The sequence below is a fragment of the Oncorhynchus gorbuscha genome, linkage group LG16, assembly GCF_021184085.1.
Source record: "Oncorhynchus gorbuscha isolate QuinsamMale2020 ecotype Even-year linkage group LG16, OgorEven_v1.0, whole genome shotgun sequence".
NCBI classification, from domain to species: domain Eukaryota; kingdom Metazoa; phylum Chordata; class Actinopteri; order Salmoniformes; family Salmonidae; genus Oncorhynchus; species Oncorhynchus gorbuscha.
This window is the reverse complement of record NC_060188.1, coordinates 75,652,762-75,771,274: the sequence shown is the minus strand read 5'-3', so window position 1 is coordinate 75,771,274 and position 118,513 is coordinate 75,652,762. Positions and strand designations below refer to the sequence as shown.

Genomic DNA, 118,513 nt, shown 5'->3' with positions numbered 1-118,513 from the left:
AAACAAAATCTCTTTCTCTGAGCAATTGTCAACTCAGCAAAAAAAGAAACGTCCCTTTTTCAGGACCCTGTCTTTCAAAGATAATTCGTAAAAATCCAAATAACTTCACAGATTTTCATTGTAAAAGGGTTTAAACACTGTTTCCCATGCTTGTTCAATGAACCATAAACAATTAATGAACATGCACCTGTGGAAAGGTCGTTAAGACACTAACAGTTTACAGATAGTAGGCAATTAAGGTCCCAGTTGTTAAACTTAGGAAACTAGAGGCATTTCTACTGACTCTGAAAAACACCAAAAGAAAGATGCCCAGGGTCCCTGCTCATCTGCGTGAACATGCCTTAGGAATGCTGCAAGGAGCCATGAGGACTGCAGATGTGGCCAGGGAAATAACTTGCAATGTCCATACTGTGAGACGCCTAAGACAGCGCTACAGGGAGACAGGGCGGACAGCTGATTGCCCTTGCAGTGGCAAACCACGTGTAACAACCGATCAACAACTCTTCAACCGATCACTGCCTGCACCTGCCCGCCTGTCCAACATCACCACTCTGGACGGCTCGGACTTAGAATACGTGGACAACTACAAATACCTAGGTGTTTGGTTAGACTGTAAACTCTCCTTCCAGACCCACATCAAACATCTCCAATCCAAAGTTAAATCTAGAATTGGCTTCCTATTTCGCAACAAAGCATCCTTCACTCATGCTGCCAAACATACCCTTGTAAAACTGACCATCCTACCAATCCTCGACTTCGGCGATGTCATTTACAAAATAGCCTCCAATACCCTACTCAACAAATTGGATGCAGTCTATCACAGTGCCATCCGTTTTGTCACCAAAGCCCCATATACTACCCACCATTGCGACCTGTACGCTCTCGTTGGCTGGCCCTCGCTTCATACTCGTTGCCAAACCCACTGGCTCCATGTCATCTACAAGACCCTGCTAGGTTTAGGCCCCCCTTATCTCAGCTCGCTGGTCACTATAGCATCACCCACCTGTAGCACGCGCTCCAGTAGGTATATCTCTCTGGTCACCCCCAAAACCAATTCTTTCTTTGGCCGCCTCTCCTTCCAGTTCTCTGCTGCCAATGACTGGAACGAACTACAAAAATCTCTGAAACTGGAAACACTTATCTCCCTCACTAGCTTTAAGCACCAGCTGTCAGAGCAGCTCACAGATTACTGCACCTGTACATAGCCCACCTATAATTTAGCCCAAACAACTACCTCTTTCCCTACTGTATTTATTTTGCTCCTTTGCACCCCATTATTATTATTTCTACAAGAGTGTGCCCTTTATGCTGTGTTTGTAAGTGGGAATTTACCACATCGACTTGAAACAATCCAGTTGAACAGCCAAGGTAATTACTCGTGGGAGAAACTTGTCTATTGCTACGTTCACGTGCTAGTAGGAACTTATTTCTAACAGCATGTCACCTGTGAAACTGCTTGGCATCCGACCGTTAGACGCTACAGAGGGTAGGGCATCATACCAGGTCGTGTCAGATGAAGGCCCTACTGCACAGCAAGCAGTACCGATGCACAAAGTCTGGAACCAACAGGACCCTGAACAGCTTCTGTTCACAAAACCATAACACTGCTAAATAGTTAACCAATAGCTACCCGGACTATCTGCATTAAACCTTTCTGCACTTTGATTCATTACATATGCTGTTGCTTACAAACTTTGTCCCTACCTATATACAGCGCTTTCGGAAAGTATTCACACCCCTTGAATTTTTCCACATTTTGTTACTTTACAAACTTATTCTAAAATGGATTAAATTCCTGGTTGTGCAGAACAACACCGTTTCACACTTTTTTTAGTACTGAGCCGTTCATTAATACGCTCAGTGTACTAATAATTTCGTGAAAGCGACCGAAGCCTTCAGAAAGCCTCGGTTTCCCAAGCACTACTAACTAGGTTCTCTCAACCATACATACTAGTGTGCTGCAAATTCGAGATTACATTCCTCTACCGTGTGGCTCTACACCCCGAGCGATCTTTTCGCTTGTTGCTAAGGAGGCATACCAAGGGGTGTGTTTGTAAATTCACGCTGGAGTGCGCTCATAGCGTTTCGCTCTCGGAACGTTCTGACCTCACAAAAGCAACCAAGCTACACCCCGACAAAAATTTGAGAACTCCTCACTCTGACCATTTTACTCGACCTAGCAGAGCTGGTTAGGCTGTTTTCATGTTATCTAGATCGTTGGTGACTGTAACATGTCATATTCAACTGATATTGCGCGATCGTAAATTCCTTATTCTGCGCTCTGGCACACTGGTCTGAAATCGTAGTAGATAGCAAGAGTGAATTTACGAACGCAACCGAAGTAGATTTCCAGAACGAATTTACGAACTCTGACACTAGATTTTTTTTTAATGAAGCTCAGTGGTCATATACCCGCTTTCACTTGCTAGTTGAAACTCAGGCATTTCCAACTTTCTGAATAATTGAACGCCGCACGGGTATAATGACAACCAGTTCGCAAGTAAGACATTTTCAGGTTTTCTAAATCCGACTCGAACATGACCGCGGCATTATATGGTTGTGTCACGTCCGAAGCGTTATACGTCATTACGTGATATTGTTACGTCGACACGTTGTGTCGAATCGAAGTGTTACACCAGACAGTGAATATTAATTTCAGGGTTAGCCAACACACCATTTTGAATCTGTGCTCAAAAGCCAGCTGGCTAGCTTACATTAGCATTTACAGTGTGCTAGTAGTGCTGCTGGAGAGAAGAAATCAAGCTCCAGCAATGTCAATGTGGAAGGGACTGCACTTGACAGCGCGTGCCGCTCATGGAATTCATGTTTCCTCGCGATTTATCCATAAACACACGCGACTCTGCACCCGAAACATCAGTACTAGTAGACCCGTGCAAAATGATTTCTTCAAAGGTGAGATAATCAACTTTGTTTTCACTGTTGCGTTTGTGTCCTACCCAGTAGCGATTTTAGCATGGCATTTTTGGTGGGGCTACAAAAAAAATGGTTGGATGCATTCCGGAAAAGCCACAACACAACATTAAACAATACATTAATTGCACTATAACGGCGACAGACGGTGCCCACAAACTGTTGGGCCTATATAAAGCTGTCCCAACAGCAGTTCCAACATCTTACCACCGCTACACCTGGCTCTCAGCGAAACAGTTCATTCAGACTAAAAAAAATCAGAGCTGACTTGCGTAAACAAATGTGGTTTCTACAGACAATCGAGATGTACAAACGATGGCGTAACGGGCGACTACTGAAGTCATACCTTTGTTCAGCGATAGAATTCAGAACATGGGCCGTTCTTAGTCAGAACCACAATATAAATAAAGGGGGCATATAAACAGACAATGAAAGTTCACAGACAGTTAATTTCTTTAAAACAGGTTATAGGCTACATGTGCACAACCAAGTTAGAACACATGCATTACTTGCTGTTTGGGGTTTTAGGCTGGGTTTCTGTACTGCATTTTGTGACATCAGCTGATGTAAGAAGGGCTTTATAAATACATTTGATTGAACAGTAGGTGAAAATAGACCCAAAGGCACATTTGAACACAGTTTGGGTCTTTGTGTGTCAAAAAAAGATATGTCATGTAACACTTTGATGCATTAAATAAACTTGTGTAATTTGACACGTGAATGTCATGTATTATGTCAAGTACCTCTGTGGTCAGATATGAGAATTAAGTCACTTTCGTAGTTACAACCAGATAACTAGAATGACAAATGTAGAGTGCCTTACGTCCTAATAGAAATAACAATATATTTCTCAACACAGATCTCGAGAACCAGTTCAAAGCGTTCAGGGAGAAAGCGGCAGACGCCATGCCTGGCAGTGACTGGACTCCTTTTGAGAAGAACTCCTCACTCCCCCCTGAGAGGGCGGACATCGTGATCGTAGGAGGTGGCGTGGTGGGCTGGTCCATTGCCTATTGGCTGAAGCAGAAAGAGATGATTCGGGACGGGGTGCGGGTGCTGGTGGTTGAGAGGGACCCCACTGTGAGTGGCCTAGGCTGTGTCACGTGACCTCACTCACGTCCACTGAATACATTTGAAGCTCAAGCAATGTTCCATTAATCTCTCCTGTCTCTGTGTGCACTTGTTCACTTCCTTTCACTGGTTTTAAAGGAAATGACTGGCATAAGAATATGGTGGAAACTCCCTGTACCCATGCCTCTATCAACCCAATGCTGTTAGATTTGTGGGAAGTAGTAAACAAGTGCACATTTCAGTAGAAAATGACATTATTGGGATGCACCCTCAGGCTTGGGGCTGTCCTAATGGTCTCTGAAACTTTCCTTTCCATATCACCTTTCCTTGATGACCAAGTATAAATGAAGAGACTGGACTCTTAAGTCATCTTAGAACAGATGCTCGTCAAATCATTAAAGGACTGCTACACTAACACAGTAGTGCACGGACTGAATCTAGGTGTTAATCTGTATCTTCTATCTCCCTGTCTCCAGTACTCCCAGGCCTCCACGGTGCTGTCTGCTGGGGGGATTCGACAGCAGTTCTCCTTGCCAGAGAACATCCACCTGTCCATGGCCTCGGCTGACTTCATGAGGAACATCAATGTAGGTCACTGACACTGACGACCAGCTAGTATCAGCCATTGGGTCACTGTGACCACCAGCTAGTATCAGCCATTGGGTCACTGTGACCACCAGCTAGTATCAGCCATTGGGTCACTGTGACCACCAGCTAGTATCAGCCATTGGGTCACTGTGACCACCAGCTAGTATCAGCCATTGGGTCACTGTGACCACCAGCTAGTATCAGCCATTGGGTCACTGTGACCACCAGCTAGTATCAGCCATTGGGTCACTGTGACCACCAGCTAGTATCAGCCATTGGGTCACTGTGACCACCAGCTCGTATCAGCCATTGGGTCACTGTGACCACCAGCTCGTATCAGCCATTGGGTCACTGTGACCACCAGCTCGTATCAGCCATTGGGTCACTGTGACCACCAGCTCGTATCAGCCATTGGGTCACTGTGACCACCAGCTAGTATCAGCCATTGGGTCACTGTGACCACCAGCTAGTATCAGCCATTGGGTCACTGTGACCACCAGCTAGTATCAGCCATTGGGTCACTGTGACCACCAGCTAGTATCAGCCATTGGGTCACTGTGACCACCAGCTAGTATCAGCCATTGGGTCACTGTGACCACCAGCTAGTATCAGCCATTGGGTCACTGTGACCACCAGCTAGTATCAGCCATTGGGTCACTGTGACCACCAGCTAGTATCAGCCATTGGGTCTAGTATCAGCCATTGGGTCACTGTGACCACCAGCTAGTATCAGCCATTGGGTCACTGTGACCACCAGCTAGTATCAGCCATTGGGTCACTGTGACCACCAGCTCGTATCAGCCATTGGGTCACTGTGACCACCAGCTCGTATCAGCCATTGGGTCACTGTGACCACCAGCTCGTATCAGCCATTGGGTCACTGTGACCACCAGCTCGTATCAGCCATTGGGTCACTGTGACCACCAGCTAGTATCAGCCATTGGGTCACTGTGACCACCAGCTAGTATCAGCCATTGGGTCACTGTGACCACCAGCTAGTATCAGCCATTGGGTCACTGTGACCACCAGCTAGTATCAGCCATTGGGTCACTGTGACCACCAGCTAGTATCAGCCATTGGGTCACTGTGACCACCAGCTAGTATCAGCCATTGGGTCACTGTGACCACCAGCTAGTATCAGCCATTGGGTCACTGTGACCACCAGCTAGTATCAGCCATTGGGTCACTGTTACCACCAGCTAGTATCAGCCATTGGGTCACTGTGACCACCAGCTAGTATCAGCCATTGGGTCACTGTGACCACCAGCTAGTATCAGCCATTGGGTCACTGTGACCACCAGCTCGTATCAGCCATTGGGTCACTGTGACCACCAGCTCGTATCAGCCATTGGGTCAATGTGACCACCAGCTCGTATCAGCCATTGGGTCACTGTGACCACCAGCTCGTATCAGCCATTGGGTCACTGTGACCACCAGCTAGTATCAGCCATTGGGTCACTGTGACCACCAGCTAGTATCAGCCATTGGGTCACTGTGACCACCAGCTAGTGTCAGGTTATTTACTCATAATACAGTTGACCATTTCCCTGTCAATATATGGCCAAGCTGCAGTCAACATGTACAATTTGTATCTATTATTGGATCCCTATTAGTTGCTTCCTGAATACACAAAAATGTGTTTTTTGTTCTTCATTTAATGTTTGGGTTTTTAAGCACAAGGTTAGGGATAGTTAAACATTTTTTTAGGGCGATATTGTGGTACTTCTGTCTTTACAGCTTGGCATGATGGTGACAACTATACAGTTGTTTATGGCATTCCTTAGACCTGTTGAAGTGTTTTATTTATTGTTTCAGTGTAAAGTGATTGACAGTTTGTTGTGCCTTCTCAGGAACACTTGAGTGTGCTGAATGACGACCCCGTGGACTTGCAGTTTAACCACTCCGGATATCTTTTTCTGGCCAGTGAAAAAGTGGCTCATATCATGGAAGAAAACTACAGCACCCAAAGGTAAACACTTGTACCCTACACTTATGCACCATACACACAAATATCCCATCATGCAAATATTTAAATGGAACCTGATGCCGTTTGACAAATGCTATTAATTTTAATTCCAAATCAGGTATGCTGGAGCAAAAGTCTCTCTTCTTTCACCTACACAACTAAAGGAGAAATGTCCATGGATCAACACTGATGGAGTAGTGCTGGCTTCATATGGTGAGTACAGATCTTCGTTATTCTGAGTGACGGACGAGATAGTATTACCTGAAATGATTAAGGTGGCATAATCTGGGTCCATGTAACATTAAGACAATGAAAATTGTCTTCTTTAAAGCAAATGGTGCATATGCAGTCTTGGTACAATGACAGATCCAATAAGCAATATATTCAACATTTCTGAACAGTTGTAATATACACGCAGTGACCAGCTTAATAGTTACACCCAACTAGTATTATGTCGGATCCCCCTTTGCCCCCAGAACAGCTAGAATTCTCTGGGGCATGGATTCTAGAAGGTGTCGGAAACGTTCAAACTTTGCTCAGTTATCAAGTAACCTAACGTGTGCCAGGAAAACATTCCCCACACCATTATACCACCTCAACCAGCCTGTATCGTTGACAGCAGACAGGTAGGGACTCTGCCATCAGCATGACGCAACAGGAACCGGGATTCGTCAGACCAGGCAATGTTTTTCCACTCCTCAATTGACAATGGTGGTGGAGCCGCTTCTTCTTGTTTTTAGCTGATAGGAGTTTATCCCGGGTGTTGGTTGTCTGCTGCTGTGGCCCATTTGTGACAAGGACTGACAAGTTGTGCGTTCGCGAGATGCATTTCTGCACACCACTTTTATACATAGCTGTTATTTCCCTGTTAGCTTGAACGATTCTTGCCATTCTCTTTCGACCTCTCATCAACAAGCTGTTTTCGCCCCCACAGGACTGCTGCTGACTGGATGTTAATTGTTTGTCGTGCCATTCTTGGTAAACCCTGGACACTGTCGTGCATGAGAAGCCCAGGAGGCCCGGCTGTTTGAGATACTGGAACCGGTGCGCATGGCACAACGATCACACCACGCTCAAAGTTGCTTAGGTCACTCGTGTTGCCCATTCTAATGTTCAATCAAACAGTAACTGAATGCCTCTGTCTGCTTTATATAGCAAACCACGGCCATGTGACTCGGGGCCCCTGAGTGTATAGCCAGGGTTGTATGCCCTGTCTTCGTCACTGTCTTCATCAATGGGGCGGCAGCGTAGCCTAGTGGTTAGAGCGTTGGACTAGTAACCGGAAGGTTGCGAGTTCAAACCCCCGAGCTGACAAGGTACAAATCTGTCGTTCTGCCCCTGAACAGGCAGTTAACCCACTGTTCCCAGGCCGTCATTGAAAATAAGAATATGTTCTTAACTGACTTGCCTGGTTAAATAAAGGTAAAATAAAAATAAAATAAAAATAAATAATCTATCTCTAAATTCAGTACTGTTACCCAGTGAAGCATGCTTTCAGTGCATCAGTCCAGACACATATCTGTCAAATAATTCACTGATGAACCTTTTACACTCACTGTGTTGTAAATGTCAGATTTGGACACTGATAAGTGCGTAACTTGGAATGCAGTGGGCAGAGCTCAGGGTCTCTGCTTCACAGCTCTGTATGGGTTTTGACTGAGTCATTCTGAACTTAAGCACTGCTAGCAAAAAGAAGTTGCCCCCATGCAATTTTTTTGTCTGAGTGAGGAAATGTTGTAAATTACGAGGACTCTATGTATTTTGTAAGATGAGACGTTGAGGATTATTAAATACAGCTTTGATGTCATAAAAGCAAGACAACTACCCGAGTCCAAATTACACCTTTCCATATCATAAAACTCATGTAATATAGTGTCAATGTTTACAATCACTATGTTTGATGTTCAGTTACAAGATCACATGACGTTATACCCTGGGTTGTCCTGAACATAGTTAGCCAGTTGTATTGTGAAGGACATTTGCTGTGGATCACAGGCGGGGATGCATACTAGTGTTCCAAACAAAACAACCACTATGGCACAGCTAGGAGACTAACAAAAAGCACCTTATAGTTTGCTGCGAAAAGTACAGTAAATGTAAAATGCACATCAAATCAAGTGTCATGTTTGGATTCCGTCTTGTCAAATGTTGTCCTGACTTTTAGTCTAATTTTAGTCTAACTGTTCCCTTTAAATTGCTAATATGGTTATGCATATGCCTTCCATATTTCTAATGCAAGAAACATTTCAATTTATCCCTATCCATATAGGCCAGTTCCCACGAGTGTAATGGGGTAAGCTACTGGAACACTAGGGAGTATGTATTGCATAAATTTTCCAGTAATGTTGATCTTATCAGTGGAACAATATAATTTTTATTTAACTTGGTAGGCCAGTTGAGAACAAGTTCTCATTTACAACTGCGACCTGGCCAAGATAAAGCAAAGCAGTGCAACAAAAACAACAGTTACACATGGGATAAACAAACATACAGTCAATAACACAATAGAAATCTGTATACAGTGTGCAAATGAAGGAGATAAGACAATAAATAGGCCATAGTAGCGAAGTAATTACAATTTATCAATTAACACTGGAGTGATAGATGTGCAAGTAGAAATACTGGTGTACAAAAGAGCAGGAAAAACAAATATGGGATGAGGCAGGTAGTTGGTTGGATGGGCTATTTACAGATGGGCTGTGTACAGCTGCAGCGATCAGCAAGCTGCTCTGACAGCTTATGCTTAAAGTTAGTGAGGGAGATATGTCTCCAACTTCAGCAATTTTTGCGACTCGTTCCAGTCATTGGCAGCAGAGAACTGGAAGGAAAGGTGGCCAAAGGGAGTGTTGGCTTTGGGGAAGAACAGTGAAATATACCTGCTGGAGCGCTTGTGGATGTTGCTACGGTGACCAGTGAGCTGAGGTAAGGCGGAGCTTTACCTAGCAAAGACTTATAGGTGACCTGGAGCCAGTGGGTTTGGTGACGAATATGTAGTGAGGACCAGCCAACCAGAGCATACAGGTCGCAGGGGTGGGTAGTATATTGTGCTTTGGTGACAAAACGGATGGCACTGTTAGACGGCATCCAATTTGCTGAGTAGAGTGTTGGAGGCTATTTTGTAAATGACATTGCAGAAATCAAGGATCGGTAGGATAGTCAGTTTTACGAGGGTATGTTTGGCAGCATGAGTGAAGGATGCTTTGTTGCAAAATAGAAAGCAGATTCTAGATTACATTTTGGATTGGAGATGCTTAATGTGAGTCTGGAAGGAGAGTTTACAGTCTAGCCAGACACCTAGCTATTTACAGTTGTCCACATATTCTAAGTCAGAACCGTCCAGAGTAGTGATGCTGGGCGGGCGGGTGCGGGCAGCGATCGGTTAAAGAGCATGCATTTTGTTTTACTAGCATTTAAGAGCAGTTGGAAGCCACAGAAGGAGTGTTGTATGGCATTGAAGCTCGTCTGGAGGTTAGTTAACAGTGTCCAAAGAGGGGCCAGAAGTATACAGAATGGTGTTGTCTGCGTAGAGGTGGATCAAAGAAGCACCCGCAGCAAGAGCAACATCGTTGATATATACAGATAAAAGAGTCGGCCCGAGAATTGAACCCTGTGGCACCCCCATAGACTGCCAGAGGTCCGAACAACAGGCCCTCCGATTTGACACACTGAACTCTATCTGAGCAGTAGTTGGTGAACCAGGCGAAGCAGTCATTTGAGAAACCAAGGCTGTTGAATCTGCTGATAAGAATGCGGTGATTGACAGAGTCGAAAGCCTTGGCCAGGTCGATGATGACTGCTGCACAGTACTGTCTTTTATCGGTGGCGGTTATATCGTTTAGGACCTTGAGTGTGGCTGATGTGCACCCGTGACCAGCTCCGAAACCGGATTGTATAGCAGAGAAGGTACGGTGGGATTCGAAATGGTCGGTGATCTGTTTGTTCACTTGGCTTTCGAAGACTTTAGAAAGGCAGGGCAGGATGGATATAGGTCTGTAACAGTTTTGGTCTAGAGTGCCCCCCCCCCCCTTTTGAAGAGCGCTTTCCAATCTTTAGGAATCTCAGACAATACGAAAGAGAGGTTGAATAGACTAGTAATAGGGGTTGTAACAATGGCGGCGTATAATTTTCGGAAGAGTGGGTCCAGATTGTCTAGTCCAGTTGATTTGTAGGGATCCAGATTTTGCAGCTCTATCAGAATATCAGCTGTCTGGATTTGGGGGATGGAGAAGCGGGGGGACATGGGCCAGTTGCTGCGGGGGGTGCAGAGCTGTTGGTTGGGGTAGTCAAGTGGAAAGCATGGCCAGCCGTAGAGAAATGCTTCCTTAACTGACTGTGTATATTGGTTCCTGACTTCCCGGAAAAGTTGCATATCGCGGGGACTATTCGATGCTAGTGCAGTACGCCACAGGATGTTTTTGTGCTGGTCAAGGGCAGTCAAGCCTGGAGTGAACAGGGGCTATATCTGTTCTTAGTTCTACATTTTTTTGAAAGGGGCATGCTTATTTAAGATGGAGAGGAAAACACTTAAAGGACAACCAGGCATCCTCTACTGATGGGATGAGGTCAATATCCTTTCAGGATACCCGGGCCAAGTCGATTAGAAAGGCCTGCTTGCAGAAGTGTTTTTGGGAGCGTTTGACAGTGATGAGGGGTGGTCGTTTGACCGCGGACCCATAACGGACGCAGGCAATGAGGTGGTGATCACTGAGATCCTGGTTGAAAACAGCAGAGGTGTATTTAGAGGGCAAGTTGGTCAGAATGATATCTATGAGAGTGCCCATGGTTAAGGATTTTGGGTTGTACCTGGTGGGTTCCTTGATCATTTGTGTGAGATGGGGGGCATGTAGCTTAGATTGTAGGACGGCTGGGGTGTTAAGCATATCCCAGTTTAGGTCACCGAACAGTACGAACTCTGAAGATAGATGGGGGGGGGTAATCAATTCACATATGGTGTCCAGGGCTGAGGGGGATCTATAACAAACGGCAACAGTGATACCTTTTAAAAGTAGAAGCTCAAACTTTGGACATAGACCTGGATATTATGACAGGGGGGCTAGGGGCTCTGCAGTAAAATAAAACAATGATAGCTACCCTAAACAACAGTATAAAAGGCATATTGACATTAGAGAGAGGCATAAAGCAATCACAGGTGTTGCTTGAGAGCGCTAAGACAACAATGGGTAAATGGCGATGAATGGGCAGAGAGGGTCGGTTAGCTACACACAGGGCCTGAGTTTGAGGCTGTGGCCGGCCGATAAACAAGATAATCCTGTTAGTGTCCTCACACACTGCTTGTGGAAAAAAGCAATCCATCAATAAATTGCAACCTTGCACAGACACACCCCATAATTTTACTGGCTAGAACCAATTAAATGACTTCCTTTCTGGGTTAAGTATAAACTGTCTCTTCTCCCAAATGACCTCTACTTTGACAACGTCACCTCATCCCTTTGCCCTTTTTACACCCAGGGCTGGAGAACGAGGGCTGGTTCGACCCCTGGATGCTGTTGAACGCTTTCAGACGGAAGGCCATCTCCATGGGGGTCTACCAGTGCTTTGGAGAAGTCACAGGTTTGTGCTTGTGCCAATATCACAGCATTGTGGAACAGACAAGCCATGTACACACTGGTTTAGCTTGGCTCTGTAATCTATCCAAGCTGTATATTGATGATTTTGGCGATGCTGCGTTTCAGGTTTTAGTTACACCACAAACACAATGACGACTGCAGAAGGAGACCAGGTGGATTTTAGGAGAATCAAATATGCTAATGTAAGTATGACTCCTGATTTGTGCAAGGACATGTTTCACTAAACATTAACTCTAATTCAGTTGCTGTGTTTCTCTTGATCTCCTGTGTTTTGAGGGAAAACGAATTGTGTGCAGATCAGAAACTCATTTCTGAATCAACATCTTAAGATTAACACCCAGATCCTCACTTCAGTTAATCAACACAGGGTTGAAAGGGAAAACATTCTGGCAAAACATTCTGCAACAGTAAACATCATCCCCCACGAATGATGCCGGGTCTCTCTGGCAAGACACATCATTCACCCAAGTTTGTGACTAATGGACAAACAGAGACTGATCCACAGTCCCCTCCCCAATTTCATCATAGGGGACAACAATCTGTATTTTACAGTAATTTGGACGTGTTCAAGTAATTCCGCCCCATTTCAAAATGTCCCTACTGAACGCAACCCAGCTCACAGTAGCTAGGACCTCTCTACCGTTATGGTCCCTTCCTAATTGTCTGTCACTGGTGTCTTGAGTAGGTCCAGATGCCCAACAGTCTGGAGTACCAGCCTGTGGAGTGTGCCATCGTGGTGAACGCTGCAGGGGCCCTCTCCGGTAAGGTGGCAGAGATGATGGGCATCGGGCTCGGCCCGAAAGACACCATCGCTGGAATCCCACTACCCGTGGAGCCCAGGAAAAGGTGCGTTGGATGGAGGACCACCCCCCGATGTACTGCATTTGTCAGAACAAATCATTTACACCATGTTGCTGACAGCTAGCTTTCTTTCAGCCCTTATTGGTATCGGTCATAACACTGATATAATATTCACAGGCTACACCGGGGAGAAATGCTAACTGTATTAGGTCTCTGTGTATTATGTGTTTGCGGTACTGTCTAATATATCAGTGTAATTGTTGTGGGTCTTCGTCTAGGTTCATCTATGTGGTCCACTGTCCAAACGGGCCAGGGCTGGACACACCCTTCCTCGTAGACTACTCTGGAGTGTACTTCAGACGAGAGGGGCTGGGAGGAAACTACATTGCTGGGATGTCACCAGAAGAGGTGAGGAAGAGGATTGCCCTATTCCTCTAACTTAATTTTGGAACCCTGAGTCACTTGACCAGGTCGCTTTTCCAAAAATTATCTAGATTTTAAATTAGGGTAACCTCGAATAATGGTTAAATAAACAGCATTCAGTAAGCTCAAATGGGAGAAAATGTTTTGAGTCAGAACTCAACCAATTTAGTTTTTGGTTGAGGGATTTCTCCTTTCTCCCGTCTTTGCTCTGAACTCGCCCCAAGAGTTTGGGAAGTGGTCTTCATTATTTGCAACCCCATCAGGAAGAGGAGCCAGAGACCAATAACCTGGAGGTGGACCACCAGTTCTTCCAGAACATCTGGCCTCATTTGGCCCACCGGGTACCTGCCTTTGAGTGCCTCAAGGTAAATTGATGTGACATTGCAACCATAGAATTACATAGTAATATGGGTCATAATGGTTGCAACCTTCCTCGCCTCTGAAAACTAGGTTGTGTTCAGTAGGCACCAAATGTTATAAACAGGGTGGGACAATATGCTCTAATGAACTTTCCCTTTTCATTGGGAAAGTTAGTTGATAAATCTATTGCTACTGTTTCTACTTTTGTCCTTTGTGCTGCTTTCGAATTAGCTCCATATCATTGCCAATAACGTCTGTCCCTCAAATTTAACATTCGTCTCGCATCACTCCTTTCAGGTGAAGAGCGCATGGGCCGGCTTCTACGACTACAACACCTTTGACCAGAACGGTATCGTGGGCATGCACCCGCTGGTCAACAACATGTTCTTTGCCACAGGCTTCAGTGGGCACGGGCTGCAGCACTCGCCGGCAGTAGGTCGCGCCATGGCCGAACTCATCCTGGATGGGGGCTTCAAGACCCTTGACCTGAGCGCCTTCAGCTTCAAACGCATCATGACCAAGGAACCCATATTAGAGAGGAACATTGTCTGAGAGGGAGAGTCTGACATTTTTACGAAGGGAGGAAAGAGGAATGCCTTGTCGCATTCTACAGTCTTGTGGGAAATATGGTCTCGAAATAAGAGTTTGCCAAAGTTTCTGGTAAGGTGAATGGTGTCCTATTAATTTCTTCACTAAAGTGCATGAGGGAGTAACTGAACATTTCACAAGCTCAATTCTGTGGTCTACCGGTGAAACCACATGGCAGCGGCCTCAGCCAAAGTGCTTTGCACTTAAACACAGTCACCCATTGCTTGGGAGTGCTCAGAACACCGACCGCAAGACTGAATGGGAAAAAATGGGATGCGTCAGAAATGCATCTCAGGAACGAGTGAGGGACTTTGTGGAGTGAGGAAGAGAAGAGGGTAGAAGAAAGAGCCTTGACAGCAAACATGGACTTCTGATGTAAGCATGGAATTTAGGATGCCCAATATCTAACCTACTGTACAAAGAGTAAGGTACTGACATACAATGCGTTAGCACAATTAGAAAGGCTTTTAGTTGGATATTGGAGTAATTTCCATTCCTCCGATGGTAAACCTGTATTGAATGGCTTGATTATGCATATTTTTTATTTTATTTAACCATTTAACCTAGACATGCCACTTTACTCTTGATCACGTAAGCATTCAACTGTATTTGTATAAGAAAAAGTGAAGTTGGAAGTTTACATACACCTTAGCCAAATACATTTAAACTCAGTTTCACAATTCCTGACATTTAAATCCTCACTTTATTCACCACTTTATTTTAAGAATGTGAACTGTCAGAATAATAGGAGAGTGACTTACTTCAGCTTTTATTTCTTTCATCACATTCCCAGTGGGTCAGAAGTTTACTGAATTAGTATTTGGTAGCGTTGCCTTTTTAAATTTGGGTCAAATATTTTGGATAGCCTTCCACAATAAGTTGGCTAAATTTTGCCCCATTCCTCCTGACAGAGGACATGCTTTTTCAGTTCTGCCCACAAATTTTCTATAGGATTGAGGTCAGGGCTTTGTGATGGCCACTCCAATACCTTGACTTTGTTGTCCTTAAGCCATTTTGCCACAACTTTGGAAGTAGGCTTGGGGTCATTGTCCATTTGAAGACCCATTTGCATCCAAGCTTTAACCTCCTGACTGATGTCTTGAGATGTTGCTTCAATATATCCACAATCTTCCTTCCTAATGATGCCATCTATTTTCTGCAGTGCACCAGTCTCTCATGCAGCAAAGCACCCCCACAACATGATGCTGCCACTCCCGTTCTTCATGGTTGGGGTGGTGTTCTTCAGCTTGCAAGCCTCCCCTCCCCTTTTTCCTCCAAACATAACGATGGTTATTATGGCTAAACAGTTATATTTTTCTTTCATTTCTTTTTTTTCTTTCATCAGACCAGGACATTTCTCCCAAAAATATGTTCTTTATCCCCATGTGTAGTTGCAAACCGTAATCTGGCTTTTTTATGCCGGTTTTGGAGCAGTGACTTACATTTACATTTAAGTCATTTAGCAGACGCTCTTATCCAGAGCGACTTACAAATTGGACTTCTTCCTTGCTGAGCGGCCATACAGGTTATGTCTATATAGGACTGGTTTTACTGTGGATATAGATAATTCTGTACCTGTTTCCTCTAGCATCTTCACAAGGTCCTTTGCTGTTGTTTTGGGATTGATTTGTGCTTTTTCGCACCAAACTACATTCATCTCTAGGAGACCGAACGCATCTCCTTCCTGAGCGGTATGACGGCTGCGTGGTCCCATGGTGTTTATACTTGCGTACTATTGTTTGTACAGATGAACGTGATACCTTCAGGCATTTGGAAATTGCTCCCAAGGATGAACCAGATTTGTGGAGGTCTCCCCAAAAACTTCTGAGGTCTTTGCTGATTTTCCCATGATATCAAGCAAAGAGGCACTGAGATTGACGGTAGGCCTTGAAATACATCCACAGGTACACCTTCAATTGACGCAAATTATGTAAATTAGCCTATCAGAAGCTTCTAAAGCCATGACATAATTTTCTGGAATTTTCCAAGCTGTTTAAAGGCACAGGCACCTTAGTGTATGTAAACTTCTGACCCACTGGAATTGTAATACAATGAAATAATCTAAACAATTAGTATAAACAAGGAAAATAGGAAAATGACTTGTCATGCAAAGTAGATGTCCTAACCGACTTGCCAAATCTATAGTTTGTTCACAAGAAATTTGTGGAGCGGTTGAAAAATCAGTTTTAGAGACTCCAACATAAGTATGTAAACTTCCTACTTCAACTGTACATGTGATGCAGTAAAGACGTCAATCTATTGACGTCTTCACAGCATCGCATGTGTTTGTATAAAAAAAGTTAACACTTGTGATCAATAGTAAAAATGAACTAGTTTAGAAACCCATGGCTTCAATTTCAAAATCGATGTGCAATGGCACATCAATTTACCTCATTGCCGCCCACCAAAATTAGCCTACATTTAGGCTATTGTTTGTATTTCACACTGTTGGGGTAAAAATGTGTAATGCTTGTATAGATGTCAACCCCAGTTCATGTTATCGTTACCAATCAACTGCATTACAGTTAAACAACTACCACCCCCGATTTCTATATGCTAGTTATTCTACCAGCTTATACGAACGGAAAATGGCATTTAGCAGACAGTTTTGTAAACCCGTAACGGACAACTTCTAAATATATTTGGCTGTTTTCACTGCACAATATCCAAATCAGATTTTAATAACCACCTTGTGGGCCTGTTTATAACATAATCATGATGGATTTGACAAATATCCACTTTGTTAGATCAGCTTTTTGAATGTGCGACAGTGTGCGTCCCATCATCCCCCGCGGTCTGCGTCCTATGTATAGTTGTTTTCTTCAGTGTGCGTCCCATCATCCCCCGCGGTCTGCGTCCTATGTATAGTTGTTTTCTTCAGTGTGCGTCCCATCATCCCCCGCGGTCTGCGTCCTATGTATAGTTGTTTTCTTCAGTGTGCGTCCCATCATCCCCCGCGGTCTGCGTCCTATGTATGGTTGTTTTCTCGTCAGTGTGCGTCCCATCATCCCCCGCGGTCAGTGTGCGTCCCATCATCCCCCGCGGTCTGCGTCCTATGTATAGTTGTTTTCTTCAGTGTGCGTCCCATCATCCCCCGCGGTCTGCGTCCTATGTATAGTTGTTTTCTTCAGTGTGCGTCCCATCATCCCCCGCGGTCTGCGTCCTATGTATAGTTGTTTTCTTCAGTGTCTGCGTCCCATCATCCCCCATCCCCGCGGTCTGCGTCCTATGTATAGTTGTTTTCTTCAGTGTGCGTCCCATCATCCCCCGCGGTCTGCGTCCTATGTATAGTTGTTTTCTTCAGTGTGCGTCCCATCATCCCCCGCGGTCTGCGTCCTATGTATAGTTGTTTTCTTCAGTGTGCGTCCCATCATCCCCCGCGGTCTGCGTCCTATGTATAGTTGTTTTCTTCAGTGTGCGTCCCATCATCCCCCGCGGTCTGCGTCCTATGTATAGTTGTTTTCTTCAGTGTGTTTTCGTCCCCATCATCCCCCGCGGTCTGCGTCCTATGTATAGTTGTTTTCTTCAGTGTTCTTCAGTGCGTCCCATCATCCCCGCGGTCTGCGTCCTATGTATAGTTGTTTTCTTCAGTGTGCGTCCCATCATCCCCGCGGTCTGCGTCCTATGTATAGTTGTTTTCTTCAGTGTGCGTCCCATCATCCCCCGCGGTCTGCGTCCTATGTATAGTTGTTTTCTTCAGTGTGCGTCCCATCATCCCCCGCGGTCTGCGTCCTATGTATAGTTGTTTTCTTCAGTGTGCGTCCCATCATCCCCCGCGGTCTGCGTCCTATGTATAGTTGTTTTCTTCAGTGTGCGTCCCATCATCCCCCGCGGTCTGCGTCCTATGTATAGTTGTTTTCTTCAGTGTGCGTCCCATCATCCCCCTGCGGTCTTCAGTGTGCGTCCTATGTATAGTTGTTTTCTTCAGTGTGCGTCCCATCATCCCCCGCGGTCTGCGTCCTATGTATAGTTGTTTTCTTCAGCGTGCGTCCCATCATCCCCCACGGTCTGCGTCCTATGTATGGTTTTCAGTGTGCGTCCCATCATCCCCCACGGTCTGCGTCCTATGTATGGTTTTCAGTGTGCGTCCCATCATCCCCCACGGTCTGCGTCCTATGTATGGTTTTCTTCAGTGTGCGTCCCATCATCCCCCTCGGTCTGCGTCCTATGTATGGTTTTCTTCAGTGTGCGTCCCATCATCCCCCTCGGTCTGCGTCCTATGTATGGTTTTCTTCAGTGTGCGTCCCATCATCCCCCTCGGTCTGCGTCCTATGTATGGTTTTCTTCAGTGTGCGTCCCATCATCCCCCTCGGTCTGCGTCCTATGTATGGTTTTCTTCAGTGTGCGTCCCATCATCCCCCGCGGTCTGCGTCCTATGTATGGTTGTTTTCTTCAGTGTGCGTCCCATCATCCCCCGCGGTCTGCGTCCTATGTATGGTTTTCTTCAGTGTGCGTCCCATTATCCCCCGCGGTCTGCGTCCTATGTATGGTTGTTTTCTTCGTGTGTGAATCTCCTATGTGATTTTACAGGCCAAATTTCACATTTACTTCCTTAATATGTAAAATGACTGCCTTGTTTGAATGTTTAGCCAAAGAGTTTTTATTTTCAGCACATACTGGGGAAAAAGCCCACCAATTCCCATACATTGAAAGTCATAATGTAAATGTGACATGTAAACCGATAGACAAAATGTAACATGACAGCTTCCACTCAAGCTCTAATTGGAGTAGATGAACACGTCTCCAAAACAATATCATTTCTTCTTCTTTATCAGCATATCCAATACAGATGGCGCTTTGTGTTTTTTACCTTCAAAAGCAAGAGAAAGAGTTAGTCCACTTCTATAAATTCAAACCATAGCAAATAGGGGTGTGATGTTTTAAATGAATTTGGGATTGTCAACCTTTAGATTTTTTTGTGTGCAAATAATGCTACAACAATACTGTAAATAGAAGATGACATGCATCTTTCTAATTGTTTGCCACTGATAAAGCACTCCACACCTCATTGTCATTATTAGTTGGGAAAATGGCAGAGACATGAAAGCAACAGCAGCTAAGTCCTGTATGGCAATACTTTAGTTAAATGAGAAGGTGATGAAATGTTAACTTTGAGAGGGAATTGAGCTACAGTAGCAGTACTGGTGCAATGCTGAAAGGGATGCACCGTGAGACCCATGCTGTTGCTGGCAGCAGTGGGATAAGGGACAGAGTGAAAAAAAAATCAATGATTTCAACCATTGTCAATGGTAGAGGATGTCTACTTCAATACCCTAATGGCATATCTAGAACCAGACTAGTAAGATGCCATGTCGAAAAACCACCACGGACCTGATGGAGAAATGTACAACGATTGCTCTCAAACACCATTGTTGGACGTCTATGAACTCTGCAACGAGTCATCATATTGATGAGAAGTGTGACATGAAGTCCCATGTACTGAGAAAATGGAGGAGAGGCACAAAGAGAGCCTAAAACTGCATTTATACCATCATTAGTGAGTGAATGGGGGACAGCAGTAAGGGGAGTGCCTTTGGGTAGGTAGCCAGGACTGCGTTTAGATTTTTTAATTTTTTATTAAACGCTTTAATGATAAATGGCAGTTTAAACACTAAGAAAATGTGTACATTTGTCACATCCTTAATTGCAAACAATGATATCCAATGAATCATTCCATCAAGGATATAGCAGTACATGTTTATTAGGACAAGGAACAGCTCATCTGCAGTCCCTGTCCTAAATACCGACAATTAGTCCTTTCATCAACCGTAACGTTAGTTGTCAGTACTAGCGATTTAAGTAGTCATTTGTAAGGCATTCAGGGTGATATTCTGACTTGGTCCATGTGCACTACTTGTACTTTCGCATATCATTTATTGATATCAATGGGAGATTTGCATGTAAGTTTGAGCATGCAGATCCAAAGTCAGAATATGGCGCTCTGTGTTATCCTATACTATGGTTAAGGTTAGGGGAAGCTGATCCTATAGCTGTACTTAGGGGAAACAAACCTTTCTCCTTGCTGGGTGTCTCATCACTGGAATGTGGGGATCTCTTTGCATAGGCTGCCTTCATCCTCTGGATGTTCTTCTTTCTGATCACCTTGTGCTCCACTATGGGCCGCGGGTAGTCCTTACCTACGATGCACCCTGCTGCCTCCTGGACGCTGCGGGGAGCCTTCCACGGCTCGTAGATGTACTGAGCTGGGTACTTCTTCAAGTGGGGCAGGTATTTCCTATAACACAGATGATTGTGATTGGTTCGAACTTGAAGAGGGGGTGTCCTTCCTACAATGCACAGGTTCATGATTGGTTGTGGTTAATCATCAATTAACATATCATAAATCGCACTCACAGCATTCCAATCATTTTTTAAAAATGTATGGTCTGTTTACATGAGGGTTAAGGTTGGAATAAATGTGTATAACCTGTAAATTATTTATAATGACTTTTAGGGTGACTATAATTTCATTACACTTTGATACATCACATGCCTTTTTATTTTTCTGCATAAGTAAAAGCAGGAAATGTATCACCTCACCGCATTTACTCTCATTCATTCCAATTAGACTGGTTTTGGATTTCTCCCTGACCAAGGTGGCTGCCATTTTTTGCCCCATTATAGAACTGAGAGCTTATGACATAGCCCCTTTTATAAATTGAAAAATATCTTACCAGTTTAGGATTCAGATTAGAGGTTGGCCGATTAATTAGGGCCGGTTTCGAGTTTTCATAATCGGTAATCGGCATTTTTGGACACCGATCATGGACGATTACATTTCAGGCTGACTGCCTTTTATGTGAGTGCAGCAAGGAGCCAGCTAGCATTAAACATGTCTTATAAAAAACAATCAATCTTAACATAATCACTAGTTTATCTAGCTTGTCCTGCGTTGCATATAATCGATGCGGTGCCTGTTAATTTATCATTGAATCACAGCCTACTTCACCAAACGGGTGATTTAACAAGCTCATTTGTGAAAAAAAAGCACTCATTGCGCCAATGTGTACTTAACCATAAACATCAACACCTTTCTTAAAATCAATACACAAGTATATATTTTTAAACCTGCATATTTAGTTAATATTGCCTGCTAACATTAATTTCTTTTAACTAGAGAAATTGTCACTTCTCTTGCGATCTGTTCGACAGAGTCAGGGTATATGCAGCAGTTTGGGCCGCCTGGCACGTTGCAAACTGTGTGAAGATAATTTCTTCCTAACAAAGACAGTCAACTTTGCCAAACGGGGGATGATTTCACAAAAGCACATTTGCGAAAAAAGCACAATCGTTGCACGAATGTACCTAACCATGAACATCAATGCCTTTCTTAAAATCAACAGACAGAAGTATATATTTTTAAACCTGCATATTTAGTTAACAACAGTTTCATGTTAGCAGGCAATATTAAACTAGGGCGTTCATTGCGTTCATTGCAATGCGTTCTTGCGTTCATTGCACGCAGAGTCAGGGTATATGCAACAGTTTGAGCCCCTGGCTCGTTCCGAACTAATTTGCCAGAATTCTACGTAATTATGACAACATTGAGCAATGTAACAGCAATATTTAGACTTTGGGATGCCACCCGTTAGATAAAATACGGAACAGTTCCGTATTTCACTGAAAGAATAAACGTTTTGTTTTTGAAAAGATAGTTTCCGGATTTGACCAAACCTAAGGCTTGTTTTTCTGTGTGTTATATTATAATTAAGTCTGATTTGATAGAGCAGTCTGACTGAGCGGTGGTAGGCAGCAGCAGGCTCGTAAGCATTAATTCAAACAGCACTTTACTGCGTTTGCCAGCAGCTCTTCGCTGTGCTTCAAGCATTGCGCTGTTTATGACTTCAAGCCTATCAACTCCCGAGATTAGGGTGGCAATACTAAAGTACCTATTAGAACATCCAATAGTCAAAGGTATATGAAATGCAAATGGTATAGAGAGAAGTAGTCCTATAATAACTACAACCTAAAACTTCTTACCTGGGAATATTGAAGACACATGTTAAAAGGAACCACCAGCTTTCATATGTTCTGAGCAAGGAACTTAAACGTTAGCTTACATGGCACATATTGCACTTTTAATTTCTTCTCCAACACTTTGTTTTTGCATTATTTAAACCAAATTGAACATTTCATTTTTTATTTGAGGCTAAATTGATTTATTATATTAAGTTAAAATGGTGTTCATTGTTCATTCAGTATTGTTCGAATTGTCATTATTACAGTGGGGCAAAAAGTATTTAGTCAGCCACCAATTGTGCAAGTTCTCCCACTTAAAAAGATGAGTCCTGTCATTTTCATCATAGGTACAGACAAACAGACAAAATTAGGGGGGAAAAATCACATTGTTGGATTTATGAATTTATTTGCAAATTATGGTGGAAAATAAGTATTTGGTCAATAACAAAAGTTTCTCAATACTTTGTTATATACCCTTTGTTGGCAATGACAAAGGTCAAACGTTTTCTTTAAGTCTTCACACTGTTGCTGGTATTTTGGCCCATTCCTCCATGCAGATCTCCTCTAGAGCAGTGATGTTTTGGTGCTGTTGTTGGGCAACACGGACTTTCAACTCCTTCCAAAGATTTTCTATGGGGTTGAGATCTGGAGACTGGCTAGGCCACTCCAGGACCTTGAAATGCTTCTTACGAAGCCACTCCTTCATTGCCCGGGCGGTGTGTTTGGGATCATTGTTATGCTGAAAGACCCAGCCACGTTTCATCTTCAATGCCCTTGCTGATGGAATGAGGTTTTCACTCAAAATCTCACGATACATGGCCCCATTCATTCTTTCCTTCATTCGTTCCTCATTTTGTCTGTCATAGTTGAAGTGTACCTATGATGAAAATTACATGCCTCATCTTTTTAAATGGGAGAACTTGCACAATTGGTGGCTGAATAAATACTTTTTTGCCCCACTGTATATAAAAATCGGCCGATTAATCGGTATCCGCCTTTTTTTTGGTCCTCCAATAATCGGCATTAAATCATAATCGGTCTACCTCTAATTCTGATCAACACATTTATTTGTGTGACAGCAAAACAATTGGATGCTATGGTATTACAAGGTAATAAATCTAACATTCTGGCTTTGGTAAGGGTTAATATTCTTACTTGATGTAGTCTCCGTTTTTGTCAGTTTTTTTCCCAAAGACGATGGGTGAGTAGACCCTGAAGAACTGGTGAAAGAAAGTACTAGCAGAGAGCCACTGCCAGTTCCCAGCATTCAGGGACCAGTCTCCATCCAATAAGAGTTCCTCAAATACCTGTGAGGCAAACCAGGTCCAATGAGAATCAACTCAATAATACAGTGGTCAGAACTAAATTCATCTAAATATTCTGAAATGGTGTCAAAACCTTGTATCAGGCCTATTGATGCCAACATTTTCAGATCAATGCATTCAAAAGAGGATGAGAGAAAGACTCTACTTTCAAGTATTGAGTTGCTCCTCTAATCTCAGCATTTAACCTCATTCTTACCAAACATGACCATTTTGATCTGGTTATTGTGCTTGTCATTAGACTTATGAGGAATGGTTGAGCATATATAGGGATTATATATAGGGATTATGCCCCAAATGGCACCCTATACCCTACATAGTGCACTATGCTCAGCCCTGGTCAAAAGTAGTGCACTATTTACATTTTAGTCATTTAGCAGACGCGCTTAATCCAGAGCAATTTACAGAAACAATTAGGGTTAAGGGCACATCAGATTTTTCACCTAGTCAGCTCAGGGATTTGAACCAGCAACCACTCAGTTACTGGCCCAACGCTCTTAACCGCTAGGCAAGGGAATAGGAGACTACTTAATTTATGGCAACATCTGAAAATGGTTGTCTAACAATGATCAACAACCAACTTGACAGAGCTTGAACATTTTTTTTAAAGAATAATGTGCTAACGTCCTTCTGTAGCTCAGTTGGTAGAGCATGGCGCTTGTAACGCCAGGGTAGTGGGTTCGATCCCCGGGACCACCCATACGTAGAATGTATGCACACATGACTGTAAGTCGCTTTGGATAAAAGCGTCTGCTAAATGGCATATATATTATAATGTTGCACAATCCGTGTGTCCAAAGCTATTAGACTTACCCAGAAAGACTCACAGCTGTAATCCTAGGAATACCTAGGATAGGATAAAGTAATCCTTCTCACCCCCCCCCCCTTAAAATATTTAGATGCACTATTGTAAAGTGGTTGTTCCACTGGATGTCATAAGGTGAATGCACCAATTTGTAAGTCGCTCTGGATAAGAGCATCTGCTAAATGACTTAAATGTAAATGTAAAAATGCAAAGCATTGATTCAGGAGTATGAATACTTATGTAAATTAGATATCTGTATTTATTTTTTCAATAAATGTTTAAAGAAAAAAGTTATCATTATGGCATAGTGTGTGTAGATGGGTGAGTATCATTAACCCATTTAAAATTCAGGCTGTAACAAAATGTGGAAAAAGTCTAGGGGTATGAATACTTTTTGAAGGCACTGTTTCTGTTGTTTGGTGAACTTGGGTGTCAATATTTGTGTAAATCTGGCTTTAACAGCCCGTGCTTACCCAGCCACTGCTGTCACTGAATTGCACCTAATAGTCTACAGTACGTTTCAAACTCTACAAAACAAGTCTGCTAAAGAACTGTTGAATTATCAATTGAAAGTTAAAACCATTTGAGACACACACTAGTAACATGTTGATTGGCAGTAAAAACTACAGTTACAGCTTTCAGACGGCAGTGTGAACTTTAAAACCAATTATTAAAAGGTTTTCTATATTAAGATTTCACTGTAATAACCTTGTCCTTACAGAGCATAACAAAGAGAGTACTTGAGTTGGATGGTTGTGCTGAGATTAATGGATGGGGCAGGAGCCAGGTTTAAATATCAATCCTCTATGGAGCAGGACTAATCGTGTCACTTTTATTCCATTAAACCATTCAACTCCGTACTAGACACGAGAGAGAAGTCCCTCAGCTTGAAAAGTTGGACGTAACAGACGAGGCACAAATATGCTCTCATAGGGAGACAGGATAACTTCTGCAAGGTTTCATGTTCTGAATTATAATTATGATGTAAGCAATGCATGATTGTTAAAGCTCTTGTTTGAGCAGAACATCTGACGACATGGCCATCAGGCCCTAACTGTAGATACACTTCGGTTTCACAAAGGTTCTAAGACTGTACAGTACATAAGCCTATTCACCGTGGTTTCTTTCTTCTATGCAAATTAGACTCCAGAAGAGAGAAATGCTATATTTCATAGATTTTTTATTTATTTAACCTTTATTAAACTAGGCAAGTCAGTTAAATAACAAATTCTTATTTTCAATGACTGCCTAGGAACAGTGGGATAACTGCCTGTTCAGGGGCAGAACGACAGATTTGTACCTTGTCAGCTCGGGGGTTTGAACTTGCAACCTTCCGGCTACTAGTCCAATGCTCTAACCACTAGGCTCTGACAAATGATACCATCTAACTCATTATTGGAATAATTATTTGCAGTACACTGTGTTTTCAACAACCACAGTGGACAATATGATCAATATGTCATATGGCCTATCATCATTTCAGACCAAGTGTTCTACAGTAACAATGAATGAATTAAAGATGGATGAAGAATGTATTGCCCTTTGTGATACATATCCAGCTACTGTTAATTGAAATGTATGACACTTACTGCAGTGCCAGGCCATATTCATGTCACCAAACAGGAAGTGAATGATTATATCCATGAACATGAATATTATTTAAAGATGGAATGGATGTGGTGGTTTCACCATTAAGGATTCCAGCTTTAATGTTCAGGTTTGACTAATATCAATGATTGTCCCAGCCTAGCCCACCATTCAACTACATCATCCATGCTCTGCAGTGAGGACCTTGTCAATAAAGGGGTCAGACTTGTTGATTAATCTTTTTAAATGTCATTACACAACTTGAACATTGTAAATGTACTAACAGCAATAAGAGTAGTCTTTTTAATTTTTCTTGTGAGGTACTGTATTTGCCTCACTGAAAAGCATTTTAAATGATCAGATGTCTTATATTTACAGCATACATAATGGGGGTTCAATTATTATTTATTGTATTATTGCAGTACAGTTGTGATTGCTAAAGCCATGCTAAAGAATGCAGCTAAAACCCACTTGAGGTTGTATACCGTAGACGTTAATAAATAACAATAATCCATAACGGCAAGGTATGGTAGTCCATACCTTCTGGCCCTCCTCCCAGCTGATCCACAGGTCTCCTCTGGTCAGGAAGCAGGCCACGGCGTGCCGGGCCAGGTGGTGGATCCAGCCCTCTTGCCTCAGCTGGGTCATGATGGCATCGATGAAGGGGAAACCAGTCCTGGCCTGCAGAGCAACACACGCACACATTGAGTGGATTGATAAACAACAATGTCATGCTTTACTATAGCATCAGATTAAGTGAAATTCTATTCTTCAGAGGTTTATGGTCTGGTTTCCAGACACTGATTGAACCTATTACCCTGGACTAAAAAGCATGATCACTGGAAAATCTCCATTATTTGCTTTTTAGTCCAGGAGTAGACTTAATCTCTGACTGGAAAACTGACCCTATGTGTTAGGAGCTCTACAGGCCTACCTCTGCCCATGCAGCCAGATACTCAGGGTTGCTGTCCCAGTCCACCTGTGTACACACCGGGTTTCCCTCCATCTTGTCAAAGTTGGGGATGCCCAGGCCGGCTGTGTAGAAGAACTCTCTCCACAGCAGCTGGCCATGCAGCGAGACGGGAGGCTTGGAGTGCTTCTTCTACAAATCCCACAAAGGTAAGATGTCAGACATTACTTTCCATTTTCCACAATATGACTTCCCATTCTTGTGCATGACCAAACTCTGCAAAACACTTACCCATCAATGGAAGTTGATTGATAGGCTTGAAGAGACTCACCCCTTGGTAGACGTCAGTTAGACTCCACCAGAAGGTGCGTACTGACAGGCAGCCAAATGTCATATAAGGGCTGAGGACGGTGGTGCTGGGGCTCAGGGAGTTTGGGGATGTCTGTGGTTTCTCAAAGCCACACACCCATTCCTGGGTGACACCAAATAACGAAAATAAATTAAACAAGGAATTCCATTTAACCAACGCCCCCATTGACATCAACGAATGATTTACTTGAAAGTCTGGGATAAGCGTGTGAACCTTAAGTCTAAATACTGACCAATGTGTTGGAAGGAAAATGGGTTTTTCCATCTTCCACCCACTTGTCATTGCTCATATACCAGTAATCAAGATGGCTGCCAAAAGACATGAGTACCTTTCTCTCCATGTGTTGGTCCAGTCTCAGCAGAGCCTCTTGCTCTCCACCGGGGAACAGCTCCTCAGTCAAAGACTCTGGATCCTGATACAACTTCTCTAACGTGGAGATGCCATAGTGTTCCTCATGTTTCTCTGAGCACGGAGTCTTTACATCTAGTTGAATGTGAGGAAGAAAGGCAAAAGTTAGGCCAATTCCCACAAGTGTAAAGGGTTATCTGTATAGGGCTAAAATAATGTATGTTTCTTACAGAAATCTGAAAATAATTTGAATAAGCATGGTAGCAATTGAAAGTGAAGAGTAGGGAAATTATTAGACCAAAGTGGATGACAACAGTTGACCTAATACAAGACTAAATCCAAATATTACACTGAATTTATGTGCATTTTACATTTAATGTACTTTTCGCCACATTTGTTGATAACGAAATCTAAAATACACTGGATACATTCAGTAACATGATAAAAATATTCCTTAAATGTGGGGTAGATGCAACATAACAAAAATAATTACACAGGTTTGAGTGAGGATGAACTGATGTCCTCAAGTGGCCACACACCTCTCCAAAGTGTAAACAGTTCTTAAGTCATTTCAATGCACTTTTATGTCTCAAAGAAGTCTTCAACTATTATGACTTATTTTGTAGCTCTCCTAGCTGTGCCGTTGAGGAATTAGAGCAAGTATACTTGTAGTTAACACAACCCTGTATCCCCGCTATATCACACAATTACTGTTGTTTACACAATCCAAAAACAGCCCATTATAAATTGCAATCTGGGTCAGGTGAGCATCATTTGAAAGCTTGTTCTAATGCCATCATGACTAGCTAAGTTATAAAAGGCTTTCACAAGGAAATTCTTAGAAACCGATCATAATTTGTGCGCATTGAAAGGAGTCGAGTGCATGTTCCGCAGCACATTTTCTTCACAAAAGACAAACTGGCTCATTCTGTTCAGAACAACCCAGGGTATTTGTTTCTTCCTTTAATTTAACTAGGCAAGTCAGTTAAGAACAAATTGTTATTTTCAATGACTGCCTAGGAACAGTGGGTTAACTGCCTTGTTCAGGGGCAGAACGACAGATGTTTACTTTGTCAGCTCAGGGATTCAACCTTTCGGTTACTAGTCCAACGCTCTGACCACTAGGCTATGACACCATGTCATCTTGTAACTATACATCAAACAGTGATCATAATTGTCGAAACTGTATATGACATGAGCTTTATGATATGGAAATGTGAAGTGCACATTTGGACTTGCTTGTATGACATCAAAGCGTTATTTAATATAATCCTCAAGGTCATCTTTCAAAATACATAGTCTTCTTAGTTAAAACATTTTAAAGGATGGGGACAACTTCTTGTCGCTTATCAGTGCCCAAATTTGGAATTTTCAACCCTTATACACTCTTCCTCACAAAGTTAAAAGCGTTGGATTGGTTTTGGCCTAAGCATGGGCTAGAGGAAGTTTCCACCATATTTCTTACACATTTTAAATCCATGAAGGGAAGTGAACAAGTGCACGCTTAGGACATAAACGCTTACGACAAAGGTAGAGAATCGGGACATGGCAAATATATTCACATGGGAGAACCATTCCAAAAGACCTTTTGGTCTTACCCTTCATGTCATCACTGGTTGGAGCGGGGATAGGCCTTTTGGGGGGACCGATACTACTGACAAGGGTCTGCAGCCGATTGTAGGTCAGGGGAGCCTTCCCGTTGTTCTCTTCAATTATCCTACAAGAATGACAGGGCAGGGATACAGATCATTAGTGCTGCATCCAAGATAGTCTTGCAACTTGAGTGATGGTGTTCATTTTATGTATTCAGACATTTTTCAATTAAGACAGTGTCATCATGCATTTCTTTCTAAGATGTCTGTCTCCATATAAAAATAATCACATTTAATTGTATTCTTATTGTGTTTCATTCATTTCTAAGTTGGCAATAAGCTTTCTCTGCACAGAGTAAACACTCGTTAAGGATCGCTCACCTGTCTATGTTGTAGAGTGTGTGGGAGACTTTGTAGATGATTTCTACTCCGTGCTCTTCAGCTAACCGGACCACCTCCTTGTCCCGGCGGAGGCTGAAGGGCTCTGTGTCATACTCATATGTCAACCGCGTCACCTTCCACTTCTGGAACAGCTTAGGAAAGACCTCCTCTGGCTTACCTCTCACCACAAACAGCCTGGAGAGTGGAGACCCCACCAGCACTTTTTACTTCACTAACTGTAGATTTTTTTAGAAGCACACAACAATAGAATACCAGTAGGGATCCATCTGGGATCGCCACACAACGAACAGCCAAAAAGAGACACCATATCTAATTTCTTTATCCACTCCTTACATTATCTAACCAAAACATGCATCTTTATTGATCCATTACCAAAAACATATTGTTTTGCTTCAACAGTACCCAGTCCCATCAACACAACATATCCACTAAGCAACTGAAATAGCATTGGACATCATGCTTTTGAGTTGTCCTTTTATTCCTACCTAGAATTGAGTTTCCTCAGGCTGCAATCCAAGTCTTTAAGGGCTCCTATGAGGAACTTCCATCGGTTGATGCCAATTTTGACGTTGTTGGGGGCACAGGGGTCCAGAACAAACACAGGGTAGATCTCCTTGCAGTCCCGCAATGCAGCCACAAGTGCAGGATTGTCGTGCAGTCGGAGCCCCTTGCGGAACCAGTGAATGCAAGTATGAGCCATGCCTGTTTGGTGACCTACCTTTTTAAGAATAAACGAATCAAGGAGGCAGGATTGTTAGTTCAAGCTCTGCTCCAGTGGTTCCCCCTGTCCTTACATGTCTGTCAGAAGTAGTTCTAAAGTGAGGGGGAGTAGCCTAGCTGGACATTTATGGCAGTTGGTAGTCCTCTAATTCGGTTACTTTCAATATCTTGATGGGACGTAATGGACTTCAAAAGGTAAACACTGTGTCCAGCATAGGTTACCTATCTAGGCTTTAAAATCGTTTAATAAAAGTAGCCTACTGAATGTCTCTGTATGGGTTCGATTATGCCTACATAGTTTCTATTGTAAACGAATTGAGATACAATTTATCGGTTTTAACATTTCAATTTTCTCATGTAAACAAATGGCACAACAGTCCGTTTTCAAATAACTATTTTGTGCCTTTGAAACTAGTTTTAAAAACTAGACTTACCTTTATACAGTCTTGCCTGCACCAGTAGAAAATATTGACAATTTGTTTTGTAATCGATCGTAAAGAGTTACAAAACACAACACGTGTTACCCGTGAGCAGCCAATCAGACGTAGGTCTAATAAATGGATGCTGTTTCTGGCCAATAAGATCATTGAGACAGTCCGTGTTGTGTGGTGCACTGCCAAGCTGTGTAGTTGCTACTTCTCCATTAGATGGCGCCGTTGCAGCTACATAGCAGCGAGCCATTGCAACACGAGATTGACAATGCATAAAGTGAACGAAATGCTAAGGAAGTGCACACTTCTGGAGAAGGGTAGAAAATCGGAAGCAGACCTTATAAATGGACTCAGTGATAGGGCCTTAACTCAAGTGTTTACTGCTAAACATCCCATGGTCATCAAAGAGCCATCCTCTGTCTAGTTCTGGGACTATTTTTTTTTTTTTTTAACTAACAACAAATCAATACATGAAGTACATGTTGGAACAAGTATATATAAATAATATACAAAGGACAATTGGGCTAGGGGGTACAATATCACATTACACAAGGACCTTAAGGGACATACATACACTTAGAATTCTAACAGCTTTTTTGTTAGTAGAGTATTTAATTGTCTTAAAATATAGTTACATTTATTTTTGTACGGTAAGAAAATGTGGTGTTGTTTGTAAATTTACATTTGTGAATATGAAATCTGGCCAAAAGAATAATTTAATTAATTACATAAAATTGTTTCATCTTATTTCTATCATAGGTAAAGAATCCAAGCAGTACATCTCTCCACAGTAGTGTAAAATCTTCATAAATGTGTTCAATTATAAATCTACTGATGTCTTGACACAGTTTTCAATGCCAGAAAAATAATACAATACCAGAAAAAGATGCAGCACCATTTCTGGGTCGGCATCACAAAAGGTAGAATTTGAGTAACCTCAGCTGCAGGGAATAACAGGGAGGGACAGCCTCAGCAGTCAGCTGGCTCAGGCACCAGGACAACAGGAAGAAGAGGGATCAGACGAGCAGAAGCACCAGCAGTAGTGCCACATACGTCTGCTGTTTGGATCCTGTTTGATGAGAGAGTAACTGGGGATGCAGCACAAAGGAATCCCTCAGCAGATGCCATAATGGAGGTCTGATCCTATTTGGAGGAGCCCCTCCGCCAAAGATCAGCAGATCCTCTGAGCTGGTGGAAGAACAAGGCCTCTGTCTACCCACTGCTTACTAAAGTCATGACAGGGAGACTGCATAGTGGCCACATCCATTCCCTCTGAGAGGGTCTTCTCGAAAACGGGACAAATAAACTAACTGTCTGTTACATGCAATATGCTTTGTGGACTGAACCAGACAGAGGTTGCTATCCAGTTTTGTGGCAAAACAAAGATGTGGTTGAATTTATTCTGCCAAGGTCTTATTGTCTCGGCCTTAGGCCTATACATCACTGTCGCAGGGCATATGAATTAACACGATTTATAGAGCAAACACAGTTATCACAACAGAGATAGTAATATGGCTTTTTTTTCTGGCTTCCTCTGTGATTTTTACCCACGCATCACTACTGCAGCAGTCTAAAAAAATTAACAGAAAAGGGAATAGTCTGAAATTGGAGTGTAGGATACGTTTATAAATGATAATACATCATTTCTTGGTGGGATGCGTTTATTGGGTAATTGGGTAATGATGCCCGTTTGAGGTGTTGGAAAATGTGAAGTATGCGCTGGGAAATGTTCTCAATCAGAGTGACCAGGTGTGGTCTTATTTTGATTAATGATATTTCTGAAGAAAAGAGGAAGATTTCAGTGGGCATCACAAGAATCCGAACAACAGAAGTATTGTGCTTTAAACTTCGGAGCCATGCACCCATCAAAGGAGTCATTTCAGGAGTAACAGCTTTGTAAAAATGTTTAAGCGTTTGGCCATGTTTCAAGTGTGTGCAGACGGACGGAGTATGCTGAAGAATGGTGTATAGATGGACGATCGGTTATGCAATTGTGTTGGGGTCATGTTCCTGGTGTGGGTGGGGTTATATCCTTCCTGTTTGGCCCTGTCCGAGGGTGTCCTCTGATGGGGCCACGGTGTCTCCTGACCCCTCCTGTCTCAGCCTCCAGTATTTATGCTGCAGTAGTTTGGGTGTCGAGGGGCTAGGGTCAGTTTGTTATATCTGGAGTACTTCTCCTGTCCTATTCGGTGTCCTGTGTGAATTTAAGCGTGCTCTCTCTAATTCTCTCTTTCTCTCTCTCGGAGGACCTGAGCCCTAGGACCATGCCTCAGGACTACCTGACATGATGACTCCTTGCTGTCCCCAGTCCACCTGGCCGTGCTGCTGCTCCAGTTTCAACTGTTCTGCCTTATTATTATTCTACCATGCTGGTCATTTATGAACATTTGAACATCTTGGCCATGTTCTGTTATAATCTCCACCTGGCACAGCCAGAAGAGGACTGGCCACCCCACATAGCCTCTCTAGGTTTCTTCCTAGGTTTTGGACTTTCTAGGGAGTTTTTCCTAGCCACCGTGCTTCTACACCTGCATTGCTTGCTGTTTGGGGTTTTGGGCTAGGTTTCTGTACAGCACTTTGAGATATCAGCTGATGTACGAAGGGCTATATAAATACATTTGATTTGTGCCTTGTAAGGGTGAAGGAGATTGAGGTGGCATACATTAGAGCGTTCAATCGAATGCGGATGGAATTGAAAGAGTTGAGAATACAAGCGACGTTAGTGGAGATATCGTAATGGATGTAGCACAGCCTGTAGTAAATATTTTCTGACAGGCTTGGATTTTGTGGCGTTCATTGGCACAATTATAAACTGTACGGCTCCAGTCTCAAAGAAGTCAAACAACTGGACATTATTGTGGCTGCGGCTATTTAAGACTTGGAAGTGGTAGACTACTGGCGACGAAAGACGGCCCACCCTCCCATCTCAGATTCGTTTTTATTTTTAACAGAAAGTTGTAAGATTCGTTTTTATTTTTTGGTAGTTCAGTTTTTGGGTGATCCTGTTTCCATCCCGATTAGTAAAATGTGCGAACGTCAATATAACGTTACCATAGAAGTCTGAATTTAACACGATCTAGTCAGCAAACTTTGTTTCCAGGCTGACTGACCGGGTCCTATGGTATGTTTTTGTTGTTGTATTCTTATATCCGGCTAACTAACGTTAACTAGTAACTGGGCGATTCGACTATTAAGATCATGTTAAAGTACACACACGACTAGATAGCTATGTAACGGTTAATCTACAGGATGTAGTTAGCTAGGCTTTTGTCTAGGGGAATTCTTGACAACCTGGAACCACAGTAACGATGTAATTTAGCTAGCTAGCTAGCTGTGTAGCTAACTGTTAGCTAGCTAGCCAACCGTCTTGGTAAAACAATTGATTTGCTAGCGGAGGTCCCTAAAAAAGGAGCTTTCAAGGCTAGCTAGCATTCACATAAAGTCAGCTAGCCAGACCAGAGTTAGCAAGTTAGATCCAGATAAATGGCTAGATAACTATTCAGTAGCTGTAGTGTAAGTATTGCTTTCTGTGTTTAACTAGTAGTTAAGATTCCGCTTGCTAGCTAACGTTAACATGAAACAGCTTTGAACTTTTGATGACAAGCTAACGTTAGCAGGTTAGACTTGTCACTGGCTCCATATATTATTGTTGGCTAACTATTTACCCTAGTTTAAGAACCGGGTTTGTTCTGTATTTTTTTGGCTTGTTATAAACTGAGCTTCAAACAAACTAGCTAGCTAGTTCTGATGGCACCCATATGTATGGGTTTTGAAGTCTAACCTGCTAGCCTGTCATCAAAATGTATTAGTCACCTGCGCCGAATACAACAGGTGTAGTAGACCTTCCAGTGAAATGCTTACTTATGAGCCCCTAACAAACAGTGCAGTTTTAAAAAAAATACGGATAAAAGTAATTAGAGAGCAGCAGTAAAAATATATATACAGGGGGGTGCTGGTACAGAGTAAATGAGCCAGTTCACCGATTAATTTAATTAACAGTGAGGGAAAATAGTATTTGATCCCCTACTGATTTTGTACGTTTGCCCACTGACAAAGAAATGATCAGTCTATTTTTTTATAGTAAGTTTATTTGAACAGTGAGACACAGAATAACAACAAAAATCCAGAAAAACGCATGTCAACAATGTTATAAATTTATTTGCATTTTAAAACCCTTGTTGACAGAGGTCAGACGTATCTTGTAGTTGGCCATCAGGTTTGCACACATCTCAGGAGGGATTTTGTCCCACTCCTCTTTGCAGATCTTATCCAAGTCATTAAGGTTTCGAGGTTGACTTTTGGCAACTCGAACCTTCAGCTCCCTACACAGATTTTCTATGGGATTAAGGTCTGAAGACCGGCTAGGCCACTCCAGGACCTTAATGTGCTTCTTCTTGAGCCACTCCTTTGTTGCCTTGGCCGTGTGTTTTGGGTCATTGTCATGCTGGAATATCCATCCACGACCCATTTTCAATGCCCTGGCTGAGGGAAGGAGGGTCTCACCCAAGAATTGACGGTACATGGCCCCGTCTATCGTCCCTTTGATGTGGTGAGGTTGTCCTGTCCCCTTAGCAGAAAAACACCCCCAAAGCATAATGTTTCCACCTCTGTTTGACGGTGAGGATGGCGTTCTTGGGGTAGTAGGCAGCATTCCTCCTCCAAACACGGCGAGTTGATTTAATGCCAAAGAGATCCATTTTGGTCTCATCTGACCACAACACTTTCACCCAGTTGTCAACTGAATCATTCAGATGTTCATTGGCAAACTTTAGACGGGCATGTATATGTGCTTTCTTGAGCAGGGGGACCTTGTGGGCGCTGCAGGATTTCAGCCCTTCACGGCGTACCAATTGTTTTCTTGGTGACTATGGTCCCCGCTGCCTTCAGATCATTGACAAGATCCTCCCGTGTAGTTCTGGGCTGATTCCTCACCGTTCTCATGATCATTGCAACTCCACGAGGTGAGATCTTGCATGGAGCCCCAGGCCGAGGGACATTGACAGTTCTTTTGTGTTTCTTCCATTTGCCAATAATCACACCAACGGTTGTCACCTTCTCACCAAGCTGCTTGGCGATGGTCTTGTAGCCCATTCCAGTCTTGTGTAGGTCTACAATCTTGTCCCTGACATCCTTGGAGAGCTCTTTGGTCTTGGCCATGGTGGAGAGTTTGGAATCTGATTGATTGATTGCTTCTGTGGACAGTTGTCTTTTATACAGGTAACAAGCTGAGATTAGGAGCACTCCCTTTAAGAGTGTGCTCCTAATCTCAGCTCGTTACCTGTATAAAAGACACCTGGGAGCCAGAGATCTTTCTGATTGATACTTATTTCCCCTCATTAAAATGCAAATCAATTTATAACATTTTTTACATGTTTTTCTCAAGTTTTTTTGTTGTTATTTAGTCTCTCACTGTTCAAATAAACCTACCATTAAAATTATAGATGGATAATTTCTTTGTCAGTGGGCAAATGTACAAAATCAGCAGGGGATCAAATACTTTCCCCCCTCACTGTAGGTAGATGTAATTAGTGACTATCCATAGATGACAACAGAGTGGTGTAGAGAGGGGAGGGGGGGTCAATGCAAATAGTTTAGGTAGCCATTTGACTAGATGTTCAGGAGTCTTATGGTTTGGGGTAGAAGCTGATTAGAAGCCTCTTGGACCTAGACTTGCCGCTCCGGTACCGCTTGCCGTGTGGTAGCAGAGAGAACAGTCTATGACTAGGGTGGTGGAGTCTTTGACAATTATTAGGGCCTTCCTCTGACACCGCCTGGTATAGAGGTCCTGGATGGCAGGAAGCTTGGACCCAGTGATGTACTGGGCTGTTCGCACTACCATCTGTAGTGCCTTGCGGTCAGAGGCTGAGCAGTTGCCATACCAGGCAGTGATGCAACAAGTCAGGATGCTCTCGATGGTGCAGCTGTAGCACCTTTTGAGGATCTGAGGACCCGTGCCGAATCTTTTCAGTCTCCTGAGGGGGAATCGATTTTGTCGTGCCCGCTTCACAACCGTCATGGTGTGCTTTGGCAAGGCATTATGGTGGTCTGCTTAAAACATGTTGCTATTACACACTCGGACAGGGAGAGGTTGAAAATGTCAGTGAAGACACTTGCATGTTGGTCAGCGCATTCTCGCAGTACACGTCCTGATAATCCGTCTGGCCCTGCGGCCTTGTGAATGTTGACCTGTCTAAAGGTCTTACTCACATCGGCTCTGGAGAGCATGATCACACTCGTGTCGTGTCACTGGGCAGCTCTCGGTTGTGCTTCCCTTTGTAGTCTGTAATGGTTTGCAAGCCCTGCCACATCCGACGAGCGTCAGAGCCGGTGTAGTACAACTCGATCTTAGTCCTGTATTGATGCTTTGCCTGTTTAATGGTTTGTCAGAGGGCATAGCGGGATTGCTTATAAGCTTCCGAGTCCCGCTCCTTGAAAGCGGAAGCTCTAGCCTTTAGCTCAGTGTGGATGCTGCCTGTAATCCATGGCTTCTGGTTGGGGGTATGTACGTATGGTCACTGTGGGGACGACGTCATCGATGCACTTATTGATGAAGTCAATGACAGATGTAGTGTACTCCTCAATGCCATTGGAGGAATCCCGGTACATATTCCAGTCTGTGCTAGAAAAACAGTCCTGTAGCTTAGCATCTGCTTCATCTGACTTCATTTTTTGCTTGTTAACAGGATTGAGGGGAATGGAATTATGGTCAGATTTGCCAAATGGAGGGCGAGGGAGAGCTTTGTATGCATCTTTGTGTGTGGAGTATAGGTGGTCTAGAGTTCTTTTCCCTCTGGTTGCACATTTAACATGCTGATAGAAATTTGGTAAAACTGATTTAAGTTTCCCTGCATTAAAGTCCTCGGCTACTAGGAGCGCCACCTCTGGGTGAGCGTTTTCTTGTTTGCTTATGGCAGTTTCATGTTAACTAGCTAGCTAACGGCATCTAACTACTAACGTTAGTTAAACACAGAAAGCAATACTTGCAATTTATTTGGGGTGCCTGATTGATATCAGCTGTGAAGTCCATCATTGTAGCTAATGACTTAAATTTGGACTGTTTTGACTCACAGGAAGAGATGTCAGGAGTAAGTGCGGTGAGCTCGGCGTTGCCTGCGGCTACAACCCGTACCACCTCATTCAAGGGCTCCTGCCCCAGCTCGAAGTATGTGAAGCTGAACGTGGGCGGGGCGCTCTACTACACCACCATGCAGACACTCACCAAGCAGGACACCATGCTCAAGGCCATGTTCAGCGGTAGGATGGAGGTTCTCACAGACAGCGAAGGTATTGATGATGACATGGGTTGACTGCACCAAGGGTTTCCCAAACCTTTGTCCAATGCCAAGTCTTAGCACTCCATGTTCCTTCATGCTGCATAGGATACGATTCTCCCAGGCTAGCTGCCCTTGCATGCCTCCCATCATGTCTTCTGAGATGACGCTATATGAAGACGCACAGTCTACTATCTCCACTCCACTATCTGTCCCTGTCACTTCTCAATGTAATGAGCCCTGTACTCTGCTGCAGGCTGGATCCTTATTGACAGGTGTGGGAAGCACTTTGGGACCATTCTGAACTACCTGCGTGATGGTGCTGTACCTCTGCCTGAGATCCGGAGAGAGGTGGAAGAGCTCCTGGCAGAGGCCAAATATTACCTGGTGCAGGGGTTAGCTGACGAGTGCCATGCTGCCTTACAGGTATTGTGTATCACCTTAACATACTGTAAACACTTACCTGTAATTAATCTCTCTCTTGGTGTCTCTCCTTCTCTGTGTGCTTGTGTGGCCCATCATGCCATTGAATTATTTGTGTCCTGTTTTCCTCCATGCGTTCAGAACAAAGATATGTATGAGCCCTTCTGTAAAGTGCCCTTGGTCACTTCATCAAAGGAAGAACAGAGACTCATATCTACCTCCAACAAGGTTAAAAGAAAAATCACAATTTACATGTATGATTAGACAGACATGTCACAGTATTGTATTCTGTTTGTTTCTCAACACTGACTGCCTCTGTGTCTTTTAATTTTGTATTATAGCCCACAGTCAAGCTGTTATACAACAGGAGCAACAACAAGTACTCTTACACCAGGCAAGCTAAACATTGCATATGATTGTGGGGAAAATACTTATAATGAGCACATCACTGTGTTTCTTAAATGTATGTGTGAAGGGGATTGTATCAATACATTTAACTTGTATAGCACTTTTCATTACAGAAAATAATATCAAAGTGCATAAAAAGTGAAACAAATATACTTAAATTGATGGAGATTAAATGTTTCTATTTGGCTTTTGCTAAATGGCTGGGAGTTGAGGCACTTTGGATTGGAAAGACAGTGTAGCTCCAGCGGAGGGAGCGTCTATGTTTCTCACTGGCTGTACCAAAGACAGTCTGACAAACGGGCCCGGAGCTCTTCATCAGTGCACCACATTTGCTTCTCCGACGGTCAGATTTTTACCACCAGTAAGCCAACCAACATTATCACCACCAGTAACTATACCAGCCAACCAACATTATCACCACCAGTAACTATACCAGCCAACCAACATTATCACCACCAGTAACTATACCAGCCAACCAACATTATCACCACCAGTAACTATACCAGCCAACCAACATTATCACCACCAGTAACTATACCAGCCAACCAACATTATCACCACCAGTAACTATACCAGCCAACCAACATTATCACCACCAGTAACTATACCAGCCAACCAACATTATCACCACCAGTAACTATACCAGCCAACCAACATTATCACCACCAGTAACTATACCAGCCAACCAACATTATCACCACCAGTAACTATACCAGCCAACCAACATTATCACCACCAGTAACTATACCAGCCAACCAACATTATCACCACCAGTAACTATACCAGCCAACCAACATTATCACCACCAGTAACTATACCAGCCAACCAACATTATCACCACCAGTAACTATACCAGCCAACCAACATTATCACCACCAGTAACTATACCAGCCAACCAACATTATCACCACCAGTAACTATACCAGCCAACCAACATTATCACCACCAGTAACTATACCAGCCAACCAACATTATCACCACCAGTTACTATACCAGCCAACCAACATTATCACCACCAGTAACTATACCAGCCAACCAACATTATCACCACCAGTAACTATACCAGCCAACCAACATTATCACCACCAGTAACTATACCAGCCAACCAACATTATCACCACCAGTAACTATACCAGCCAACCAACATTATCACCACCAGTAACTATACCAGCCAACCAACATTATCACCACCAGTAACTATACCAGCCAACCAACATTATCACCACCAGTAACTATACCAGCCAACCAACATTATCACCACCAGTAACTATACCAGCCAACCAACATTATCACCACCAGTAACTATACCAGCCAACCAACATTATCACCACCAGTAACTATACCAGCCAACCAACATTATCACCACCAGTAACTATACCAGCCAACCAACATTATCACCACCAGTAACTATACCAGCCAACCAACATTATCACCACCAGTAACTATACCAGCCAACCAACATTATCAGTATCCTCCATAGGACCTGGTCCTCCATTGAGGAACATGTAGCACCCACCTGGGTGATGCAACAGCTGCTGAAAAGAGCACGAAAAGCCACCACATCTTGGCAGTGGTTAAGAACAGTCCCTGAGCCTCTTCTGCCATCTCTAGACACAGCATGCGGTACTTGTTGTGATTCTTCCCGACAGATGACACAATTAAGCCGGGCCGCATTATATGAATCCAAACAGCTAATGTTAGCTAGCTAGCAAGATAAACTTTTCATCCCAATTCTGAAAATCAGAGTCTAGACCACGAGATGTAAGTGATCAACCCCCAGAGCAGTCGTGTATAGCGATTTAAACCGATTGACAACCATACATCTGGTGTCATTACCTTTCCACAGCAACTCCGATGACAACATGCTGAAAAACATAGAGCTGTTTGACAAGCTCTCTCTGCGGTTCAACGGACGTGTGCTCTTCATCAAGGACGTGATCGGGGATGAGATCTGCTGCTGGTCGTTCTATGGGCAGGGCCGTAAGATCGCTGAGGTGTGCTGTACCTCCATAGTCTACGCCACAGAGAAGAAGCAAACCAAGGTAATTGGTTTCCCACAGCAAGAACACAGAAAATGTATGATATGAATGTTGCTTGCTCTGGCAAAAGCATAGACTAGTCCCTTGTCAGTGAGAAACCTTGTATTTGTACCTAGTGTGGTCGAAGCAGTATAGTCTTTCCTCAGGTGGAGTTCCCAGAGGCTCGTATCTATGAGGAGACACTCAACATCCTGCTGTATGAGTCTCAGGACGGGCGTGGTCCAGACAACGCTCTACTGGAGGCTACAGGGGGCGCTGCAGGCCGATCCCATCACCTGGATGAGGACGAGGAGCGGGAACTCATCGAGAGGGTGCGACGCATTCACATCAAACGCCCTGATGACCGCACCCACCACCACCAGTAACTATACCAGCCAACCAACATTATCGCCACCACTAACTATACCAGCCAACCAACATTAGCGCCACCACTAACTATACCAGCCAACCAACATTATCGCCACCACTAACTATACCAGCCAACCAACATTATCGCCACCACTAACTATACCAGCCAACCAACATTATCACCACCAGTAAGCCAACTAACATTATAGCCACCAGTAACTATACCAGCCAACCAACATTATCACCACCAGTAAGCCAACCAACATTATCAGTATCTGCAGTGACTATTACCCATCACTGACAGAGAACAAGTACAATCACACAATACCCACAAGTAATCTCATATCCTTGACATTGACCACAACTGACCTCTGTGCTTCTGCATCACAGCCACTTATGAACTTTTGCCTCTCTAATCATGATTACAAACTGGGTGGTTCGAGCCCTGAATGCTGATTGGCGGACAGCCGTGGTATATCGGACCGTATACCATGGGTATGACAAAACATTTATTTTTACTCTAATTACGTTGGCAACCAGTTTGTAATAGCAATAAAGCACCTCAGGGGTTTGTGGTATATGGCCATATACCACACCCCCTCATGCCTTATTAAGTAGAGCATGGTTTGGGTGTTAGTTTGTGTGTTGTCCCAAATGGCTGTATCATTTTTTTCTAAACCCTTCATAAGAGCTGTTCTTTTTATCAGTGGTCAAAGAAGACTTATTTGACCCCTTGTATTTCCATATGTTTTGTATGTCTCATCTTTGTATGAATGTTGACATGTCCAGTAGGAGATCTGGTGCCTTAAATCTGTGGTCTTGTGCCTTAAGTCTGTGGGTGTAAGTGCAGCTTACAATCTGATTTACTTTATCATGTCACTACAACATTGCTTGGAAGTTCATGTATTGTCACAGAGTAGCTAGTTCAGGTCAATTGTATTTCAGTGATTATAGTAATACACTGTGTAACAATACCTTTTCCTACCACTTCAGTTTTTAGAGATGTTTTATGAGAGAGAAAAGAAACCTGTACGCTGCTCTTGCTAGTGTGACTGTTCTTTATTAAGCTTTATGTATTGTCCTCAAGGCCCTTTGTCAGAGCTTTTGTGAGTTTTTAATTTGCACCCTTATGTAGACATTGCTCCACCAACAACCGTTCAATGCATCGACTGGGGCTAAATATATTCATTAGCTTGAATTGTGGATTTGCAAACTGTATCTAGAGGCGAAAGAAATGTACCTATTTAGACGAGGTGCTGGCTAGCAGAGTAGGACATTGTCTGTCCAAACGTTGGATATTAGGTTATTAAATTATTGCATCTGAGCTCCTAGAGTGTGCGGCTTTCCTTTAATTTTTCAAATATGCCAACTGCATTTTATCATGTTTTAGAAATTTGGTTCTTCTATTTTCTATATGTTCTCATTTCATCCAGCAGAGGGTGTTGTGTACAAAGACACTGAAAGTGTGCTAAGTTGTTGAAGTTACCCCTAGATGCTGATCTTGGGTCAGTTTTGTATTTCCCCCACTAATGGATAAGGGTAGGGAAGCTGACCCTAGATATTTGCCTAGGGGAACTTTACCCCAGAGCAATATGTTACAACCCACCCCTGAATTGTAAGTGGTGTGATTACGGCCACCTTTTATACTGTAGTCATGGATTAAGTATTTTTTGGGGCATCCTGAAGAACCTTTTGAGATGCTGGATGTGTAATTAAATGGAGGCTATTGCTTCCTGTTACAATAATTATTTGAGGGCGACGTTACAAGACAACTTGTTTGGAAGACCGATGGCAAGAGATTAAACCAAGCACATCCAGACAGCAAATAATGTCACAATTTTTAACACTATTTTACCTGGGAAAGGATTGTCTTTTGCATTTTTTTTGTATTTAACATTTCTTACAATAAAGATTTTTATGAATACATTAGTTGGTTTTAATGTAAATATGGTACAGCATCTTTGTGAGAAAGTATACAAATGATGACACAGCCTATTGCTTCAAAATCCATTTTTGACTATTTTAACCATGTTGTTTATCTCTATAAAATATAGTGAAAATATCCCAAAAAAACAAACTACATTTTACAAATGAGCCCTAATACAGTAATCACAACTGAGCCCATGTAGGTGATGTGTATCTTAATAACAGGTGAAGTTTGGAACACCTGTAATTCCTTTGGGATTTTCTCCACATTATGAACCATTTGTTGAGATTTCAGTTAAGATGAAGGGATTGTGAAATGGTCTTGTAGTTTTGGTCATATGTCAAACCCTTCTAGAGAGGATGCAGGTTCTCATTTATGATATAAGTCCCAAGATGGCTCAAACCTTGTAGGATCAGATTATTTGCCCAGTCCATTACTTTAAGTGCAAGGGATCCAGTTCAATTTTTAATGTCGTAGCCTACTGTTTACCAATAGTTTACAAAATGTAGTTGTTCATTTAAGAATTGAATGGCCACACAGTCTTTCAGTTTCATACTCGCCTCCATCAGATGGCCATTATTTGCTCTGTAAATCATTGGTCTCCTGGTCACTCTCGAAGTCAACAATCCCCTCTCTGCCAGGCTTGGATGTCAAACTTAACACAGCAAACGACCACAACATTAAATAACATTGCGTACAATTTTGGCAACGATTAGCATTTTCTTTAGACTACATTAGTATTTAGTTGAACACTGGTCTTACCTGCCCTGGACTACTTTAATACAGTGCTTCTTGTTGGCCAGCAGACAACTTGGTCAAGGCCTCAAACAGGTAGTCACACTGCAGCACCAGGTCCCCCTGAGCAAATAGACAATGCAACAATAGAAATGCAAATGTTCTACTATTCCATTCTGAAAATAATATGTGCAAAAGCTGAGTAAAAAAAATATACATTTGTGCACATCAATGATAAGTGTTTTGCGCAGCCAACCTTTTGCTTGATATCCTCACATTGGACATGGAGGATCAGGAAGCTGTCACTCAGGTTGCTGACTGACACACCTGGCAGAACACACAGCCCAGATACTTAGAACAGTGGTTGAATGAACACAGTGCATTACACTGCGAGAACTAAACGTGATACATGCACACACACCTAGGCAGCTTTATTCCTCTCCTTGCTGTTTGATCTTGGCCTCCTCCACCAGGTAGGCTGCAGTTCCAGTATAGATCAGCTGTCTGAAGCGAGGCCTGAAGCCATTCCTGTTGTATTTCACCACAGGAACACTGTACTGTGGGAAGGTATGGAGTTGACTTTAATTTGACCTTAAAGGTTAAAAAAAAAGTTAAACTTTAACATAGCTTACTTAACTCTATTTGTTTACCTTGATGCGTTCTTGCCAAATCATCTGATAGGCTTTTATGTGGATGTCTTCCTCACCTGACCAGAAAAGGCAACTGGTCAAAAATGCTGGTCATTATCACCGTGGCTGTCTGTAAGAGGCGCACAATTGGGCACATAATTCATCAGCACAAGGTTTCCGCCTCACTTATCCTGGTGTCCACAAATGGTTTGCACACATTGTGAGGGTAAGTTCTCTTTTCTTCCTTTGAACAGGGAACTGGTCAATCCCTTGATTTGTAACTGGAAATGGGGTAAGCAAACAACTGAGATGTATGGTGTGATTTAGGTGAGCCCTATAGTCAAATAGGGTACAAATCTGCATTAAATGACTTGTAGGGTAGGCTTACCTGTGATTCCTTGCACGTACTTCCGTAAAATGTGCTGGGTGTAGAGTTTCCTCGACATCTGTGAGGCCTACAAGTACAAATGTATGTAATGGGTGTACAGTATACTCATTACAGAGGAGGCTGGTGGGAGAAACTATAGGAGGACGGGCTCATTGTAATGGCTGGAAAATAAATGGAACGGACGTGTTTTCCATGTGTTTGATATCATTCCATTTATTCCATTACAATGAGCCCATCCTCCTATAGCTCCTCACACCATCCTCCTCTGACTCATACCATGACAAACAGGTGTGTAAAATAAGTTTAGAGAAAGTATTAAAGCACAGTCAATTCCCTATTGAGACTCACTTCCTGCATAATGGGGGGAGGGTTAGCCAAGTGTTCTTGTCCAGAACTGTTTTGGGTAGATTCTCCTTGAGCTGTGTGAGGTAGGTTTGCCTGACTAATGCCAAATACTCTGTGTTGTCAACACAGGCTGGCTGATTTCTGGGCATGAAGTCCTTGATGAACCTACAAATTATGATCACAAAGTACAACTGATTTTGTGGAGTATTTGTGGTAGATGTTGACCCTTTTTGTCTTTTGAGATATCTTCTGATTTTTGTCTCTTAATGACCTTGACAGCCCAGGCTCTCTTCTCCCTCTCTCTCCTGGCCTTCATGCCTCTCCAGCATGTCTCAATCCTAGTAGCTAATGAGACAACAAGACAGCTGATTAAGTCATAGTCTTGTATATCATATTATACTATTTCCAAGAAAGTCAAAGTAGAGACCTGCTTGTCTCTGTCTCATGTAGTCTCCCTTCACTCTGTAGCCTTTGTACTTTGCCTGGATCCTTGTAGCTGTAACATGAAGTGACATGTGAAACCTGACTTCTTTCCAATTCAATGCCATTTAACAATCAAATTCCAGAATTGAGTGGTCTGTCATCTGTTGTTTGAAAAGCTAGAGCCAGTACCCACCCAGCTTATGCTTGCAGACCTCAAAGGCATCTTCGGTGGCGAACAGAGTTCTGGGGTGACGTGTGAAGATCTTGGTCCTTTTGTATCATAAATGAAAGACAAGCCAGTGAGAAACAGCCAGACTGTGTTACCAGGTGAACCCAAACCCATAATCCTGGAGACCACCTCACCTGCCCATCTTGTACTAATCAGGCTTGTAAGCCCAGGTGCTTGATCAGGCACTCCACCCCCTCTGCATCTGTATCTTTCCAGCAAGGCCAGGTGTCTGAACACAGGGGCTTGTACCTGAAGGAGACAACAGGAAACACCAGTGTTCAACAAACTAATGCAGCTATGTATCATAACAGTGTATGTTGGACAGAGAGCAACTGCACACTATCTACAGAACTGTGAAGTGCAGGTTGTGTTGACCTCTGCAGGAAGATCTCATATCTCCAGCAGGAAGCGAAGCCAGCCCGTCTGACCCTCAGGTGCTCCATCAGCCCCAGGTACTTCACCTGGTGTCTCACCAACACGTCAAAGCGCTCTGCAGGAGGCGAGAGAGGTCACAAGGCTACAGGCATCAGGTCATGCACTATGAATGAATGCACCAAGTAACACTTTGTAGGCCATGCATGGGTCAGGTTCTGTTTGGTGTAATGGCCTCTACTGAGTATGTATGTGTGTTGGGTTTAGGCTAGTAGACTGTGGTTGGTCGTTAAAGGTGATGAGGCCTCACCTGGCTCCTTGCCTTCGTTGGGCTTCATACAGCAGACGTACCAGGGCTTCTTAGACATGAGCATCTCCGTTAGGCTGCTCTTAAACTGAGTGGCCACTTGAGAAGACAGCCATGATGATAAATATAGAAACTCGTGGCGAGACCGGGTCAATTTGGTGGCTCGTGTTATCAGAAAGTCTCTTTACTGTTTCAGGTCTCTTCTTGCTGTCTGGCTCAGTGGTGGGAAAGCAGTGTTTGATGATGGCATTCTTAGACTGACGCATGACCTAGTGGAAAGGTGGAAACATCCCCCAGCTAACAAATGGATAAACATCAACGCATCGTTCAACACTACAACATTTTAACAACAATTAAGCTCAACTAAGACTCTGGCACACTTAGGCAGTGTAAAATATGCAGGATGAACGATAAAGAACTGTCTTTTCAAAACCAAGAGGCAGTAGAGCAAACACTCCCATAGTCCTCCCCCTTAACAGTCATGTCAGTCTATCCCAAAGCAATGCTTAACAATCAGCTCTTCTATAATTCACAGGTGGGCTTAACAATGAATAATATAGCAGTCGGCAGGAAGCAGATTCCTGACCGCAGCAGTGTCAGTGAGAGCCCTGGACACACCTATTAAATGTTCCTGTACAGGAGAGGATTATTTTTGTCCAGGAATCCTGGAAAAACGGGTATAGTGGAGAGTAAAAAACAGGCTGTTAACAGTGAGAGAAAAAGTGATGAGAAGTAGTGGAGACTCCTGGGAGGCTTATTGAAATAATATCAGAGAGACAAGAAACAGGGTTCATAAATGCTACTGGAATGTGGGGGAGCATGAAGTGTGTGTGAGAGGAAGGGCTGTAATGTTGGGGAACTCATCTCTCACCGACCACACTATGTGACTTCCCCCGCGTAATGTAAGAGGCGGGAAGTCTCCTCGATCCAGAGTCTTCCGGGTCGTCCAGTCAGCCAGTCTGTGTCTGCAGGATGTGGACAGAGAGAGAAGAGGATGTTCTAGTCCAGTGTTGGAGGCAAACCGTGACTCCTCCATCCTCAGCTGTCAGTTGTTGAACTCGGCATTGGAAAATGGGTCTTGTTAGGAATGTGTTACAACGCTCTATGTGAGACGGGGGGATGGCGCATGTGACAAAATGGGGGTGATCGCCCATCTCCAGTTTCTCCAGGAAAGTGTTTTTTTTGTTGTTGTTTTTTTTCAGGCAAGTCAGTTAAGAGCAAATTCTTACTTTCAATGATGGCCTAGAAACAGTGGGTTAACTGCCTTGTTTAGGGGCAGAATGACAGATTTTTACCTTGTCAGTTCGGGATTCGATCTTGCAACTTTTTGATTACTAGTCCAACGCTTTAACCACTAGGCTACCTGCTGCCCCATGTCTGTGGCCTCCCCAGGACGTAGACACTCTTAATCCTAGTAGAGAGGAGACTGAACGTGTAGAGCTCAACCAATCCAAATCTATTGTCTGCCTGACTACATTTCTATCTGACCATCAGTCGGTCTATCTACTCACTAGCACTGCAATTATGCCTTTACATTTCTCCTCCACCAGGTCACAGATTATCTTATTGTTGAAGTATAGCACTGGCGTCCACTGAAAAACAACAATTCAAAACATGCTTTATATCTGAAGCTGTGTAGCCTAGGCCAATCTGAGATTTTAGTAAAAGAGGAGTATCTTCTTCAATCCCCTCCATCTCGTACTCCTGCTCTGACTTCAGGGTCAACTGGATGAAGAGCTGCTGCAGTTTCTCGCTACAGTAGTTGATGCAGAACTGCTCAAAGCTGAAATAGAGTCAAGTCATTAGGCTCATAATCTCTGACACACTTTAAAAGTTACTGTCCAAAACTGACCCACTGTGTCCACTCACCTGTTCACATTAAACACCTCGAATCCATAAATGCTCAGCAGACCAATCATCATCTTCCTGGAGCAATCCTACATGGATGCACAATACCAGTCAGTCTCCTATGTCTACTTACTGTATATCCTATACCTGTTAACAGCGTATAAATTGGTTAGATTTAGTATTAGGGAAATTATCACTCATTGGTGGAGCACTGAAGAGGGACACTCGCCTTGTTTTCTAAAGATTCATTGAGCTTGTTGACCAGCCAGGTGAACGTGCGGCCATAGATGGCTTTGGCTAGAGCGTCCTTGGCATATACTGCATGGTCAATGGTGAAGGGACTGAGCACCTGGCCAGAACAGCAGACAAACCACAGAGATTGGCTTTACTGTGGTGGTAAAGTTTTATGAATAACTCTGCAAAACAGTAGTATCTTCCTCACCTCCTCTAACCTTGCCTAAATCTTCCTGTGGGTCAATCCAACCTGTATCTCCTGTGCAGGAATGCCTAGCAACTACACAACAGAAAAACAACCAATCACACATCACCAAATACTCTCATTGCGAAGGGGATCCCTTCATCTGAAAAGTTGTCATAATGTCTGAAAACAGAGTACTCTAGCAGTTTTCTGTGGTATAAGTACTGCTAAATTGAGTGACTGTCCATTAGTGTGTAGTTTGCTGTCAGAATATGTCTCACCTTGGACAGCCAATGTATCTCTGGACTGTTGTTGAGAGTGGCGTATCCCAGAGAGTCAGCAACAAACTTAACATTTCCCAGGTGAAGTACACTAGCAATGATTGCAAACAGGCTCTACATCATGGGCCAGAGAAGACACAGGTTGGTCATAAGTGATAATTCATGATAAATTAAATGATCTGATAGAGAGATTAGGACTCACCTCTATATTGCTCTCACTGAACTCTATGACACTGAGGTCTTTCCGTACCGTCTTCCAGTCACTCTTGTCATTGATTGAGCTGACTTTGGCACATTCCCCCTGGATGAGACAGGAGATAACTGTCTTGATGATGATGGCCCACTCCATGGAAACGTTGATTGTTTGTCTCTTTTATACATATTCATACTGTTCAATTGTAAAGGTCCTCACCTGTACCAGGTAGCTGTAGCGTTGATAAGTCACCTGTACCAGGTAGCTGTAGCATTGATAAGTTACCTCTCCCACCTGTACCAGGTAGCTGTAGCACTGACAATTCCTCTCCAGACCCAGCCAGCATAGCAGGTCCTCCTCTCCTCCCTCCACTAGCTGGTAGAAGATGTGGAAGTTTCTCTCTCCATGGTTCTGATGCACCACCCAGGACTTCTCCAGTAGATAACTGAGGATGTGGCCTCCAACAGCTTCCCCCTAGGGGGAGTACAGCCCATTAAAGATCGAACAGTCATTTTGTTATGTTCCTCTGATGTTTTACTATGGGAATTCTGTACTCAACTTCATGGCACTTACCACGTGATCAAACTGAATGTCTATGTACTTCCCAAAGTGGCTTTGAGTTGTCATTCTTCTTCCAAAAGCCTGAGAGAGGTACACACTATATTATCAGTCATTGTATTCGTAAATGGCAGTGCACAAACAAAATGTTAATTTCTCATGTCATCACATATGCTTTACTATGGTATTCACCTTAAGCACAGGGTTGGAGAGCAGCAGTCGGTCTCGGACGTTGTCCAGCAGTTTGGTACTGGGGCAGCTCACAGCGTAGAACTGCAGGATCTTCTTGCAGGCCTCCGTCTTTCCTGCTCCACTCTCCCCTGAGATCAAGACGAAGTGGTTGTTTGTCTCTGTTAACATGGTGCGGTAGACATTGTCTGCCAGGGCGTAGCTGAAAGGGAGGGCAGTGAAGTAGAGGTTCAATTACACTGCTGATGAATATACTGTAGATACATAGGCAGCACTGTGCTATACAGTGCTGCCTATGTATCTACAGTATATTCATCAGCAGTGTAATTGAACCCTGGCGCGTTCTGTTCTTGAGTTAGGGTGGCTTTTCGGCCGAGAGGAAGGCAATGGGATATCTCCGGAGTGTGTGTAGGCGATAGACTCACGGAAATTAGGTTATGGTGAAAGTGTTTCCTCAAGTTGTCCAGGAAGGCACTCTCACTGGTGTAGGCATTCAGCATAACAAAATCCTGGATGTCCATGCGATCCCGGGCCGTAAGGGAGCCCTCCACGTCCCAAAGGATCCGGTTGCAGTGCTCCTCTAGGCTCTGACCAATCAGAGACGGGGTCCAGGACAGTTGCGTTGATATCTTATATGCAAACTCCCCCAAAGCACAACATAACAATACTGTCACTAATCCCATCAGGACATGACAGTTGTAAACTAATAACGACAACCAGATGACAAATCATTTATCTGCTGTATTCTTTTCAGACAAAAAAAATACACTGTTTTTTATATTAGTGACATGTTTTCACAGCAATAACTCAAGGAACCTTTCACTGCCAGAAGACTCATGTCCTGTCCCTCTGTGTTCTGTTTTCCTTGGAGTTATCTGCATCTGTCAGGTCTGACTCCGTGCCACTCAGTGCTCATTGACACACAGATACAGGCAATCTTGCCTTAAACCAGTTAATTTCCTCTCAACATGTCCTCCTCTCTTGGCCTCGCAAAGACATCTGATCCCGCAAGTTTACATTAAACGCTACGCTTGCGGGATCAGGCGGCTTCGCGTAGCTACTCATCACTGGCGTGCGTGGGGGCCTTGACCACATCCCCTGCACATGACAGATAGGAGTTCAGTTCAGGCATTCCTATCTAATCTGCTTCCATGTTCCTCAAGGAGCGATCCATCTCTTGTCACTGTTTACAGAGGATACACACGTCCCCCTCCCCACACAAATATAGTGCAAACTCCACCCATTTACCCCAAAAGCAGGGTCAAAACACAGACCAACTCTAAAGCTGTTGCACTGAAATCAACTCTTAGAAATGCTAATAATGTTATCCCTATGACAGCATTAATAATGTGTAATTTACAATACTTTTGTGCTTCCATAATTTATATTCTGAACAGAAGCCACACTTTACTGTTATGAAAATCCAATTGTTGCTGAAGTTTCGTACCCCAAACAAATGAGCCCTTGGACCACAATATGCAGATCTGTTCTCCCTAATAACAGTGCTATTCCTATTTTCTTTTAACAAAGGTGTTCAAAGTAATGCATTTCAAAGTCCCTACCGTGAGTGGAAATCGTTGGTCTCAGACTGCTGTGAGCTCCAATCCCCTTTTATACTGAACATCTGGGTTTATTTAAGAGAAAGGACCATATAGAAGGAAACATTGACATATTGCCCCCTCCATTTCCACCAATAGGAAGCCATCAATACACAAACAAATGAGCGAGAAAGGAAGCAGAAATGGTCTGTGTGTGTATAGGTGTGGAGTCATGTATTTATTAATGACTAAGTCTTACTAATGACATAAAGGTGAGAAACTGATACATGTAACGTTACAGTAAAGACAATGATTACACTGTTCTATGGCTACTCTCCCTCTCCAAATACCTTTACACCAAATGACCGCCTTCTTGTCCTGCTCAGCAAAGCACTGTATGGCAATCTCCCTCTGGACTTATTTTTTAGGGGAAACAGGGCTATTTTCAGCCCCTCTTACAGGAAAGCAACACTACCAGTCCCAGTTACCAGGTGGAAGATGGCCCAAGGGCACCAACACACAAGGCAATTCATCAATTTAGTTATTTACATTGTGCCTTCCTGATGCCATTTCCCTAGGGAAAGAATAAAGGACATGCTTCCCGCTGGGCAGACATGGGTTGAATCAACATTGTTGCAACGTCATTTGTCAACCTATTGTGATGTGGAATCTACCTGGAAAAAAATTATCAACCAGTTTTTATCTCATTTCAACCAGCATTGTAAACATTGAAATTAGGGTAAAAATACACTGACTTAATCTGACTAACAGGTTACTATATCAATCTAATTTCAACAATCATTTTATTTTATTTATATAATCTTTATTTAACTAGGCAATCATCAGAACTATGTAGAAGGCCAGCATCGTGGAGTCGCCTCTTCACTGTTGACATTGAGTCTGGTGTTTTGCGGGTACGATTAAATGAAGCTGCCAGTTAAGGACTTGTAAGGCGTCTGTTTCTCAAACTAGACACTCTAATGTACTTGTCCTCAACTTGATAAAAATATGTACTCTCTCAGAGCTAAACTCAGCAAAAAAAAGAAACGTCCTCTCACTGTCAACTGCGTTTATTTTCAGCAAACTTAAACGTGTAAATATTTGTATGAACATAACAATATTCAACAACTGAGATATGAACTGAACAAGTTACACAGACATGTGACTATCAGAAATGGAATAATGTGTCCCTGAACAAAATCAAAAGTAACAGTCAGTATCTGGTGTGGCCACCAGCTGTATTAAGTACTGCAGTGCATCTCCTCATGGACTACACAAGATTTGCCCGTTCTTGCTGTGAGACGTTACCCCACTCTTCTACCAAGGCACCTGCAACTTCCTGGACATTTCTGGGGGGAATGGGCCTAGCACTCACCCTCCGATCCAACAGGTCCCAGACGTGCTCAATGAGATTGAGATCTGGGATCTTCGCTGACCATGGCAGAACACTGACATTCCTGCCTTGCAGGAAATCACACACAGAACGAGCAGTTTGGCTGGTGGCATTCATGCTGGAGGGTCATGTCAGGATGAGCCTGCAGGAAGGGTACCACATGAGGGAGGAGGATGTCTTCCCTGTAACGCACAGCGTTGAGATTGCATGCAATGACAACAAGCTCAGTCTGATGATGCTGTGACACACTGCCTCAGACCAAGATAGACCCTCTACCTCCAAATCTATCCCACTCCAGAGTACAGGCCTCGGTGTAACGCTCATTCCTTCGTTGATAAACACAAATCCAACCATCACCCCTGTTGAGATAAAACAGCAACTCGTCAGCGAAGAGCACTTTTTGCCAGTCCTGTCTGGTCCAGCGACGGTGGGTTTGTGTCCATAGGCAAAGTTGTTGCCGGTGATGTCTGGTGAGGACCTGTCTTACAACAGGCCTACAAGCCCTCAGTCCAGCCTCTCTCAGCCTATTGTGGACAGTCTGAGCACTGATGGAGGGATTGTGCGTTCCTGATGTAACTCGGGCTGTTGTTGCCATCCTGTACTTGTCCCGCAGGAGTAATGTTCGGATGTACCGATCCTGTGCAGGTGTTGTTACACGTGGTCTGCCACTGCGAGGACGATCGGCTGTCCGCCCTGTCTCCCTGTAGCGCTGTCTTAGGCGTCTCACAGTACAGACATTGCAATTTATTGCTCTGGCCACATCTGCAGTCCTCATGCCTCCTTGCAGCGTGCATAAGGCACGTTCACGCAGATGAGCAGGGACCCTGGGCATCTTTCTTTTGGTGTTTTTCAGAGTCAGTAGAAAGGCCTCTTTAGTGTCCTAAGTTTTCATAACTGTGACCTTAAGACAGTAACAGCTTACAAACGGTAGGGAATTAACAACCGTTCCACCGGTGCATGTTCATTAATTGTTTATGGTTCATTGAACAAGCATGGGAAACAGTGTTTACACCCTTTGCAGATCTGTGAAGTTATTTGGATTTTTACAAATTATCTTTGAAAGACAGGGTCCTGAACGTTTCTTTTTTTGCTGAGTTTATATGTGTATCTTCTAAGCTACAGTGAATAGTTTACTATAGGAGCTGTGTGGTAAATGTAGGGGCATGATTTGAAAGCTCATGGTCCCAAGGCTCACACCCAGACCTCCACCATGCTACCAGAAGACATGGAATTCTAAAGCTGCTTAAAACACGAGCCCTCCAGGATGTATTTCTGAGAACACAGGGGGGCAGAGAAGTGCAAAAAAAATGTTTTCAATCCACCACTCTAAGAAAAAAAAACCTTCCCCTTCCAACCCCCATTCTCCCACCCTCTACCTGGCACAGCAACCCGTCACATCTTACATGGTTGCCAGCTCTGCAACACTGAAAACCTCTTTTATTCAATTCTATCGTACTTTTCCCCCTGAACTGCAAGAAAGGCTCTTTCAATGTTCTGTAATGTGGAGAAAACATCCATTAAAAGATGCCCCTCCAATCCATCTTGTATGTGAAAAGCATTTTTGGTCATGTGAATAAGAAGATGGAAACCTTTTTAAAGAGCAGTCTACAATCCAGTTCACACATTCAGCCAGTATGTCTATTCAGTAATTATTCATTAGAAAACATTCAACGTCACAGTCAATTTCACACTCAGCAGTCAAAACACAAAAGAGTTTTGGCCTACTTACTGCAAGCAGGGTAATGCTGAGGGGAACGACAGAGCAAGAGAAAGCACAACAGGGGGTGTGGGTGACGGTTGGGTGATGTGGGGGGGGTGTAATCTTCTAGTATGTGAACCCCAAAAGCAAGTATTTATATGTCAAGGAACAGACTATAAAGGAGAAGTAATGGTCTCAGACTTGCTGAGCTATGACACCTATAGTTATCATGAGGAACAAAACAATAGAACATATTTTTTAGTCTTCTGATTTCATTACTACTGAATTGTTATTCCGATCCTCAAGGAATGTGGGTAACTGGGTTAGGGATGTGGAAGAGGCGGGGGGGTTGATTTCTCCCACCTTTTGAGCTACTATTTATTTGGCACTCTCCTCCCCTCCAGAATCCCTCCCTCCGATCTCCTCCCAGCCCAGCATCATGTTAAACCAATGAGACAGGTGAACAACATCACTGAAGGCGCCCCATTTGAGATGTCAGAATCAATCTGACAAAACAGAAGGAGGCGATGGGGATCAAACCTCCCTTTCTCCCTTCCTTAGCATAAACGAGGGAACTGGACCCTTCTTAGCCACATTGAAAGTGAAAATGTCTTGAAATTCCATTCTCTCGCTCTGTGCGCGAGTACTCGCATACATGCTTGTGTGAGATAAAGTTTCTTTGCACTTGTGTTTGACACACTCTTAATTGCTGAAAATGGGAGGACCATTAAATTATACACATTAATGGAACCTAATGGTAATGGCAAACAGGAGAGAGTGACATCTTTTCAAAAAGTCTGAAACAGGTGATAACTCACACAAAGAATGGAGAGAAAGATGTAGAGAGACAGGGATGTGGAGAGGGAGGGAGGGAGAGAGAGAGGGATGTGGAGAGAGAAATAGAGAGAGGGATGTGGAGAAGTGTATATATATAGAGAGATTTGGAGTGAGAGGGTGGAGAGAGAGGGGGGGGTGTGGAGAGACAGAGGGATAGAGAGAGATATGTGGAGAGTAATAGGTGTGGGCAGAGAGGGATGACACTAGCAAAGGTGGAAAATGAACAACAACACACCTACATTTAATGGCAGGCTAAAGCGGAACAGGAAAGCCTATCTGACCGAGTGGCCATCACCCTGGAGGCCAGCCCATTGTCCCAGGCTCTCCACTTTGAGACAGGATCCTGTTACTCTGTCACAAAGTGGCCGTTAGGATCCTGAAAGAGAGCACTCCTCATGGGCCACAGACTGACACCACACATCACATCACCCATGTCAACACACACGTTTAGGGGGCTCCAGGTGTCCGGAGAAACCTGAGAGTCACAGTTCTGTATCTCATCCTACAATGGTTCCTTTTTATAGCTTCAATTGTAGAGATCAAATACAGCATACTATAATGTGGTAGAAAACAGTACCATAAACAGTATGTATTTTACCATTGTATTACACATTTTTCCAAAGTCTGGCAAAGGTTGAAACTTCACAAGTGGTGAGCAAGGCACTTAGCGCTAATTGCTCCTGTAAGTCGCTCTGGGGGTCTGCTAAATGACAAAAATAATAATAATAACATTGGGGAACAGTCATTTTTTTCTATCAAACAGAGGGAAAGCACACAGACACACTAAAAACACACTGCAGTATTACCTCACTCATCTACAAAGCCATGTGAGTCATTGTTGAATCTGTCTTGTAATGGATCAAACAACTTAGAACTATTGTCCCCGATTTCGCATTAAAGAGGGACTCTCGTCCTGGGACTGTTCTAGCAACCGAGCAACACTCTCATTCTCGAGCTACTTTTAGCCTCTGGCGACTCAGATGCAGGCATGTCCCTTTGACCGTAACACCTCACTGTCACACTGCTTTCCTCTGTCCCTCTGACTTCCATGCTCTCTGACAGAACTGGCCAGGTTCTGGGGACTAGGGGAGTGGTTCGTGGGGAGTTTCTCCATTGGGACTAGTACTTCCTGCTGGAGTGTTGCTCCGGTCCTGTCCATGCTGAGACCATACATGCTGAGACCACACTGAGACCACGCTGAGACCACGCTGAGACCACGCTGAGACCACGCTGAGACCACACTGAGACCACGCTGAGACCACGCTGAGACCACACTGAGACCACGCTGAGACCACGCTGAGACCACACTAAGACCATGCTGAGACCACACTGAGACCATGCTGAGACCACGCTGAGACCACACTGAGACCACACTGAGACCACGCTGAGACCACGCTGAGACCACGCTGAGACCACACTAAGACCACACTGAGACTACGCTGAGACCACGCTGAGACAACGCTGAGACAACGCTGAGACCACACTGAGACCATACTGAGACCATGCTGAGACCACACTAAGACCATGCTGAGACCACACTGAGACCACGCTGAGACCACGCTGAGACCATGCTGAGACCATACTGAGCTAGATGGCTCTGGATGCTCTAAGATAGTTAGTTCATCATTCATGAAGCCTAGGCAGGAAGGTCTTATTCAGTGCTTCACATGAGTGTCCATTGACACACAATGTGTGTGTGTGTGTGTGTGTGTGTGTGTGTGTGTGTGTGTGCGTGCGTGCGTGCGTGCGTGCGTGCGTGCGTGCGTGCGTGCGTGCGTGCGTGCGTGCGTGCGTGCGTGCGTGCGTGCGTGCGTGCGTGCGTGCGTGCGTGCGTGCAAAACACAAGGATTCAGAAACTATCTGCTCCATGCCCCAGTGCAGGTATTGTGTTTACTGATCTTTGAATAGGCAGATACATTTCTGACTAATTATAAACCACTCATAAATACCAAGGTGAAGCTACAGTAACAGGCCTGTTGGGATGAAACTATTGTCCTCTCAGTGCATCTTAAAACTGCTGTCAATATCAGCCTGTGCTTTTCCGTCATCTTAAAAATTATATATCAGGTTTGTTCTCATTTTTATTCAAACAGATCATACGTGATTTAACTAACCATAAATAAGTTATTGATCGACATTGTTATCCAGAATTATTATTTAAGATTAAGAAAAAACAAAGTATAGATGATCACCTTCCCTGTCTTGTGGATTAGTACGAAGTAATGTGTTAGGTTGTGACAGGCTTGACAGAAGCGTAACATTACCCTCTCATTCCGACTGTTTAAAATGTAAAGTTGAGCATCCTGTAAACATTAACAAAGGCATCTTGCATTACAGCCACACTAATGAAACAGAGAGGAGACATTCAAAACAAAGGACATACATTTTAGACACTACTAAAAATCAGAACAGAAGGGATAACTTGACTCCCACTATATCAACTTAAGTTATATACTTCCCAAACAATGTTACATAGAGGCTTACATTCCCAGAGACTACTGTAACATTTAAGGTAATTTATGGGAAACACTGAACCATTTTGAGCAGTTCATGTTCTGTTTGGTTGCAGCCCCCTACCAAATACCCACCCATATATTCACAATCACACCACACGTCCTGTGATCCCTACCCCTCCAGCCTGTGGTTAGACTTGTCTAGCCTTAACAAGCTTTGTGCTACCTACCCACAGCTCTCTGATTTAACATGAGTCCCTGTAAAATCCAATTACACCAGAGTTAGGGGGTTGATTTTCCCATTACAGATTTCATGCTGAGTTTGAGGGCTACGATTTGATAACCCCACACATCAGCCCTCTTTCCCCTCTCTCACACAAACTCTCATTTTCTCCTCTTCCTGACACTTTATGTCTCTGTAATAAGGGGGAACAAGCTGTATACCCTAGTCATCAAAGTCCACTCCAGTCAAGAGGTAAGGTCATCATCCTCAACCAACCTCTGTCCTACCTTACTCTCATTCTATCATTCATTGAAATGGGATATCAGATCCCGTACACAGCAATGGTTTTTCATTGTTCTACCTTATCATCAATAGGGGGCAGCAGTAGCCTTGAAGTTGGAGAAGCTGGCTTTTAACCGAAGGGTTGCCTGTTCAAATCCCAGGGCAATGTGCCCACGAACAAGGCACTTAACCACACAATACACACACCTTTTCCTGCAGCAGGGCACCAATGTACCAAAGACCCCCGCACACCATAAACACACAGGTAGATACACATACACACACACAAAACCAAAATCAGAAAATCATGGGTTAACATACTGACCAATTACAGCACAACTCTGCCTCCTGAAAGGGCATGGGACTAGGCATCACAGGATAGCCAAATTAATATTCACCTGCTCAATTAGTCCCATACAACTCAGCATGCTTTATTTATTGGAGCAAATAGATAGCTGAGGAGAGAGCTGGACTCGAATAGTCAAGACTCGCCAGGTTACTGTAGTAGCCTTCTGAATCTCAGCCATGTTCAGTGAGCAAGAAACTTTCTGCTAGGATACCATGGCCAAATGCATACAGCTGATGGCAATACAATAACATGATTCTAAAACGCAATCATTTAGGTTAAATGCAATTTCACGGAGCTATAGTATTGAAATGCAGCTCGGTTTATTTATCTGAAAAAAGTTATTTTTGTGTATAAAATGTGGCTGTTTGATATAGAAATGTCAATAAAAAGTATGAATGCACTGATAGAGCATTTCATTGGAGGAGTGCAACAGCCCTTGCAAACTGGCTGTCATGGTGTCCTAATTTTCTTCTTCTGTTTTTTCGCCTGTAATGTTCTGCAGAGAGAACTAGACAGAATGCCTAGCAGACAGACAAATCCCCAATGTGATAAAATATTATTGCAATATACATATAATCATACTCTGGGTAGTAAAAAGGCATACACTGTCATTCTAACACTTCTCTGTCTGGAACTATTGAAAGTAAGCTTAAGGTTATCATATAGGCTACATCACAATATACAGTTGCCTAATCATGTTCTGCTGTCAGGTGGAGGGGAGGGGCAAGTTGCACAACTGTGTTGGAGTGTGTTATTCATTTATGGGAAATGCTTGTTCTGATGTACTTGTAAGAGTTGTTTGGAAGGGGGAGAATGCGCATTCCATTAATTTACAATGCACAAAGTATTCAAATACGGTGATTTGAGAGGAGGGCCTAGGCCAGGGTTCCCCAACTGAATTTGGCTAGCGGGTGGTTTTATTTGGCCCCCAAAATTTTCTCGGCAGAAAAAAAACATACTAGGAAATCAGCTCAAATTGAAATCTGTTCCCACGTATTCCCAATCCCATCCATAATAGAGAGACAGGTGATCATAAACAAACGTAAGCAATGTTTGAAAATATTATGTTTTAGTCCAACCTGATATCTGTTTGGGCTTCTTGCGGTCAATTTGCAGTCTACAAACTGTTTAACGCCCTTCCCTTAAAATGACCATCATTCCCACATGTCTATGTTGTTGTCTGCTTTCACTGGTGTTTATTTCACTGCTATCATTGAGCCTGAGAACTAACGTTACTCCCTCTCCTCTCCGCGCCTCCTCGACCACCTTCCCGCTGCAGCTCATCAAATCGCGCGGGCGAGCGCGCCGGATCAAAATTGGAACCAGACAGTGGTGCTGATGAACAGCTCCTTGCCAGAGTGGACACACTGGACAGGCAGTCGGTGACAGAAGAGAGAGTTTTAAAACGGGTTGGAAGGTTAATGAATGGACTCAAACTCAGCGTTGATTCGTTCAGAACAGGTTAGCAAGGGGTTGTTTACATAGTTGTTTTTACATTTCATATAACGTGTCTGATATCTAGCTAGCTAAATTAGCTGTCAAAGTAAATACATGTCTCATACTAGCATTATGAGCTATATTGAAACTAGCTACTGTAGCTAGCTAGTTAGACAGTCAGGTATGGGTCTGGTAACTAACGTTAGTTGAAGCAGCTACGTAGCTACTTGTGTAAATGTAAAGCTAGCATTGTCACTGTGGTTAGCTACCTAGCTGTTGGCTGGCAGTGTGCCAGGTCTGTCAACTATGGTTAGCTAACTGACTATTTATTTTGTAGGAGATGATACCATCGCGCCAGATGATACCACCGCGCCAGCATGACAGCGATTTTCAGAAATTCAGAAAGTAACGTTAACGTTAATCATTCATCACACCTCATCACAGGATGTCATGTAACGCTATGATAATGAAACTGCACCAGGTTGTCACGGGTCTGAATTAACTCTGAAAAGCTTGGCAGGCAAACCTTCAAGTTATGGTTTGCAAGGGGTCTCCCTCTCTTTCTCTCATATATATATATATATATATATATATATATATATAGTTATATCTTGACCTTTAACACTCTCTCTCACTCTGCCATTCTCTCTCTCTCTCTCTCTCTCTCTCTCTCTCTCTCTCTCTCTCTCTCTCTCTCTCTCTCTCTCTCTCTCTCTCTGTGTGTGTATGTCTGAAAATATGCACACACAAAAAACATTACAATTAATCATTTTAGGTCTGAATAGATATGTCAGAGCCCATCAGCTCTGTTTTCTGTCCCACTGTTGCGGGAGGGGGTCTATCCCTTGGTGTCTGGTGCTGGGGACTTGGGAGGGGTGGCCTCAAAATAGATAACAAGGGGACACTGCTTGTAGAAACCCTTGGGGGAGGACTTGCTTGACTGCCTGTCTAATTTGTACTGGTAAGCAAAGGTGGTGGACACATCGTTCACACGTCGAACACTTCTCCCAACAGCGGAGAGAGTAAAGAGAGTAAAGAACAACTTTTCTCCTCGTCAATCAGAGCTTAGCTACCTCAGCGACATAATTGCTCAGTGAACTGGACCTGCTTGTCTATAGCCTTCTCATTGTGTTTATTTGGAGTTCCCCTAGCGACATTGTTGACAGTGAAGAAGGGATTTTTACTTCAGAAGGAATCATTATTTTGTGCTAATCTGAATTGAGGGGTATTCTTTGTGGCACTGTTACATGGATGTTTCCCTCAAAAAGGTTTGTGTTTTTTCTGATTTTATGTGAAGTTACCTTTGAAGCAACCAAGTTTGGAGATTTCTTTCAGACAAATTGTAATTGAATAAACTACAGTAATATTTTTCATGCTGGATACTCTGTTCCCACAGTAATGTAACTTTATTGCGATGTTCTCACCTATAGGCTAATGTCTTATGTTTCTTAACTAGTTTCTTATCTTATAGCCTATGAGTCATTGATGAAAACCAGAACAGCTCTTCAGTCTACTTACAATGGAGTTAATTCAAGACATTGGCTAAAACCTGACTGTAAAATGAACCACAATCAAACTTGTAATTGTATTACTACTACAGTTTATAGACATTATAGAACTTATAGTTAACCATTCCCTTTCTGGTTTGTGGGCATGACATTGACCACACAGGGTCTCCAAGCAACACTTTGTTTTTATCATCTGACGAAACATAAGAATGGGCTAGTTCATTTTTGCACTGCCAAGTTCACCAGGTGGGTGGAGATCTCATTTAAGGACCAATGGAATGGTCTAAAATGTGTAAACTCCACCCACCCGGGGCACCAAGCCATGCAAAATGAATTCACCCAATCTGCCTACTGATAACAATGTGTGGGTGGAGCTGAAATGCTATGTTTGTAACTGTGAGAAAGAAGATTCCCAGTAAAATACTAACTATTGTCAACTAAGCTAACCAAATGTAAGGTCAGACTGAAATATGCTTTAGAAAGTCAGGAGCATGCATGTTATTTTAATGTCTGTTTAGAAGAGTCAACAGCATTAAGCCTGCTTTCCAGGCTCTCCTGCACTAGAGCGGTTGGCTGTAGTGCAGAGGGTCTGGTGTTGATAGAGAGGCAGATGGTTCTCGTTTAACTCCCTTGTCAATTAGCTGTCACTCAATCAGATTAATGTAGGCTCTGGTCATCTTGGGGGTGGAGTGTAGGGAACAGCCTTCTGGAAACAATAGAGCCAGGTGCCACAGGGCTGGGGACTGTCATTTGAATAACTAATCATTATTCAATGGCCAGACCAACTGTTGCAGACAATGTGCACAGTGTACCCGACCCTACTCCACACTTTGAATATTGTGGGGGTGCCCCTGTGTATTTGTGATTCAGCCCAGTCCACCTGGTCATGCTGCTGCTCCAGTTTCAACTGTTCTGCCTGCGGCTATGGAACCCTGACCTGTTCACCAGCCCTGCTGTTTTTGCCTCTCTCTCTCTACCGCACCTGCTGTCTCTAACTCTGAATGATCGGCTATGAAAAGTCAACTGATATTTACTCCTGAGGTGCTAACCTGTTGCACCGTCTACAACCACTGTGATTATTATTATTTGACCCTGCTGGTCATCTATGATCGTTTGAACATCTTGGCCATGTTCTGTTATAATCTCCACCTGGCACAGCCAGAAGAGGACTTGCCACCCCTCAGAGCCTGGTTCCTCTCTAGGTTTCTTCTTAGGATCCTGCCTTTCTAGGGAGTTTTTCCTAGCCACTGTGCTTCAACATCTGCATTGCTTGCTGTTTGGGGTTTTAGACTGGGTTTCTGTATAGCTTTTTGTGACATAGGCTGATGTAAAAAGCGCTTTATAAATACATTTAGTTTATTAAATGGAGCCGTGGGCACCGGATGTAACGTTGCATTATTTTTTTTGAGTATCTGGAACTGGAAAGTAAGAGACATTGCCAGATGGCAATGTTGCTGGCCGTGAGCTAGCAAGGTTTGACAGAAATAGCTAGCAATGGTAACATTAACTAGCTCAAATGTTGGTGCTCTCCCCTCAATCTTAGATAGCTAATTAAAGTTATACTGTATCTAAAGTCAATCTGGCGACGTAGCAAAGATGACAAAAGCTTGTCCTACTAAAAAATCTTGACTCCTTTTCTAACGCCATCGTGCTTCCAAGACATGGTAATGCACTTTAGACAGTCTTCATCAGCACCTATAGTCACTGCATTGAGTAGAATGCTCAGCTGGGCATCAGTCCTAAAATGAACATTCAAAACAATTTTGTGATGAAACATGGAATCCACGAATGAAGTTTCAGTAACTCAGGTCCCTTACAGTAGATGTTGAGCAGCTCCTTTGTCTGTCACTCAGGCTGCTGACCACTGAGCTGTCCCAGCAGAGTGAGGAGCTGCCAGGGGACCTGCAGTCTCTATCCTGGCTCACCACCGTGGACGTACACAGGCTGCAGCAGATGGCCACAGGCAGACTGGCCTTCAACAACACAGAACCCCAGAGCAGCCCACTGGAGCTTCACCCAGGTTCAGACCAGCACAGAAACATGAATACAGCACTAGGACATGACACCATTGTCCCTCCCCATAGCAACATGCAGAACAGTTATATTGGAATGAACTACATCAACAATCAAAATGGAAATGTAAGTACTCCAAAACCTTTTGTTTTTTGTATTTGTGTTTGTCTTTGTTATTTTTAATCATCCATGTTCTTCCCTTCATATGAGTCTTTACCTTTCAGATGACAGGAGGGTACCCAGGAAGTGGTATGCCTGCCTCAGAATACCAGTCCTCCCCAGTCCACTACTACCACTCCCCCCAGCAGGCCTATAGCCCAGCTCAGGCTGTCCAACAGGTAACATCCACAGAAATGTTAAGAAATGTTTCTGAACTCTAATGAACATAAGAGTTTATGACAGAGTGATGCATATATTATTTCTCTGTATCTCTATAACTCGTAATTAATGCAAGGAGGGCCTAATAAGTTTATTGGTTTCATTTTTCCCAGCATTCCCCCAGCAGCCTGTATAACAGCCCTTCCTACCATAGCCAAAACCTGTATGAGCAGCAAGCAGCAGGCATGAGCATCACCAACCCCCACAGCAACCAGGATCTCCTACAAGAACCTAATTCCTTCCCCAAACCGATCTACTCCTACAGGTAGGACACACTAACACATTAACTTGGTCAGTTTACATGACATTTAATCGGTACAGTTTTAACACAGTTCGTAAAGGACCTATCAAAAAAGAAGACACAATTAGAACTGAGCAAAAATTTTAATGGATGATATTTGACTGTTTTTGCCAGCTGCCTGATTGCTATGGCTCTGAAGAACAGCCGGACAGGCAGCCTCCCTGTCAGTGAGATCTATGGCTTCATGAAGGAGCACTTCCCTTACTTCAAGGTGAGGAGCAGGGAGATGCCTCTTTACACACATGAGATTATCTGGGCTCATGGAAGTTTGGGAACATCGGCAACAATGTTTTTATCAGTATGTGTTTAACTAATGGTCTACCTTACAGACGGCGCCTGACGGCTGGAAGAACTCTGTGAGACACAACCTGTCTCTGAACAAGTGCTTTCAAAAGGAAGAGAACAAGCAGGGAGGCTCCTCCTCCACTCGTAAGGGCTGTCTGTGGGCCCTCAACCCAGCCAAGATCAACAAGATGGAGGAAGAGATGCAGAAGTGGAAACGCAAGGACCTAACTGCCATCCGCCGCAGCATGGCCAACCCAGGTGAGGATGTTAGAGCAGACGAGAAAAGACTAGCCATATTGTGGCAATTAGCCATTCTAATGAAAAAACAGCACATAATGCTTATGTACACTGAGTGTACAAAACATTAATGACACCTTCCTAATATTGAGTTGCACACCCTTTTTCCCTAAGAGCAGCCTCAATTCGACGGGGCATGGACTCTACATGGTGTCAAAAGAAACCCACAGGGATGCTGGCCCATGTTGACTCCAGTGCTTCCCACAGTTCTGTCAAGTTGGCTGGATGTCCTTTGGGTGGTGGACCATTCTTGATACACACGGGAAACTGCTGAGCGTGTAAAACCCAGCTGCGTTGCACTTTTTGACACACGCCTGTGCACCTGGCACCTACTAGCATTCCCCATTCAAAGGCTCTAAAATCTTTTGTTTAGCCCATTTACCCTCTGAATGTCACACATACACTAGATTTGTCTCAATGCTTAAAAATCCTTCTTTAACCTGTCTCATCGCCTTCATCTACACTGATTGAAGTGGATTTAACAAGTGACATCAATAAGGGATCATATCTTTCACCGGGATTCAGCTGGTCAGTCTGTCATGTAAAGATCAGGTGTTCCTAATGTTTTTGTACACTCAGTGTAAGCTCATTGTTTACTGCTAATGTTCATGTCTCTCAGATGAGCTGGACAGGCTGATCACAGACCGACCGGGCGGCTGTCGGAGGAACCCTTGTGACCCCAGGATGACGTGTCTCCCTTCTAGCCCCTGTGGTTCCCCTCTGTCTGGGCTTCTGCAGACATCCCTCCCCTTCCATCTCCAGGCTCAGAATCCCACCCTGCTAGGAGATGCCAGCTCCCCTGTTCCCGCCCGGACCCCTCCCCTCCACTCGGTCCCAGACTACTCCCACACTCCCTTCATCCAGCAGCAGCCCTACAGACAAGCCAACAGCCACAGTCTGTACAGCCTCCACCCTGACGTCACAGCAGATGTGGACGCTCTGGACCCTAGTATCATGGAGTTTGCCGGTGGGTCATTATGAATATCGGAGGGATGTTACTGTATGTTTAAAATGAATAATGGCATATTTGTTGAACACCTTTATCAAAACAGATAGTCTTGAACATAACTGTTTTAATCCAAGGATGATTTGGTTAATGATCTGTTTTAACGGGTTATAATGTGTTTGTTTCTGTCTCTCAGGGAGCCTATGGGAGGGGGTGAGAGAAGAGGGCTTCAGCCTGGAGAGTATGTTTAACCACTCTCCTCTGTGCCTGTCTGACTCTGAGCTGCCTGGCCCCACCACTGGACAGCCCCTGGTGGACCTACAGGTTTCAGGGCTGTACACCACCCTGGACCCGGCACCTGCTGTCCCCTTCCAGTACATCACCACCACAGAGGCCGGGGGCCAAGCCGCCACCCTGCTCTGACTGACTGTGAAACACTGATATACAGTGTATTAAACACTGATATACACCAAGACAGACCACTACTGTTGAACCTGCATGTCCCCACACCTACTGTATGAGAATCCTGAACATTCTCCCACCTGACAGGATGTCTTTACTCTCATGTCAATCAGAGATTTTTTTTTTTTACTGATTCCTGTTTCTCCACCAAAGCACTTAAGAAGCACCCAAATCAGCTAACATAGGCGTGTTTGATTGGGCCTGTCAGATTTTTAGAGTGATGAGGATACAGTGTTTTTGTGTGTGTAATGGTTTAGAGGTAAAATGCAATGCCACTTTATTTTTACAAGAGCTGGAGTCAATGTTGTGACGGTTGTCTTCTGTGAAGATATGTAAAAGATTGTCGGGGAAACTCATCTGTCATCTATTTCTTGTGGAGGAAAAGTCTTTACTAGCTTGTGCAAACAATCCTTTTTTTGTTACCAGATTTGACTGTGGTATTTTAGCTTGATAGTTTATTTGTAGTACTAAAGTCCTGCTAGGCAGGCATTATCTCAGAGTTTTCTGTTTTGTTCATTTCTATTTATTTACTTTGCTCTGTGTGAACTGTCTAACATGACTCTTAAAGCCATAATATAGGGGACTTTAACATGTTAATGTATTTTAGAAATACTAAACATTTTTACCTTAAGATTATTTATGTAAAGGTATTACAGACATGTTAAAAGCCTTAGCAGATTCACCTGTTTTAAACTGACAATAGACTCCTGTGCCTACAAGGTGTTTCTCTAACTGTAAACATTTTCAGAATAAATATTTTCAGATGCCAGATTTATTGCAGGTTTTTCAGTGTTATTGTCTTATTCACACAATGCACACCGTGCTGCTGAACTAGAATTAAACATGTGACACAAGAGCACCGTTTACTGTCAGTCTACGGTATTACAACAAAGTGTTTTTACTCATAGCCGTACTGTACCAGTGGTGACTGGTGGCACTTTAAATCAGAGGATGGGCTCATAGTAATAGGCTGGAAAGGATTGGAATAATTGGGACAGTATCAAACACACCCAGCACATTTCCATGTTTGATACCATTCAATTCCATTGACTCCATTCCAGCCATTATTATGAGCCGTCCTCCCCTCACCAGCCTCCTCTGTACTGTACATATCCTAAGTACCATTTGTAAAAGGTGTAATCCTAGCCTCAAATGTGTCCAGCACATTGAATATACACTGCTCAAAAAAATAAAGGGAACACTTAAACAACACAATGTAACTCCAAGTCAATCACACTTCTGTGAAATCAAACTGTCCACTTAGGAAGCAACACTGATTGACAATAAATTTCACATGCTGTTGTGCAAATGGAATAGACAACAGGTGGAAATTATAGGCAATTAGCAAGACACCCCCAATAAAGGAGTGGTTCTGCAGGTGGGGACCACAGACCACTTCTTAGTTCCTATGCTTCCTGGCTGATGTTTTGGTCACTTTTGAATGCTGGCGGTGCTTTCGCTCTAGTGGTAGCATGAGACGGAGTCTACAACCCACACAAGTGGCTCAGGTAGTGCAGCTCAACCAGGATGGAACATCAATGTGAGCTGTGGTAAGAAGGTTTGCTGTGTCTGTCAGCGTAGTGTCCAGAGCATGGAGGCACTACCAGGAGACAGGCCAGTACATCAGGAGACGTGGAGGAGGCCGTAGGAGGGCAACAACCCAGCAGCAGGACCGCTAACTCCGCCTTTGTGCAAGGAGGAGCACTGCCAGAGCCCTGCAAAATGACCTCCAGCAGGCCACAAATGTGCATGTGTCTGTCTGCAAACGGTCAGAAACAGACTCCATGAGGGTGGTATGAGGGCCCGACGTCCACAGGTGGGGGTTGTGCTTACAGCCCAACACCGTGCAGGACGTTTGGTATTTGCCAGAGAACACCAAGATTGGCAAATTCGCGACTGGCGCCTTGTGCTCTTCACTGATGAAAGCAGCTTCACACTGAGCACATGTGACAGTCTGGAGACGCCGTGGAGAACGTACTGCTGCCTGCAACATCCTCCAGCATGACCGGTTTGGCGGTGGGTCAGTCATGGTGTGGGGTGGCATTTCTTTGGTGGGCCGCACAGCCCTCCATGTGCTCGCCAGAGGTAGCCTGACTGCCATTAGGTACCGAGATGAGCTCCTCAGACCCCTTGTGAGACCATATGCTGGTGCGGTTGGCCCTGGGTTCCTTCTAATGCAAGACAATGCTAGACCTCATGTGGCTGGAGTGTGTCAGCAGTTCCTGCAAGAGGAAGGCATTGATGCTATGGACTGGCCTGCCCGTTCCCCAGACCTGAATCCAATTGAGCACATCTGGGACATCATGTCTCGCTCCATCCACCAACGCCACGTTGCTCCACAGACTGTCCAGGAGTTGGCGGATGCTTTAGTCCAGGTTTGGGAGGAGATCCCTCAGGAGACCATCCGCCACGTCATCAGGAGCATGCCCAGGCGTTGTAGGGAGGTCATACAGGCACGTGGAGGCCACACACACTACTGAGCCTCATTTTGACTTGTTTTAAGGACATTACATCAACGTTGGATCAGCCTGTAGTGTGGTTTCCACTTTAATTTTGAGTGTGACTCGAAATCCAGACCTCCATGGGTTGATAAATTTAATTTCCATTGATAATTTTTGTGTAATTTTGTTGTCAGCACATTCAACTATGTAAAGAAAAGTATTTAATAAGAATATTTCATTCATTCATATCTAGGATGTTATTTTAGTGTTCCTTTTATTTTTTTGAGCAGTGTATAATCTGTATGTAAACAATGCATAATAATGACAATGGTACAATTAGGCAGTATGAGGCCAATGGTTTTAAGTTAATTGTCTTTTACATTCTTGTTCTTCCCTCTCCCAAAAAGTTGTTTACAATAGATGTAACTCCTCCCTCTCCTTCCCTGCAGGCTTTATTCCTATTGGATGACTGTCATTTGAGATACAAGATGCCCCAGCAGATTTAACCAACTCAACAACACGTGTTGGCACCTCAGTGCTCGAAGTGTCACTACAGACCCCTTGGTTCGAATCCAGGCTGTATTACAACCGGCCGTGATTGGGAGTCCCATAGGGCGGCGCACAATTGGCCCCGCGTCGTCCGAGTTTGGCCGGTGTAGGCCATCATTGTAAATAAGAATTTATTCTTAACTGACTTGTCTAGTTAAATAAAGGTTAAATAAAAATAAATAAAAAGCAGCCTCCGTTGGTTATGATAATGATGATTTGTGGCAGATGATTTGTTTCCGTTTCTACCGATGTGGTGAGATGTGGTTAGATTGTGGTTAAATTACAACAGCTCTATCTAGTGGTCGCGCCGGGGACAACAGTTGTTGACAAACTGTTAATATAATAATATAATACTGTAGCATTGTAGCTAAGCCTAACCCTAACATTAACCTAATTCTCCTAACCTGCTACATGAATTCACCTGCGTTAGTTCTGCTGCCTTGAACCCAGAGCTTTCCTGGGTTGAACCCCAAGCTTTCCTATGTGGTTATGTGCAGTGGAGCTGATCAGGCTGAATTAACATAACACACTGTTATTGTAGCACATCCACATTCTCTCTTGGGACAGTTAAATCTGTGATGATAGCAGAGCAACAATAACGCTCCAACCAGGAACAAAACAAGTGTATTTATAGTCCTGTGTCAGTTATAGAACTGGTTCCAGACTCAATTATTCTGAACCAGAAAATACACAGCCTTTTGTTATTAAAATGCTGACTGTTAAAGTAGTAAAAAAAAATTGAATGTAACTGATTCTTTTTTACCAATACCAGGCCTCCCATTGCCGGTATAACAGCTAATGTTCTATGCAGTCCTAATGTTATTCCCTACAGTTGTGCTCTGCATCAGGGTTAAAAGTCAGATTTATAGATTCATTAATTGACCTTTTCTTTCAGAGTGACGCTGTACTCAGAGATCCTCATGATGAAGTCAAGGACCACCTGCATTATGCTGATTGAGGTACTTCATGCCCAATGTCCTTTATCATATTTGTACGATTGCGATTGTTTTATCTCATAGTAAGACAATCAACACTTTTCTTGATTCAGATATTCCGGGCCCTTGGCACTGTTCGAGGTCCTTCTGGCCATCTGGATCATGCCTACCATTGGCTGGCCTGGCTGCTTGGCCTGTCTACAGCACCCCTGCTGAGCTTTGTTACCTTCCGTTTTGTAAGTATTGTTACACTCTAGACCTGCCGTATCTATGGTTCTGAAACAAAATGGTTGAAATGCATCACTGAGGTGCATGTTACTGAACAAATAGGTAGTGGATGAAGTGTGTTTCAGTATATGCATGTGTAAATGTCTGTATTCATGTCTGTGTGTGATACTGTGGCTGCCCAAGAGTGCCCGCTTCCATGTGCTTTCGGGAAATTGCAATGAAATCGTTAAGACGCACCGTTGCTGACAACAGGAAAACCATGCCCCATGGTGAACTTATTGCCAATAAACAGGTGAGACTGTATAATTGGTGTGGTGTGTGTGTGTGTGCATTCATGTTGGAAGTATTAATCTGAGATCATCTTGCTTAGCTTATAACTGTTTTTGTGTATTCACAACACTTGCTTGCGTGTGTGCATTTTCCATATTTGCGAGGCAGGAGGATCGTGGTAGGATCCAAGATCTCTTAACTCCTCATTATCGCAGAATAACTATTCTCCTGTGGTTTATATGGTAGGTCTATTTTGCTCTCATTATTCTGGTATCTCATTAGCTCACCATCTCGATTCAACCAGTAATCCTCTCCTCACAGTTTTGAAATTGAAAACCATGGAAACTTAGAGTTGGGCCCTTCATATGATCTCTGTGTTTGTATGGTTTCTGCCTCAGGTTTGCTAATGCCTCCTACTACGGCCTGGTCCTCATGACCACTGAGCTATTCCAGGCAGGAGATGCATGTAGTGGTGAGTGATAGATGGTCTGCATGCTACTCTTTAAAATGTTGAAACTTCCCTTTTGATAGTCATAAGCAGAAACTCCTGCACCGCCCTAACAATCAAACATGTAAAACAGTCCTGCAAAAGAACGCTCTTCTAGTTGCTCTTCTAGAACCTTTGACTTAATGTAAATGTTTTGTACATCCAGTCATCACACAAGCTGCCAAGATTGAGCCAAAATGCAACCTGGAATGCAACTACTTGACGTTAGACGACTACTGTGGACCACCTCCTAAAAGTAATTCAATGGAATGGAAGCTTGTGTTTTGCTGATATGTTGAGTGTGTCTTTATGAGTAGATGTGCTGTTGCCCATTGATACCACAGGCCTGGGCCTGCAGGAGACTAGTCAAATCACAGCAGGTCAGGAAAAGACGTCAAGTGGCTCAGGTTTCACCAACACATGCCAGCTATGGATCAACCTATAACAGCTGATGAAGACAATAGGGTGTTGAGAGAAATGGATGCAACTTGATTATTCCCTCTTCAGTCTTTTCAAGTCATGTCCCATGGATTCTACACAAAAGGACATTCAATATATTTTTCAATAATTATTTAGATAATAATAACTTAATTAAGAGAATGTAGATGGCGATAATGAATTCCTCCACATCATCTTCATTATAGCAATACAATGGGTGCATATCTGTGAAGGCGCAATATGAGTTCTAAAATGTGTCTACTAATGTTCCTTGCTTAAATCGGTTTGCAAATAATATTCCCATGAAGACATTTCATAATAAGTAGCCTTTGGTTTCCGTTGAGTGTAGTAGTCTCTAGTCTGGCCAGTGTCACCTTGACGACATTGGCCCAATGATAGCGCGCACGCAAACCGAAGCAGCCAATCATAGCATCCGGCAAAGTGTCAGAACAGAATCGCTTGTCATTTATGCTCTGCATGCAACCTGGCTGCGATGTATTTTGTTTGTCTGCACGATAAATGGTATATGACACAGATGGACAAAATTGCATACTTGCCTTTACAACTATTTACAAATGACTATTCTAAAACGAACTGTGAAGGATGGGCGAGTCAGAAGCTGGTGATGGGTTTATCAGGATGGTGAAATCAGAGGCAAGAAAGATTTAATGCGATCCTGAGCGTGTTCTCCTGTGCTACACAGGGTCAATCTAGGCGCATCTTGGCCCAGAGCAACGCGCCTACCTTCCCCCCATTCAAACGTCTCCTCCTCTCCGTAAGAGTAGCCAGCCATGGCTCTGGTAACCCTACAGCGCTCTCCCACCCCAAGCGCAGCATCCACCGCCAGCACCAACGCGGGGGAGGTAAGTGAAACTGCGGGAGTTGTTCGCTACGTAGGCAGCGCCGTGAAGGAAACGCCGGGGATGTGCCCGATGCTCACGTCCCTCATCCACTAGGCCCAGCATTGCAGAGGACGCTTTCAGTTGTCAATATATATTTTTTTGCAATTTAGTGACATATTATATCTAACACGGCAAGACTGTTTTGTATGGACATAATTTAATAGACTTTATGGAATCCATCCGTTTAGAATGGTGAAGTAGTCCAGCCCCGCGCTATTAGCTTCTAAACAAAATCTGAGCCGGTGATTAGTTACCAGAACAATGCATTAATTGCATGTGGCAGCATTTTATTTCTGCCTTCAGTTTTTGTGGTTTAAAGACAAATATGCGTTTATACAGCAAGGTAATTAATGAAAGCATTATCTCAGGATTTTGCTTAGATTTTTAAGTCATGACATTTGCTTAAATTCCTTGCTTCAGCTTGCATATGGAATAGACTATAGAGTGAGATTCATCAGTATTGTGCAGCTACTTGCCTAGTTATGTACACCATTACATCACTACTGAGTCAGGGATGTTGCTGTTGGTACCTGCTCGTTTCAATCACTGTCAAAATACTACTGTGGCAGGTGTGAGCTTATATTTCAAAACATATGAGATCATAGATAGTGACATGGTATGGCCAGTAGAGAGCGCTGATACACTGTATTAAAGTGTATTACACGTTTTAAAACCTAACGTAAAGCATCTCCTTCATGTCCCATAAATTCAGTTTAAACACTGGTACATCACTCTGATCTTCCTAATAAAGCACATGAAGACTTTCAAAAGCAAAATAATCCATCATGGCTTGAATTCTATGGAGGCAGGCGCACACACACACACACACACACACACACACACACACACACACACACACACACACACACACACACACACACACACACACACACACACACACACACACACACACACACACATGGCTGTGTGCTGCAGAAATGATGTCATACTAATTACATCATTAAAGATACTGCTGCAGAAATGATTTTATACAGAGTTGGTTACCTACGGTACATACGTCTGTATACTTCTCTTTTATATCTGAAAGTATCTAGATTACAATTGCTACTAGTGACTGAGTTAGTTTGAGTTGTGCTATTAAATAGCCTCTTTGACATCAGATCCACAGATCAAGCGCAGTCTAGGCCTATGTGCTCTTTTCGACACTGTAACATGTCATGAAACGCAGAGAGAGTTTTATTCAGATCTCCTAATGCAACAAACAACCTCAACCACTCTGCCCTCAGGGAGCTACAGCATTGCTACTGGTACAGAAGGCCCAATGTCTAGCCTATATTTAGTTACTTGTCCCATGTAGATCAAGAGCATCACTTAGTGATGGTCTATATACCCATAACTCTAAAGGAAAGGAATCTCTGTCTCCACCAGTCAATGGGAATCTTCTGAGTCATTGTATTGTGACATTGTGATTAGGTATGGTAGCAAGGGGAGCATGGAAGGACATAGCAGGGCATACGGGTCATGTGCTGCTGTTGCGCAATGCATCCTACTGTACTGTCAGCACAGCCTTGATGGAACGGTTTCTAGTAGGCCTACAGTGTATGTAACATTTCTGTCTTTCTCTTGCAGGAATTAGGGTGTGATGATGACCGGAGAGCAAATCAGAGGTAAGGCTCTCCCTCCCCTATTTTCTCCCTAAAAAAAACACACAAAAAACACATACAGTGGGGAGAACAAGTATTTGATACACTGCCGATTTAGCAGGTTTTCCTACTTACAAAGCATGTAGAGGTCTAATTTTTTTATCATAGGTACACTTCAACTGTGAGAGATGGATTCTAAAACAAAAATCCAGAAAATCACATTGTATGATTTTTAAGTAATTAATTTGCATTTTATTACATTAAACAAGTATTTGATCACCTACCAACCAGTAAGAATTCTGGCTCTCACAGACCTGTTAGTTTTTCTATAAGAAGCCCTCTTGTTCTCCACTCATTACCTGTATTAACTGCACCTGTTTGAACTCGTTACCTGTATAAAAGACACCTGTCCACACACTCAATCAAACAGACTCCAACCTATCCACAATGGCCAAGACCAGAGAGCTGTGTAAGGACATCAGGGATAAAATTGTAGACCTGCACAAGGCTGGGATGGGCTACAGGACAATAGGCAAGCAGCTTGGTGAGAAGGCAACAACTGTTGGTGCAACTATTAGAAAATGGAATAAGTTCAAAATGACGGTCAATCACCCTCGGTCTGGGGCTCCATGCAAGATCTCACCTCGTGGGGCATCAATGATCATGAGGAAGGTGAGGGATCAGCCCAGAACTACACGGCAGGACCTGGTCAATGACCTGAAGAGAGCTGGGACCGCAGTCTCAAAGAAAACCATTAGTAACACACTACACCGTCATGGATTAAAATCCTGCAGCACACGCAAGGTCCCCCTGCTCAAGCCAGCGCATGTCCAGGCCCATCTGAAGTCTGCCAATGACCATCTGGAGGATCCAGAGGAGGAATGGGAGGTCATGTGGTCTGATAAGACAAAAATAGAGCTTTTTGGTCTAAACTCCACTCGCTGTGTTTGGAGGAAGAAGGATGAGTACAACCACAAGAACACCATCCCAGCTGTGAAGCGTGGAGGTGGAAACATCATTCTTTGGGGATGCTTTTCTGCAAAGGGGACAGGACGACTTCACCGTATTGAGGGGAGGATGGATGGGGCCATGTATTGAGAGACCTTGGCCAACAACCTCCTTCCCTCAGTAAGAGCATTGAAGATGGGTCGTGGCTGGGTCTTCCAGCATGACAACGACCCGAAACACACAGCCAGGGTAACTAAGGTGTGGTTCCGTAAGAAGCATCTCAAGGTCCTGGAGTGGCCTAGCCAGTCGGGCACGGATGTTGGGCGATTAGGCCTGGAATAGAAAATCTTTGGAGGGAGCTGAAAGTCTGTATTGCCCAGGGACAGCCCCGAAACCTGAAGGTTCTGGAGAAAGTCTGTATGGAGGAGTGGGCCAAAATCCCTGCTGCAGTGTGTGCAAACCTGGTCAAGAACTACAGGAAACGTATGATCTCTGTAATCGCAAACAAAGGTTTCTGTACGAAATATTAAGTTCTACATTTCTGATGTATCAAATACTTATGTCATGCAATAAAATGCAAATTAATTACTTAATAATCATACAATGTGATTTTCTGGATTTTTTTTTTAGATTCCGTCTCACAGTTGAAGTGTACCTATGATAAACATTACAGACCTCTACATGCTTTGTAAGTAGGAAAACCTGCAAAATCGGCAGTGTGTCAAATACTTGTTCTCCCCACTGTATTTGAATCTAGAAAAAGTTGTTTGTTTGTTTTCAAAGAACTCTTGCATTATGGTGACGTGATCTACATGGAAAACATTGTTGCCAAGCGTCTGCTGGAGTGGTGAAAAGCTCGCCGCCATTGGACTCTGGAGCAGTGGAAATGTGTTCTCTGTAGTGATGAATCACGCTTCACCATCTGGCAGTCCGACGGACAAATCTAGGTTTGGCTGATGCCAGGAGAACGTTACCTGCACCAATGTATAGTGCCAACTGTAAAGTTTGGTTGGAGGAATAATGGTCTGGGGCTGTTTTTCATGGTTCGGGCTAGGCCCCTTAGTTCCAGTGAAGGGAAATATTAACGCTAAGCATACAATGACATTGTATACAATTCTGTGCTTCCAACTTTGTGGTAACAGTTTGGGGAAGGCCCTTTCCTGTTTCAGCATGACAATGCCACCTTGCACAAAGCGAGGTCCATACAAAAATGGTTTGTCGAGATTGGTGTGGAAGAACTTGACTGGCCTGCACAGAGCTCTGACCTCAACCCCATCACCTTTGGGATGAATTGGAACGCCGACTACGAGCCAGGCCTAATCGCCCAACATCCGTGCCCGACATGACTAATGCTCTTATGTCTGCTGTGAGGACTAGCTTCCATTCAATGTTCCAACATCTAGTGGAAAGTCTTGAGAGTTGAAGCTGTTATATCAGCAAATGGGGGACCAACTCCATATTAATGCCCATGATTTTGGAATGAGATGTTCGATGAGCAGGTGTCCATATACTTTTGCCCATGTATTTCCCTGAGAAGCCGTGCATGCACATGCATTAGGTGATACAGTAATGTATAGTAACAATCTGTTGTGGTCCATCTGGGGGAAGGTTGGTATACATTTCTTTGACCAGGGAATCTGAGTTCCCCAATGCCTATGGATATTGACCCCTGGTCCTGGTGTCAGTGGGAATTCCAGGACTGGGTTACAGTAGGAAGCACCTAGGAATGTCCTGAAGAAATAACATGGACACTGGTGCTGAATTACACACATTGTAGATAAATATGAATAACGTAATACTAGTATTCAATAAATAGGCCCACACCTTAATGAGAGCTTGCAAAAGAGATGGAACATCTCACACCATTGCAGTCCATTACAGTTCACAAAGAATGTCTCCATCTGGGGACCCTTAAACACTGAGATGTAGGCCTAGTGGTATCAGGGGTAATAACGGTCCAACACTCAGTTACCATTCCCTTTAACCACCATTATACATTCCATCAAATCAGAAACACTATCCATCTGTATTGCAGAGCTGGGAGGGAATAGCATAGGTGGAATCCTCTACTCAGCTACAGAAGGATGTGATGTCATGGTGTTGTTGTGCCGGGGCTCATTTTGTTCTGGAGTTTCTTGGTAAGAGTTGAGAAGACCTTTTTGGCCTTGCTGTTGTAGTTGGCCTAGTGTTGGCTGGACACTCAGTTCTCTAGTCCAGTGGTTCCCAAACTTTTTATGGTCCCGGTCCCCTTCAAACATTCAACCTCCACCCCCTCTATCACCAGGGTCAGCGCACTCTCAAATGTTTTTTCATCATTTAAAGCTGCCACACACACTATGCAATCCATTTATTAAACATAAGAATGAGTGTGAGTTTTTGTCACAACCCAGCTCATGGGAAGTGACACAGAGCTCTTATAGGACCAGGGCACAAATAATAATAATAAATAATTTTGCTCTTTTATTTAACCATCTTACATATAAAACTATATTTGTTCATCGCAAATTGTGAATAAATCTCCACAGGTTAATGAGAAGGGTGTGCTTGAAAGGATGCACATAACTCTGCAATGTTGGGTTGTATTGGAGAGTCTCAGTCTTAAATTATTTCAAATCAAATGTTTTAACAATTTCACAACAGTTTTCCACACCTAGTCTGTGCCTGTATTTAGTTTTCATGCTAGTGAGGGCCGAGAATCCACTCTCTCATAGGTACGTGGTTGCAAAGGGCATCAGTGTCTTAACAGTGCGATTTGCCAAGGCAGGATACTCTGACCGCAGCCCAATTCAGAAATCTGGCAGTGGCTTCTGATTAAATTACATTTTCACAGAACCTCTTGTTGCGATTTCGATGAGGTTCTCGTTCAGATATCGGTAAGTGGACTAAAGGCAGGGCATGAAAGGGATAACGAATCCAGTTGTTGGTGTCATCGGGTTTCGGGAAAGTACCTGCGTAATTGCGCACACAACTCACTCCGGTGCTTCGCTAAATCGCATTTGATATTGCCCGTAAGCTTGAGTTCATTTGCACACAAAAAAATCATACAATGATAGATGGAAAGACCTGTGTTGTCCTTGTTAATGCAGACAGAGAAGAGCTCCAACTTCTTAATCCTAGCCTCAAATTTCTCCCGCACATTGAATATAGTTACGGAGAGTCCTAGATTCAGATCACTCAGGTGAGAAGAAACATCACCCAGACAGGCCAGTTGTGTGAGAGTCTCGTCATCATGCAAGCGGTCAGACAAGTAAAATTGATGGTCAGTTAAAACTTTAAGCTCATCTCTCAATTCAAACAACTGTGTCAATACTTTGCCCCTTGATAACCAGCTCACTTCTGTATGTTGTAAAAGCGTTACATGGTTGCTGCCCCTATCATTGCATAATGCAGAAAATACATGAGAGTTCAGGGGCCTTGCTTTAACAATGATAACGTCTTTCAAGCTGTCAGGCTTTGACAGCAAGAGCCTCTCCGTGGATGCTGCAGTGTACCCAAGTGGCTTCGGGGGCAACTGCTTGCATTCGCGTTTCCACTCCACTATGTCTCCTTGTCATGGCTTTTGCTCCATCAGTACAGATACCAACATGAGCAGCAGCTACGTTTGGCTACATACGGACGGTTCGTGGAATTCCCGCGACAGAGTAACGGTTAATGTGATTGGATGTTAATTATTTGCCTAGGCTACCTGTATCTGACATTGTTGTTATTTCACTGAACATTAGATTGTTACATTTTATTTTGGGCAGTGAAAGGAGGCTACTCAGGGGAGGGGGGAAAAAACTCACCCAAATGTATAGCACCATTGGAAAATATAAATGGACTGTTATATATATATATATATCTCACATTTTTATTTGGCGTAACCCTAACAAGCATTGCGCTTACCCCAGATTGGAAATACATGCTCTAGTCCAACCTGGTTGGGCCAAGGGAGTTTCAGCCTTACACAACAGTTTCCCCCATCCGCTAGACATGAGACACACACAGGATGGGTTGAGATTATAACATTGATAAGGTAGATTACTTGCTTGGTGGTACAAGGCAGATAGAGGAATGTTTGAAAGGTGGTATAGGGAGCAATTTTGATTATGTAAAATCTTGCTTCAGAGTTGCTTCTACCTGCAGAAAATGTAGGAAAAACACAATAAAAAAATATTGATATTAGTGTTTTTGTGCCATTTAAATCTTTTGTTGTTAAAAGGCTAAAGCAAAGACATTTAACTTGATAGTGATAGATAGTCACCAGAGAAATGCTGCAAGGCGGAGCAGTCACGCCATTGATTATTGGATGTGGCCCAGTCCACATTAGCTCTGCTCATCTTGTCCTCTCTCAGACCCTAGGGCCCAGTGATGTCACCAAGTCTACCTCTCTGAGGGCCATACTGTATCAGTCAGGCAGAAACCTGATCCACATTTACCCCCCAGCAGCCATTGGTTGTCACAGTACCCTGGCTGCCTCAGCCAGAAAGCCCAAGCACCAGACTGTTATGCAGGTGAATGAGGACCCAAAAGCGACTTAGCGAAAACAGAGTCTTTATTCCAGTAAAACTCAAGACGAAAACAAAACAGGAAAAAAACTTAAATCCACTCGTAGTAACGAGGACAGACTGGAGACTCGAGCATTGACTGCAGGTTGCTTCGGGAAGGCACCGACCGTAGCAGACTAAGGCACCTGCTCACACGCAGCATCTGAAGGAGACAAGACACGACAGGGCGAGACAAGGACACAGCACAGCGAACATCATACAAGGATCCGACAAGGACAGAAGCGGAAAACAAGGGGAGAAATAGGAACTCTAATCAGAGGACAAAATAGGGGACAGGTGTGAAAAGACTAAATGAGTGAGTAGGAGAATGAGGAACAGCTGGGAGCAGGAACGGAACGATAGAGAGAGGAGAGAGAGGGAGGGGGAGAGAGAGGGATAGAAAAAGGGAACGAACCTAATAAGACCAGCAGGGGAAACGAACAGAAGGGAAAGCATAATGACAAGACAATATAAGACAAAACATGACCGTATCCCCCACTCACCGAGCGCCTCCTGGCGCACTCGAGGAGGAATCCTGGCGGCAACGGAGGAAATCATCAATCAGCGAACGGTCCAGCACGTCCCGAGATGGAACCCAACTCCTCTCCTCAGGACCGTAACCCTCCCAATCCACTAAGTACTGGTGACCACGTCCCCGAGAACGCATGTCCATGATCCTACGTATCTTGTAAATAGGTGCGCCCTCGACAAGGACGGGGGGGGGAGACGAACGGGGGTGCGAAGAAAGGGCTTGACACAGGAGACATGGAAGACAGGATGGACGCGACGAAGATGTCGCGGAAGAAGCAGTCGCACAGCGACAGGATTGACGACCTGGGAGACACGGAACGGACCAATGAACCGCGGAGTCAACTTACGAGAAGCTGTCGTAAGGGGAAGGTTACGAGTGGAAAGCCACACTCTCTGGCCGCGACAATACCTAGGACTCTTAATCCTACATTTTATTGGCGGCTCTCACAGTCTGCGCCCTGTAACGGCAAAGTGCAGACCTCACCCTCCTCCAGGTGCGCTCACAACGTTGGACAAACGCCTGAGCGGAGGGAACGCTGGACTCTGCGAGCTGGGACGAGAACAGAGGAGGCTGGTAACCCAGACTACTCTGAAACGGAGATAGCCCGGTAGCAGACGAAGGAAGCGAGTTGTGAGCGTATTCTGCCCAGGGGAGCTGTTCTGCCCAAGACGCAGGGTTTCTAAAAGAAAGGCTGCGTAGTATGCGACCAATCGTCTGATTGGCCCTTTCTGCTTGACCGTTAGACTGGGGATGAAAACCGGAAGAGAGACTGACGGAAGCACCAATCAAACGACAGAACTCCCTCTAAAACTGTGACGTGAATTGCGGACCTCTGTCTGAAACGGCGTCTAACGGGAGGCCATGAATTCTGAACACATTCTCGATGATGATTTGTGCCGTCTCCTTAGCGGAAGGAAGCTTAGCGAGGGGAATGAAATGTGCCGCCTTAGAGAACCTATCGACAACCGTAAGAATCACAGTCTTCCCCGCAGACGAAGGCAGACCGGTAATGAAGTCTAAGGCGATGTGAGACCATGGTCGAGAAGGAATGGGAAGCGGTCTAAGACGACCGGCAGGAGGAGAGTTACCTGACTTAGTCTGCGCGCAGTCCGAACAAGCAGCCACGAAACGGCGCGTGTCACGCTCCTGAGTAGGCCACCAAAAGCGCTGGCGAATAGAAGCAAGAGTACCTCGAACGCCGGGATGGCCAGCTAACTTGGCAGAGTGAGCCCACTGAAGAACAGCCAGACGAGTAGAAACAGGAATGAAAAGAAGGTTACTAGGACAAGCGCGCGGCGACGCAGTGTGAGTGAGTGCTTGCTTAACCTGTCTCTCAATCCCCCAGACTGTCAACCCGACAACACGCCCATAAGGAAGAATCCCCTCGGGATCAGTAGAAGCCACAGAAGAACTAAAGAGACGGGATAAGGCATCAGGCTTGGTGTTCTTATTACCCGGGCGATAAGAAATCACAAACTCGAAACGAGCGAAAAACAACGCCCAACGAGCTTGACGTGCATTAAGTCGTTTGGCAGAACGGATGTACTCAAGGTTCTTATGGTCAGTCCAAACGACAAAAGGAACGGTCGCCCCCTCCAACCACTGTCGCCATTCGCCTAGGGCTAAGCGGATGGCGAGCAGTTCGCGGTTACCCACATCATAGTTGCGTTCCGATGGCGACCCGGCTGCCATCAATCCACGGTTTCTGGTTAGGGAATGTTTTTATCGTTGCTATGGGAACGACATCTTCGACGCACGTTCTAATGAACTCGCACACCGAATCAGCGTATTCGTCAATATTCCCATCTGACGCAATACGAAACATGTCCCAGTCCACGTGATGGAAGCAGTCTTGGAGTGTAGAGTCAGCTTGGTCTGACCAGCGTTGGACAGACCTCAGCGTGGGAGCCTCTTGTTTTAATTTCTGCCTGTAGGCAGGGATCAGCAAAATGGAGTCGTGGTCAGATTTTCCGAAAGGGGGGCGGGGCAGGGCCTTATATGCGTCGCGGAAGTTAGAGTAACAATGATCCAAGGTTTTACCACCCCTGGTTGCGCAATCGATATGCTGATAAAATTTAGGGAGTCTTGTTTTCAGATTGGCTTTGTTAAAATCCCCAGCTACAATGAATGCAGCCTCCGGATAAATGTTTTCCAGTTTGCAAAGAGTTAAATAAAGTTCGTTCAGAGCCATCGATGTGTCTGCTTGGGGGGGATATATACGGCTGTGATTATAATCGAAGAGAATTCTCTTGGAAGATAATGCGGTCTACATTTGATTGTGAGGAATTCTAAATCAGGTGAACAGAAGGATTTGAGTTCCTGTATGTTTCCTTCATCACACCATGTCCCGTTAGTCATGAGGCATACGCCCCCGCCACTCTTCTTACCAGAGAGATGTTTGTTTCTGTCGGCGCGATGCGTGGAGAAACCCGTTGGCTGCACCGCCCTGGATAGCGTTTTCCCAGTAAGCCATGTCTCCGTAAAGCAAAGAACGTTGCAGTCTCTGATGTCCCTCTGGAATGCCACCCTTGCTCGGATTTCATCAACCTTGTTGTCGAGAGACTGGACATTGGCAAGAAGAATACTGGGAAGTGGTGCGCGATGTGCCCTTTTTCGGAGTCTGACCAGAACACCGCCGCGTTTCCCTCTTTTTCGGAGTCGTTTCCTTGGGTCGCTGCATGCGATCCATTCCGTTGACCTGTTTGTAAGGCAGAACACAGGATCCGCGTCGCGGAAAACATATTCTTGGTCGTACTGATGGTGAGTTGACGCTGATCTTATATTCAGTAGTTCTTCTCGACTGTATGTAATGAAACCTAAGATGACCTGGGGTACTAATGTAAGAAATAACACGTAAAAAAACTGCATAGTTTCCTAGGAACGCGAGCGAGGCGGCCATCTCAGTCGGCGCCGGAAGTAACAGTAACACTCGTCCCCCTCTCTGATGCGCACGAGATGGTAAGCATTACGAAGGTCCAACTTAGTAAAGAACCTGGCTCCCTGCAGAATCTCGAAGGCTGATGACATAAGGGGAAGCGGATAACGATTCTTAACCGTTATGTCATTCAGCCCTCGATAATCACGCAGGGGCGCAGAGTACCATCTTTCTTCTTAACAAAAAAAACCCCGCCCCGGCAGGAGAGGAAGAAGGCACTACGGTGCCGGCGTCAAGAAAAACAGACAAATAATCCTCGAGAGTCTTACGTTCGGGAGCCGACAGAGAGTATAGTCTACCCCGAGGGGGAGTGGTCCCCGGAAGGAGATCAATACTACAATCATACGACCGGTGAGGAGGAAGGGAGTTTGCTCTGGACCGACTGAAGACCGTGCGCAGATCATGATATTCCTCCGGCACTCCTGTCAAATCACCAGGTTCCTCCTGAGAAGAGGGGACAGAAGAAACAGGAGGGATAGCAGACATTAAACACTTCACATGACAAGAAACGTTCCAGGATAGGATAGAATTACTAGACCAATTAATAGAAGGATTATGACATACTAGCCAGGGATGACCCAAAACAACAGGTGTAAAAGGTGAACAAAAATCAAAAAGGAAATAGTCTCACTGTGGTTACCAGATACTGTGAGGGTTAAAGGTAGTGTCTCATATCTGATACTGGGGAGATGACTACCATCTAAGGCGAACATGGGCGTGGGCTTCCCTAACTGTCTGAGAGGAATGTCATGTTTCCGAGCCCATGCTTCGTCCATAAAACAACCCTCAGCCCCAGAGTCTATCAAGGCACTGCATGAAGCAGCCGAACCGGTCCAGCGTAGATGGACCGACATAGTAGTACAGGATCTTGATGGAGAGACCTGAGTAGTAGCGCTCACCAGTAGCCCTCCGCTTACTGATGAGCTCTGGCTTTTACTGGACATGAATCGACAAAATGTCCAGCAAATCTGCAATAGAGGCACAGGCGGTTGGTGATCCTCCGTTCCCTCTCCTTAGTCGAGATGCGAATACCTCCCAGCTGCATGGGCTCAGTCTCTGAGCCGGAGGAAGGAGATGGTTGCGATGCGGAGAGGGGAAAACCCGTTAACGCGAGCTCTCTTCCACGAGCTCGGTGACGAAGATCTACCCGTCGTTCTATGCGGATGGCGAGTGCAATCAAAGAGTCCACACTGGAAGGAACCTCCCGGGAGAGAATCTCATCCTTAACCTCTGCGTGGAGTCCCTCCAGAAAACGAGCGAGCAGCGCCGGCTCGTTCCAGTCACTAGAGGCAGCAAGAGTGCGAAACTCTATAGAGTAATCCGTTATGGATCGATCACCTTGACATAGGGAAGCCAGGGCCCTAGAAGCCTCCCTACCAAAAACTGAACGATCAAAAACCCGTATCATCTCCTCTTTAAAGTTCAGGTAATTGTTAGAACAATCAGCCCTTGCCTCCCAGATAGCTGTGCTCCACTCACGAGCCCGGCCAGTAAGGAGTGATATGACGTAAGCAACCCGAGCTCTCTCTCTTGAGTATGTGTTGGGTTGGAGAGAGAACACAATATCACACTGGGTGAGAAAGGAGCGGCACTCAGTGGGCTGCCCGGAGTAACAAGGTGGGTTATTAACCCTAGGTTCCGGAGACTCGGCAGACCAGGAAGTAGCTGGTGGCACGAGACGAAGACTCTGGAACTGTCCAGAGAGGTCGGAAACCTGAGCGGCCAGGGTCTCAACGGCATGACGAGCAGCAGACAATTCCTGCTCGTGTCTGCCGAGCATAGCTCCCTGGATCTCGACGGCAGTGTTACGAGAATCCGTAGTCGCTGGGTCCATTCTTGGTCGGATCCTTCTGTTATGCAGGTGAATGAGGACCCAAAAGCGACTTAGCGAAAACAGAGTCTTTATTCCAGTAAAACTCAAGACGAAAACAAAACAGGAAAAAAACTTAAATCCACTCGTAGTAACGAGGACAGACTGGAGACTCGAGCATTGACTGCAGGTTGCTTCGGGAAGGCACCGACCGTAGCAGACTAAGGCACCTGCTCACACGCAGCATCTGAAGGAGACAAGACACGACAGGGCGAGACAAGGACACAGCACAGCGAACATCATACAAGGATCCGACAAGGACAGAAGCGGAAAACAAGGGGAGAAATAGGAACTCTAATCAGAGGACAAAATAGGGGACAGGTGTGAAAAGACTAAATGAGTGAGTAGGAGAATGAGGAACAGCTGGGAGCAGGAACGGAACGATAGAGAGAGGAGAGAGAGGGAGGGGGAGAGAGAGGGATAGAAAAAGGGAACGAACCTAATAAGACCAGCAGGGGGAAACGAACAGAAGGGAAAGCATAATGACAAGACAATATAAGACAAAACATGACAGTATCCCCCCACTCACCGAGCGCCTCCTGGCGCACTCGAGGAGGAATCCTGGCGGCAACGGAGGAAATCATCAATCAGCGAACGGTCCAGCACGTCCCGAGATGGAACCCAACTCCTCTCCTCAGGACCGTAACCCTCCCAATCCACTAAGTACTGGTGACCACGTCCCCGAGAACGCATGTCCATGATCCTACGTATCTTGTAAATAGGTGCGCCCTCGACAAGGACGGGGGGAGACGAACGGGGGTGCGAAGAAAGGGCTTGACACAGGAGACATGGAAGACAGGATGGACGCGACGAAGATGTCGCGGAAGAAGCAGTCGCACAGCGACAGGATTGACGACCTGGGAGACACGGAACGGACCAATGAACCGCGGAGTCAACTTACGAGAAGCTGTCGTAAGGGGAAGGTTACGAGTGGAAAGCCACACTCTCTGGCCGCGACAATACCTAGGACTCTTAATCCTACATTTTATTGGCGGCTCTCACAGTCTGCGCCCTGTAACGGCAAAGTGCAGACCTCACCCTCCTCCAGGTGCGCTCACAACGTTGGACAAACGCCTGAGCGGAGGGAACGCTGGACTCGGCGAGCTGGGACGAGAACAGAGGAGGCTGGTAACCCAGACTACTCTGAAACGGAGATAGCCCGGTAGCAGACGAAGGAAGCGAGTTGTGAGCGTATTCTGCCCAGGGGAGCTGTTCTGCCCAAGACGCAGGGTTTCTAAAAGAAAGGCTGCGTAGTATGCGACCAATCGTCTGATTGGCCCTTTCTGCTTGACCGTTAGACTGGGGATGAAAACCGGAAGAGAGACTGACGGAAGCACCAATCAAACGACAGAACTCCCTCTAAAACTGTGACGTGAATTGCGGACCTCTGTCTGAAACGGCGTCTAACGGGAGGCCATGAATTCTGAACACATTCTCGATGATGATTTGTGCCGTCTCCTTAGCGGAAGGAAGCTTAGCGAGGGGAATGAAATGTGCCGCCTTAGAGAACCTATCGACAACCGTAAGAATCACAGTCTTCCCCGCAGACGAAGGCAGACCGGTAATGAAGTCTAAGGCGATGTGAGACCATGGTCGAGAAGGAATGGGAAGCGGTCTAAGACGACCGGCAGGAGGAGAGTTACCTGACTTAGTCTGCGCGCAGTCCGAACAAGCAGCCACGAAACGGCGCGTGTCACGCTCCTGAGTAGGCCACCAAAAGCGCTGGCGAATAGAAGCAAGAGTACCTCGAACGCCGGGATGGCCAGCTAACTTGGCAGAGTGAGCCCACTGAAGAACAGCCAGACGAGTAGAAACAGGAATGAAAAGAAGGTTACTAGGACAAGCGCGCGGCGACGCAGTGTGAGTGAGTGCTTGCTTAACCTGTCTCTCAATCCCCCAGACTGTCAACCCGACAACACGCCCATAAGGAAGAATCCCCTCGGGATCAGTAGAAGCCACAGAAGAACTAAAGAGACGGGATAAGGCATCAGGCTTGGTGTTCTTATTACCCGGGCGATAAGAAATCACAAACTCGAAACGAGCGAAAAACAACGCCCAACGAGCTTGACGTGCATTAAGTCGTTTGGCAGAACGGATGTACTCAAGGTTCTTATGGTCAGTCCAAACGACAAAAGGAACGGTCGCCCTCCAACCACTGTCGCCATTCGCCTAGGGCTAAGCGGATGGCGAGCAGTTCGCGGTTACCCACATCATAGTTGCGTTCCGATGGCGACCCGGCTGCCATCAATCCACGGTTTCTGGTTAGGGAATGTTTTTATCGTTGCTATGGGAACGACATCTTCGACGCACGTTCTAATGAACTCGCACACCGAATCAGCGTATTCGTCAATATTCCCATCTGACGCAATACGAAACATGTCCCAGTCCACGTGATGGAAGCAGTCTTGGAGTGTAGAGTCAGCTTGGTCTGACCAGCGTTGGACAGACCTCAGCGTGGGAGCCTCTTGTTTTAATTTCTGCCTGTAGGCAGGGATCAGCAAAATGGAGTCGTGGTCAGATTTTCCGAAAGGGGGCGGGGCAGGGCCTTATATGCGTCGCGGAAGTTAGAGTAACAATGATCCAAGGTTTTACCACCCCTGGTTGCGCAATCGATATGCTGATAAAATTTAGGGAGTCTTGTTTTCAGATTGGCTTTGTTAAAATCCCCAGCTACAATGAATGCAGCCTCCGGATAAATGTTTTCCAGTTTGCAAAGAGTTAAATAAAGTTCGTTCAGAGCCATCGATGTGTCTGCTTGGGGGGATATATACGGCTGTGATTATAATCGAAGAGAATTCTCTTGGAAGATAATGCGGTCTACATTTGATTGTGAGGAATTCTAAATCAGGTGAACAGAAGGATTTGAGTTCCTGTATGTTTCCTTCATCACACCATGTCCCGTTAGTCATGAGGCATACGCCCCCGCCACTCTTCTTACCAGAGAGATGTTTGTTTCTGTCGGCGCGATGCGTGGAGAAACCCGTTGGCTGCACCGCCCTGGATAGCGTTTTCCCAGTAAGCCATGTCTCCGTAAAGCAAAGAACGTTGCAGTCTCTGATGTCCCTCTGGAATGCCACCCTTGCTCGGATTTCATCAACCTTGTTGTCGAGAGACTGGACATTGGCAAGAAGAATACTGGGAAGTGGTGCGCGATGTGCCCTTTTTCGGAGTCTGACCAGAACACCGCCGCGTTTCCCTCTTTTTCGGAGTCGTTTCCTTGGGTCGCTGCATGCGATCCATTCCGTTGACCTGTTTGTAAGGCAGAACACAGGATCCGCGTCGCGGAAAACATATTCTTGGTCGTACTGATGGTGAGTTGACGCTGATCTTATATTCAGTAGTTCTTCTCGACTGTATGTAATGAAACCTAAGATGACCTGGGGTACTAATGTAAGAAATAACACGTAAAAAAACTGCATAGTTTCCTAGGAACGCGAAGCGAGGCGGCCATCTCAGTCGGCGCCGGAAGTAACAGTAACACTCGTCCCCCTCTCTGATGCGCACGAGATGGTAAGCATTACGAAGGTCCAACTTAGTAAAGAACCTGGCTCCCTGCAGAATCTCGAAGGCTGATGACATAAGGGGAAGCGGATAACGATTCTTAACCGTTATGTCATTCAGCCCTCGATAATCCACGCAGGGGCGCAGAGTACCGTCTTTCTTCTTAACAAAAAAAAAACCCCGCCCCGGCAGGAGAGGAAGAAGGCACTACGGTGCCGGCGTCAAGAAAAACAGACAAATAATCCTCGAGAGTCTTACGTTCGGGAGCCGACAGAGAGTATAGTCTACCCCGAGGGGGAGTGGTCCCCGGAAGGAGATCAATACTACAATCATACGACCGGTGAGGAGGAAGGGAGTTGGCTCTGGACCGACTGAAGACCGTGCGCAGATCATGATATTCCTCCGGCACTCCTGTCAAATCACCAGGTTCCTCCTGAGAAGAGGGGACAGAAGAAACAGGAGGGATAGCAGACATTAAACACTTCACATGACAAGAAACGTTCCAGGATAGGATAGAATTACTAGACCAATTAATAGAAGGATTATGACATACTAGCCAGGGATGACCCAAAACAACAGGTGTAAAAGGTGAACGAAAAATCAAAAAGGAAATAGTCTCACTGTGGTTACCAGATACTGTGAGGGTTAAAGGTAGTGTCTCATATCTGATACTGGGGAGATGACTACCATCTAAGGCGAACATGGGCGTGGGCTTCCCTAACTGTCTGAGAGGAATGTCATGTTTCCGAGCCCATGCTTCGTCCATAAAACAACCCTCAGCCCCAGAGTCTATCAAGGCACTGCATGAAGCAGCCGAACCGGTCCAGCGTAGATGGACCGACATAGTAGTACAGGATCTTGATGGAGAGACCTGAGTAGTAGCGCTCACCAGTAGCCCTCCGCTTACTGATGAGCTCTGGCTTTTACTGGACATGAATCGACAAAATGTCCAGCAAATCTGCAATAGAGGCACAGGCGGTTGGTGATCCTCCGTTCCCTCTCCTTAGTCGAGATGCGAATACCTCCCAGCTGCATGGGCTCAGTCTCTGAGCCGGAGGAAGGAGATGGTTGCGATGCGGAGAGGGGAAAACCCGTTAACGCGAGCTCTCTTCCACGAGCTCGGTGACGAAGATCTACCCGTCGTTCTATGCGGATGGCGAGTGCAATCAAAGAGTCCACACTGGAAGGAACCTCCCGGGAGAGAATCTCATCCTTAACCTCTGCGTGGAGTCCCTCCAGAAAACGAGCGAGCAGCGCCGGCTCGTTCCAGTCACTAGAGGCAGCAAGAGTGCGAAACTCTATAGAGTAATCCGTTATGGATCGATCACCTTGACATAGGGAAGCCAGGGCCCTAGAAGCCTCCCTACCAAAAACTGAACGATCAAAAACCCGTATCATCTCCTCTTTAAAGTTCAGGTAATTGTTAGAACAATCAGCCCTTGCCTCCCAGATAGCTGTGCTCCACTCACGAGCCCGGCCAGTAAGGAGTGATATGACGTAAGCAACCCGAGCTCTCTCTCTTGAGTATGTGTTGGGTTGGAGAGAGAACACAATATCACACTGGGTGAGAAAGGAGCGGCACTCAGTGGGCTGCCCGGAGTAACAAGGTGGGTTATTAACCCTAGGTTCCGGAGACTCGGCAGACCAGGAAGTAGCTGGTGGCACGAGACGAAGACTCTGGAACTGTCCAGAGAGGTCGGAAACCTGAGCGGCCAGGGTCTCAACGGCATGACGAGCAGCAGACAATTCCTGCTCGTGTCTGCCGAGCATAGCTCCCTGGATCTCGACGGCAGTGTTACGAGAATCCGTAGTCGCTGGGTCCATTCTTGGTCGGATCCTTCTGTTATGCAGGTGAATGAGGACCCAAAAGCGACTTAGCGAAAACAGAGTCTTTATTCCAGTAAAACTCAAGACGAAAACAAAACAGGAAAAAAACTTAAATCCACTCGTAGTAACGAGGACAGACTGGAGACTCGAGCATTGACTGCAGGTTGCTTCGGGAAGGCACCGACCGTAGCAGACTAAGGCACCTGCTCACACGCAGCATCTGAAGGAGACAAGACACGACAGGGCGAGACAAGGACACAGCACAGCGAACATCATACAAGGATCCGACAAGGACAGAAGCGGAAAACAAGGGGAGAAATAGGAACTCTAATCAGAGGACAAAATAGGGGACAGGTGTGAAAAGACTAAATGAGTGAGTAGGAGAATGAGGAACAGCTGGGAGCAGGAACGGAACGATAGAGAGAGGAGAGAGAGGGAGGGGGAGAGAGAGGGATAGAAAAAGGGAACGAACCTAATAAGACCAGCAGGGGGAAACGAACAGAAGGGAAAGCATAATGACAAGACAATATAAGACAAAACATGACAGTATCCCCCACTCACCGAGCGCCTCCTGGCGCACTCGAGGAGGAATCCTGGCGGCAACGGAGGAAATCATCAATCAGCGAACGGTCCAGCACGTCCCGAGATGGAACCCAACTCCTCTCCTCAGGACCGTAACCCTCCCAATCCACTAAGTACTGGTGACCACGTCCCCGAGAACGCATGTCCATGATCCTACGTATCTTGTAAATAGGTGCGCCCTCGACAAGGACGGGGGGGGAGACAACGGGGTGCGAAGAAAGGGCTTGACACAGGAGACATGGAAGACAGGATGGACGCGACGAAGATGTCGCGGAAGAAGCAGTCGCACAGCGACAGGATTGACGACCTGGGAGACACGGAACGGACCAATGAACCGCGGAGTCAACTTACGAGAAGCTGTCGTAAGGGGAAGGTTACGAGTGGAAAGCCACACTCTCTGGCCGCGACAATACCTAGGACTCTTAATCCTACATTTTATTGGCGGCTCTCACAGTCTGCGCCCTGTAACGGCAAAGTGCAGACCTCACCCTCCTCCAGGTGCGCTCACAACGTTGGACAAACGCCTGAGCGGAGGGAACGCTGGACTCGGCGAGCTGGGACGAGAACAGAGGAGGCTGGTAACCCAGACTACTCTGAAACGGAGATAGCCCGGTAGCAGACGAAGGAAGCGAGTTGTGAGCGTATTCTGCCCAGGGGAGCTGTTCTGCCCAAGACGCAGGGTTTCTAAAAGAAAGGCTGCGTAGTATGCGACCAATCGTCTGATTGGCCCTTTCTGCTTGACCGTTAGACTGGGGATGAAAACCGGAAGAGAGACTGACGGAAGCACCAATCAAACGACAGAACTCCCTCTAAAACTGTGACGTGAATTGCGGACCTCTGTCTGAAACGGCGTCTAACGGGAGGCCATGAATTCTGAACACATTCTCGATGATGATTTGTGCCGTCTCCTTAGCGGAAGGAAGCTTAGCGAGGGGAATGAAATGTGCCGCCTTAGAGAACCTATCGACAACCGTAAGAATCACAGTCTTCCCCGCAGACGAAGGCAGACCGGTAATGAAGTCTAAGGCGATGTGAGACCATGGTCGAGAAGGAATGGGAAGCGGTCTAAGACGACCGGCAGGAGGAGAGTTACCTGACTTAGTCTGCGCGCAGTCCGAACAAGCAGCCACGAAACGGCGCGTGTCACGCTCCTGAGTAGGCCACCAAAAGCGCTGGCGAATAGAAGCAAGAGTACCTCGAACGCCGGGATGGCCAGCTAACTTGGCAGAGTGAGCCCACTGAAGAACAGCCAGACGAGTAGAAACAGGAATGAAAAGAAGGTTACTAGGACAAGCGCGCGGCGACGCAGTGTGAGTGAGTGCTTGCTTAACCTGTCTCTCAATCCCCCAGACTGTCAACCCGACAACACGCCCATAAGGAAGAATCCCTCGGGATCAGTAGAAGCCACAGAAGAACTAAAGAGACGGGATAAGGCATCAGGCTTGGTGTTCTTATTACCCGGGCGATAAGAAATCACAAACTCGAAACGAGCGAAAAACAACGCCCAACGAGCTTGACGTGCATTAAGTCGTTTGGCAGAACGGATGTACTCAAGGTTCTTATGGTCAGTCCAAACGACAAAAGGAACGGTCGCCCCCTCCAACCACTGTCGCCATTCGCCTAGGGCTAAGCGGATGGCGAGCAGTTCGCGGTTACCCACATCATAGTTGCGTTCCGATGGCGACCCGGCTGCCATCAATCCACGGTTTCTGGTTAGGGAATGTTTTTATCGTTGCTATGGGAACGACATCTTCGACGCACGTTCTAATGAACTCGCACACCGAATCAGCGTATTCGTCAATATTCCCATCTGACGCAATACGAAACATGTCCCAGTCCACGTGATGGAAGCAGTCTTGGAGTGTAGAGTCAGCTTGGTCTGACCAGCGTTGGACAGACCTCAGCGTGGGAGCCTCTTGTTTTAATTTCTGCCTGTAGGCAGGGATCAGCAAAATGGAGTCGTGGTCAGATTTTCCGAAAGGGGGGCGGGGCAGGGCCTTATATGCGTCGCGGAAGTTAGAGTAACAATGATCCAAGGTTTTACCACCCCTGGTTGCGCAATCGATATGCTGATAAAATTTAGGGAGTCTTGTTTTCAGATTGGCTTTGTTAAAATCCCCAGCTACAATGAATGCAGCCTCCGGATAAATGTTTTCCAGTTTGCAAAGAGTTAAATAAAGTTCGTTCAGAGCCATCGATGTGTCTGCTTGGGGGGGATATATACGGCTGTGATTATAATCGAAGAGAATTCTCTTGGAAGATAATGCGGTCTACATTTGATTGTGAGGAATTCTAAATCAGGTGAACAGAAGGATTTGAGTTCCTGTATGTTTCCTTCATCACACCATGTCCCGTTAGTCATGAGGCATACGCCCCGCCACTCTTCTTACCAGAGAGATGTTTGTTTCTGTCGGCGCGATGCGTGGAGAAACCCGTTGGCTGCACCGCCCTGGATAGCGTTTTCCCAGTAAGCCATGTCTCCGTAAAGCAAAGAACGTTGCAGTCTCTGATGTCCCTCTGGAATGCCACCCTTGCTCGGATTTCATCAACCTTGTTGTCGAGAGACTGGACATTGGCAAGAAGAATACTGGGAAGTGGTGCGCGATGTGCCCTTTTTCGGAGTCTGACCAGAACACCGCCGCGTTTCCCTCTTTTTCGGAGTCGTTTCCTTGGGTCGCTGCATGCGATCCATTCCGTTGACCTGTTTGTAAGGCAGAACACAGGATCCGCGTCGCGGAAAACATATTCTTGGTCGTACTGATGGTGAGTTGACGCTGATCTTATATTCAGTAGTTCTTCTCGACTGTATGTAATGAAACCTAAGATGACCTGGGGTACTAATGTAAGAAATAACACGTAAAAAAACTGCATAGTTTCCTAGGAACGCGAAGCGAGGCGGCCATCTCAGTCGGCGCCGGAAGTAACAGTAACACTCGTCCCCCTCTCTGATGCGCACGAGATGGTAAGCATTACGAAGGTCCAACTTAGTAAAGAACCTGGCTCCCTGCAGAATCTCGAAGGCTGATGACATAAGGGGAAGCGGATAACGATTCTTAACCGTTATGTCATTCAGCCCTCGATAATCCACGCAGGGGCGCAGAGTACCATCTTTCTTCTTAACAAAAAAAAACCCCGCCCCGGCAGGAGAGGAAGAAGGCACTACGGTGCCGGCGTCAAGAAAAACAGACAAATAATCCTCGAGAGTCTTACGTTCGGGAGCCGACAGAGAGTATAGTCTACCCCGAGGGGGAGTGGTCCCCGGAAGGAGATCAATACTACAATCATACGACCGGTGAGGAGGAAGGGAGTTTGCTCTGGACCGACTGAAGACCGTGCGCAGATCATGATATTCCTCCGGCACTCCTGTCAAATCACCAGGTTCCTCCTGAGAAGAGGGGACAGAAGAAACAGGAGGGATAGCAGACATTAAACACTTCACATGACAAGAAACGTTCCAGGATAGGATAGAATTACTAGACCAATTAATAGAAGGATTATGACATACTAGCCAGGGATGACCCAAAACAACAGGTGTAAAAGGTGAACGAAAAATCAAAAAGGAAATAGTCTCACTGTGGTTACCAGATACTGTGAGGGTTAAAGGTAGTGTCTCATATCTGATACTGGGGAGATGACTACCATCTAAGGCGAACATGGGCGTGGGCTTCCCTAACTGTCTGAGAGGAATGTCATGTTTCCGAGCCCATGCTTCGTCCATAAAACAACCCTCAGCCCCAGAGTCTATCAAGGCACTGCATGAAGCAGCCGAACCGGTCCAGCGTAGATGGACCGACATAGTAGTACAGGATCTTGATGGAGAGACCTGAGTAGTAGCGCTCACCAGTAGCCCTCCGCTTACTGATGAGCTCTGGCTTTTACTGGACATGAATCGACAAAATGTCCAGCAAATCTGCAATAGAGGCACAGGCGGTTGGTGATCCTCCGTTCCCTCTCCTTAGTCGAGATGCGAATACCTCCCAGCTGCATGGGCTCAGTCTCTGAGCCGGAGGAAGGAGATGGTTGCGATGCGGAGAGGGGAAAACCCGTTAACGCGAGCTCTCTTCCACGAGCTCGGTGACGAAGATCTACCCGTCGTTCTATGCGGATGGCGAGTGCAATCAAAGAGTCCACACTGGAAGGAACCTCCCGGGAGAGAATCTCATCCTTAACCTCTGCGTGGAGTCCCTCCAGAAAACGAGCGAGCAGCGCCGGCTCGTTCCAGTCACTAGAGGCAGCAAGAGTGCGAAACTCTATAGAGTAATCCGTTATGGATCGATCACCTTGACATAGGGAAGCCAGGGCCCTAGAAGCCTCCCTACCAAAAACTGAACGATCAAAAACCCGTATCATCTCCTCTTTAAAGTTCAGGTAATTGTTAGAACAATCAGCCCTTGCCTCCCAGATAGCTGTGCTCCACTCACGAGCCCGGCCAGTAAGGAGTGATATGACGTAAGCAACCCGAGCTCTCTCTCTTGAGTATGTGTTGGGTTGGAGAGAGAACACAATATCACACTGGGTGAGAAAGGAGCGGCACTCAGTGGGCTGCCCGGAGTAACAAGGTGGGTTATTAACCCTAGGTTCCGGAGACTCGGCAGACCAGGAAGTAGCTGGTGGCACGAGACGAAGACTCTGGAACTGTCCAGAGAGGTCGGAAACCTGAGCGGCCAGGGTCTCAACGGCATGACGAGCAGCAGACAATTCCTGCTCGTGTCTGCCGAGCATAGCTCCCTGGATCTCGACGGCAGTGTTACGAGAATCCGTAGTCGCTGGGTCCATTCTTGGTCGGATCCTTCTGTTATGCAGGTGAATGAGGACCCAAAAGCGACTTAGCGAAAACAGAGTCTTTATTCCAGTAAAACTCAAGACGAAAACAAAACAGGAAAAAAACTTAAATCCACTCGTAGTAACGAGGACAGACTGGAGACTCGAGCATTGACTGCAGGTTGCTTCGGGAAGGCACCGACCGTAGCAGACTAAGGCACCTGCTCACACGCAGCATCTGAAGGAGACAAGACACGACAGGGCGAGACAAGGACACAGCACAGCGAACATCATACAAGGATCCGACAAGGACAGAAGCGGAAAACAAGGGGAGAAATAGGAACTCTAATCAGAGGACAAAATAGGGGACAGGTGTGAAAAGACTAAATGAGTGAGTAGGAGAATGAGGAACAGCTGGGAGCAGGAACGGAACGATAGAGAGAGGAGAGAGAGGGAGGGGGAGAGAGAGGGATAGAAAAAGGGAACGAACCTAATAAGACCAGCAGGGGGAAACGAACAGAAGGGAAAGCATAATGACAAGACAATATAAGACAAAACATGACACAGACAGGGTTATGCAACAGCCAAGGAGAGAGGTGTGTGTGTGTGTGTGTGCGCAGACTTCAAAAGGGAAGATGTCCTTGGTGTGCGTCTAACGAGCATCTTGCTTCACACTGGCATTGGATATGTGTTCTGTGATGGAGTTATGGTTCATACAATGTTGAATATGCCACTCAATGAGTAGTATGTTTCCTTTGGCTCAGTGGCTCATCAGAGATCCTCTGGGATCTTACATGTCAAATAGCATCCACTCACTCTACAGACGTGTACTTTGTAGACTGAAGATGAGGCAAGCTAGATTCCCTGCCACCCAACCCAGCTAACGTGAAACATGCTTGAATGGTGCTTTTGTGTCGGGAGTTGCGGAGGGAGTTATGATTGCTCAAGCGCGTGCTGTGAGGAGGAGATAAACTGCTGCTGATGGTCGGGAGTTGAGGCAGGAGGCAGAGCTGAACAGACACAGCAGAATCTGAAGACTGATCCTCACAGCCCAGACGGACAGGAGGGAGATACGGACGCACCAGACCAAGACAGGATACATCATCAGACTATTGAACCCAATCTGCACCTTTTTACAGGGAAAAAAGAAACCCAGGGCTATATAAGTTATTATACATTGGAAACCAAATTCGTTTTTGAGGCACACAATGCTTGTGAATGTATTTTTTGCACATGGATGTGCTAAGAAGCTATAAGGGCGGAGGAGATTTTGTGAGGAGGCCAGTAGACTCCAGAGAGCTACTGAGGGAGAGATCTAGAATCAGGATGCATCTTGTGGTGGAGCCTTCACAGGAAGCCATGCTTACCATGCTGCCTCACTTTGTGAAGAACGCAGTCCTGAGTAAGAGAGAGATCTGGCGAATGTAAGTCCTCCACTCACTCAAGGACAGGCAATCATGTGTGTATCTCTCACTGGCATTTCTACCTTGATAAGAGGTAGCCAACGGCGACAATGGTTTGAATGGTTGTCCCTTGTAACTGTGCACCCTGCATTTTCTGTATACGGGTATTGTTTTTATGGCTGTCTATATGTCTTCTTGAGTGTTATTTTTAGAAGTCTACTGTTCACAGCTGTCCTAATGTGAGTTTACACAGGCAGCCTAATTCTGATCTTTTTCCACTAATTGGCCGTTCAACCAATCAGATCAGCTGTTTTGCCAATAATTTAAAAAAAAATCAGAATTGGACTGTGTGTAAACTCAGCCTTAGAAAGATGGGGACATGCTCTGATTGTTTTCAGTAATGGTGTAATGGATGGATCAACAGTAGTTGGAGCCTTTTCCATACAGCTTTCTCTTTAGGTCTATACATCTGTGATTACTGCTATTCAGTTCATCCCATTTACAGTACATCAGACATCTTAAGATGAGCTGTTATGGTACCCTACCCAACTCTGACCTCTTGACTGAGGCCACCCTCATCTTTTTCAGGACATTCTGAAAAGGAACAATGCTACGTAACAGCGGGGCAGAAACAAAAGGTCTTGTGATGGACCCACTGTCATACCATGCTTTGTTTGTGGTGGCAGAGCGAGAGGGCAGCCTGTCTGTTAACAAAGACTGGCTCTGTTCCTCCAGGTCAATGTTGTGGCCAGCAAACGCGCGGCTCTGTTCCTCCTGGTCAATGTTGTGGCCAGCAAACACGCAGCTCTGTTCCTCCTGGTCAATGTTGTGGCCAGCAAACACGCAGCTCTGTTCCTCCTGGTCAATGTTGTGGCCAGCAAACACGCAGCTCTGTTCCTCCTGGTCAATGTTGTGGCCAGCAAACACGCAGCTCTGTTCCTCCTGGTCAATGTTGTGGCCAGCAAACACGCAGCTCTGTTCCTCCTGGTCAATGTTGTGGCCAGCAAACACGCAGCTCTGTTACTCCTGGTCAATGTTGTGGCCAGCAAACACGCAGCTCTGTTCCTCCTGGTCAATGTTGTGGCCAGCAAACACGCAGCTCTGTTCCTCCTGGTCAATGTTGTGGCCAGCAAACGCGCAGCTCTGTTCCTCCAGGTCAATGTTGTGGCCAGCAAACACGCAGCTCTGTTCCTCCAGGTCAATGTTGTGGCCAGCAAACGCGCGGCTCTGTTCCTCCTGGTCAATGTTGTGGCCAGCAAACACGCAGCTCTGTTCCTCACACCAGCCTTAGGAGAGTCTGCAGCAGGGCATCCACATTCCACATGATACTTTTCAATGAATATGTTGCCTCCCTGACGTGAACGCACTGGTGATTGCATAGTCTGTCAAATACATCATGGGAAGGAAAGCAGGCTATGGCTGGGTAGTTTTGTGACAACAGACATACTGTTAATCTGTGGATGTACTTAAATGGAGCACAACAAAACAGGGAAGAGACACCAAGCAGGTGTAGGAAGGAGTGACTATTTCAAATGTCCTCTCTGTTCTAGAGTAGAACTCCATGCTACTTACTATAGGTACTGTGGAGTGCAGTGTGCCACAGACGGTGCTTAAGCTGTTGAAGCAGTACAAGGATTTGTGCAAATCTCTATTCAGATATGCTGATGATCTGTTGCCTACTTCCAGTACAGTCTGTACTCTTTCTTTCACTTCTCTAATGAATGCTTCCCCTGTGTGTTACAGCATCAAACCACTAGAAACCCTATTTTCCTGTCTGTTTCAGCCTCAGCGAGAGCTTCTTCATGGTCAAAGGAGCTGCCCTCTTCCTGCAACAGGGCACCAATGCACAGGGACCCAAGACCCCTACACACCACAAACACGCAGGTAAACACACTGGCACACCACAAACATGCAGGTAAACACACTGGCACACCACAAACACGCAGGTAAACACACTGGCACACCACAAACACGCAGGTAAACACACTGGCACACCACAAACACGCAGGTAACACACTGGCACACCACAAACACGCAGGTAAACACACACTCTTGACACACACTGGGCCCATTGTTTATTGGCCCTGTTCACCCATGACTGCGTGGCCATGCACGCCTCCAACTCAATCATCAAGTTTGCAGACGACACTACAGTGTTAGGCTTGATTGCCAACAACGACGAGACGGCCTACGGGGAGGAGGTGAGGGCCCTCGGAGTGTGGTGTCAGGAAAATAATCTCACACTCACACTCAATGTCAACAAAACAAAGGAGATGATCGTGGACTTCAGGAAACAGCAGAGGGGGCAGCCCCATATCTACATTGACGGGACAGGAGTGGAGAAGGTGTAAAGTTTTAAGTTCCTCGGTGTACACATCACGGACAAACTGAAATGGTCCACCCACACAGACAGCGTGGTGAAGAAGGCGCAGCAGCGCCTCTTTAATCTCAGGAGGCTGAAGAAATTCGGCTTGTCACCAAAAACACTCACAAACTTTTACAGATGCACAATAGAGAGCATCCTGTCGGGCTGTATCACTGCCTGGTACGGCAACTGCTCCGCCCACAACCGTAAGGCTGTCCAGAGGGTAGTGAGGTCTGCACAACGGATCACCGGGGGCAAACTACCTGCCCTCCAGGACACCTACACCACCTGATGTCACAGGAAGGCCATAAAGATCATCAAGGACAATAACCACCCGAGCCACTGCCTGTTCACCCCGCTATCATCCAGAAGGTGAGGTCAGTACAGGTGCATATAAGCAGGGACAGAGAGACTGAAAAAACATCACAAGGCCATCAGACTGTTAAACAGCCATCACTAACATTGAGTGGCTGCTGCCAACATACTGACTCATCTCTAGCCACTTTAATAATGAAACAATTGATGTAATAAATGTATCACTAGCCACTTTATATAATGTTACCGACCCTACATTGGTCATCTCATATGTATATACTGTACTCTATACCATCTACTGCATCTTGTCTATGCCGTTTGGCCATCGCTCATTCATATATTTTTATGTACATATTCTTATTCATTCCTTTACACCTGTATGTAGATTATTTGTTAGATATTGGTCAGAACTAGAAGCACAAGCATTTCGCTACACTCTCATTAACATCTGCTAACCATGTGTATGTGACAAATAAAATTTGATTAGATTTGTTCAGTGAACCGTAACAATGCCACTGCTAAAGTTCTATTTAAAGACAAGGTAATATTGTCTGAGGTTGGCTTGGCATTTGTGATTGAGCCTGTGTTCAACCCATATTCACAGAAGGATTACCTGGCCATTGACTTCCCTCGAGGCAGGTACTGGTCTACTTTTAGCTTTGATATGTTTGTCAAAGTAGGTCCAGATGTGACCCTAGAGCCTGCCTATGTAACAGTTTAACTTTAGTCCGTCCCCTCGCCCCTACCCGGGCTCGGACTAGGGAGTGCACACACAGACAACTGACACCCACGAAGCATCGTTACCCATCGCTCCACAAAAGCCACGGCCCTCCACAAAAGCCACGGAACCACTACTTCAAGGTCTCAGAGCGAGTGACGTCACCGATTGAAACGCTATTAGCGCACACCACCGCTAACTAGCTAGCCATTTCACATCAGTTACACCCCCCCCCGCTTTGACCTCCTCCTTTTCAAAGGGCTTTATAGATCCTGCTTGTTTGATTTTTAATTTAATTTTTTCCCCATCAAGATGTTACATAAACTCACCAAGCTAGACTAACCAGCCTGCAGCACATATGATGTCACCTCAGTGGTGTGTGTGCGTGTGTATCTGTACGGGTAGGCCTAGGTGTGTGTATCTGTACGGGTAGGCCTAGGCGTGTGTATCTGTACGGGTAGGCCTAGGCGTGTGTATCTGTACGGGTAGGCCTAGGTGTGTGTATCTGTACGGGTAGGCCTAGGCGTGTGTATCTGTACGGGTAGGCCTAGGTGTGTGTATCTGTACGGGTAGGCCTAGGTGTGTGTATCTGTGTATGATGCAGCATGTCTTATAGCAGGGTTGTTGTTGAGATTAGTTAGATCGGGGAGTCCTAACACCCCTCTCCTCCCCTATGATATGCAGGTTAATCACAAGATCAATGTGAGGATCACTCCAGATTTCTTGATTACATCACCAGACGTTCAAGTCGATGCTTAGCTCTGATGAACCTGGCATCCATTTATCTGTGTGTTTACGTGTATGACAGACTGCTTCTGCATGTTTGTATGGGTTTAGCCGAGGGTTGTACTTGGGAATGGTGTACCATAACATCTCATTTATTTACCCGTCTTGTCACGAGATGTTCAGGCTTTGCTCTGCAATGTAACTTCAATACAGACGTGTTGTTATGGCTGGTATTGGATCAGCCTGCAGGTGGGCATAATCAGAGGTACCAGTCTAAGTAGGGGCCTGGATAGCAGAGCTGGACACAGTTATACAATCTGTCTGATTATGAGGCTTGCTTGATCTGGATTATGGTATGCGGTTCTCTTCTCTCCCAGGTGACTTACCCCGACACCTGCAGGTAATGATTAACACCCTCCGCTCTGAGGACCGCATTAAACTGGTCAGTCAAATCCCCATCTCAGATGTACTTACCATCCATTTTTATTGACAAACAAATGCTACACAGTGTAACCTGTTCTTACTGTACCCCAGGCTGTACGGTTAGAGAGTGGTTGGTCTGACCGTGTGCGGTACATGGTTGTGGTCTACACCAGTGGTCGACAGGACACAGAGGAGAATATCCTGCTAGGGATGGACTTCACCGATAAGGACAGGTACTCGCCTTTCCTCCTTAGCCAGCAGTATCACACTACACTATGGTTTGTTGTTATCATAGAGTAATAATCTATTCCGTTGCATAATTCCCAGTAAAAGCTGCTCTATCGGCATGGTGCTACCGCTATGGAGCGATACGAAGATCCATTTAGATGGAGATGGGTAAGTGCTACTCTTCTACACACTGAGGATATAAAACATTAGGAACACCTGCTCTTTCCATGACAGACTGACCAGGGGACAGCTATGATCCCTTATTGATGTCACCTGTTAAATCCACTTCACTCAGTGTAGATGAAGGGGAGGAGACAGATTAAAGAGGGATTTTTAAGCCTTGAGACATGGATTGTGTATCTGTGCCATTCACAGGATGAATAGGCTAAACAAAAGATTTGAGTGCCTTTTGAACGGGGTATGGTAGTAGGTACCAGGCACACCGGTTTGTGTGTCAAGAATTACAATGCAGCTGGTTTTTCACGCTCAACAGTTTAATAATAATAATAATAATAATATGCCATTTAGCAGACGCTTTTATCCAAAGCGACTTACAGTCATGTGTGCATATATTCTACGTATGGGTGTCCCATGTGTATGAAGAATGGTCCATCACCCAAAGGACATTCAACCAACTTGACACAACAGTGAGAAGCATTGGAGTCAACATTGGCCAGCATCCCTGTGGAACGCTTTCGATACCTTGCAGAGTCCATGCCCCGACATATTGAGGCTGTTCTGAGGAGAAAATTAGTGGGCTGCAACTCCGCATTAGGGAGGTGTTCCTAATGTTTGGTATACTCAGTCTATACCCTCACATGAATATACATGAAACTTTCCACAAAGGCACGGTATGTGTCACAGTGCATCCCACAGACATTAAGTTGCATATACAGTCGACCATGAAGTACCTCTGATCGTTTAGCCCTTCAAACAGCCCATCCGTGACACAAAATGAGTTGCTCTGCCCTCCAGTGGGCAGTCCAGTCAACAACAGGCATTTTCAATTCTCCATGTGGCAGATGAGCTCTTGCTGAGCTGTTAGTCATCCCTCTCTGTGCTGGAGGAATGTTCCATTGGAATGTGTCCTGAATAGTCCCCTAAACCCTTGTAGCTCAGCCCCTGTTCGTGTCGCCCAGACCCTTCTCTCTAATCCTTCATCTTCTCTCTCCTCAGAGGATTTAGTGTGACCACAGGAGGACGATCGCATGTCTTCAAGCCTGTTTCTGTGCAGGCCATGTGGTAAGTGTCTGGTTGTTTTTGGGTTTGATACTGTATTTGGGTACTTCAAAATATAATTGTCTGGTGCCCTTTATATTCCCTGAAACCACAGTGACTGTACTCTACCATGTTGGTTCCATTTTAATATCAACAATCAATAGGGTGGAGAAACATAAACTAGTAGATGAATTATTCAGGCTGGTAACACTTAGATACCGACCCCACTGCCAGTTGTCCATGCACCATCTACTGGTCAATAGATGCCGCTATCATTACAATGTGCAGACTCATCATTTTCTCTGGGTTTGACAGGCTTTTAAATGTATTCTGAATGTCCTGCGTCATTAAAAATCAACGATTAAAAGACTGACTCTATAATCAGATAAGTGGAATAGCTTCTGAATAGTTGCTGTTGAGAACCTGTATTAAGATGGGGAGCTTCTTCTACCTGTGTGGCTTCAGGTCTGCGCTGCAGATCCTCCATAAGGCAAGCGATGTGTCTCGCAGGCACAACTACTTCCCCGGGGGCATGGCCCTCACGTGGATGGGCTTCTATGAGAGCTGTATCACCTCCGAGCAGAGCTGCATCAACGAGTGGAACACTATGACCGACCTGGAGACCATGCGGCCCGACTCACCTGCCATGTTCGTCGACCGGTAAGACCTGAATCGTCCGTTTTCGTAAGATTCAATGAAGTCGTTTTTTCTTATGATTCATTCTAGTTGCAGTACCTTCTGAGATTGGTAATGTATGTCCATCAGGGTAAACCGGGCCTTTCTTGTTTTAATCAAAAGTGATAAATGTGTTTGTTACATTCATAAATAATTCATTGATATATTGACATATGTTGTTATTCAGGCCAACGGAGAGAGAGAGAACCGAGTGTGCAATCAAAGCTAAACTACGCAGCATGATGATGTTCCGGGACCTGGAGAATGTCACTTCCAAGGAGGTATGTGTCGCCACTCACCAGGCTTTGTAGGGGCACACAGATCGGTTTGTTGGGGCAATTAACTCTGCATGAGATATAAGTACCATAGTGCAGCCTAATACCGGTTCTGTCCTCCCCCTCTCAGATCCGTGTGGAGCTGGAGCAGCATATGAGTTGTAACCTGAAGGAGTACAAAGAGTTCCTCGACAATGAGATGCTGCTGATCCTGGGTCAGATGGACAAAGCCACACTCATCTTTGACCACCTCTACCTGGTGAGAACCTTTCCCTAACTTTACATCCTGATTGTCTCTTTGTATCCCTAACACTAACTAGTAACTACACTCCTCCTCTCTAACCTCTGAACTACTGTCACAACTCTGTTACTGTAACCCTGGTGTAGGTAGTTTGACCTTTGTAACCTGACGGAGTAAGTTGTCTTGATATTCATTCCTCTGTGTTTGTCTTCTCTAGGGCTCTGAGTGGAATGCCTCCAATCTAGAGGAACTACGGGACTGTGGGTGAGTGGATGTCTCACAAACACTAAAGCTATTTCACTAGAACTGCTCCCTAACCACCCCTACTCCCTAACCATCAGCACTGGCTCACAAACATAGTGTTGTATTATTCTGTATTCCCATACGAAGGACAATAGATGTATGTCAGGTCATTGATACATCTCTCCTTCATAAGACCTACCAATACAGAAAGGATGGTTGTTGGAACACGGATAGCACCACTGAACGAGATACTGCCCCACTGGAACGCAACCACTCTTGTCAAGAGGGCACAACAGCGCCTCTAATTCCTACGGCAGCTGAAGAAATTCAGCATGCCACGTCAGGTCCTCTCCAAATACTTCCACTGCACCATTGAGAGCATGCTGACCATGTTTCATCATGGCCTGGTACGGGAATTGCTCCGTCCACTATCCCAAGGCCCTCCAGCGGATGGTGGGACTGTGCTCCCAGCCATCCAGGACATCTACTTGAAACTGTGCCTGAGGAAGGCCCACAGCATCGCCAAGGACCCCACACACCCCAGTCATGTACTGTTGAATCCCTTACCATCGGAAAGACTGTATTGGAGCATGAGTTCTGATACCATCAGACTGCCAAACACTTGAGCTGGACTTACCACCTTACCATTCTCTGCACCGTAGCACACATGAACTCACATACCCACACACACACAGATATATACTGAGTGTACAAAACATTTCCATTCCATAGACTGACCAGGTGAATCTAATGAAAGCTGTGATCCCTTATTGATGTCACCTGTTAAATCCACTTCTATCAGTGTAGAGACTGGTTAAAGAATGATTTTTAAGCCTTGAGACAAATGAGACATGTATTGTGTATATGTGCCATTCAGAGAGTGAATGGGCAAGACAAAAGATGTAAGTGCCTTTGAACAGTGTATGATAGTAGGTGCCAGGCAGGCACATCAGTTTGTGTCAAGAACAAGAAAAATAAAGATAAATCCTGGAATGAGTAGGTGTGTCCAAACTTTTGACTGGTACTGTATATGGTCCACCACCCAAAGGACATCCAGCCACTTGACACAACTGTGGGGAAGCATTGGAGTCAACATGGGCCAGCATCCCTGTGGAACGCTTTTGACACCTTGTAGAATCCATGACCTGATGAATTGAGGATGTTCTGAGTGCAAAAGGGGGTGCAACTTAATATTAGGAAGGTGTCATTAATGTTTTAGACACTCGGTGTACACATCAATATTTTATTTATTATTGTTGTTGCATTATCGAGAAGGAATCTGCCAGTAAGCACTTTTCGTTGGCCTGTATATACCATGTGTATCCTGTACATATGACAAGTTAAAACTTGAAACATGTTGTTTTTGTCTTCTTGATGCAGTGTGGGCTACATCCTCAACGTGACCAGGGAAATAGACAACTTCTTCCAGGGCACGTTCTCCTACCACAATATCCGGGTGTTTGATGAGGAGGCCACAGACCTGCTGGCCCACTGGAACGAGACCTACAACTTCATCGTCAGAGCCAAGTGAGTGCCTACTTGTCAAACAAACTAAGCCCTACTTCTCAAACAGCTAACTAAAACACGTCTTGCAGCATGTGAAGTATTTACTGCAGAACAACAAAGGAAGTGTATACTTAAATAGTGGGTAGTTCCTCTGTATCTGGGTTATTTTATACACTAAAACTATGTGGAAAGCCTAGTCACTCTGGATTAGACTTCTTCAAAATTAACAGGGTTTTAATATAAAACATTATTGCCCCACAGAAAGAACCAGTCTAAGTGTCTGGTCCACTGTAAGATGGGCGTGAGCCGGTCAGCCTCCACGGTCATAGCTTATGCCATGAAGGAGTATGGCTGGACTCTGGAGAAGGCCTACAACTTTGTGAAGCAGAAGAGGAGCATTGCTCGGCCCAACGCTGGCTTTATGAAGCAGCTGACAGAGTACGAGGGCATCCTGGATGCTAGGTGAGTCAGGGTATACTGGGGTACTGTACTGGTATATGAAGGTTTGTTCCGGTATGTAACCAACTGTGCTACATGAGGAGCATCTGCCACTTATTCTTACTCCACTGCAGTCGTGAGGTATTGGTTAGTGCTATCCTTGGGACGTCCCTAGGGTTGCGCATTTTGGGGAATATTTGGAGTTGGAAACTTTCCATGGAAATTAATGGAAATATATGCAAATGAATACCATTTAATTGTAGATGTTTTTTTACAGTGGATATATTTACCATATCATATTTGTTGTGCCATGATGTCCTTGAGGAGCAGATTCAATGCATGAGCAGCACAGCCAATGGGTGTGATGTGAGGGTAGGACTCTTCCACTTTAGATAAAGCATGTCTGGTTGGAGGGGTGTATGCTTGGCGAAGAACATTCAGAAATCTCTTCCAATACACTTTGCCTGTGAGCATCAGAGGTGGACCAGTTGCATACACAGCTTGAGGAAGACATTCATCAGCATTTCTCTGACTACGTTCCTCCATTGAGTCAAAAAAAACTTCTGAAGGACGGACCATGAGCTGTTGTTATAGATAAGTGGGACATAATTTTCAAGTAGAGAGACCTTTTGTCAGAGGTTGCTTGTTGTGAGCGCTGAGGGAACTTTATGTACTTGGCCAGATGATTCTGCATCTTTGTTACATTCTTATTTGTAAATGTACACAGATTTTTTGGTCTACATTAGTTGCAGTGAAATGTCTCCACACATCAGATAGTGCCCGTGGCATTTTCCTGTAAAGATGAGAATTTTAAAAAATGTAAATAAATACAATTACATATACAGATAACTAGTTAGTCAGTTAGATTAAACAACTCCTTTGTAAGATAAATGTTTTCAAATGAAACATGTATGGCAACAAGTGAATTAACACTCCTCAGTTAGCAGCCTCAAGCAAGCTTAGACCCACATGGTAGCAAAAACTAGCAAGCAGAAATTGTTAACAAGTTAGACATGATTTAAACAGACTTTGCTGTAGGTTACTATTTAGAGGTAACAAAAAATAATGTATGTTATATAATTTATATTCACCCCACCCAGTATTGTAATCAAAACTTACCAGAAAGCATGTAGTCCGTGGTTCAGACAGAGTAGTAGTGCGGGCTCAATCGCATTTCATTAGTGTGCAAGATCTTGAGAATCAGCTGTACATGTGATGAAAGAATGCATTGTCATGCAGAGGGTTGCAATTCCATTGAATTGGGGATAGTTTAACCAAAATATGCCACAAGACCTAGAATTGCCTTGTGCATCCCACAAAAGGTTCACTGTTATAAGCTAACTTTTGATGAATTTAAGCAAAATTCCCGGGCTTAACTTCCCCATAGAAGATTTCCGGATATGTGAAGGAAAGTTTCCAACCCTTTGCAACCCTAGACGTCCTTACCACTTACCTTAACCACTATCCTAACATACATGAAGGGAATGTTTTGACATTTGCCATATGGTCGGTGAGAAAGTCCATATTGCAAATGTACGGTCCCTTACTAGACGTCCGCGAACATTTCTAAAAATTTGCGGACGGTGGCGGGCCGTGCAGCAGGGCCGGATCTTCCGGGAAGTCATCGAACAAAGTCTCTCGGACATTCGGTTTCCGTTTTATAACATTTTCAAATGTTGGTCATTTTTCCGCTATCCCGGTAAATCCAACCAGAAGGTGAATGGAATCATATTGCAAATGTACAAAACATCACCAATCACGACGTGGCCTTTTCTCCTAAACGGAAAAGACTTCGAAGACTTGGTGAGCATAGGTTTGGCGTAATGGGCAGTTGGCCCCGAACAAGATGGTGTCGAGGCCTCATCGGTTTTTGAGTTATAGCCATTTTTCTGGGATTAAAGGTCAAAAATGAAAATAGAGCGCTAATTTGACCTACGGTGTCAGGAAAAAAAGAACCAGCCATTTATCTATCGTAATTTAAGAGAAATCGTACAATGTACAATTGGTGATGTTCAAAAACATTTTTTTTTTTTTTTTTAAACCTCTTAGTCCGCCCCATCCCGGATCCGGGATTGTGACTACAACCTCAAGCTCATTACCATAACGCAAAATTAGCGATTTCTGAAAATTGCAAATTAAATGAAATAAATATGCCTATCCTCAAGCTTATCCTTTTCTTAACAATCCTGTCGTCTCAGATTTTCAAAATATGCTTTAGAACCAGAGCAAATCAATAATTTGTGTAAGAGTGGTGATAGCTAGCTTAGCATTTAGCGTTAGCATTTAGCACGCAACATTCACAAAAAACCAGCAAAGGGATCAAATAAAATAATTTACCTTTGAAGAACTTCAGATGTTTCAATGAGGAGACTCTCAGTTACATAGCAGATGTCCAGTTTTTCCTGAAAGATGCTTGTGTAGGACACAACGTTCCGTTTTGTTACTATGCATTTGGCTACCGAAACTAAACGAAAATTCAGTCACCTAAACGTCAAACTTTTTTCCGAATTAACTCCATAATATCGACTGAAACATGGAAAACGTTGTTTGAATCAATCCTCAATGTGTTTTGTCATATATCTCTTCATTGAAATCCCTTCCCTGGAAGCGTGCATTCTTCTCTGATTCGGATGGAAAAATACTTGTAGGTGACTTTTGCGCACCAATTTCCACGCAGACACCGTGCGGGACACTTGGTAATTGTAGGCTCTTATGGTCAATCTTCCAATGATATGCCTACAAATACGTCACAATGCTGCAGACACCTGGGGGAAACGATAGGAAGTGTCCGTTCATTCCTGTCGCATTCACAGCCATATAAGGAGATCATGGAAAACGTGCCTCCAGAAATCCTGTTGATTTCCTGGTCACTCAAACATCTTGGTTTTGCCTGTAGATTCTGTTCTATGGCACTCACAGTGAAAATCTTTACAGTTCTGGAAACGTCAGAGTGTCTTCTTTCCAAAACTATCAATTCCAAGCATAGTCGAGCATCTTTTCGTGACAAAATATTGCGCTTAAAACGGGCATGTCTTTTTATCCAAAAATGAAATACTGCCCCTAGAGTCTTAACAGGTTATTAAAAGTTACAGATCCAGTTGCAGCGTGTTCATACAAATCTTTTTGAAGTGTGTTTCGGAGCTCTGCGATTTTCTGTAATAACACACACTAATTCAACCCTCTGTAAATAAGTCAGTTCTTAACATAGACTTAAAACTCAAACTTATATAAGTGCCTACCCCAAGGAGGATATGTGTTCACTTTCAGCTTTCTATGTCAACCAGAAGTGCCTTCAAATGGTGTCTTAGGTGCTATTTCGAAGGGTTAAAAAGGTCTGATCTTTTCAAAACGTCATATGTGTGATTAGGCAACACTCATGAACTGTAAGTCAGTCAATTCTCCCAACAGATGTCAAAGAAAAGCTCTCTCTCTCTCACACACACACACACACACACACACACACACACACACACACACACACACACACACACACACACACACACACACACACACACACACACACACACACACACACACACACACACACAGCAAGGATGGAGTGACAAAGTGCGGTGCTTAAAGACACTCAGAGCCTACAATGGCATTATCATAATCTCTAGGCTGTGCCGAGTGCAACGAGATGCCCCGCTAGACCGTAGCTTGCTCGGTCTGAGCTCAGCGACCATGAAAAAAGTAGGCCCATAATGAAGCCTGGCCCAAAATTGCAGGTGCTTTTGGGAGACAGAGAGAGAACCGTTAAGGTTAGAAGCAGAATTTGACCTCAGGAACATTCCTGAGGTCCTCCCGATCTGTGCAAGCCTACCCTTGACCATGTGGCTTTAACCCTTAACAGTGAAAACAACATGTTTTTTTCTTCTCACAGTTTTCAATGACTTCTCTCCCCATAGGAATACATTGCCTGCTCTTCTAAAGTCAACCTGAAGCCTATGTGGGTTATGAGTGCCTTATGAACCTGTCTTCGATGACAGTCCATCAGGCCACTATGAGGTCTACCCGGGGTCGTCTCAGCTAGGCCTACACATAATGTTAGAACTGGACCCGCAGCTAGAACATAACTAAGTGTTTTAGGTTTTTATTATGGTTTGAACAGAAGGTGCTGTGAATTTTGGGCCAGCTCTGAAATATGTGATAGTTGGCTTCTAAATGAGTTGGAAAAAGTGGGTGTGGTGTCAGTTTGTATCAGTTTGGTGTCAGAATGATATCTTATTGACTGATGGACGGTGACTTGCTGGCTGACTTTTGTCCATTTGCAATATGTTTAAACAGTGAGGTACCATCACCAAAGTTATATTCTGAAATCAACCCCAACGAGCGATGGAGAGGAACCAGACTCACTACCCGGCCATCCCAAGTTCATCGGGCCAGTCAATTTCGCATTCCTGCAGTATTTTTGAGCATGTTAAATTCGTGATGCTAAATGCACATTGAAACATATTGGAAATGGATAGCTGTGCACCTGGTGATTGGAACAGGTTACCAGGAGTACATTTTTAAATGGTTTTAAATGTCATTACAGGGTAGCAAGGGGTCCACAGTTGGGTAGAACCCCCCCCGTGCCCATCCAATAGGGGGCACCCTTGTCATTTTGGACGTTTTTCAAAAAATCGTTAAATCAACAGTCTCACTTCTCCCTCATCATACATGACAAACAGACCGTCTAGGTTGATTCATGGCTTAACATAGTGCTATATATCATTCGGGCAGTATAAATGCCTTTTGGACATGGTTCACTGACTTTGGGTTTGTAACCCGACTTCCATTGATCGTACATGGCAAATGGACATAACATCCTGATTTGGCACTTTCAAAACTTTCATATTGCATTTGGAAATTTCTTATGGCATTTGGATTTTAAAAAAGGGACTTTTGACTTCCTATGAAATCATATTGCAAATGGACCAAACATATGCCTTATGGACAAGTAAAACATTTTTTTTTAAATGGCGATAATCAAATATGACAAAAGTATGTTGATACAGTTCTTATACATGTGTAATTTACAAAAAAAAATCGAAAGAATTTCGAAAAACGGTCCAGATAGCACTTTTTTAAGGGGGTGATACGTTTTTGAAAAGATGTTCACATTTTCAAAATTTTACTTGTGTGTTTTGACTTGTGTTACATTTGCAATATGAACAATTACGGTGGAGCGCACTCGCCATCTATTGGATTTTTGCAGTGTTACACTTACCATTTGCAATCAACTTTGAATGAAATGACGTCCAATTGAGTGGTATTGGACATAGTGTATATGTTTTGTACGGTGCCGATATGTTCCCATTCATTTTTGTCCATTTCAGGGGGGTGTTACTATAATCCTGACCTAACCCTAACCTTCATTTCAACTTCAATGGGTTAACATCAGAGTTGGGACGTCCCAAGGATCACAGGGAGGAAGGACCCTGAGATATTTAACCTCATTATGCTCAACCTAACTCGCTGCTTAGAGGTCAGGTCATATGTGACAGTTAATTCATCACAGTGGCTGTCTAGAGGGGGTCAGGTAAGGTAAGCAGTCTAAGGTTATTAGCTTATAATTAGGTTGGTAGATAGATTGCAGGTCATTGTGACTGAATGATCCTTAAGTTTTATTAGTGGCTAAGCATCTCGTTTTGTCTGTATAAAGTACATATACTCTGTACATAGTGATGTGGTTACAATAACCATAATGTGTTCCCCAGTAAACAGCGCCACAACAAGCTGTGGAGGCCCGAGGGAGGGGAGGACATCCCAGATGAGGCGTCTGGCCAGTGTTGTGGTGGAGAGGATACCCCCGTGGAGGATGAGGCCTGGGGGGGAGAGGGCTGCAGCGCCTCCCCCTGCCGGGGCCTGGAGGTGGACGCCCTGGACCCTCTCAACTACAATTACTACTTCAGACGGCTGTCGGACACGGCCCTGGACAGCGAGCCCTCCACCCCAGTGCGCGGCCCTCCCCTGCTGGGCATGGAAAGGGTGTTCATCGAGATCGAGGATGTGGAGAGGGACGCCCTTCTGGAGGACGAGGGCTTCCCCATGGCCCAACTGGCTTTGCCCGGGGAGGGCACTGCCGCCCAAACCTGTGGGGGCCGCCTGGAACCCCTGGAGGACATGAGGCTACGCCTGGAGTTCAGCACGGTGGAGGAGGAGGACGAGGAGGAGGCGCAGAAGGAGGAGGCGGAGATTGCCGCCCTGGCCCGGACACCTGCAGGAGGAGAGGGAGTGACGGAGGACGAGGAGAGGAAGGATCAGGCCAACGTAAACCGCTTCAACAACGAGAACGCCAATAACAGTAACCGCCTGGCTGCCAAGCGCAGCTGCCCCGCTGCCTTCGACGTGAGTGGGACAGTAATTAATGCCTGTATCTATAAGAATTATGCTGGTTTGCTTACTTTTAACTTGAACTGGCTTGAGGTTAGGGTTGAGATATTAAGCCTATAATTGTAATTCTGTAAGTGTAATATTTCTGTCATTATTTGATCCCATTTCATTTAAGGGATTATCATCTTGTAGGTGTCATAATCTGTTTTATTTGCTTCAAGACCTTAAATCAGGTAATGTCCTTGGTCCGTTACCCTGTCACTCTCTGTGCCTAACCATGCATTCCCTCCCTCTCTCTGTTTCTTCTGTTTAGGACAGTGCTAGCACAGGAAACCCTTACAAAGTGAAGCCCTCCTACCAGTCCTGTAAAGACTGCCTGCGTCTGCCACCAGGGCGGCGCTGTGAGCGCCCGGCAGGAGGCCGCAACCACCGCCTTAACCCCACACGCCACTGCGGGGTGGTCCCCACTATCTCCATAGACCCCCCTGGCACCCACTTCACCAACACACCCACCCCCCACTCACCCTGTGCCCTCCCTGCTACCATTGCCCGCCTGGAGGCCTACCGCCAGCGGCTGGTGTCGCCCATGAGCTGCGAGGAGCTGCCCCGAGACAGACACTGCTCCCTGGAGACGGAGGACATGGACGAGCTACAGGAGGAAGAGGAGGAAGAACAGGAGCCAAAGCCAGGGAGGGAGGCGGGGACTGGAGTCATCACAGAGCTCACTTTTATGAAGCTCAGCTTGGAGGGGGAGAGGCCAGCGGGTCAGCCTCCTGGTGTGGAGTTGCAGCCTGCTGGGGTGGAGGTGGACCCTCCTAGTGGTGGAGTGGAGCCACAGCAGGAGCAGGATGCCCTGGCCCAGCTACAGAGGACAGGGCAGGAGCTGGGGCTGGTGAGGCAGAGCGTGGACCAGCTGGAGAGGCTCTCAGGACTGGCCATGGAAGGTCCACTCTCAGGTGCTTGGCTGTCTGAGCAGATGGACCTGAGCTTGGCAGTGGAGGAGATGGAGGTGGAGGGGGATGTAAGAGTGCATTCTGAAACCCACATCCCTTCTACCAGCTGTGTGGTCACAGCCGCAGACCCCCAGATGAACACCACCCCAGTGTCGTACCCCCAGTGGTCCACCCAGACTTGGACCCCTGTGTCCTCCCCCCATGGCTCCACCTCACCCGGAGCTTAAGCAGTGTCAGCCTCGACAGCAACTGCGGGGGACGCCCAGGCCTGGTCAGGCCGCGCACCCAGGAGATGGAGACCCGCATGAGGCTGGCCGGCCTGACCGTCCCCTCCCTGCTCAAACGCTCTAGCTCCCTGGCCAAACTGGGAGGGCTCACCTTCTCCACCGAGGACCTCTCAGACCTGGCTGATGATCAGGCCCAGCTGTTCTTCACCGTGCCCCCAGCCCTCTGAGCCCCCATCCACCCCCTGGAGCTGACTGTGTTTCCAGTGTCTCTCTTCCAGACAGGTTCCATGTGTCTGAACCACCTGACCGTGTATGAGCAGGGAGAAATTTGCCAGGTGTCCTGGAGACATGCCTGAGAAATATTAGCAGCATGTTGGCTGGAAGAAAGAAAAATAACTAAAGATTTCCTATTATAGACAGTATACAAAACATTAAGAACACCTTCCTAATATTGAGTTGGACCCCCCTTCCCCTTTTGCCCTCCGAATAGCCTCAATACGATGGGGCATGGACTCTACAAGGTGTCAAAAACATTCCACAGGGATGCTGGCCCATGTTGATTCCAATGCTTCCCACAGTTGTGTTAAGTTGGCTGGATATCCTTTGGATGGTGGACCATTTTTGATGCACACAGGAAGGAAACTGTTGAGCGTGAAAAACCCAGCTACTACCATACCCTGCCAAACTAAAAAGACAAACTTTTACATTTATTTTTAGGGGAATCTTTTGTCTTGCCCATTCACCCTCTGAATGGCACACATACACAATCCATAACTCAAATGTCTCAAGGCTTAAAAATCCTTCTTTAACCTATCTCCGTCCCTTCATCTACACTTATTTGAAGTGGATTTAACAGGTGACAATAAGGGATCACAGCTGGTCCGTCTGTCATGGAAAGAGCAGGTGTTCCTAATGTTTCGTACAGTCAGTGTACATGTACTGTCTATTTATCAATCCAAATAAGAGATGCTATTGGAGAAGATTCACTCAAAGGAGCTCAATGAATGTGTGCAACTGAGCCTCTGTTTTGATTCATGTGCCCCTGATCATCTCATGCCCCTGAGCAGACTGACTGACTGAAGATTGAATCCTCCTTTTCTGTATATTCCTCCCTTGCTACAAGCTGATTGTTGTGTCACCGAACAACAACTTCATCATATGAGCAGCTTCCTGCCTCTTCAAGCAAAGTGGGGTACCTCAGTCAGAACACAAGCATCTCAAGACTATTATGGTCCAATACTGTTTTGTTGGCTTTACCTCTCCTCAATGACTGGCTCAGCCAGCTCTCCTCCATTGAGGTACTTAATTTAATAATGGCTTGAAGTGGTCAAAAGTCCATTCATAACGGTCTAGTGTTACGCAAGCTGTCCTCATTGTCACAACTAGAGCTTCCTCATGGGGAGCAGAGCAGTAGACTGACTGGACTTATCACACATGCTATGGATGATGGGAAGAAACAGAAGAAATATTGAAATTCTCTTCTGGATTAATTTCTGTATCTTTGAGGTAGTTGAGGGAGCATATACACTTTGGTTTAGTTTTGCCACAGCTGAACTTTCACTTCTGTGCAATGGTAATAGGTACAGTACTTCAATGATCTGATTTAAGAACTCCTCATGTTTGTATGGTTTGATAGGATTTGTGGGCAACTGAAAGAGTTCAAATGGTTTTGGGACTGGATTTTACAACACTGCATTAATCTACTGTTGCACTGATAATCCTCTGCTGCCCCCCTCGTAGACCAGCTGTAGTCAAAGCCAATCCTCTGCTGCCCCCCTCGTAGACCAGCTGTAGTCAAAGCCAATCCTCTGCTGCCCCCCTCGTAGACCAGCTGTAGTCAAAGCCAATCCTCTGCTGCCCCCCTCGTAGACCAGCTGTAGTCAAAGCCAATCCTCTGCTGCCCCCCTCGTAGACCAGCTGTAGTCAAAGCCAATCCTCTGCTGCCCCCCTCGTAGACCAGCTGTAGTCAAAGCCAATCCTCTGCTGCCCCCCTCGTAGACCAGCTGTAGTCAAAGCCAATCCTCTGCTGCCCCCCTCGTAGACCAGCTGTAGTCAAAGCCAATCCTCTGCTGCCCCCCTCGTAGACCAGCTGTAGTCAAAGCCAATCCTCTGCTGCCCCCCTCGTAGACCAGCTGTAGTCAAAGCCATAATGTCTGACCCCCTCGTAGACCAGCTGTAGTCAAAGCCATAATGTCTGACCCCCTCGTAGTCCAGCTGTAGTCAAAGCCATAATGTCTGACCCCCTCGTAGTCCAGCTGTAGTCAAAGCCATAATGACCCCCTGCCTTTTGTCCATCGTCCCTGCATCACTCTCAAAAGGCAATCAAATACAGTAGGTTGATTTTCTGGCTGTTTAGTTTTGGCATTAACATGCTAGTACATGCTCCCCTCCCCTTCTTGTTCACACCTTTGTAATACTGCACTGTAGAGGCTTTGTTCACCGGCTTTATTCAACTGTCAATGTGCCACAGCAACAGAGTAACATTAGACCACCTTTCTTTGTACTGCTAAAAAACAATACTAATCCGTTGATCTGCATAAGCTACACAAGACAACACCTTTGACACTCTGAAGGCCCAGGCATAAACCTGGTACTGTGAAGTGGCCACTGGGTCGTTGTTATACATTGACGCAGAACGACTGTTTGGACATCTTATTTTTGCTCTCCCATTTATTGCCAGACCTGGGAGTGTCCCAGCAGCAAAGCCTAATGTGATTTAGCTGGAGCTGTTTGTGGCAGGAAGAAAGAAGCAGCTTTTCTCAGCCTTTTCCATTCGTATGGCAATGCTATCAGCCAAACTAAGAAGTTGGGACTAAAACAAGCTGAGGTGTCGGAACAGACTATCTATAGGTGCTTAGAAAGGGGTTACAATTCTGGTTTATGTGGCAGTCTGTGGAGAGAATATCACTAGCCACTAGGAATAGTTTTGTTTACAGCAGACATGAGCAACGTCCAAAGCTGTTGTAGAGCCGCGGTACAGTATGACTGGGGCCACTGCCATCATCCCACATGTTGTATCACCAATGTTACATTAACTTATCTTCCTTATGTATGATTGAGTATTTATTTGTACATGTTTTAATTATATAATCTAATATGCATTTGGTTGAGTTCTTTGTGGCCAACCTAAGCTTAATTTGCCACCCGGGTGTTATTATGCTTTGAAGTTGTTTTGTCTGTTATAACTACTGCATTTGGCATGTTGAGTGTGCAAGGATCATGTGTGATGGCAGTGTGTGTGCAGGCGCATGACAATATATAGATTTTTTTACCACCATGGTTGTAATATGAGTGCGATGGGAAAGGTGTCTGTGTGCAAAATAACTGTTACTCCTTATATATCATTGTCACTGATGCAATGGTCTATACTATACATCATGTAGACTGGATTGCTCTTGATTTGGGATAACAAAGAAAATGAAAATCACTCTTAATCAGCTGATTATCGCAGCATGTGTTACATTAGTAACTTTTGTTAGTGTTTGTTACTCCGAGGTACTGGTCAAAGCAATTTGCAATTAATTTAGGTTCAAGTCACAATAATGGCTTGTGTTCTGTGGTCAATCAACACTGGCTGAGCTTAGACAGGCAGCCCAGTTCAGAATTATATATATTTTTCTCACTAATTGGTCTTTTGACCAATCATGTCAAATATTTTTGAGAGCTAATTTGATTGGTCAAAAGACCAATGAGTAAAAAAAAGAGATCAGAATTGGGGTTCCTGTTTGAACGCAGCCCTTGTGGCTTTTGAGTTATTGCACTGTATGAATTTCCCTGTGTTCACTGGTGGGTTTTCAATGGTCAAAGAGATTCCCTCACAGGTAATACAATTATTTGAATGGAATAGGGATTTGTCTCAAACTGACCCCTGTCCCTTCACTTTTAATCCAGTTCAGCCTAGTCTACCACTTGTGGTTAGTGTGGTCACCATTTAGGCGTGATCATTTGGTGCGTGTTATTCAAGCCTACTATTATACTACCTTCATGTGGCTGTTATAAGCTTGATGTAATTTATGACATAATGGGTTATAAAAGTTTACAGAATATCCTATAAATTCAACTTTTTATTTCATGATACTGTGACAGGGTTGTGATGAAATTATTATGTTTGGTTAGCCAGTTGTGCTTAGCTTTAGGCCATGCTCATAGCAGTGAACAGTAGGCTGTGTGGTGGATTTAAGTGCTGTCAAAATGATGCTCCATCACCACTGATGCTATGCTTAAAGCTACTGCACTAGGTTTGATGTTTTGCATCATTTGTTTTTGAGTGTTTTACATTTCTTCATACGTGCCTTAACCATGGCCTTAGCTCTGTCTGGCCTAGCTACACCGCAGGCTTAACCCTGGCCTTAGCTCTGTCTGGCCTAGCTACATCGCAGACTTAACCCTGGCCTTAGCTCTGTCTGGCCTA

General features: G+C 44.9%; 5 protein-coding genes and 1 pseudogene across 12 annotated transcripts; 4 read left to right on the top strand and 2 right to left on the bottom strand.

Annotated features, from left to right (window-relative positions):
* The first annotated feature begins 2,229 nt into the window (after positions 1–2,229).
* On the top strand, positions 2,230–15,297 carry foxred1 (FAD-dependent oxidoreductase domain containing 1). The gene is made up of 11 exons (XM_046306948.1): positions 2,230–2,913; positions 3,791–4,011; positions 4,479–4,589; positions 6,441–6,559; positions 6,675–6,769; positions 12,026–12,127; positions 12,250–12,326; positions 12,830–12,990; positions 13,224–13,353; positions 13,632–13,733; positions 14,026–15,297. The coding sequence occupies exons 1-11, from the start codon at positions 2,772–2,774 to the stop codon at positions 14,278–14,280; spliced, it is 1,515 nt and encodes a 504-aa protein (XP_046162904.1). The 5' UTR covers positions 2,230–2,771; the 3' UTR covers positions 14,281–15,297.
* A 3,592-nt stretch (positions 15,298–18,889) lies between these two features.
* Positions 18,890–30,855, bottom strand: cry5 (cryptochrome circadian regulator 5). Of its 2 annotated transcripts, XM_046304444.1 has the most exons (11): positions 30,766–30,855; positions 30,097–30,329; positions 29,591–29,785; positions 29,216–29,334; positions 27,598–27,752; positions 27,231–27,371; positions 26,924–27,091; positions 26,530–26,670; positions 23,431–23,582; positions 20,328–20,551; positions 18,890–19,126 (listed from the first exon to the last, which is right to left on the bottom strand). In XM_046304444.1, the coding sequence occupies exons 2-11, from the start codon at positions 30,309–30,311 to the stop codon at positions 19,071–19,073; spliced, it is 1,566 nt and encodes a 521-aa protein (XP_046160400.1). In that variant the 5' UTR covers positions 30,312–30,329; positions 30,766–30,855; the 3' UTR covers positions 18,890–19,070. The 2 variants fall into 2 exon arrangements, with proteins under 2 accessions (XP_046160400.1, XP_046160399.1); XM_046304443.1 differs by having other exon boundaries at positions 18,890–20,551.
* Positions 30,856–33,312: 2,457 nt separating this feature from the next.
* Positions 33,313–43,175, top strand: LOC123999076 (BTB/POZ domain-containing adapter for CUL3-mediated RhoA degradation protein 3). Of its 2 annotated transcripts, none has more exons than XM_046304441.1 (7): positions 33,313–33,883; positions 37,833–38,046; positions 38,290–38,459; positions 38,598–38,684; positions 38,798–38,850; positions 40,711–40,906; positions 41,050–43,175. In XM_046304441.1, the coding sequence occupies exons 1-7, from the start codon at positions 33,881–33,883 to the stop codon at positions 41,266–41,268; spliced, it is 942 nt and encodes a 313-aa protein (XP_046160397.1). In that variant the 5' UTR covers positions 33,313–33,880; the 3' UTR covers positions 41,269–43,175. The 2 variants fall into 2 exon arrangements, with proteins under 2 accessions (XP_046160397.1, XP_046160398.1); XM_046304442.1 differs by lacking the exon at positions 33,313–33,883 and adding an exon at positions 34,019–34,275.
* Positions 43,174–57,130, bottom strand: LOC123999828 (annotated as a pseudogene).
* Positions 44,637–67,263, top strand: LOC123999075 (forkhead box protein N4-like). Of its 4 annotated transcripts, XM_046304435.1 has the most exons (9): positions 59,900–60,328; positions 60,642–60,709; positions 63,666–63,951; positions 64,050–64,163; positions 64,317–64,468; positions 64,619–64,715; positions 64,834–65,047; positions 65,706–66,053; positions 66,229–67,263. In XM_046304435.1, exons 1-9 carry the CDS (start codon positions 60,293–60,295, stop codon positions 66,453–66,455), a joined length of 1,542 nt encoding a protein of 513 aa, XP_046160391.1. In that variant the 5' UTR covers positions 59,900–60,292; the 3' UTR covers positions 66,456–67,263. The 4 variants fall into 4 exon arrangements, with proteins under 4 accessions (XP_046160394.1, XP_046160391.1, XP_046160393.1 ...); XM_046304438.1 differs by lacking the exons at positions 59,900–60,328; positions 60,642–60,709 and adding an exon at positions 44,637–44,768; XM_046304437.1 differs by lacking the exon at positions 60,642–60,709 and having other exon boundaries at positions 59,905–60,328.
* A 5,039-nt stretch (positions 67,264–72,302) lies between these two features.
* LOC123998707 (protein phosphatase Slingshot homolog 1-like) lies at positions 72,303–114,725 on the top strand. 3 transcript variants are annotated; one of them, XM_046303799.1, is made up of 16 exons: positions 72,303–72,364; positions 72,546–72,705; positions 74,335–74,372; positions 99,017–99,117; positions 101,735–101,799; positions 101,892–102,013; positions 102,108–102,176; positions 103,185–103,250; positions 103,692–103,886; positions 104,089–104,182; positions 104,307–104,435; positions 104,635–104,681; positions 106,041–106,187; positions 106,428–106,628; positions 112,307–112,937; positions 113,236–114,725. In XM_046303799.1, the coding sequence occupies exons 2-16, from the start codon at positions 72,634–72,636 to the stop codon at positions 114,100–114,102; spliced, it is 2,844 nt and encodes a 947-aa protein (XP_046159755.1). In that variant the 5' UTR covers positions 72,303–72,364; positions 72,546–72,633; the 3' UTR covers positions 114,103–114,725. The 3 variants fall into 3 exon arrangements, with proteins under 3 accessions (XP_046159755.1, XP_046159754.1, XP_046159753.1); XM_046303798.1 differs by having other exon boundaries at positions 72,335–72,705; XM_046303797.1 differs by lacking the exons at positions 72,303–72,364; positions 72,546–72,705; positions 74,335–74,372 and adding an exon at positions 96,874–97,254.
* Positions 114,726–118,513: the final 3,788 nt, after the last annotated feature.

Coding starts and splice junctions, on each gene's coding strand:
- foxred1 (XM_046306948.1), top strand. CDS start 2,772: ATGTCAATGTGGAAGGGACTGCACTTGACAGCGCGTGCCGCTCATGGA. Junction 12,128..12,249: donor GTGCTTTGGAGAAGTCACAG/GTTTGTGCTTGT, acceptor GCTGCGTTTCAG/GTTTTAGTTACACCACAAAC. Junction 13,734..14,025: donor CTGCCTTTGAGTGCCTCAAG/GTAAATTGATGT, acceptor CACTCCTTTCAG/GTGAAGAGCGCATGGGCCGG.
- cry5 (XM_046304443.1), bottom strand. CDS start 30,311: ATGGCTCATACTTGCATTCACTGGTTCCGCAAGGGGCTCCGACTGCAC. Junction 27,372..27,597: donor ACCAACACATGGAGAGAAAG/GTACTCATGTCT, acceptor GGTGTCACCCAG/GAATGGGTGTGTGGCTTTGA. Junction 20,552..23,430: donor AAAAACGGAGACTACATCAA/GTAAGAATATTA, acceptor TCTGTGTTATAG/GAAATACCTGCCCCACTTGA.
- LOC123999076 (XM_046304441.1), top strand. Junction 38,851..40,710: donor AACAAGTACTCTTACACCAG/GCAAGCTAAACA, acceptor ACCTTTCCACAG/CAACTCCGATGACAACATGC. Junction 40,907..41,049: donor CAGAGAAGAAGCAAACCAAG/GTAATTGGTTTC, acceptor GTCTTTCCTCAG/GTGGAGTTCCCAGAGGCTCG.
- LOC123999075 (XM_046304435.1), top strand. CDS start 60,293: ATGGACTCAAACTCAGCGTTGATTCGTTCAGAACAG. Junction 64,164..64,316: donor CAGCTCAGGCTGTCCAACAG/GTAACATCCACA, acceptor CATTTTTCCCAG/CATTCCCCCAGCAGCCTGTA. Junction 64,716..64,833: donor AGCACTTCCCTTACTTCAAG/GTGAGGAGCAGG, acceptor TCTACCTTACAG/ACGGCGCCTGACGGCTGGAA.
- LOC123998707 (XM_046303797.1), top strand. CDS start 97,049: ATGTATTTTTTGCACATGGATGTGCTAAGAAGCTATAAGGGCGGAGGA. Junction 97,255..99,016: donor AAGAGAGAGATCTGGCGAAT/GTAAGTCCTCCA, acceptor TGTCTGTTTCAG/CCTCAGCGAGAGCTTCTTCA. Junction 104,682..106,040: donor GAGGAACTACGGGACTGTGG/GTGAGTGGATGT, acceptor TTCTTGATGCAG/TGTGGGCTACATCCTCAACG.